At 40.1% G+C, this 131,454-nt stretch overlaps 1 protein-coding gene across 2 annotated transcripts; it reads left to right on the forward strand.

Moving 5' to 3' along the window:
* The first annotated feature begins 22,436 nt into the window (after positions 1 to 22,436).
* Positions 22,437 to 101,253, forward strand: Csrnp3 (cysteine and serine rich nuclear protein 3). Of its 2 annotated transcripts, XM_059259164.1 has the most exons (4): positions 22,437 to 22,617; positions 81,222 to 81,481; positions 96,885 to 97,181; positions 99,871 to 101,253. In XM_059259164.1, the coding sequence occupies exons 1-4, from the start codon at positions 22,470 to 22,472 to the stop codon at positions 100,924 to 100,926; spliced, it is 1,761 nt and encodes a 586-aa protein (XP_059115147.1). In that variant the 5' UTR covers positions 22,437 to 22,469; the 3' UTR covers positions 100,927 to 101,253. The 2 variants fall into 2 exon arrangements, with proteins under 2 accessions (XP_059115147.1, XP_059115148.1); XM_059259165.1 differs by lacking the exon at positions 81,222 to 81,481 and having other exon boundaries at positions 22,501 to 22,617.
* The last annotated feature ends 30,201 nt before the right edge of the window (positions 101,254 to 131,454 follow it).

A 131,454-nucleotide genomic window follows, 5' to 3' on the forward strand; every position in this document is an offset into this window, starting at 1 on the left:
CATGAAAAATCCATCCATTCTAGTCCATTGTTCCTTTTATTTTCTTTTAACTCTTCAGTTCGTGGTTGATTTTTAGGTTGTACCATTTAATTCCATATTTTATTTTGTCCCAAGTTAGGTATCTAATTCAGCCTAAGAAGAGATTACTATAGCCATTGCTGATGGCCACTATGACATGAGTGTATCCTTTGTGTTCCTGGGAGGTTTGCTTCATTTGGTCTTTTCTCTTAACAAATGTTGTTTTCTAACGCCTTTGTGGGAATAGAAGGAAGGGTCGGGGGAAATCTGGACACTTCATTCTTTGGGTCACTTTGCATGTGGATTTCTTTGCAGTCAGGTTCAGATGATTTATGTTCGTATTGTAGCCTCTGTAGTAGTAGTCATAGAGCAACTCCAGCCATTTAAATGGTGTCCTTCAGAGTGTCCATTCACTGGCTGCTAAATTTAACATCTGCTGCTTTCATAGTCTAATGTGCAAATAGAACGAAAAACCACATGGATAAAACACTACATTTCTTTGCTTTGACTGGTAGCAGTGGGTGGGATATGTGTTAGCCAGTATTTCTGTAAGTATGTTGAGCCTAACTTTTCATTATCAAAATTACATTTTTCTTTTCTGCCCAACCAGAATGTATTCTTTCCCCTCCGTTAGCCCCTCCCTGGATGATGAAATCATACATAAGAAAATAACATAAATACTGTCATGTGTGTCCTTTATTCAAGAGAGGTTGTTTCCACCTCCCAAACATGTTAATAATATTTGACATTAAACATTTTCACATTATTTGAAAGTTGACACTCTGAGGGCAGCACAAATCAAAATATGTGAAAATTACTGAACATGACAAAGCTAGCTTAATTAATGTTCTCTAATCTGGTTGGGACCTGTAGCTTAGCCATTGGACCATTAGTTTTTGAAGCCATAAGTGAGGTCAGAGGCTAGTTTATCTCACCAGGTTTAAGATTCCATCTTCCTGCCTCCCAGACTCTCTTCTCCTCTTGCCTCAGTTATCATCCTTAGTTCAAGCTCACTGTTTTTACCCACACGTTGCTGCTGGTACAGTACTCCATGGAGTACTACCCTATGGCAAAACTGTCTTCTTTGCCTGTTACTCTGACCACACAGCATCACATATACAACCAGAAATATTGTCCTCTCAAGCAAGCTTCATGCTACTCAAAGGGGCCACCATCTTTCTTCTTTTGTCTTAACTTTTGAACACTTGCCTATATCTCCCATCTTACCAAGACAACTCAAGTTTCCTGTTAGCATAGTTTATAAAGCTTTGACCTAGTCTCTGTGTATTCTCCAAAGTGACATTTATATAATTATTCCTTTTCTCCCAGAGAGCCTATGGGGGGGGGCTTTTCAATCATGGCAGACTTGGGGTAACCAATTCCCTTACATAGTGGCTCAGGGGACTTGGGAGTGTTTCAAGTTGAAGCTACTGTTTTTATAGGATCTATCCTTTTAATGTTCAGAATATCACCTTTGCAGACTACTGAAAAGAATTCAGTAGAGGCAGCATTAAGGGAAGGTACAAGAGTTAGGCTGTACTTTTTCACTAAAGAATAGTGAAGAATTTGCATCTTATACATACATAATTTTATTACGAAAGATTTGCTTTTTCTTTTAGATCACCATCTGAAAGAAAATTTTTCAATGGGCTACTTGATGAATGATTTTACATTACACCAATATTTTTCTGATTTTAATAGGGAATGTCAACATAAAGAAATTATACTGATTTGACATAAAGTACATACTAAATTGATGTTTAAAATTGAAACAATGTCTCCATGTCCCCACCTTTCTATCATATTCTCTATAGCAGTTTTCTTATTTACTTTTTTTAAGGTAGAGAGACTCTGATCTTCTTGAGAATAGTTAATATTTCACTTTTATATCCCCAGCAACTGTCTCAGAGTGTGTCTTCCAATGAATGTTTATTGAATTTGACTCACTTATTCCTGGATTTTTAAGCTGATATGGTGAACTTACTGACTTCCCAGAGTAGGCTGGGTGGAGATGAAGGGCAATTCCATCAAGGGAGGAATCAACACGAGGTACTGGGTAAACGCCAGATAATACAACCTTGAAACACAAACACTCAGGGCAGTAAGTCTTCCTGTTCAGTGGATCATCCTTTGAGCAAAAGTCTATGCCTGTGTTACTTCAGAAGCCAGGAAGCAAATGTCTCATATTCTCTTTGATAATCTTTGCCTATTTTGAAGGAAAAAGTATGAAACTAAATGATTCTATGATGTCATTTTTCCTTTAGATGAAAGTTAATATAATAAGAATTAGTAGTAAGAGTTGAGCTATCTTTTCCACTTCACAACTCTTAATATCATAAATTAAGACATCTCTCTAATCTTGGATACAATTTACTGTTTTAAGCTGTGATCTTGTGTTTCTCTGTCAATTTCAAATCTGAAGCAGTCTTGGCTGATGAAAGTGTTACATAAGCAGAAGCACCGTTGTTTCTTGTGTGATGTGAGAACCTCTGCTGGAGTTCTCTTGCTGTGTCGCAGACAGAGAATTCCAGAATTTTGAGTGGAATGATATGCCTATTTTGTAATTTGTGTTAATCATGAGGCAAGTTTCTGAGATTTCAAATTACTTCTTAAATGCCTTCCATTTTTTTTATACATTAGACAAAGATGATCACTTCCTCCAAAAATCCTATTTGTATTTGATATAAAGATAATTTGTTAAAATTATTGTAAGCAGTTATTAAAATTTTACAGTCTATGTGTTCTTACTCTTAATATTAATTGCCAATGCTTGGTTAAGTCCAAATTAGAGAGTTGAAACAAGAAGTATTACTATGTATTTCAAGGCTGGCTCACCAAAAGGTATTTTTTCCTGGTTTACAGACTTGGAAATTAAGGTATCACATGCTACAATAACTTAACAAGGTCATTTAAGTCATTAGTAACCTGGATTATTACTATTGTGTGATCTATTCTTCCTCTTTCTAGTTTTCTCTGGCTCTAGCATCTACCTTTAATTTTTTTTGTCCACATAAATGATTTTATCAGGCTTTTACGTTTAACATATTGTGTTGCTAGTCTTCCTATCAGAGAGTCTTCTTTTTTCTAGGCATTTGTTTCTAGTTATTTTAATATTGATATCACTTAATCTTTAGTTCTTATATAATTATTTCTTTTCACACCTATACACAACATTCACACAGACATGGATTTTTTCCCCTCCTCCCTCCCCGCTCTCTGACCCCCAGAACCACCAAAGGAACTCTGAAGGAATTTGAGTTTTGACAGGTTCCTTCCTTCCACTTGGCAGCCATTTTATCTCACTGTTCTGAAGGGACACAGTAAGGGCAAAAATGGCCGCCTTTTGTTTGTTTCCTGGTACATTAGCATGGTGAGATCATCCAAGGTATTCACTAAAAAATAGGAACCTCTCAGAAGCCAGCCGGGGTACGATATAACAGGAAACTTTCGTTTCCATCTTTATTTATGGCCCAAGATTCTGTATCTTTAGTGCAGCTCTCGTTGTAGAGGGAAGGTGACCATGGGTGGTGTTGAATAAATGCTGGAAAATGGTGACCCTTAACGTGTATCTTGGTATTTCTTTCATGTTAAGAAAAACCTATTCCTTAAGCCATGGAACATTCCAAATCAATGATAATCCTTCAAACAACATAAAGAAAAATGTTAAAAATTGTTTTATTTAAGTACTTATTTTTAATCACACTGATTTATTCTGCATTATTTTTTAAGTTTAGCTGACAAAATGTTTACATTGTAATTCTTTTCTTTTAAAAAAATAAGAGTTTATTGATTGAAGGTTGATGTATGTGTATATTGATAAACATATGAATGTATGTATGTGTACCTTTATTCTTTTTAAAATCCAGGACTGACATTTTTATAAAGGCCATTGCAATGCACTGCATGTCTATATAATGGTGCATGAAATTTATTTTTCTGATTATGTTATGATGCTTCTGGCTTTTCTTCCATGATCTTCGTTGAATTTTCATGTATTTGCCATAACATAATTACTGAAATTTGTGAGTGAAAAGCTTTCAAATACCAATTCAAGGCAGGCAGACTATCAACAAAATAGCCCATAAAATATATGGAATGTTTAATCAAATTCTATTAATTAAATAGGTTTCTTTTTTTTTATTTGAAGATCTGTAATTGATTTTCAAATTTTGAGAATTTATTTTTGGAAAGATAGTGTGATTGTGTTCAGACATACATAGTTCACGTGGATTAAAACAGTATCTAAGCAGCTAAAGGTTCCTGTAATGTAGAGGCGTCATCTCTAGAAGTACTTGTTAGCACTAAACTCAGAGAAGGTAAACCATATGCTCTACTGAGGTGAGCTGTCGAAAATAAGTTCCTGCGATTTCAAGAATCAGTATGAACCGTCTGTTCTTTAACTTGAGGTCTCCATTGTTCATTGTAGTCAGCTGCTCTAGGAATGTGTCATCTTTTGAGAAGATAAATTAATCACCTACCTCATTTATATACTTCAATAAAAGGAGTCAAACCCTCCCGTCCTCCTTATCAGAAAGGATTGGTTTTTCTATTTTTATTCACATATAGTATCTTTTAGTGAGGAGGATTATACTGGAGGGAATTGAGAGGGAAGCATCACCCAGCCTTTTAGTGGGGGTTGGCAGGACCAAGAAAAGAAATAGCTGCAATTAAAAGGTTAAAATGTATTGTAAGTTGGTTTGTTAGAACAGGGCTCTTCCATAATATTTATACAACACTACTTTCAGAAACGTAAGGTAGGAAAAGGCTTGAGCAAGTTTCCTCCCCATAAACTCTTATTCAACCTCCAATTAACATAAAATCTAGCTCCCCCTTTTTTTTAATGGCTATGGCAACATTTTCAATCATAATAAAACCTTGGGTAGGGATTTCCCCAAATTGTGCTACGTTTATGTCTTAGGGCAGTTCCCTGATCTGTTATTTCTTCCTCCTAGTAGAGTCAGCTGATAAAAATACCCACAGACACAGTGAAGTCAGGGGCACGCCTGGCTTTCTCAGACAACTCCATGTGATCACATACAGGCAGCCTCACGGAGGCTGAGGCCGTGCAGCAAGCAGTAGGTAATGAGTCTTTGTGCGAGAGAAGCTCTTGTCTCGGAACAATAAAGCATATGGTACCAGCAATAAAACACGGCGGGGCTGGGAAATGTAAGAAGATGCCACTGAACCAGGAAGAACGGTGCCTTCCGTGATGCTGACGCGTACTATATGATGATAATCAATTGATTTTGGATTCTAGTGAATAAAGAGTGCCAGGACTCGTCTACAGCTATTTGAACAGGTCGGTGATTTTTATAAATCCCCCCCCCAACACTTCCTTGTATTTGATTGCATTTAAATTAGGTTGGTCTAATGTGTGTTTTGTCTTAAACAACAACTTTACAAGGTATTTGTAATGTGTAATAAGAAGGATGCATTTGAATTGAGCCAGCAAGATTGAATTTTTGATGTAGTCAAATATAACAGAAATGCTGATATTATTATATTAAACTGAAAAGTTACTTATTCTATTCAAAAATGTAAAGGTTAGAAAAATTTCATTTAATAATTTCTAATACTTTAGCTATGCAGAAATATATAAAGCAGAATGGCTAATAAATAGCTGGTATAAAAAAAGCTTTACTTTTTTATATTAAAAAATTCTGTATTGCCTTAGCTTGTATTTCTTATAGAAGAGGAATCACTCAGAATTTGCTAGTGTTTTTCAGTATACTGCAAGATATTTATGTAAAATGTATAATTTTTTAAATAAATTTTAAAAGAAAATTTTAAATAATGTTATTGAAAGATATATATTTATACTTTAGTAATATGTCCTTACTAATATTTATTTGCTTTTTATAAAACCTTTTGTATAATGAAAACCTTTTATATAATAGATGTTAGTTATGAATATATGAAGAAAAACAAATTAACTTAATTTTAAAAACAGGATTGGATTAATCATTGGATTAACCAGTATTCCCACTGGTTCACTATTTCAGAAAAGGAAATTTATGTTTTTGTGGGTATTTATAAAATACCTGCACACATAATGTTTATCTGGAAAATAACTAGCTCTTGGGTTTAAGGGTAATAGAGAAGTTTGTATTTCAAATAGACAGATTGCTGTGTGTACGAATCCGAGGCCAGGAGCAATCCTAACAGATAACAGCTCAGCGCTCAAAATCATTGGAAAAGACAAGCACTACTGTGAGGTGACTCTTCGCATTGAAATACGCAGTTTAACTTTGCTCTACGTTTATACTGCTGTATCGTTTAAAGGTGTCCTGGGACCTAAATTCTTTACAATTAATTTTTGGGTACCATTTAGGATGATGATCTCTAAGACGCTTGGGCACATTTAACATTTTTCAGAATTACTAAAGTGATGGCATCTATGTGTATAGTGCTTAATGTAAATTGATGTCTGTAAATGTTGTTTAAAACGCCACAACAAAAACACCCCATATGTCTGATTATGCATGCGATACATATTACACTTTAAAAAAAAAAAAAGCTATGTCTCCAAAACAAGAGAAGTTAATGACAATTTAAAATTGGCCTTCCGCACGTATTTAAATGAAGTATTTGACTATTTGAGTTTCCTTGGTTACCAGAGTCGCTGCAGACAGCTTCTTATGGTGGCGAGACGGTAAACAAGTAGCTTAAGACGGAAACAGCCGCTGAAATCTTTCATCCATTAACGGACCTAGGGGGTGTGATGTTGACAGCCTGGTGAAGCATGCCCACTCCCCATTGCGGGTTCGGGTGCTCCGGGATGCAGGTACCCTGGCTGAACCGCTGCTCCACGATTTCTTACCCAGCATTCCGCTTTGGCTGCTGGAGCCTTGCCTGAGCCTTATGCAAATGAGACCAGCACAGGCTTTGACTGCAGAAGAGGAGGGGGCAGAAGGGAGTTCAAAGGTCACGGGGCTGGCTGAAAGCTGGATCAGTTGCCTGGAAAAAAAATGTATCCTGGGCTTCTGCAGCCCTGCTTTGCAGCTGTTAAAGGAAGTGCGCTTTATTTCTGAAGATTTTACAGCGTGTGTCGGAGTCATTTAAAGCGCATGCAGGTACGATGACATTTCGCGATGCGCCTGATTTTATTTCTGTTAAAGACACTGATGGTGATTGGTTATTTAAATTCACTGAAGCAGTTGGCAGGATGCTGCTGGTTTCCAGGCACCCCTTGCTAGTTTCTTCTTATTATTATTATCATTTTTCTTTTTCACTCCTAGCCTTTCTCTGTTTGGGGTTTTTGGTTGTTATGGAATATTTCATGAGAGAAACAGTTGTTGGGCTTGGGTCTCTGAATAATTCTGCCTTTTGGGTATGTGTTGATGTTGGAGAGCTATCTGGTTGAAATATCTAGATAAATACTAACACTTAAAACTTCCAGTGGGTTTTTTTTTATTTTTAAGGAAATATATTTTAAAAAAGAACTGAGTTCTAGTCAGCCTAAGATTTTTGTGAGGTATGTGGAATTAAATAATGGAGTTCTTTTGTTCACAGCTGCAAAACACCGTAAGGATAATTTTAAGAAGTTATGTTTTTATTTTAAGGCAGAGTTTAGTTTTGAGAAATTTCACTTTCTGTTGCATTGTTAAAAATATTACTTAAGAAGTGATTACTTATTTGGGGTTTAAGTTCCTTCGATCCCTTTCATTTTTCTAATTGTTGTTAAATCTCATTGGAATTTTTAGACGTTACATACATTTAACACATTCAACTTCTATGTCTTTTCCTTTCAGTTCAATCAGGATCCTAAGGGGATCCTCATAAATGTCATAGCAGGAGGAAGCCTCCCTCCCCCCACTAACATCACACTTTTGTAAAATGTGTGATTACATCATAGTAAATCTGCCCACACCAAACAAGTGTGTATTCACATTTCTTGTTCACACTGCTTTTTAATTTTCACACCATTTTTTTAAAAGTAAACCTAAAACAGTACAATCCAACTATGTTCATCCACTTCATTAAATTATATAAATGTATCAGTTCAACAGTTGCAGTGTTGATGAGAAAAGTATGTTATTTTCATTTGCATATACTGTGTATCTGTCTGTATTACAGGTTGTGTGTGTGTGTGTGTTGGAAACGATGCAAAATAGGCATTTAGCCATGAAATTACTGCTTTATGTATCCATATTTATGTAAGAAGTTTTAAAATGAAATTTATAAAGCTTATATGTAAGGAGCTAGTACATATTTAGAAAGACAATTATTTTCTTTGCACTTAGAACAGGGAGTTAATTTTATTACAAGGATTAAAATGGGCTAGTGTGGCAACAGTATCTTTCATCTAAAATGAGGAGCGTTTGAGTGGAGCAGACCAAAACAGGAGTGTGTGGACATTTAATCAGTGAAGGACAGTTACTTCAAATATTTATGAAATTCACTTTTTAGTGGTTATTCATTGCCACATTCTCACTCTTTATCACTCATTGGGGACATTATGACATTTATCCAGGACACTGAGTTGAGTTTATGAAATGGAATTCATGTTTTTGTTTTTAAAAGTGCAAAAATTGAAGGGTATTTTTGGAATGCTTCTTCTTGTGAAACTTTCAATGGCTGAAGCCACAAGAAATATGTTTTAAATAAATTACATCCTTTTTTCCTTTGATCAGAATATGGTGACCTCTGATTTCAACATTATTTACAGATGTTTATAAAAATTACTAAACATTGCATGTATACATGTATGCATTCGATGTGCTGTAGTACAAATTGTATATCTATTACTTGTAACATTGCATATATATTATACATTTAAGAAGCTAAACAGAATCTCTGATTGTTTAGTCATACTTGAGTCTCAATTTTAAAAAATTCTTTCTGTTAATTTAGACAATGCCAGTAGGTTGTGCCTACTTACCTCGTGTGTGTTCTAGGCAGAGAAAAGAAAGAAATGAGGTTAATATTAATATAAGCAGTGCAGTACTTTTAACTTTGGGCCTGTAGCAGCTACCAGTGAGCATATTTTGAATACAGAAGTAAAAATGCAGTGTGGGCGAAGAAATAGAGCCCATGAAGAGTCTTAGGGAAAACATGATAATAGATATATGTGGAATAAAGAGAATTGTTGTGCTTCTGTGAGCCACAAGAGAGCTATTTATGTCCTGAAGCTAATTTATGGCTTTGAATATCCTGGGTAATTTATGTCTCAATGCAAATTCACTCCAAACTTTGAAGTCTTTTTGCATTGGCTTAATCCATCCTACTTCCATATAGATCGCAGCAGCTTGCATGGAGCATGCTGAGGATCTGGGCTTCTAAATGCATATAGAAAAATGTATTTATGTAAATAGAATTCAAATGAAACTTGAGAAGCAGAAGAGGAAAGAGAGTAATCTAAACACAAACCCTTGGGGGTAGAGAGGTAGTGTGTGTCACCAAACAGTGTCATGTCCGACTTCAAAGGAATCTTTAGGGATTTTTTTTTCTTCAAAACCAAATTTCTGATTTCTGATTCCAAGCCTGTCTTTGTCATTGTTTGAAACTAGAGACCATATTGTAGCCTTGGAAAAGATTTTAGGGCAAACGTGTACTCAGTCTAGGGGCATGGAGCAGAGCCTAAAATCTACAAATAACTGCTGTCATTTCCAAATCTAGTGTGTGGGTTTTCAGTTTTACGATCACTGGATTTGTCCGTCCCCTGAACTTCTGCAGCTGATGAAACAGAAAGAACAAAGTGACTTTTAACACCAATAGGGAAATGGTCAAAATCAGTATTGAGTATTCAAAGCAACCACATTGTTTTAACGTGGCAGTTCTTAAAAAGCAATCAAAACAAGAGATTGTCTTTTGATTGCCTCTTTCAGAATTTAAATAAAATTGAATCATTTTGTTGAAAAATATAAGCTCAATGCAAATATGAAGTGATTTTGAGGGGCTTATTAGAACTATATCAGTGCTACAGTGACATCTTATGCAGATGGAGATGAAGCACAACATAAAGACTATTTTCCAAATAGCAGGAGTTTATAACTCTCAATTTTACCTCTCAGGGTCAGTTTTTTTTTTTTGAATGCTAATAATTTTCATGGAAACAAACATAATACACATCATTCTGCCCTGTTAAGCAAAGTGGAAACCTGTCTCAGCTTTTCTTCCTGGTGTCAGAGCCATAGTTCATATTCCTTATTTATTTGCCTACTGAAACACAAAACTGTAGCCTGACTATCCTCCAGCACCAAGTAGCCTCTTAGTATTATATTCTTATTATATTTATTTTTTATAGTTTTATGGATTTTAATGTCTCCTTACTTGTTTAATTTTTATTTTAAACGTGGTTATTCCATAAGACAACCATTCAAAAATGAACTTTGTGGTCAATTTCTTTGTGGTTTTACACTAACTTCTCAATCACAGAGACTTTGTTGAGCAAGGAAAGGAAATCGACATGTCGCCATACTCTCATGTCCTATGCACTGATTCCCCCCCCCCCACAAACACATCATAATAGGCACAAGAATATAGAGAATAAGCAAAAATTATTTTTATTTTGTCCTCAGGATAATTTCAAATAAATGAGAAATTATTCTTGTTGTTACAAGAAGACTGACATATTAGACTATTGACAATAACTTTACAGTACTTTATATCTAATAGGGAAATGAGTACTCCTAATTATAAAACAAAAACAAAGATCAACTTTTAGTGTCACTAACTAATTATTAGAGTCAGATATGCCTCTTTTACCAATTTTGGGAGTTCTATTTTCCAAGCCTGGTGGCATATTCACAGACTTCTTACTAATGGGAGGGAGGAGGTTGCTTTACCGCCTCCAAGCAAGCTTAGTAATCCATCCATACACATTGAGTTGTCCTTGAACCTCTTCATGGCTCACATTGTTCCCAGTCCCAAGGGACATATGACAGTATGCCATCTGAAAATTTACTACACCTAAGCCAGAATATGGGTTATGGTACTTACTGCTATTTTTGTAGATAGGTACATTCACTCTGAAGAACTGTGTGAGTCTGAAGGAATGTGGATTCCATGAGTTTAGTGTGGAAAGAAAGGTTTTTTAAGAATGAGAACAAGCCAGACAGTTGTGGCATATACCTTTAATTCTAGCACTCGGGAGGCAGAGGCAGGCGGATCTCTGAGTTCCAGGCCAGCCTAGTCTACAGAGTAAGTTCCAGGAGAGCCAGAGATACACAGAGAAATCCTGTCTTGAAACAAACAACTCAGAATGAGAACAAGTACACAGTAATTGGAAATAGCCCCATATGTTGTATATTAACCCTTTGTTTTCCATTCTTATTTTATTTTATTTTGTTTTATTTTAGTTTTTAAATAAACCGTACCCAAGTCTGGCCCAAATTCACTATGTAGCCCAGGCTGCCCTGGAGCATTTGGCCATCCTTCTGTCTCAGTCTCCTAGATGCTGGGATTGCAAGTGTGCACTACGGTGCCCAATTTCTTTTTAACATTAACATTTTTAAGGAACTGAGAAATCTTGCTTTCAAACCTGGATTGTTTGTTTAAAACAAGAAGACATGTAAACTTAGGGAAATCCAACAACAGTTTTAAAAATGCAGTATATAATATTGCATACTGTGTCCTTACTAGGTAAGTGCTTTTGTTAGATAGTTGTTATATAGTTGGTGTGTGATTTCAGTCCTATGCAATGTGCAGAAGCTGAAAGGGTGGCTAATAGGTTAGATTCAGGTCCCAACCTTGAATGTCATTTCTAAGATGTGTTCTGCAACGATTACATATCTTCTTCCACAGCACAAAAAAGTGTACCAGATCTCACTGAAGGTCATCCTAAGGTAGCACTAAGAGCTAATGCCTTGAATTGTAACAAGGCAGTATTGGGAACAGTCATCATGATCATTGAGGTTCAAACGACATGTGACTTTGTGGATTTCTTGAATCTCCAAACTTCTGCAGATGTGGTGTAGCAATGTATAGAGTTATTTATAGCCTTTACTGGTTTTCAAATTTCTCCCTTTGCTATAACATTTTTTTCGTTGCTTCATGTTGTAAACATGTTAGTTTCTCACCTTGACTGCATTCAGACATTTTTGTTGCATCTCAGGACTCTGGGATCTATCATCTATTTATTTATTTTTATCACAGCGAGAGCTTGGCACATCTTAGGTTCTACCTGATGACACAGAAGTACTAATTTGTTTGCTCATGAAATGACCTTTATGCCACAGATTTATTGCTATTTTAAATTTCTCATGAATCATAATGTTGCTTAAGTAACATTTCTTGAATTGATTTAGTCACAGAGTTTCTCAAATAAAATTTAGAAAATTCACCTATGTTATTTTACTATAAATAATTTTAGTAGCATGGCTGGAAGGGCCTTTTTCGATCAATATCATGACTCTGCTTCTTTGGAACTTGCTTTAAGAGGAAAGCTCCTAAACCTTGGTTTCCACCTTTGAAGATAGGAAAGCCTTGGTGTAACTTCTGTGTTCTTTTGTGAACAAGTTCTAATTTGTGCTGGTCGGACATTTGCTGAAATATGAAATCCTAGGTATTGAATCTGACCAGATTACTTCTGCTAATTGTTATGTACTGCAGTGTCTGTTTCAGGTTGAATACTAACTGTTCTTCGCCTGAGAGAGTAAAACTCCCTGTCTTGCCTGAGGTGGTGATCCACTTTAAAGGATGTCCAGAGTTCATCTTCTTATCCTGATTTTTGAAATTTCCTTTATTTTCTGTAGTCTCACTGATAGATTCCCAGGGCACAGATGGGTGTGATTCTGAAGCCCGGTCCTTGTCTCTTCCTCATACCCATTTTAGAATGTATCCTGGGGAAAATAGTGTGGTTTTTAAGTCCTTTTCTTTCATACTAGTCTGATAATTCTTCTGAAGGAAAACACTATCAGAGCTCTTACGTACCCTTTATCTATGCGGTTAGTCTGTTTTATTATTCAGTCAGAAATGCTCTAAAAACTGAGAGAAATTTTCAAATGCTAAGTAGGAAACAGAGTTAGATTTCAATGCCACTCTAATAATAATTTTGTTCTTCCACATCTACGTGGTATTCTTTTCCCTTCTTAATGTTCTTCGTCTTCACAGTTGCTCAAGACATTAGGCTAAGTACTGTTTTTTAGTCCTAATAGCAAGCATAGAAAATAAATTTTTCATTGACTTCACTTGCTACTTTTGCTGTTAGAATGGAAAAATTAGCTTACAACAGGCAGATGAACATTTTTCAACAGTTTTGAAAACGTCTCATTCTTGATTGGTTTTCTCTGCCCTTGCTAACGAAAAAGTCAAACACCCTGAAAGTTGACTTTGGAGAAAGAGTTTGGACCCTTAGGCCAGCATGTAATCAACTAAACTAATTTTCCAAAGAATGGGTGGCCAATTCTTAAGGGAAAAGCCATTAAAAAAAATGTTGTGGCTTCCACTGGGCATGCCAACCTCAATGGCACACAAAGGCAGGTAGCATGAGGAGCCTCTTAGGTGTGTGTCCCAGGCACAGTCATACACAATTCCTTTGTCGTTCAACAAAACAAGCCAAGTCAGCCGCTCATTCTGCACGTTGAGAAGGAAGAGAATGTGAGGAGTTTAGCCACCAGTTCTCGCTTGGAGGCCACAGCCTTTGTCATTTGGCCCCAAGCGGTGGAGGTGACTGGATCAGAACCTCCCGCTAGCCCTGCTGTGCCTTTTGTTTCGGTAGAAGTGGAAATCACACTTGACAAAGTGACACTCTTAAAATCATGCCACTTGTTAATGGTTGACCCAGATATGATAGTACACGTACCAAAACAGCACTGGAATATAGATCAGTCCACAGTAACTGGTACATTGAAATGGGATCCGGTGTCAGGGAGCTAGGCGTTGTGACAGTGTCATACCCACTCAGGTATTGTCCATGCAGAGCAATCACTTAAACCCACTTTGCTATGGGCTGAGGAATGTTTTTCAGAGAACAACAGGCTCTATCCTAAAATGTTCATCAAACCATCTGTAGAGATGTCTGAAGACTTGATGCCCTTTATTAAAACGACCTCGTAGGGTTTGAGGGAAGGTTATCGAAAAGGGGTGCAAAATTCCCATTTGGTACATCATAAATGCTTAGCGAATTCTGACTGGAGTTATTAGATGTGTAGCGAGGCAATATAACCATCTTTGAGGAAAGGCAGATGTTTGGGAAAATATACCCCAACCTAGAACATTTCTATCACCAAGTCACGAATTCATAGATTCATAAACTTGTAAACACCTGTCTAGGGGTGGTTGTTTAAGAATGCTGTGGGACAGATGAGGGAATAATGAAATTGCAAGGAATATTCTGGGAGATATGGCAGGTCTTTCCATGCTTGCCAGAAAATAGGAGGCTGTAGTGCTAGGGCATAGCCCAGTGGTAGAACACTTGCTTAGTGTACATGAAGCACTGGGTTTGACCCCCCATCTCTTCCTCCAAAGCAACCCAAATTTGGGGAGCTGCAAAGAGTTTGTTCTACAAATTGAACCACTCCCTCATCTGGTGAAGCAAATGGGGACAATGGATTCTCAAACGTCTTTTGACTCTGTGAGTCAAGGTGTTCAAATGAATCGTTTCTCCAAGTTCTTTCTTCACCAAAGCACAGGAAAAGATAGTTAATAACCGTAGTACAGCTTCCTAGCCTTGAAGCCCCTGAGTAGATGTCGTATATGTTTGTGCTTCTGTGCATTTTTCTTCTGGAAGAAGAGTCCATTACTTCCGTCTCATTCTTTAACTTCAAATGATCAGATGGCAAATGTGTTAAGATCTACTGCACAAGAACTCAAATCTTTCACTCAAAGTCACAGACAATCTGGCTCAGGGGGTTCAGAGAGAGCTGGGGAACCCCACTATCCTTTCTCCAACAGAAATATTTATTAGGCAGGAGTGCTGCCAGGGTTCTTGGCTTATGCAGACACCTGGGCAAGAGAGGTGTTGGCTGACTTGTGCTGTTCCCACTGGCAACCCACCAGCAGCGTTTTTCACATTGGTAGTGCCCCACAGAAACACCTACAGTTTTACCTTGTCAAATCTGAGCCAAATCCTGCTCCTCTTGGCAGCAAATAAGCTACTTTCTTGCCAAGTGTGCTTAGGCAGAAATGGCCCTAGTATCAGGGAAGAAGATAATTTTACTTTCTTAGGAAGGCACAGATATTTTCTCAATGTATAGAGTGATATGTGTCCTAGGCCTTTTCATACTCTCTTAACTGTCATTGATTGAATAACCTGGAATGATGGCGCATGGATAAAACCTAAACGGTGTTTTGGAAGAAGCATTCCCTGTTCCCATATGCGTGCTTTCTTTTTCTTTTTCCTTTTCTTTTTTTTTTAAATAAAATCCTATGCATTGTAGTCATCATAACACAGTTTGGAAAAGTAGGAAAGAGCATAGTGCAGACATACTCTGATGTCTAATCTCAGATTGTTGAGAATCCTCAAAAAGTAGCTAATTTGATGTCTCATGGCACAGTCAAGAAATTCAAATTTTCTTCATTTTTTCCCTATTCCATTATGCAACTGTTTTGCCTTACAATTTTCCTAGCTTACAGATTTTTTGTACCTTTGAAAGAAACAAAGACTTAAATATGATGGGAAGAAATATTGCTTAAGAGCAGGGACAAAAATAAATAAAACAAGCACAAGTACACATAGTTTCTCCATTGGGTTCAAACAATGCCTTCATCCACAGTGCAGAGGCATCCGTAGGGGAAGTGTTGAAGCCAGGAAATGGTACAGATGAGAAGGTCTTCACGTACTTGGTACTTCAGTGATGACGATGTCAGAGAAGGTGACGGCCCTACTTCTTGGTATTGAAGAAGTGCTTTTTGCCTTGCACTGACCTCTGCTCTCCATACCATTTACAAGACCGTGAATGTCCAGTAAACAAGGAAAAGAAAGAAATGAAGGAAAATAATTTTAAAGATCCAAACAAAGAAAATTTTCCAGAACCAAATGAAAGGCTTTGAAAAAGAAGAAAAAAAAAAAAACCCCACATATTTCCAGATAATATGATTTCTGACAAAAAGTAATTTCTTTTTAGAAGGACAACTGGTTAAATAATGATGATTTTATTTGGCAGAAACTGAGGACTTTAGTCATTTTTGATTAATATAATCACATAAGGGAAGAACATCAGAAATTAATTATAGTTTTAAAAATTAGGTGTGAAAAGGATGTAATACAAACTAGCAGTTAAAAAGTTATCCACATATTTAGGAACATTTGGTGAAATAAAGTGATTACTCCAAAGAATAAAAGTAATGTATAATATGAATTTTTTTTAACTGAGTTCTCTTTAATGTTCCAAAAAAATCTTCCCACTGTGAATTGAGTGAGCCACTGTCTATGGGGTCCAGGGGACAGCCTGGCTGCTCTTGTGTCCTGGTGGCTCATTTTACTTCTTAGTCAGTTTGTCCCACCTCCTATTACAAAGGAGCCTCTCTCCAGTGTGTGCATCAGTCAATGTGTTTGCATTGGCTCCCACCTCATCCTTTGTGCTGACTGAGGCAACTCGAAGAAACATTCAGATCACCTTCCATCCTGGGTCAAGTTAAAGAACAGACATCTCGGTCTGTAAGACTTCATCCAGACCCCGGTGTTTCTGGATCCTGAGTGAACCAAAGCAAGCACCCTCACGTGATGAAGTTCATTGAACTAGAACTTGACTGTAGGGTCTAAGCATTTTATATTTGTTGAAGAATTTGTTAAAGGAATGCAAAATATACTGATTTGTGCTTTGACTAGTCATGACCCCTCCCTCCAAAAAATTGAATGAATAAGTAATAAAATAAACTGAAAAGCCCTCATTTACCCACTGTAAGGCAGGTAGTCTGCCTGGCTCTGTCAGTGCTGCTGCGTAAGAAAGGAAACAGATTTGTGTTACTAGTCTTTGTGATTAAAGGTTACTTTCCCTATTGAATGGTTTGCGAAATTATCAGTGCAGAGATTAACGTACTTCCCCAGGTAAACATGAACAAAGGGTCTCTAGATAGCTGCCATTGTTCCTTGTAAAATGTTCCCTATATGTTAACCACGTACTTAACACGTCCATGGAATAAGGGCTGGCTAGATCAAATGAATCTGGTGTTCCTGTTGCACTGCCCCTCTATCCATCAGGCTAGGATAGAGACCTCTAAGTATTCAGAAAACAGCAGCCTTCAATCCTTTGCGGTCAAACCACTCTTTCACAGAGGTCCCATATCAGATATCCTACATATCAGAGATTTACATGCGATTCATAACATTAGCAAAAATGACAGTTATGAAGTAGCAATAAAATAATTTTATGGTTGGGGGTCAGCACAGCACAAGGAACTGTATTAAGGAGTCGAAGCATTAGGAAGGTAGAGAACCACTGCTATATGGAAGCACATGGCAGGCCAGTGTCTTTTCACAGTTCCTTTAATTCCTCTGCAGCCACGAGCAAGGCTGCTGTTCACTGACCAACCACCGCTCACCTCTTCACTTGTTCCCATTGTTCCGGAAACTTGTGATTCACCCTATTGACTTCCTTTTCTTTTTTAAAAAAATTTTTTTCAGGTAGGTTTTTATTTGGTTTGTGAATGACAAGAGGACAGTATTGCTGTACATGGTTTTATGCCTTAGTTCACGTTTCCTACATAGATATTTTTGATTGATTACACATTAACTTTATTTCCTTACCAGCAGCAATTAGGATTGTCAGATTAACATGCAGAATGTTCAGTTAAGTTGAATTTCATATAAACAAGAAATGTTTAGGCAAAAGTATGTTTGAAATGTCATCCATTTCTTTTCTCTTTCTTGAAATTCCAGTAAAACTGGATGTAGTACTTTTTTGTTGTTGTTAAATTTGGCAATTTCAAATTCTACACTGGCACATTTGCAGATCAGAGAGCCTGGTCCTCATTTGAATGGGGATTATTTATTTATTGATAAGGTATGTTTTCTGGTTTTCCCCTCAGGTCTCCTCAGTCTCTTTCTATGTAAGTCAGAAATATATTAAGGGGAATAACATTTTTCTCTTCATTATTTCAGAGTGTGTTTTTATCAATGTGTTCAGAGGTGTCTGAGCAATGCTTATATCTAATACAATGTGAAATAAATAGCTTATGTAACTTAAGAACAGGATGCTAGTAAACGTGTTTGTTAGTGTTTTAACATAAAGCGGTTCTTAATTAGATTTGGCAGCAAAATAAGGGGTTGTTGCTGGATGTGGTGGCATGGGACTTTAACTGTGGCATTTGGGAATCAGAAGCAGGTGGCTCTGAGTCCCAAGCTCTCTGGGTAAACGAGTTCCAGGTCAGCCAGGGCCATAGATTGAGACCTTGTGTCAAAGATAAGAAGTTGGACATATAGAGAATGGAGGTCTAGGATAAGAATCTAGTCAACTAAATTTCAGGATTATGTTAATAAATGAAAAGAAATAAGATAAATGAAAAGAAATGTCAGACAGCAGAGGACACTGGCTTTGAAATGGAGTTGACTTCCGCAAGCCCCCGATGAGATTCTCTGGAGTAGCATCCATTCCCTTTCTGCCTGTTGATCAAGAAATGGTCTTATTAGAGGGCAAAGTCCCTGATCCAGGAGATTCCAAAAATAGATCAGTTTTTAGAACATTGGATTCAAGCTGAGTCCTGCAGACAAGTTCCTGGACCCTAGTCATGGTGACAGCAAAGCTTAGCAAAAATATCCAGCACTTTCTACAGCTGTGCCTCTGGTGCCGCTGTGGTCTCTCTGTGTTTCAAGTTTTGTTTTTTTGTTTGTTTGTTTGTTTGTTTTTTTGAATCTCATCATACATTGGGCGAACCAGTGCAGGATGATTTAAAAAGTATCTTTTGCACATGTCTTGCTCATAGTTGGCTTTGTAAGTGTGTGTGGGGGGCATTTTGATGGCAGTTTCATCTCATTTTGATGCTCATTTAATCAAATATTCCAGTTGTTTTGTTACGGGACATGGAACAATGAATGGGTTAATTCTTGTTTTCCCTTCCTGGAGCTTTCTGTCTAGAAGGGCAAACAAATGTGACACAATAATGAAGGCTTAGAAGCGACAGAGTTCATTCAGAATCTGAACGTGTGTGCATGTGCACCTGTTACATAGAAGAGACTCTTCTACACCTTGGAACATCAATAAAGGAAACACGAATCCTTCCCTTCTGTCTATTATCAGAGGCTACGACAACATGTAACAAATGTAGAGACCCACCAATACCTACTCTACATTTACAAAGTAGTAAATGCTGTAGAAAAAGAGGAAAAAGTAGTTAAGAGGACAATTATCCAAAACAGCTTAGAGGATAGAGAACTACTAGGTTTAAGGCACTGAAATATCCTTAGAGCTGAAATATCAGCAAAGCAGAGGCCCAAAGTAAATAACAAGGCTAGTCAAGCTAGAAGGCTGGGTTTGTAAAGACACTGGGGGATTTGAACCTGTAAGATGATGTGAAGCCACTTTGAAGTTTTAAACTACAGACTGGTACGATGGCTTTCGTATTTTAAATTTCTCAGTCTGTCTGTAACTAGGCAAACCTATCAAGAGCAAAGAGCAGTGGATGGGAGAGGAGAATGATGGGGCATTTGTCCTAGTCCAAGTGCAGTGATGGTGCCTGGGATTGGACAGTAATAGCTGAGGAAAGATTGCCACTCCAGCCTTAGCTTCCCACTTCCTTTCATTCAGGATAAGTCAGTGCCTGGCCAACTTTTCTTTGACCTTTCATTCTGTATAAAACCTGTTTGAAATGTCCACACTTTTCTGTTTTGTTAACTCTCCAGTCCTGTGTCGTCTTTTAAGGAAGAAGTAGAGAATGTGCTGGTCAGGGAACAATGGTAGGTGTGGGATGGACATTCATCGTCTTCGCTTGGGTTTGTATCTATGCAGCCACACGTTGCTCTGGGATGGGTCGTCTGGCAGATAACATACTAACCATATCATCTCCCTAAATCTCTGTATTCTCCCATCTCCTAGTAAGATGAGGGAGGCAACAGAGGAGGTGACTGTATCTCCCTTTACTACTCTATTCAATATGTTAGAGCTTATGTACCAGAAAGGAGTGGATGCCTGTTCTTCATATTTCATTATCCTATTTTGACATGCCCATATAGTGAGATAAGACAGATATCTTGCTTCATGGTTGCACAAGCAAGCTGGGCGTCAAGCAGCTTCCCAGGTCTCTGTCCTGGATATGCTGCCCCACTCAGCAGACTGTTGCCCACGTCCTCTGTGTTTTGTTCAGCTGAGGCCCTTTCAGTTCTCAGGATCTAGATGGAACATTGCATCCGTAACTCCATTACGGCAGCTTTTGTCCAAATATGAACTAACAAAGAAAGGCAAAAATTTCAATTTTCATCTCGTCAGCAGTTCCGGCTTGAAGGATCGAGAGAGGGAGAGGGGAGCACCAAGTGTCAACCTAGGAGATGTTTGGGCCTGGATCCCTGCTGACAGAGTTCCCAAATCTATCCTGCTTAAGGAAGTGGGGATTTGGGGGAGCGAAACTAAACAGCCACGCTTTAACGGTTTCCACTGCAGTATCTTGTTACAGAAATGTGTGTCTTGACCATAGGTTTCCTTCTTATATTATTTTGTGTCTTGGAGTCTCTCCCTCATGAATTACTTTGCATCTTGCTTGAAGTGAAATAATTTTAAAATTTATATCCTGTCCTACTTTTATTTCAAGACTCTACTTAAAATATCCTTTTCCCCCCCTCTTGGCTGGCTCAGATATGCATGAACATTTTATGCCTTTCACACCCTTTCAGATGAAGAAAATAATAGGCTAATCTAAATAGTGGTAAAATGAGAGTAGAATCGAGATTTTATCCTCAGGGGAATGGACAACGATATATTTTCCTGTGGCTATCAGCTATTTCCATAGTTAATTCAATCAGGCAGAAGCTGAATATTTAACAAAACTGTGGTGTATAATTTGGGGGCGTTTTGCTATTTGGTGGAGCCTAGCAGAGCAGTCAATCCCTTGCTCTGTGACAGCAAGTAACTTGTTTTTAACTCTTTTTTTTTAAATCTATTACTTCACTCAGTGAGTTAAATATATCAGCTACTCAACACTTGCCTAGAAGGATTGAATTGAAATTAAGAACAAGGACATGATACATCTAACATTATGTTTGGTTTTATTAAGAGTCACACCAGAAGTGGCCAGAGAATTGACTGGAAATTGAGCACTGAGTCGTTTCTAACACATTCATGGAGAGTAAAATCCGAGAAGGAAGGTGCCGGATAAAAACCGAAAATCTGGCATGGGTTTCTGGGTTTGAGAATGTATCAGACAGACCGTTTGGTGCTTCGCAAACGTCTCTGATCCCTGGGGCTTTCTTAGTTGGTGGATCTGGCCTGGAAATTGAAAAGACGCTAAGCCTCTCTTTCCCAGGTTACCTCGCGCCTACTGATGCCAGTAGTGCTCTTTGAGAACTCCTGATTCAGACTGTGGCCAGCAGGTGCAGCCCAGGGGATCTGAGCGGGCTGCCTACTCTGTGATCTGCACAGGCGAGGGGTGGTTTTCAGAGATTTCTGTGAGCAGTTCTGAGATCATGTAACTGAGGGGTTTTTTAAAATAGTTTTAAGGGTCTCGTTCTCTCTTGATCTACCAGACTGAGAGCTGTGCCGTGGCACGGAGAACTTACATGGGAGTTCAAATGTCTGGAATCAACTTGCGATATTTTGGGCTAAGTTAACTTAATTTCTCAAAGGGAGATTTTGCTGAAATACTGGAGCTAATTTATTTGCTAAAATATCATTGCTTTGAGAAGAAAGTTGGTATATTTAGCTGGTTGTCAAGGTAAACCAGGAATGAGGGTTAGGTAGGCACCCGGGAAAGAAAAAACTCATTCACACAAAACAAATGCCTCAGAAGGAAACATGTCCGCTGGTCAGTCCCTGGTCCCACTCAGTCAGTGCAATCCCTAGCCTTCGGAGCCTCAAGACATTTCCAGAAAGGCAGCAGCAGCTTCAAAAACCAGGTAGCATGGGGACAAAGTTCATCTTGTAGCAACATTAAAATGGAAACCACCTAAAATTCGGAATTGGTTTCAGAAGCTTCTTTATGCTTTGCTAACTAGGTTCCTTGAATTTGAAATTTTCTAAATATAAAAATTTTATAGCCTACTTTCAGTTGTTCCTTCTAGATGAATTTTGCACAGCGCAGTTAATCATTTCAGACTTTGAGGGTGTTGCCATTTTTTTTTTTTAAATAGAATTTCAGGGACTTAAGTGGTTTTTCTCATTTTGCCAACTCGAAAGACTAATGGCGCTTGCATTAAGCTGAGCTATTTTACAAAGACATTAGAAAACCATCGACGTGCTGGACTCCTGTTAATTTTCACCCTGTTTTTGTTAACTCGAAACAGAAAAATAAATCTGTTTTGGGATACTGTCAAGGGACAGCTACAGCTCAGCCCCTGTGGTAAAGCCCCATGACGTCAACAGTCCGATTTCAATGGCTGCTTGCTCCTTCCCGCCCCAGGTACATGTGACAACACCGCCGCAGCGATGAGTGGAATTCTAAAGCGGAAGTTTGAAGATGTCGACGCCTCCTCACCCTGCTCCTCTGCCCGGGAATCCGATGATGAAGTCTCCAGCAGTGAAAGCGCTGACAGCGGGGATAGCGTCAATCCATCCACCTCGAACCACTTCACCCGTGAGTACTAGAGCCGCCCCAGGAGCCCACCGCCAGGTTCTGCCAAGGGGGCGGCGGGGGTCGGGGTGGGGGGGATCACTGTGCACTCTTGGACATTTTTATTTTTACCTTTATGGCTAGATGTGTGTTTTTAAATTTTTATAATCAGTGAAATAGAAAGATCAAGTAAAAATGAGGTGCTCTGAGACACCTTGGTGGAGTCTATTTTTTAAGCAGAGTTGGCCGTGTCTTATTTGGTCCTTTTAGCCCACTGAGTTGATTTAAAAAAAAAAAAAAAAAAAAAAAAAAAGTAGGCACCTTCTTCCTCCAAGTCTTCAAGGAAGCATATAGTGCACCAGGTACAGATGAGAAATATGGAGTAGGGAGTGAACTGAAGCGAGGAAAACAATGTGTCTTCCCATCCTGAAATGATCTGGGAGAAAATGAAAGGTTGCATTTTGCATTTGCTAATGGCAAATGTTGGCAGTGATAAGAAACAGTTTCATCAGCTACACTCTGAAGCTGGAAAGCCTCCAAGCACTCCTCAGCGGCAGCCCCTTCCCAGGTATTTATTTCTTCTCTCTTCCCTGTGAGTTATAAAGTCCACCAAGGTGAAAATAAGGATGTAGGCTGTGTCTTCGATTCCTTTCTCTGCCGCCCTGGCACATTAGCCATGCCTGCCAGGTACAGTAATGAGAGGTTTAAAGAAGGGATGTGAAAAACTCTTAAGATCTTGCGACCTAAGCACAAGAAACTGATACGGAATAGCTACACAAGCTAGGAACTTAAGTTTCCACAGTATCACGATAGATAGCTGGGCTTTTGTAAAATTATTTTTTGAGATTACAGTATAATTACATCATTTCTCTCTTCCCTTTCCTCCCTCCTAACCCTCCCATGAACTCCTCCATGCTCTCCTTCAAATGTGTGGCCTCTTGTTTTATTAAGCTGGGCTTTTTGATTACTACATTTATTTATTATTGGCTTTGTGTGTGGTGACGGGGAGCAGTGTGTGCACGAAGTGGCCAGAGAACAACTTGTGGGAGTTGGTTCTCACCTTCCACCATGTGGGTCCCAGGGATCAAATTCAGGTTCCATCTTGCCAGCCTTGTTTGTTTTATTAGCTAATTTTTATTAATACATGAATCTCAAACATCTTGTTTTTTGAACTATAACAACCTCCTTTAGAAAAAAAACCTAAATGATTCAAACTTTTAAAAAGAGACAGTAAAGAACTCAGTAAACATTGAGCCTGAGGTGTACATACTAGAATCCGCAGTATTCCTTTGAGCAATCTAAAATACATGGGAAGTAAGAAAAGATGATTACAACTGTTACAGCAGAAAGGTGACAAAATATAAGGACAGTGTGACAGAGATTTGTACCATAACAGCACGTGATTTGTATATATGGTGTTGTTATGAGGCGAGCTTGTGCTTTGGATTGAAAGATGTATGTTGACCTTTTTGGTCTTATACTAGTGATAAGCACAACACCATCTCTATCAAGCACAGCAAGTGAGGTGAGCCGCAGAAAAAGACTCTGTAAAATGTCAGTATCGTGGACATGCTGTATCATGGGTTTTGTATCACCTAACCTTTTCTAGAAACGTGGTAACTGTGCTAGTGACAGAGGCTGAGAGAGTCTTAGGACTTGAGCTTAGCTGTATGCACATGTCTCATGGCGTAGTTTTTGTCTTTCCCATTATCTCTTTCAGCTCCTTCATTACACAATACTGCAAATGTCACCTTTAAAAATAGTATTGATTGTGAATTACAAAGGATTTAATAAAGATGCATATTATATCATTGTATATAAAGATATGTAAAATTATATATGCATATGCCCTCTGATTAATTTATTATAACAGAGTTCAAGTTCATAAAGACCTTCAAGTAGGTCTTTAAGAGGTGAAGTGAGCTAGGTGGTGGTGGTGCACAGCTTTAATCCCAGCACTCGAAAAGCAGAGGCAAGAGGATCTCTGAGTTAGAGGCTAGCCTGGTCTACAGAGTGACTTCCATGACAGCCAAGGCTACACAGAGAAACCCTGTCTCAAAAAACAAAACCAAACAAAAAAGAGGTGAAAAAAAAAATATATATATTACATATATTGAGAAATAAGTCAATTATACTAGGGTTTTTTATAAAAGAAGGCATAGCCCAGTATCAATAGTGTGGCAGAAACCAGAGGCCTCAAATCAGACCAATGATTCATTGTAATGAACACTTACAAGTAAAAAGAAGACCTAATATTGAAGGCCCATTCTACATATCAAATTATCATTCATAGAAATATAGTTAGTTTTCTTTTTCTCTATGATGCTTTACCTAGGAAAGTATAGAAAATTCTGGCCTTGTATATGCAAGAAATTAACATAAATAAAATAAGTGTTATCAAATGCAAAAAGGGAAGATTTTCATAAACATTCATACAACTAACAATCTTTAAAATGAAGCAATTTAAACTCTCTTCTTTGTGTGGCTTGATGTGTTTGTGGGTCGCCTTGCAATGGGACCAGGACTTATCCTGGGTACATGAACTGGCATTTTAGAGCCCGTTCCCTATAGTGTGATGATGCCTTACTCAGCCTTGATGCAGGAGGAGGGGCTAGGTTCAGCCCCAACTTGGTATGCTAGCCTATGTTGACTACCAAATACAGGCCTTACGCTCTATGAGGAGGGGATAGGGGTAGGTGTGGGGGAGTGGGAGAAGAGGAGGGAGGCAGAACAGGAATTGGTATGTAAAAGGAAATAAAAAAATTAAATAAAAAAAACAAATTGAAGAAAAATAAAAAATAAAAAATAATAAAATAAAATAAACTCTCTTCTCATGGAATGACAAAGTGCATTCAATATTGATTAAATAAACAATTAAAAAATAATGAAATAATGAATTTGCATCTATAAGATATTTGGCAGGATTGCTCTGTGCTTTGAAGGAATAGGAAAAAATTCACATTGGAACACAATTTAACATATTTAATGTTATTAAATTATCAAACATACCTGCTATAAAATATCGAAGTAGAAGAGAAACAGTTTCTATTAGAAATGTGTATTTAATAAGGTATAAGATTATTTTCTAGAGTATAAAAACACATGTATATTTTTTGAGATATATCTAAAGTATCCAAGGCTAGCCTCCAATTTGCTATGTTGCAGAATCAAATGGCCTTGAACTTCTGCTTTTCCTGCCTTTACTTTCAAGTGACATAATAACAGGCCTGTGTCTCCATGCCCTGTTTATGTTACGTTAGAGATTGAACCTAGAGCTTTGTATACACTAGGCAAGCACTCTGCCAACTACGACACACCCCCTGCCCTCACAAGAGATGCAAACTAAAGCACGCCTCGGAGATAATCCATAGTAGAAAATATGATCACCTCATACAGTAAAGCATTTAGCAATCATAGTAATAAAAATGTAGATTAAAACAACACATATTTTATTAATATGAAATCATAAAGACTTAACCACTATGAAGTTAGTATCCTCCCTCTCACAGGAAATATTAATACCAAATTAATGGTTTTTATTAATACCATTAATAAATAAAATGCTGGCAGAAGCCACAATATGCATTGTACGTGTACATGTTGCTGTTAATGACTGTAAATTCAGAAAGTACTTTTTCAGTATAAGATCCATTCAAATATTCCTGGTTCTGTATTCAGAGGATATATGTGAAGGGAGAAACCTCAAAGGCAACAGAAAGTTATGTAAGTGAAAATGTTGGTGTTTAATTGTTATAAGAGAAGACAGGTGGGGAAAGATGGCACCATGTTCAAGAGTGGAAAAATGATTTATTATTTGACAGTAACCCATCAGAACATGTATTTTCATGATAGTTAAAAAAATTACACAATATGTGAAATGTTTATGAGATAACGTGAAAAAAGGCAGAATACAGAATCTCTTTTATGCCGATAGGGAAAACCTATGCATGCTCAAAAGCAAAAACTGGTACTATGGCTTAAAAATTGGAAACTATTTGATTTGTTGAAAGATTAGACTGATGGAGGGGTTTTTATTTCTGCCAGTGTTACATTGCATTCTCAAGAGAGATGTTTCAAAGTTACACTGCAAAAAAATGATCAATCAGTGTTTCTCACTTTTTAATTGATGTATGCAGAACAAAAAGAAGAAATTGCATGAGGAACTGAGTGTGTGTGTGTGTGTGTGTGTGTGTGTGTGTGTGTGTGTGTGTGTACGTGTGCGCACGCTACTTATGTTCAGGTGCCTGGGGAGGCTAGAGAAGGTCTCTAATCACCTGAAGCTGGAGTTGAGGGTGGTTGTGATCTACCCCAGGTGGGTGCTGAGAACTATTGGTGAATCCTTTGGAAGAGCAGCAGATTCTTTTAACTGCTGAGCCATTATTTCAGCCTTATAAATTCTAATTTTTAAAGGCAAGGCAGTTATTAATTTGATTACAGTGCCCTTTCCAAATAGTAGTCTGTTTTGCTCCTTGCCTTCATATCATGGTTGGAGGCGGGTGGGGGGAAGATGAGCTGTGAGAAATAATGAAGAATTAAATGACAAAGCTTCTACCCAACATATAAAAGATAAGAGCATTCCAACCAGTGTGAGAACAGTAGGTAAAAATAAAATTTTTGTTTCTTTCTTTGTAAATGTGTTTTGGTGCTGGGTGTAGTGGCACACACCTTTCAACCAAATACTTGGGAAACATAGGCAGCTGGATCTTGGTGAATTTTAAGCCAGATTGGGCTATAGAATGAGTTCCAGGCGAGCCAGAGCTACGTAGTGAGACCTCGTCTCAAAGGAAAAACATAAAAATAATGAAAATTATTTGTTACTCCAGAAATCAGTATGTAACATTTTATAGAATGTTTTCTTTACTATTTCAACTAGATTAGACAAAAGTTTTTTTAGCGATATTTTCTTGATGGGAATCTATGATTATAACCCTTTGGAGATTTACTAATGAACCCTATTCCCCTAACTTGCTTTTCCACCATCAAAAATGAAAACGGCATCTTGTCTTGAAATAAGGAAGGCATTTTTTAAGACTATTAAACCTGTACAGGAATATGAAACAATTTGGATTCTGCACTGAGATTTTGGAAATGTGATTACCCTTAATTGATAGCTTTATCCTTCCAGTTTAAATGAGTGGGTGTGCTCTGTGCTGTATAGTTCCTAGTGCATTGTACACTACAGCATTTTGTTGTGTTCACCAATACAGAAATTAATGAGATTGGTTGGTACATGTCAGCCGCTGTGGTTGTGCAAATGTCATACTATTCTAAGCCTCCTGTTAAGGCATTCAATTTGCAGCATACCACATTATGATAATAACAGCTTCAAAATGTAAATTAGGAAGAATGTGATGGCGTTTTCCTTGAACTCCTAAATTTTGCTAGGCAACTAGCACACTTACCCATGATCAGCCAAGGTTGTATTTTGTACTCTCCTTGGAATAGAAGCAGCAGATTCCATAGGACTGAGGAACACTTTGTTTCACCAAATCCCTGTGGTTCTTTAGCCCGTCATTCTGTCAAAAGGAGAGCTTCGGGGGAAAGACAGGAATGATTTTTTTCCCTGCCCTCTGAAGGTTCTTGGCACTTCGCATAAGCAACGAGAAGCTGTGTGATGAAACATGGTCCCTAAAGGAACACATTATTTCTCCTGCAGCCGTGTTCCAACAAATAAATGCATACCATACAGGACACAAAATGTGAAGAAGTCAGGGGATGGCTGTTCCAAACTGCACATAAGAGCTGGTAGTGGCTGTCTTTTACAGTGCTAACATTTTCCAAAGCACAAAAGGCTTCCACATTGTTGAGTTCTTTTAACATACAAGAATTGTTGTGCAATTAAGAGTTATTATAGCCATAACAAAAGTAGAGATTAATCATCACAGATGTGTTTATGCTTTTCCCAAGAGCGGAGAATGTATCTTTCTCCCTCCTTTCCTTCCTCTTTCCTCGGCCCACCTTTTCCTCTGAATCCGCAATGCAGAAACATGTGAGTCAGAGATTTCCTCCAGTCCTCCTTCTCCCTTGTTCCCCATTTCACAGTAGGGGTTAATATGGAGAGTCAGTAGAAAGTGGATTTCAGTGCGAAGACCTCCTGGAAGAACAGCTGGGACATGTCTGCCATTTTATCTTTATTAAGCAGTTCAAATACACTGAAGACTTGGATTCAACTTCAAAGAATGTAACATACTTTACATCCCAGGCTCTGTGCTCGCAGCCACATGTGAGTGATGACTCCACACAGTGACTGTGACTGGAGTAAATAGCACAAATACCCCACATTCTGATATTATTTTGAAAGCTCATTTTGAAGAGGTAGCAGTCTATCCCTTGATTTCATGATTTTTTTTTTAAACAATTGGAGGAGCATTTAGGCTGAAACTTATTATGGTTGTCTGGAAGCCTGAGCAGGAGATGAGACTCAATGATACTAAAAAACCACTTTCTACTATGTGATATTGATTGATCCTAAAAACAAGATTCCAAGCTAGTCCTACATTTAATAAAACAGCAAAATACAAGCAGTATAAAGTCACCCCTGAAATGCTACTGTTATATTAACAGATCCCCCCCCTTATTTTGGAAAAATAACTAATTAACATAAGCTTGTGAGGACAGACCTGAAGCAAGCTGTAGACCAACTCTGGCGTCATAAAGATCACTGCCAGGTCACATACACATCTGGATAGCTGATATCTATCAGAGATTGATCAGCTAAATCATTAGATGTTTGGTTAATTGTCATAAATAAAATGGCTAAGGAGTAGGAATAGTGAGAGGAGGAAGAGAATATGAACGAGCTGTTCTTTAGAAAATATTAACTTGAATATTCTGTAAGGCTTATTGATTGATGCGAGGGAGCTGGTATTACATGCCTTCACCTGAGAGGCTGTGGAAATCAATAATGTATTAGAAATAGCTATCCACACTTCGTCCTCTGGCAACTTAGATCATATTCAGGCTGAAATTCATGTTCTGTTGTCTTCCAAACTGTAACTATTTAAGTTCTCTGTTTGCTAAAAGGTTCATATGAAATACGTCTCCACCCAGTCTCACCCTGCTCTTCCTTTTCACTACATACTTGGAGTGTACTGACATTCCACCAACATTTAAAGGCCTTAGCAATGGCGCCGTCTTTTCTTGCACTTCGTGTTTACTAGCAGGCAGCGATGATGTCTGTAATGTGCAATGGCTTGCTGATGGATTGCTGTCTTCTATCATGAACTCTTGACTCCTGTTGCATTCATGACCTCCACTGGCACTCCAGTTAGCACCTGAGGAGCTCCTCTAGAAACCTCTGAAATATAAAATTCCTGAACTCCAAGTTTAGACTGTAGCAACTTTGTTCAGCTTGCCTGTGCAGAACTCATTCTCTTGGTTTCCATAGAGCACTGCACCCATCACTTGTCTCTTTCTTTTCCAGTTCTAGTGGTCAAACCCAGGGCTTCACATCTTCTAGGAAGCAAGTCATACGCAGTCCCCTGGTACTTACTAATCCTTCTATACCTTATCACTTGCTCCATTACACCAGTCTGCTATTGCATTATCTTTCATCACACGGCCTTCATTCCACACTAATTTTTCATTTGGAACACCTGAAATCTTTTGATACTTTTGAGAAAACTAAATAAATGGCATTTGCCAAAATCAGTTTCTCACTAGTGCATTGTAACCATCTTTCTAGGCATCTAGAATAAATTTTCTTTCTTCAGTCAGACGTTATAACTCTCCCATCTCCTCATCCCCCCACATCCCCCTCATATATTACATTTCTCCTTGCCTCTGTATCATCCTTCAGCCTTCTCTCCTATCTGTCTTCAGTTGTGTACCCTTACATTAGTAAGCAGGTACTTCCCATGAGTTTGTAAGGAATGGGTGTGTGCCCAGGCAAAGAAGGAACAAGGTCCTTGTGTGACCAGCAGTCAGTAAACACTTTAATGTTCGTACGATTTGATGAACATATGGACAACTGATTGGGCGTTAGGTATCTGACATTCACTTCTGCACTAGTAGGAGATAGAAATATAAAAGCCAGTAGGACATAACTTATTTTGCAAAGGAATTCATAGTCCAGTGTCATTTTAACATCTTGTCAACACTTAACGTATTCTGTTTTTTACATCATAGCTATTGGTGTAGATGCCTTATCTTTTCTGGATATTTAAAGAACTTCACTATTTATTGTTTTTGCTATTCTTATTGGTTCTGATTCAACTCTGGTTAGATACTTGCTAAATAACATTCTGTTTTGTGTGACTCATCTTTTTCAGTAGAACTAAACCATGTAAAGAATGATGCCTTTGTGTAGGACCTAATAGTGGCATGGCCATTGGTGAAAATGCATATGGATTCATAAGTTATTAGTAATTTGTGATTTGATGGATGTCATTGCAAAGTATCAAGATCGTGGTTCAATAGCTATCATATTCAAATATGCATGTAGTGGTGAGCTGTGCTTTAAAAAGGATTCCAAGGTAATTATGTATTCCCAGCATGCACCTTCCCGGTTTCGTTTGCTTATATATAGCTTTCCCGAGCAGAACATCACTGCTTAATTGGAGGCTGTGCAGCTGTCTGCGCAGCGGCCGTATAACACACTCGAGGGAAGGCAAGTTGCTTTCACCTTCGCCGATGCCTCAATCAGCTGGGGAAAAGGCATTACAAAGTCAGATCACTAACATCACATAAATACAGTTAATTTCATTTTCGTTCGATTCATTTGAAATTCAGGATGGGGACCAAACAGTTAGCTTCGATAAATAGTGACATTAGATTCAGCTTTTTATCTCAGGCTGCTAAGATTTATTTGGGGGGCGGGGGGGGGGGGGGAGAAATATGTTCTTTTTTTTCCTGTTTAGTTTTTTCCCACAGTCATATTCTACGTTAATGTGTTTCAGATCCGTCCACTTATATCTCTTTGTGTTCTGCAACCCACGTCTATGTAATTGTCATCTCCTCTGTGTCCTGCTATACAAATCCCCCAGAGTCTCTCATCTCCCGCCATTGTGCAAGCCTCAGACCTTCCTTAAGAAACAATCGTTTAAACACTGCAGGCTCCATGGCCCTCAATAAAATAATTAATAATAATAGCACCTGTGCTCATACCCACACTCTTGTCTTCTCGTCATCCCCAAACTCCAGCCACACTGATCTTGAATCACTTCTTTAAACAGAAAAAACGTTTTTTTGCACCCTGATCTTTTTAAAAATACATTTTTATTGACTTTTAAAGATGTTTTTGTGAAATTATTGAATTTAAAAGTTTTTCATCTATATTTTATGTATATTATTTTTATTGATTTAAAAAATTTATATGGTATTTTATTTCATATTTGAGCTTCAGTGTCAGCCCATCTGAAGGCTACAAATCCACAGTCCTCATCTCTTGGAAACGTGGTAAAAAGTGATGGGTATCTTGGAAATTCTTTCAAGGAGCCCAGCAAAAAGAAAAAAAATATGAAATGATACTGAAAAACAGAAACATCAATACTGTATGTTTATTATACTGTTCTCTACATTTTGTATCACTTAGCATTTGATCACGCATAAAGTATATATGTGGGTGCATCTTGTTCTAAAATTCCTACAAAAGAATAAGGATTTTTAAAAAAGGCCAAGTACAATTTTTGAAAAGAGTAAAAGGGTGGCCTATATGTTCCATAACTGATCTTGACAATTAAAATTCAAAAAATAGTTAAAAATGCTGGGTTAGCCCAAGTTTGTACATGGAACAAAATAGGGAGCTTAAAGACAAACCCGAATTGAAATGACAGTTTCATATGTGACTGCAGAGAGACTGCAGATGAATTGGGAAAGAAGTAACTTCCATAATATATGATATTTTTAGTAAAAGGATAAAATGAGATCCCCACCTCATTTTTATATAGAAAAATAAGTTCTCATTGTGGTGAAGAACTTAATATATAAATTTAAAAACTTTACGATTTGGAAAAAAGAACATATTTATAGTAAAGTAAAAGGTGAAAAGTATGAAAGAAAATGTTTTATATATGAGTACACTAAAATACAATTATATAAATAAGTCTACCTTCAAGAAAGCAAAGAGATGAGCTGTGTGCTAGAAGGAGATATTTGTAAGTTACCAATTGGTAAATGAATGACCAGAGATCATCCCCAAAAATAAGGAAAACCTAATGCTGCAATGATATTTATATAATACACAGAAAAATGTTAACCCAATTTTTAGCACGTGTGTTAGGAAACTGGTGAAATTAAAATTGAACAAAACACTATTTTTCATATATTATGCCATCAGCTTAGCAAAATGTAAAGACTGACAATATTTTGTGGAGGAAGCTGGAGAAATGGGCTGCTAATGACCTGTGTAATTAAAGTACACGGAGGACCACAGGTTCATAGGGTTAAAACCATGAACATACGATGGTAAACAATGTATACTGAAGAGCAGAAGCTGGGTTAGGTATCTGATTGTGCTTTCTCCCTTTCATTCTTTAAGTATGATGCACTCTCATTTCAAACAAAGCGTCTTGAAGTAAGTAGGCAAGTATTAACCTCCATAAAACAAGGTTATAAGCAAAATTTATTCTGTATAGAGCTTAACTATTTTGTGGGTTTAAAATACAAAGTTTAATCCCATTATATAAGTAGTTTCAAAGACTTTCATTATATTCTACAGAGATTTCTTGCATTTCTTGGAGGGGAAGTCCATAGATTAGCCTGCCACTCTTGGTTTCTCTTTCAGTAACTTTTCCCTTGTTTTCTTCATGGTACAGAGTTTGATATTTTATACTACGTTGGCTACTTTTGAGTTCCTGTCTCCTTTGCACTTTTATTGCTATTATCAGAAGGTAGAGGGACCTGTAACCCAATGACAGAATCTTCTAAGCTACACTCATCATTAGTCAGAACTAACGTTTCACATTCAGTGCATCCCCCCCTCTTATCCACAGTGATACTGTCAAACGCTCTCATGAAATCCATCCCAAACATTCTCTGCTTATGTCTTTAACTGTAGAAATCCTAAAGTTGTTACAGTGTTGGACCTTTGCTTTCACAGACATTTGTAAAAGTCTCCTGTGAGCATTGCTACTGTGCTTATGAAATACATGCACACTACCATATTTACAGTAAGGACATGCAATCTGGTCCCCCCTCATCGGGTGGTGGTGGCGCATGCCTTTAATCCCAGCACTCAGGAGGCAGAGGCAGGCGGATCTCTGTGAGTTTGAGGCCAGTCTGGTCTACAGAGCGAGATCTAGGACAGGCACCAAAACTACACAGGGAAACCTTGTCTCGAAAAGACCAAAAAAAAAAAAAAATGAAGGAATAGACTGATCTTGAAGTAGTATAAAATTCAGCTAATCCCCATTCCCTCCAACTACAGTACACTGATCATTTCTCATGTCTGAATTATTTGTAGGAAGATATTTGAGGAAAAATTTATGTGTTCAGTATTTATTTTTGAGCACCTTTCGTTATTATTTGTCCCTATCGAAGCCCTATTGACCATTTCCTCTTGCTTTCAGCTTGTGGACTCCAAGTAAGAATCATATAAATTATTGTAGTGGATTTTGTCTTGAGCTGTCTTAATTGAACCAACCATGAACTTCAAGTGTAGTGCATTAGGACAGTGCAGAAGAGTTTAATACGAACCTGGACCAAATGCAGGGGAGCTGGTTGGAACAAGGATTTGTAACTGTTAGACCACTGCAAATAATATTTTGATAACTGAATGTAATATTCACCATATACTCAATGATTTCTAAGAACTATCTTCAAGGCTGCCTTAAATACAGACTTTCATGATGGGACATTATCTGATAACAAAATAATATTGTAATAAAAATCAAAATTCTCTAAAGGAAGTCACAAAAAAATGAAGAACTAGAAGGAATTATTTGCTTTTTTTATTTAAATACAGCTTTCTAACATCATGAAATATCATCTGGAAAACTAAATAGGTATTTGCAGTCTAGATCAGAGGTAGTGTAAGGTCCTGGGTCTGTACCTAGCACCAAGTGGGCATGAGCCATGGAAAAAACAGCTGTGTTGTTTATGTGCTAATTGTGGCTTAATATTTCTCAATTAAACTTTTCAATCCAGTACATAGGCATTTGGACAGCATATCTTCAGAGTTACAAAGTATCCTCTGTCACATGACTGAAAAGCCTACTATTAATATGACCCACCTGGGATGATCCTGGTATATGACTGTTAAAGCTCATGCATGTTAAGATATTCAATAGTTCAAAATGTAGTGTCCGTATTCATATTGCACAAATTCTAGTAAAAGATTATGTACTTAGATGCCAGAATTGTAACACTTATGACCCCTGGTTTGCTTATTTGTAAATACTAACAAGGAGTGATGCCTTCATCATAAACTAAAATGACTAAGGTAAAATGGCTTAAGCTGTACCTATATTTGATAACACCCCAAAAGGTTGCTATGGTGATAACATCAGTGGTAATGGTGATAATGATTATGTGAAGGATAAACAAGAATTTTGTTAGTAGCTAATATGAAAAACTAACTTAAGAGAGAGCAAATATTCAGACAAGACACATGATTGGTTTTTTTTCCCCCACCTGTTTAATTTGGCTTTTTGTGGAGTGGGAGAGAAGCCTGGAAAGGACCTAGATGAGTAGCTCAAACACAAATACCCTTGAATACAAATAGATCCTAACAGAATGAAAGAGTCAGGGGGACAAGGTGGAATAAGCCACAGCAGCGACAGAAATAAATACCTACAGAGTTTGCTCTTTCCATTTTTGCTGGCTTCAGTCTTTTTTAAAAATCATTAATTTGTACAACAATCACAGTAGCAAAAACTAGCATATACTGAGCCTCTACTTGTTCAAGGGGAGGGACTGCATGGACATCTATGTGCGTCATCTTAACACTCCTGTGGGGCATATTAAGACAGTTAAGCATCTTCCCAGAATTTCAAAGCCAGTGAGCAATTTGTCTGGCTTTTCATCTTGCATATATCTGACTGGATCCCAGTTTTAATATTCTTACATTGCTTCCTACAATGATGACTTAAAATAGCTATATTACTCATTCTTATTCTAACATTACATTTCAAACTTCAGAAACATCTCATGGTGTTTTATACCCAATTCACAAAATATAGTATAGTCTACTATTAATAAAGCAGCCCACAGATCCCATTCTCAATGAGACATCCAACAAATCTTACACGAACTGCATTCAAATGGAATGTTATGGATTTGCTTACTGGCTGTTTTAACATAAATCTGTGGGTGTCACACTTCTGAACGTTTGTATTCCAGTGTTATGTCTCATAGAACTTAGACCTTTCACTTCTTGGGTAGTCCTGAAGCTGAAACGCTTTTTTTTTTTTTTAAAGCAGTATTTTCACCATCTTAGAGTAAAAGGAATGAAGGAAAAAGAGTTGCAGATACGGTTGTGACTTACTGAGCAGGGAAGACTGGGCGTTGTGAAAGCTCTTAGCTGGCCTTGTCTCCTTGTAAGAAGTGCTTCAGGAATGCTGAAGCAAGGTGTTTTGGCAGCTGCCTCCCTCTTGATTGACTGCATCAGGCTTTAAAAATACCTAGGTGTTCATTAGCATCAGGCACTCTCAGAGCTCTTGTGTAGCGCTTCTTAATGGAAGCCTGTGAGGGCAGTAAGAGTGCTCTCCAAGGCGCGCTTTATGGGAGATAGTCCCAGCAAGTGTTTGCTTGGTGTCATTTAGGCTCATTCCCCTGAATTCTCGAAGCATCTGAGTGTCAATAAAGTGTGACTTTTCAGAAGATACCAGGACAGAGAAGTAAGTTATTGATAGGCTCCCCTGCCCTCCCCCATCCCCGTAACACTTACCCAGTGTGGTTTGCTAGAAGAAATCGATGCCCAGAAAATCAAAGATAAAAGGAGGGAGAGAGAAGATGATACACTTGATCGGACAGAAAGTGTGTCCTCGAAATGGAAGATTGGGAAAGGATAAGAGATGACAAGGAAAGGGAGGGAGCGTGCTTGGCTCGCACACAGCACACGCAGCACAGAGAGAGCAAGTGACACATAGGAGTGGGAATTATGAAGCCAACCGCCACTGTTATTAGCATCTCTCAGAGCTTCCAGTGTGAGGAAAGAATCTCTTCATTTTAATTCACAATCAGGATGGGTGTTTTTTTAATCTTAGAATGATAAACATGGTGATGTTTTAAAAAATACGTTTACTCATCTTTTACATGCATTAATGTGTTTAATTACTACTCAAGCCCTATGACATGGGTACTAACTTTTCAGAGAGTTAAACTAGAATGTCAAGAAATTTGGTTATTAACACTTTCTCAGGGTCCTTTTTTTTTGGTCTTTCCGAGACAGGGTTTCTCTGTGTAACTTTGTGCCTTTCCTGGAACTCACTTTGGAGACCAGGCTGGCCTCGAACTCACAGAAATCCACCTGCCTCTGCCTCCCGAGTGCTGGGATTAAAGGCGTGCACCACCACCGCCCAGCTCAGGGTCCTTTTGTTAGTAAATTGTGGAGCCAGGTTGAGGCCCTAGCAATCTTCGCTTTAGCACTTGTACTTTTCATATTCAAAATAGCTCACCAGTGAATGCTTTATTTGTTTTCTGATATGCAGTTTTTAATATAGGCATTATTTTAGCAGCTGTAGAATTCTATGTAGGCATGACTTAGTTTTTAAATATAAAATGAAATAATTATTAACTTATGTAAGTCAAGAGAGTCATCATTGCACAGCTTTTATTTATGTTGCCAAGAAAATAAAAACACAAACTTCAACATATTTGCTCTTACTTTTATTTTAAAGATTTACTTTTCTACAAGGATTTATCATTATTTAGTTAAGGTAATACGTAATTCCACAATAAAATACATGCCACTAGAGTAAACACTTTTTACCACACTGACAAGTCTTCTTTAAGACATTATTTTTTTGTGGTTGCTCTTGGTAACCACCTAGTTTTCCATAGTTGTCAAAAACTGTACTTTGAGTAGAGTAGCAATAAATTTACCTTGTAGCTCTCAAACAGCAGAACTGGGCACATGTGACCCAGCAGAGCCTCTGTGGCTTGCGTGGGTTTCCCCCGAGGCCTGTGAGTTCAACATCTGGCTAGAGCCTGTAGTGCAACTGGGAGGCTGGGAACCTTTGAAAGAGCAGGGCCTTCTGGGAGGAAGTTAAGTCAGAGGGACAGGATTTTGAAGGACATATAGAGACCCACAATTCTAATCTCCTCTTCTTTTCCCTCTCCCCTTCCTTTCTTTTTGGTTGACATGAGATGAACAGGGTCTTCCTCCATGTGTCCCCACCATGAAGTACTGTGCAACCACCGACCCAATGGCCAAAGTCACAGTGTCATGAGGTTGGTGAGAGAAACCTCTGTAACTATGAGACAAAGCATTTTCCCATATTAAGTTGATTATTTCAGGCATTATGTTATAGTAACCCAAAGCATACTAACAAAACTACATAAGGACATGAGGTCATTTTATCAGAGGCTTAAAGACGTTTGTATTTAAGCATTTGATAGCTATCAAATCAATCAACTTCCAAAAATATTACTTAAATATCTCAAATAGCTTTTTCTTCTTGCCTATATGTTTATTTTGTTTTAGACTTTGAGTTATTCTTCTAAAACGTGTCATTAACATCCCCTGTCTGTTAGACCGGGAGTGTAATGGAGGGGGTTGTGCTGGCTTGCACAAGCCATTGTTTTATCTTCAAGAATACTGTGAGTTGGTTATTAAACATAACCATATTAACATTAAATGAACATGTTAACAAAATTACCTTGTAATAATAATAAGCACTTAAAGCATGCCATTTTGAAATTACCTCTACTACATTTTGCTATGACATGTATCAGGCTTTCTTTTGGGCCACCAACCAGCTCCCAAATCATGACACAGAGACTTAATATTAGTTATGAATGTTCGGCCTTAGGTTATACTTATCCTACAAGCTCTTATAACTTAAATGAACCTGTTTCTCTTCATCTATGTTTTGCCTCAGGGCTTTTTACCAAGTGTTTCCCAAGTTTGAATTTTGCTGAGACCTGTTTATGAAAGAAGGCAAAGGAAATGGCACACCCTCCACATGAAAGTCCTCATGTAGCCCAGCCTTCGGTGTACTATGCCTGACAGTGTATTTTCTTTAAAACCTTTCAAAAATTGAATTCACACAATCTGAAAGCTATGGCTACACATTGCATTGACTCTTTTAACTGCTAGAAAACATTTCACTAGTGGGAAAGACCGGGGAGCAATCTGTAACTCATGACTATGCTATTACACCTATGGCTTGATTTTTGGGTTTGTTTTACCCCATATTATATGTGATTCCCCACAGGCAAAAATCAAGTGAAATTCACATCCACGCTCATCCTCTTTCTTTGGGTGTCATAGATCAAACCCAGTTCTTCACATATGTTAGGCAAGCCCTCTACTACTGAGCTACATTTGTAACCTTCATAGTTACAAAATTATACACATACACACAAAGTGCAAAACAAAGGAATGTGGATTCTAAGAAGATGACAAAGATATTCACAAATTCTTGACTTGTGGTAGCAGCATTTCTCTACTGCCAATATCTTAGCCCAAGAAAATTCCTTCTCAGGATTAGGATAAAAGCACAAAAGCATGATTCATTTTTATAGTTTTCTCTTGCATTGTGTGGTAGTTTGAATGTAATTGGTCCCCATAAGTTCATAGAGAGTGGCACTATTAAGATGTGTGGCCTTGTTGGAGTAGGTATGACCTTGTTGGAGGAAGTGTGTCACTGTGGAGGTGGACTTTGAGGTCTCATATATGCTCAAGCCACACCCAGTGTCTCAGACCACTTCCTGTTGCCTGCAGGTCAAGATGTAGTACTCTCAACTCCTTCTCTAGCCCCATCTCTGCCTGCATGATACTATGTCCCACCATGATGAGAATGGACTAAACCTCTGAAAATGTAAACTGCCCCAATTAAATGTTTTTCCTTTATAAGATTTGCCATAGTCATGGTATCTCTTCACAGCAATAGAAACCCTAACTAAGACACATGGATTTAATATATCCAGATTTATGCCTTTGTAAACCTATTGAAAATTGCCAATTCAGTCATCTGTTGTCCAAAAAAAGTTCCAAAGTTAAATGAAATAAGTAAATAGTCAAATGCTGTGTGGAAAGTGAGTAAAGAGCATCTGTGGAGACATTCAATTAAGAGACTATTTCAATTAAGATATATTTATATAAAGTAATTGCAAACTCAAAGTGGTCCTTCCTTGTGTATTTTCCCCATTAGAATCTGATGTGACAAATAAAAATTGTGGTAATAAAGGAAAGTGTTGGTTCTGAAGTCCTGAAAAATGGCTGTCCTGGATACCATGATGGCTGATCTTGGTTGTCAACTTAACACAACAGGGAAGAGGGGATCTTGATTAGAAAATTGTCTCCATCAGATTGGTCTGTGGGCATGTCTCTAGAACATTTTTTTGATTGCTGAACAATGTGGGGAGTGTTATCATCCTTAGGTAGGCGACTTAAGAAAATAGTTGAGGTTTAAGAAAAGGAACCAAAGAAGCTAGAGGAAGGAAGCCAGTGAGCAGCTTTCCTCCATGTGCTCAGCTTCTTGCCTTGTGTTCATGCCTTGGCTGTGCTAGATGCCAGACTGTAAAGTACATGATGAAATAAACCCTTTTGACCACAAATTGGTTTTGGTCAGTGTTTTACCCCAGCAACAGAAAAGAAAACCTAAATATTAGAATATTATTTATTCGGAAATAAGAATAAATCTGTCAGACCCAATAATGTAGACATTCACTATTATTGGAATCTCATATATGCTCTAACACTGGACAGGTGAGTTTTTAAAAATCAACAGTATGTACATTTTTGGTCTAAGAATTGTTAAAAGGTTAATGGGATAGAAAATATTCTATTCAAATGTCATCACAGGATTTGTTAAATATTACAGAATCACCTCTTTTACAAATTATAACTGATTTTCCATTTTATCCTACAATGCAAGGCAATAGTGGGTAGGATTAGAATAAGAGATCCATATACTGCCAAAAGGTGCCAGGGTGATGTCCAGGTTGGGACTACAGCTGAGGTCCATGTCTGGGTCCATGACCCTATCTCAGCCAGGGTCTCTGTTGATGTCTGTGGTTCCTGAAACCATCAAAGGCCATGCTGATTCCAGGGGTCTGGGCTGCCCAAGTTGTTGTCTGAGGACCATGCTGCTGTGGGGGCCACACCAATCTGAGTGGCCTGTGCTGCTACCTGGGGCCATGGTGACATCTAAGCCCAGTCTGCTACTGAGGACAATGTCTGGGTCCTTGGTCTTATCACAACCAGGTTCTGTGTTGATTGATGTCTGTGGCCCATGGTATTACCAAAGACCACACAGATGTCCAGGGTTGGGCCACAGCCTGTGGACATGTTGGTGTCTGAGAGCCATGCAGCCACCAGGGCCATGACCATCTGGGTGGCCTGCGCTGCCACATAGGGTCATGATGTCATCCGGGCCCAGGCTGCTGCTTTGGGGCATGTCTGGGTCTGAGGCCCAGCAGCAGCTGAGGTCTGGGTTGATATTCCTATTGCCACAGAAGGCTGTGCAGATGCCCAGGGTCTGGACAGTCACCTGAGACCACGTTAATTTCCCAGGGCCTTGTTGCCACTGGGGCCATATTGATCTGGGTGATATGTGTTACCACTTGGGCCATGGTGACATCCAGGTCTGTATTCTTGATGCAGCTGGGGTCTGTGATTATGTCCATGGCTGGTGTTATCACAGGGGATCATAAGAGCCATACATGCAGAAATCTGAGGGCTGTGCTGAGTGCAGAGCTGGCCCCACCCCTTACTGGCTCTAGGATAGCTGGTCCTGCTCCTGGCTGGACACCACAGCAGAAGAGGTAGCCTGGCCCTCCAGGAGAGAGTTCCCCATCCTCCTGCCCCACCCTACCACTCACTCTGGAAAGATGGCCCCACCTCTCACCCTCGGTGTATGGGTGCTGAAGACCTGGCCTCAATGGCATAGACCTAGGAGAGAGGTCCCAGGGGCTCAGACTGATTAGCTCAGCTACCACCCAGACCCACATCCTGGTCCTTGGGGAGGCCTATCCTAAAATCTACCCTATCTATGGCTCACTGGCTTTCATGAAGGGACTGGTCCTGCCTAACAGTAACAGCACGATTTCCATGCGGCGTTTAGGTGAAGGTCCAGGGACGATGGTGCACCAGAGGTCTTGAAGCAGACCAATGACTCACTGCAATGAACATTTTGTGCCTAGGGCTGACTGGACAAAAGGGTCTACTATATGACACACCATAGCTCCCAATGCCACTAGGATGAATGAAGAGGTGTTGGAAAGCTGGAGGAGGGAGGTGGCTTTTTGTTTGATTGTTTTGTTTTTAAATAATTTGGGGGGCTCGTGGGACATGAAGTGAGAGGCAGATATGGAAGGGCTGGGAGGTGAGCAGGATCGGGGCACATGATGTGAAATTCCCAAATCATCAATAAAGAATTATGTTAAAAAAAATCAGAAGCATTATGGGAAGGAACATGCTCAGTAGGAAAAAAGAACAAATGACCTAATCCATCGATCAAAATAGAGAACCACCCAAACCACACCCTTAATTATCAGCTTGTTTTCCTCTTAGACTCCATGTAGTGCCCTTGAGTATTCTCACTTCTATGGCCCATGGTCAATCTTGGCAGTCTCTCCCTCTATAACCTCCAGTATGGCTCTGCTCTGAATAGTTTTCTTTTTGCTTCTGTGAAAAAAAAAAGAATTAGGGGCCCAGTAGTGCAGGACTGATAACTTACACTGTTATTGGTAATGTGTCTCTTTGTGCAATGGATCCTCACATATCTTCATAGAAATTTCTCTTAGGCATTGTACACTTTTTTTGCAACCAAAATTTCAATGTTGACTACCTATCAAATGACTTTAAAGCTTTGCTTCCCGACCATAAGCCAAAATTTTACCTTGTGTGTATAACTAGTTGTTTATCAGATGTCCTAGTCTGCTTTTCAAAGGGTGGAGAGACAACTATCCGGCTTCTCCTCTTTTCCCAATGGCTTCACTGTAAAATAGCATGAGAAGATGATCCCACCGTGATGTGGCTTAAGCCAAAAGTAGCCCTCAAGGAACTCCTAGTTTGATTTAAGGGAAATGGAGACAAAACCAAGCTTTCTAACACAGCATAAAAATAAGCCAGTAGACAAAGGAAAAGCATAAATGAGCAGACAGGCTGTTTAGGTGGGGTGTGGACTTACAGAAGGGTGTGTGTGTGTGTGTGTGTGTGTGTGTGTGTGTGTGTGTGCACGCGCGCACGCGCTTGGTGTGCTTTTGCTCTTATTCAGTTGTGAAAATGACGTATTTTTAAAAATGTAAAGACTACATAGAGAGACATATATTTATGTTGTGGCTAAATAGTATGTAGAGAGAATTTAGTGCAGGTTCCCCTTGCCTTTCTGTCTTTTGTGGTTCTTGATAAATTTATCTTAGAGAAAAACACAGTGGATTTTAAATAGTGTTCTCACATTTTAATCTATGCTTATATTTATGTACACACACACACACACACACACACACACACACACACACACCCCTCTCCAGCATTCAAGCATCTCTAGTTCTCTGTGTCTGCCTGAGCCCTGCGTCCTGCCTCCTGTTTGGATTTCCGACTTAAGCTCTCCCCCTGTGTGTGCTATCCAGTGTTTCTAAGAGGAGAATGTTTGCTTTGCTCTTAGAGCCTACAGCTTTCCCACTTGGAGCATTCTCTACAGGTCATTGAACAGGTGCTTCGCCTCTCACAACCTTTGAGAGGCAGACAGAGCGTTCTTTCTCTTCGTGCTCATCTGTCTTGAATGTTTCCTTTCTACTACAAATGGTTCTGCATATTTTCTATACTGTTAAAACATTGTGATTTCTGAGTTACTAAGTCAATTAAAAAAAAAAACAGTGTTCCTCAACTGAAATTAACATCTTCTTCTTATGAATAAATATTTTAGCTGCTTGCATCTCTTCTTTGGTAAATGTTATATCACCAAACTACCCCATCATATTATTCTGCACCTCGGCCTCTTATATGAGTGAGTTTTCCTTTTGTGAGACAAAATACCCAGAATAAACAACTGGTGGACAGATTTGTTTTGGCTCACAAGGTCAGAGATTCAGTCCATGGTCACTTGGCTCTGTTGTTTCTAGGCATGAACATCATGGCATGAAGCACATGACAGAGGGGATCTGTTTATCTAATGGTAGCCAAAAGGCAGACAGACAGAGACAGAGACAGAGAGAGACAGACAGACAGGTATACATATGGGGCAGGGACATGTGTATCCTCCAGGATTATCCCATTTCCTTCATCTACTCCTCCCATCTAGACCTTGACCCCTGAACATTCTGCCATTTCACAGCACCACCAACACATGAGCTATTGTGAGCTATTTAAGATCCAAGCCCCAACACACCCGATTCTCATTTGTCTTTTGGTGTGTTGATTCTACATTTGTCTTTTAGTATATTGATTCTACGTATATACATTTTATGAGTCAAATTGTCCATGTTAGAATGGAGATAGATTGGGGAGGGACTAGAGAGAATCTGAGAGAGGCAATGGTAGACAGACACAATCAAAACTGTTTACATTACATAAACGGTTCAAAACTTCAAAAACTAAATAAAAGTATTATAAGGGTGCTAGAGAGATGGCTCAGCAATTAAGAGTACCTACCTCCAAAGGACCTGAGTTCAATTCCCAGAACCCACGTGGCAATTCATAATAGTGTGTAACTCCAGTTTCAGGAGATCTGATACCTTCTCCTGGTTTCTTCAGGCATTAGACATACAGGTAGTGCACATACATACAGGAAGACATTTGCATATACTCATGAAATAAAATAAGTGAACAAGAGTTAGAGACAAGGGACTTGGGCAAGCTGAAAGAAGGTAAAGGAAAGGGGGAAAGTGAAGATTATAATTTAATCAAAATGTGTAAAAATACATAATAAAGATATACATTTTCATAGCTTTTTAATTCGTTATTATGTAGTAGTTTGGATGTAATAGCAAAATAATAGCAGTTTTAGTTACATTATAGAATGTATGTTTGTGTGAATGTATGATGTATGTTTAGGTGTAGGTGGTTTTAGCCAAGCCGAAGTCTACATCTCTCAATGTGAAAGTCTGATCATAAGCAGTCTACTGTTAAGATGGCCGCTTGATAATTTGGAAACCTACATTATTCTTCTCTCCATCTGCCTCCTGAGTTGGACTGTGGCTAAGTGAGTTCCTACAATGTTCCCATGCCTGGGGCAAGTGGCGAAGATGGAGGAAACTAGGAGTGACTTTCTAAACAAACCCCAGATGTTGCTGTATGTGATTTTTTTTATTCACATCAACTAGACATGAGATAGTCATATGATCTTTCTTCCCTGCAAAGGAGTAGAGGGGTTAGCTGAAAACTATGTAAGTGAAATTCTGGGGAAAAAAGCCCAAAGTCCTGTGACAATGAACACATGAATGTACTGGGCTTTTTCCAACTAGGAATCAGGCTCTCGGAGATTTTTGCCTTTTTGAAGAGGCTGTTCATTCAGACTTATAATATAGCTAAGGATGTATAATAAATACATTTACATATTGATTTTTTAACTTGGTTTCTTAATTGAAAATAGATTTTTTTCAGACAATATATTCTGATCACAGTTTCTCCTCCCCAAATTCCTCCCAGATCTTGTCCACCTCTCTACCCACCCAAATTCATATCTTTTCCCCCTCTCTTTCTTTAGAAAACAAACAAGCAACTGAACAAACAAACAAATCAGAATAAGACAAAACAGGCAAACAGTAAAGAAGGGACAAAGAAAAAGCATAAGAAACACACTCACACAAATGGAAATCCCACAAAAACATAAAATCGGAAGTCATAACATACAAGCAAATGGCCTGTAAGATAAGAAAGTGCCCAGACAAGGCATTATGAGACAAATAAAACAAAGGGAAACAAAACAACAAACAAACAATCAAAGAAAACCCCCAAAACAAAACAACAAAAAATCTTCCAAAAGTTCCATTGAGTTCATTTCATGTTGGATATCTACTGCTCCCTTAAGTGTGATTTGTGTACCTAGTGAGACTTCTTTAGAAAAACAAATTTTTTCTTTGTGAGTGGTTGTCAGTTGGAGATAGCTCCTGCATTAGGGAGGGCTTGTATCCACTTCCCTTCACTGTGCTGGGACCCCATCTGGCTTAGACCTCGTGTGCAGGCCCTGTGCATGCTGCCACCGTCTTTGAGTTGATATGTGCATCAGTCCTGTTGTATCCAAAAGACCTTGTTTCCCTGGTGTCTTCTATCCTCACTGGCTCTTACACTCTTGCTACCTCCTCATCTGCTAAGTTCCTTGAGCCCTGGGGGGAGGAATTTGATGGAGACATTCCATTTAGAACTGAGTGTTCCAAAGTCTCTCTCTCTGCACATTGTCCACTTGTGCATCTCTGTATTTGTTCCCATTTATAGCAGGAGGATATATGGTCTCTGATAATGGCTGAGCAAGACACTGATCTATGAGTATAGCAGAAATGTTACAAGTTATTATATCGCTATGTTACTTTTGCAGAACAGTGGTATCTGGTTTTCTCCTAGGTCCATAGTCTATCTAGTCTTAGGGTCTTGTCCACCTAAGCAGTTAGAGTGGGCCTTAAATTCAATCAGATAGTGGTTGGTTACTCCCACATCTTTTGTGCCACTATTGGACCAGCATATCATGGAGACCAGTCATCACTGTAGATCAAAGAGTTGTTTTGGAGTTTAGCTTTCTCCTCTGGTAGCATGCAGAGTACCTTCAAGTACAGTGAACACTAGTCAATAGGGGCGAAGACTCCAGGTAGGTACCAGCATGACATATTCATGTTCAATGAGTTATGGAGATGTTGTCTTTATCGGCAGGGCCTCACCATCAGTTTGCAGAGAGCAGCCAGTAGCCTTAACAATAGCCTGGGCTGTTCAGGGGTTTTCCATGGTCAGTCTTTGGCCAACAATTCAATTGAATGTAACCCATTTCTGACGCTGAAGGTTTCATTTGGTGGCAAGAGATGTGTAGCTGGGACTTTGTCTACTCCGTTATTTAGTGATTGCATTTAGATTTTTGTCATATGTGTACATATTTTAAAAAGCTTCTACTGTAGTAGGTTTCTATATGACCCCTCAAATGACCCTCTGTTTTAGATGTCCCTCTCTGTATTCCCTCCCTTACCACCACCCCTGTCTTCCAAACCTTTCTCCATTTAATCCTCCTGCTCCAGTCATCCACTTCTGTTCATCCATAACTGTGTATTTTATTTCCCCCTTCCTGAGGAGATCCTTCCCTTTCCAGCCCTTACTCTCTATGGTTATATGGAGTGTAGCCTGCTTATCAAAGGCTTAAAAGCTAGCATCCACATATAAGCTGATATAAACTATATTTGCTTTTTTGAGTCTAGGTTATCTCACTCAGGATAATTTTTTTTTCTAGCTGCATTCATTTACCTGTGAATTTCATGGTTTCATTTTTTTTTAACAGCTGAGTAATATCCGATTGTGTAAATGTATCACATTTTCTTTATTCACTCTTCCATCGACAGATGACTAAGCAGTTTTCAATTTTTGGCTATTATTAATAGAGGATCAATGAGCACGGATGAGCAAATGTCCCTGTAGTAGGATGTAGAGTCCTTTGGGTGTATACCCAGCTGGATCTTGAGGCAGATCTATTCCCAGCTTTCTAAGGAACCGCCACACTGATTTCTATAGTGGCCGTACCAGTTCAATTCAACCAGCAATGGATGAGTGTTCCCCTTACCTGTCATCCTCACTGGCATGAGCTGTCACTTGTGTTACTGACCTTGGCCATTCTGACAGATGTAAGGTGAAATTTCAATGTAGTTTTGATTTGCTCTTCCCTGATGACTAAGGATGGCGAATATTCCTTTCAGTGTTTCTCAGCCATTTGTTTTTCGTCTTTTGAGAACTCTGTTTATTGCTTGTTTAGAATGCCTCTTTGAAGTGAAGTTTTTTACCATAAGATCTTTTGGTGGTCCATGGTCTGTGGTGACCTTTTTCTCTCTTCTGGAATGTTCACTGCAGAGACATGGATTCCAGCTGTTTGGGCTTTTCGTTTCCCAGCATTCCCCTTTCTAACTCACTTCTCTTTCCCTTTCCTCTCTGCTCCTTTTCTCCATAAAACCTAGTACCGGCTCACTACTCTGTCAGCTGCATTTCTTCTGTTCCCATGACGCTTCCTTTAACGCTCCCACTCCAATGCACCATGGACACAGGCTCCCAACTTCCTTGAGCTGCTGTTATTCCAGCCTAGTTATTATGTTTCTTCTTTAATCTTGGTCCCTAAAGAAGGTCTTGATGAAGCATCCAAGAATCCAACGAAGCAGAGGGCATATGTGATTTGGTAGTTTTATTAAATAAATATTATTAAGTATTTTATGGATTTTTTTTCAGAAAGCTTTTTCCTTACATCCAGAAGCTAATGGTAAAATAATCTTTATTGTATGACTGCTCCAGACTTCAGGTTCTGAATATTTGTCCCTACCGTGGCTTCCCAGGGCCTCTTAGAGGGACTAGACAATGGTTTCTGTTTCCAGGGAGTCCTTTTTCCTACTGAAGTATTCATTCTCCAAAGTTTATCCATTTTGAAGTAGCCTAGTACCTACCCAGACCCTTGCTGGCCAGCTGCTCTCCTCCACTCTTAAAACACCTCATAAATGTCCCGTGATGAGTTCTCCTAACACACAAAAGCTGGGTGTTGCCCCCACCTCCACGCCTAACTGAGAAAAATGTGTTTCTTATAGAATCTGCAAGGAGAGTAAAACCCAGAGAGGCTGCCCGCTTTCCTTCCTGCCCCCCTTCTTCCTCCTTCCTATCACCTCGTTCCTTTGCTGGTTTCTACTACCCCAGTAGACTCGCCACCGTTTGCCAAGGTTCTTCTAGATGTGGACATTGTCCTTGTTAACCTGTAAAGCAGTCATTGTCATGAGGGAACAGCACGAGGAGCCTGGGAAGGCTGCAGAACGTGGGAGTCTCAACAGTGGCAGAGCCAAGATTGAAATCCCAGCCTGGCTCTGAAGCCCACATCACGTCATACTGCTCTTCAGACATACTTGTCACACTCTGCCTGTATAGAAGTGATGCGAAGCAGCCGAAACAGTGGGGCAGTCTAAAAGATCCAACTTTATGTCTTGACTCCATCATCTGAGTTGTGTCCTGGGCAAATCACTCAAGTTTCTAAATTCGTGCCTTCATCTGTAAAATGATGCCAGCCCAGGACATATGGGGCCTGATGAATTTGTCAGGCTCCTTCTCTGGGCCAGGGATAGTCATGGACACTGGGGTTATGACAAGGGATAAGACAACACACCCCTGTTTGCAAGGAGCCACCATTTTATTGGAGGGCAGGACGTAAATACTTAAGTTATGATCTTCCGGGTGCTCTTGAGAAAAATGAAAGTACGAGGAGAGAGGGGAGGAAAGGAGAACTTAAAATTGCTTGTCCAACATGGAGAAACATAAACAAGCCGAGTGAAGTAAAGGAGCAATGGTATAGATAGCAGGGATAAGAATATTCCACGGAAAAGGAAGGGTACTGAAGTCTCATGCTGTGTTTAATAGCAACCAATTCAAAGCCTACAGCTAATCGTGCTACTACTCAGCAGAGTTACTAAACAGGGTATTGCAGTAGGCAAACATCTTCCCCCATCAAAGCACTGCTCACACTTGGTATGTCTTTTTCTGATGCACAGGTGTCTTAGTTGGGGTTTCTATTGCTGTGACAAAACCATGACCATGACAACTCTTATAAAGGAAAACATTTTATTTGGTGGCTTACAGTTCAGTAGTGCAGCCGATATCATCATGGTGGGACATGGCAGCATACGACAGACACGGTGCTGGAGAAGGAGCTGAGAGTTTTACATCCTGATACACAGGCAGCAGGATGTGAACTGGGACACTGGGCATGGCTTGAGCATAGATGAGACCTCAAAGCCTACCTCCACAGTAACACATTTCCTCCAACAAAGCCACATCTACTCCAACAAAGCCACATATCCTAATAGTGTCACAAGCTTATGGGGGCCAATTACATTCAAACTACCACAATAGGTTAAGTGTGCAAAACACCAAGCACATCTAACCCTTACACATTACTCCATTGTTACCACGAGAATTTTCATCTGCTGTCCTGTAAGGAAGTCTGCACACACTGCCTATTGCCACATCCCACCTCTCTATGCTTTTTACCCAACAGTCGCGTGTTTCAAGCTTTTCATGCTTTCTGCCTGGGATTACTTCTATTCTCTCTAAATGAGGGAGAATCCACACATTGACCTCCATTTTCCATGCCTTCCCATGTATCCCATTTCTCTCCAGGCACAGTGAACTGTTTCCTCTCTCTAGTGTGTCCCTCCTCATGATGACACATTCTGCTCTGTCCCTTCTGTTCCATGACAGGGTGTGGCGCTTACTCTCTTTTCATGTTTTATTTCTCATAGACGTTAATTTCCATTTCTTCTCAAATTTCTTCAGTCTCCCACTGACTGTTTTCCTTTAGACTCTGCTGCTGTTCTTTTTAAATTCAATATTTTAATTTTAAGTTTCATGCTTATGTGTATGTCTGTGGGTGTATACCACCTGTGTACAAGTGTCTACAGAGACCAGAAGAGAGCATCAGATCCCTGGGTGCTAGAGTGATAGACAGGTTGTTGGAACCACCTGCCATGGGTCCTGGGAATGGTATTCATGTACTCTACAATACCAGAAGCTCTCTTAATGGCTGAGCCATCTCTCCAGGATAACCCCCCTGGCAACTTACCTTGAATATTCTGTCAATTGTCCTTTTTTTTTTTTCTTTGCCTGATATTCAACTGATTAGTGAACATGTGGGCATGTATATAACACAGCTGTTGCCTCTCTTCTCTACTCACCTTTTCCTCCCCCAGCTTAAGAAGACTGCTACGTGTCAAGGACACCCTCCTGTCTCCTGTCTTGACTGTCATTCTGTCTTCTGGATTTCTGCACTGTCAACACTGGCTGGTTTATTTTCATCCGGTTGTCTTCTCTTTTCCTGAAGTCCTTTAACTGTTTCTTCTTTTGTACTTACTGCTTTCTGTTAGAGCCATGTTGTCTTAGTTAGGGTTACTATTGCTGTGATGAAACACCATGACCAAAAACAAACTGGGGAGGGAAGGGTTTATTTGGCTCACACTTCCATGTCACTGTTCATTATTGGAGGAAATCAGGACAGGAACTCAAACAAGGCAGGAACCTGAAGGCAGGAGCTGTTGCAGAGGCCATGGCAAGGTGCTGCTTACTGGCTTTCTCCCTATAGCTTTTTCAGCCTGGTTTATTATAGAACCCAGGACAACCTACCCAGGGGTGGCCCCACCCTATAGCTGAATGTTTTCCTGTGTCCCACCTGGCCTTCAGTCAGGACAAATCTCTCTCACCTGCCAGTCCCGCAGCCACTCAGACCCAAGTCAACACACAGAGGCTTATATTATTTACAAACTGTATGGCCATTAGCTCAAGCTTATTACTGACTAGCTCGTACACTTAAACTCAGCCCATTTCTGTTAATCTATATGTTGCCATATGTTCCGTGGCTTTACCTGTGTGCCACTACATGCTGCTCCCTGGATGGCGGGCTGGCATCTCCTGACTCAGCCTTCCTCTTCCTAGCATTCTCCTTGTCTGCTTCTCCTGCCTATACTTCCTGCCTGGCTCCTGGCCAATCAGTGTTTTATTAAACCAGTATACAAAAGCATTACCCCACAGCACCACCCACAATAGGTGGGGTGCTCCCCCCATCAGTCACTAATTAAGGCTCTACAGGCCTACCTAGCCTGATCTTATTAAGGCATTGTTTCAATTAAGGCTCCCTCCCTTCCAGTGACTCTAGCTTGTGTCAAACTGACATAAGACTAGCCAGCACACATGGGTTGAATTCCAGTGATTTTCTTTTCCCCTACTCTAGGCCCTTACCTGAGAAATTATGTATGGCAGTCTGCTAGAAATAGCCATTCCTCATCTTTTAAAGAATGTCCCTTTCTTCACCCTTTACACTGTCCCCTTTCTGTTTTCCTCTTATATAACTGATAATCTCTTTTCACCTAAAAAGAAGTGTCCATCCAGTGATGAACAGTTTCTCCCTCTGCCACATGATTACTCTTTTCACACAAATCTCCCATGCCCATTAGTAAATGATGCCCTTCCTTGCTCCTTGCCACACAGCAACACAGTCAGGGCGCACCATTTTCTCGTTCCAGAACCAAGGACTATGCACGCAGAGTTCACAGGTCACAATCTCTCCTACAGTGTAGTTATGAATGAAGAGCTATGGCAAGGCCCCCCTCTTACATCACCCTGATTCAAACTAGGGCCATGAATATTTCCAAGAGGTCAAAAGGCAAACCAAAAAGTTCCCTGAAAGCTATTAACATATTTTGTAAGCAAATGGGCAGGTTTTAGCCTTGCCTTGCATGGTGGAATTACTATAAAGTTATCTAATTAACTGTGTTATCATTTTTTACCAAACCAGAATCAAGCCTGCCCATGATTTCTTACACTTGTGTTATTGTCACTTAGGATGAGCCTAGTGGGGAAGGAGTTCTCCAGAGATCACTGCTTCCCGACCACTAGCACTCTTCCTGTGGGTTATTGCACTGATAGCCTTGGATGCACACACACACACACACACACACACACACACACACAAATGCATACACAGGCACACACGCACACTTGCACATACATACACATGCTCGGCAAACACACATGCACACACATACGCATGCTCGGCACACACACATGCACACACACACACACACAAATGCATGCACAGGCACACATACACTTGCACATACATACACATGCTCGGCACACACACATGCACACACATACACATGCTCGGCACACACACATGCACACACACACACACACTTTCTGTTTTCCTTGCCCTCTTTAACTGATCACAATGCCACAGCTTTTCAATTTCTGTCTGTACTTACCACCTCTAGCGTTTCTCCTCGTAGACTAGTGGTTCTCAGAACGTGGTCCCTGAAATAGATCCATCAGCCATGTGAGAACTACCAATCAGAAAGCTAGGGATGGCGCCCAAAAATCTGTGCCTTTAACACGTCTCCAGGTGGTATTATATTGGAGCCAGCTGGTCACAGGCTTCTTATATCTTCTTCAAATCTGTGTTCACTGATTCTATGTTGGTAGCTTAAAAACTGGTCAAATTGGGAATATTTACACCACAGAAATTGGCAAACACTACAAACCAGGACTTTCTGTTCTGAGAGATATTCTCTAACCCAGGGCCACTGCCAAATGATTCTGATAGAAAGTTTGAGAACATTTTCGTAAGTCATTTCTAGCACTCCACCTGTTGTAGTGAGATAGTCTGTGTTCTGATTCCTCGGGCTTCTGCCACGATGCCTCAGTACCCTTTCCTCTTTCATCCTTCAGACTGCAGAGACAGACAGAGAACAGGAGCGCGTACTCATGGCTTTCACGCTCCTGAGTCCTTAGGGTATAGTGATAACATGGGATAGCTCTGGACCCCACAGACATCCATTTCACTTGCGGTGCTCACACTTTCTTGTATCCTTCGTGCATCTCACATACAGGAAAAGCTTCCATGATCTCCCCTCAAATGCTAAGGACTCTAGAGTACATCTGGGGTTGACCTTTCTTTTCTGTAAAGTAGCTGATGCACTCTGGGTATGTGACTAGTCCAGGGTCACTAGACTCCAAGTCAGGAGAGAGGAAGCTGGTTCATCACCGTCTTTTATGAAATAGTCTTCCAAGTGAGCAATGAAGGTATCCAGGCATGTTTGCTGCAGAAATCGCATCGATAAACATGAAGAATCCCTGTTGGTGACAACCAAAAATAGCACCCTGGCATTAATTCCTAACCCTACCTTTCTCCCCATTTAAAAACTTCATCTTCATCTTCCTTTTGCACTCTCCCTTCCATTGATTCTTTTTTATTTCTGGCCACCCTGCCTGTGGAATTCAGCACGCCATTCTTTCTCTTAGATCTAGAAGACCCCCAGCTGACTTCCTGTGGTTCGGCTCCGACCACCAGAAAGAAAGGTTGCAGCTTTTGCTTTTGTGCTTGGTGAATCTGATTGTTTAAAGCACGGTCCCTTTCAAAGGCTCAAGAAATCCTACAAAAGCTTCGTCATTGTATCTGTACATAGACTAAACTAAGGCCTAGGAGGCACCGTCTTAGGGTGCCTGTTCTTTGATTTTAGAAGAAAAAAATCCCCCCCTTTGTTGCCTCCTTTCTACTCGGAAAAATTAAACTCTAGTGTTCTTAGTGAGCAGTGCATTATTCCTCAAGCCTGTGTGTACCTTTGGAATTGGCCTTTTCATTTGCTATCAGGTGGCCTTTAGAATTGCATTCTTTTTCCTTCTATGCCTAACTTGGATTCTTTTTCTTGCCGGTTTTTATTTATTCCCCATGCTTTCTTGCCCCGTTTTACCTGATGGAAGTGTTTTCTTGTAGCGATTTCCCTTGGGTCACTTTGAAATCTACTCTGTACTTCCCGTTTGTTACCTCAGTTCCCTGTGGCGTTAGCTGCAGTGAGTGGGAGACATGTACGGCACCCATTCGACCTGTGGTGGATGTCAGTGGCTGGAGCTACGTGGTAACGACCCAGAGCGAGCCTCTCTGCTGCCTTTTCTATCCTTCTTATCAAATGAAAGGCTCACACAGCTCTCACCCAAAGTGAATTTAAGTGCTATTTTAATAGACATTGACCTTCTGTAGCTATCAACTAGTGGAAATTTTATCAGAAATTCTTCCATTTCTCATATCACAAAATAGATGATATTCAACATTTTTTAAGTCAGCTCATAGATTCTTCGGAGCCAGTAGAGCAAAAGCCTATCGCCTTTATACATCCAACAAACATTTGCTGGAAGGCTACCAAGAGACATACAGAAAAGATATATGAATGCCCCAGGGAGGCTAATTATTTGCTCAGTGTTTTCTTACTGGGGCCATGGTTTTCAACTATATGTATACCTGTTTCATTATGTTCAAAGTGAGAGATTTATTACCTGCGTGAAACATTATAGAACATTAAAACTTGATCATAATTGCCTCGCTACGACACTTTCTGAACCGGATAACTTCCGAGGACACATATTAGAGGGTTTTAAATTTAAGTGATAAAATCAATCAGTCGTCCCGGATGCACAATAGCTATTCCGTGCTATCCGCAGCATCAGTATTTTCTACTCCTGGTGACTGCAGTTTCAAGCAGTTCACTGGGGACTGGGAACAGTATATGTGTAGACAAGACTGGCTGTCCCTGTACATTGAAAAGGGCAGCTTGGTGTGTTCACAACTAGCCTCATCAGCAGAGGTGAGAGCTGACGGGAAGGGTATATATATATATATATATATATATATATATATATATATATATATATATTTTAACCCTAGGGAGCTGCTGCCTTTGGTTAGAACAAGACCAATTTACAGTTTGCCTGTCTTCTATAGAAGTCCACCTTTACTGACACATACATTCTATTTATTGCATTGATACTCTGTAATCCCTTATGGATGGCCTCATGGAAAGCAGCTCTTGGCAATCGACCCAGCTTGTCTACCCAGAAGCATTAGGGATATTAAGAAAAAGACAAGAGGGGCTAGAGACGTGGTTCACTGGTATAGCATGTGTGAGGTGCTGCGTTTAGTCCCCAAAACACCTTCTCCAAGAGAAGGAAAGCTAAATTGTAAGTATCAGAAGACCTAAATCTAGCAAAAGAGGCAGGAGCAGAAAGAGATAAGTTATGTGAATCAATAACCAGACAATCAAAATATGTCATTATGTTTCAATTCTATTTTCATAGCTATCATCTAGTCTATATATCATAGTTTATCAAGCTATAACCTGTGGTAAGCCAGACCCTCTCTGTTATTACTTTTTATAACTAAAATTTTATTGACTCTTAACCAGTTTTATTCCTTTACATATTGTCTGTGAATTTTTGCACTACAGTGACAGAATTGAATAGTTACAGGAAATTGAATAGGCCACAAATACAAAATGCTTCCTATCTGGCCTATTAAAGCAAAGATTTGCTGGTTGTTCAAGAAAATGTATACTAACCTGCTTCAAGATGACTTAAAAGACAATTGCCACTTAAAGCTCACACTTATACCTAGTGTTTTCACTATTTCAGTGCAGCACGGACAGACCACCAGTGACACCAAGATATGATCACCAAAACCAGATAACAGAAAACCAATTCATGTTTTGGAGCATATAATTTATACAGCCTAGGTGTTAAACCTGAATTTAAAGAGAAAAAACAAATTTAAAATTTTCCTCTGTGTCATACATTTGCCATTTTTATTAAGACACAAAATCAAGGGGGCTGGTGAGATGGCGCAGTGGTTAAGAACATTGCTGCTCCTCTAGAGGACCTGGGTTCGATTCTCAGCACCTACATGGCAGTTCTCAACTGTCTCATGCCTTCTTCTGGCCTCTGTGGGTCCCAGTCACACATGATACACAGACATACATGCAGGCAAAACACCTATACACTTAAAATAAAAATAAATGTCTTAAAAATAAACAAACAAAAGAAACAAAAAGATGGGTGGTGGTGGCACACACCTTTAATCCCAGCACTCGGGAGGCAGAGACAGGCAGATCTCTGTGAGTTCAAGGCCAGCCTGGTCTACAGAGTGAGTTCCAGGAAAGGTGCAAAGCTACACAGAGAAACCCCGACTCAAAAAAACAAAATAAATAAATAAAATAAAATAAAATAAAAATGAAATAAAATTAAAAGAAACAAAATAAAAATAAAAACAAAAATTAATCTATCTTCTTGATAACATAACTTGTAAATGAACTTTAGATTTACATTCAAAACAAAATCAAAATCTAGAAATTAACATTTTATTATTTGTGCTAAAGTACATTCTTCATCAGAATTCTTTACTTTGGGTCATAAAAACACTTGGATTAAATGAATGTTTTTCCACAGCATGTCTCCACTAAGTAGGCCCTGCCCCATGACTCACCATTGTGGTCATTGTACCACTTTTAACAATTCTAACTCTGCATGATAACGCTTAGCTAATATAAAATGTGCTACACACCTTCCCAGACTTTAATTTGCATTTCTCACCTGCAAAGGAGAATCCCTTTATACCATTTTAAGGCATGAAACAATATAACTTGAAAAATGCTTGGCACTAGGGTAGATGTGCAAATGATCTCTTTTCCTTTCTGTGGTATTTTATCACTCTTTCTTTTCGTTTTGCACTTGATGCACATATTTCTGCCTCTACAAACACAGCAAACACAAAAAAGAAGCAAGCGAACAAACAGAACTCCTCAGCACAGTCCAGCAGCAGACAGTGTGCAGTCAAGGCTTGTTGAAAAGCTCTGAGAGAATTCAACCCAGTTATGAGTGACAATACCAAGTCAAGTGGCCGAGCTGCATGTGCTCTTCAAATGGGACTTGATAATGTAAGCATCCTGCTGTCGAAGAAGACAGCCAAGCCCATCTCTAGTGCTTTGACTGACTTCACCAGGGACGAGGTGGGGTCATGGCTCATTCGCCTCTTGGAATCAGTATGCTTGAGGTATCCATCATTAAAGAAAAAAAATAATAATGTGATGGCCTATTGTGAAGCCAAGTATGCTGTCATTAATGATATTTTTACCTGTTCTATTTCGTTAGGATTTGGTATAAAAAAAAAAAAAGCCTATACTGAAAATATTTAGGTACTTCTTAATTACAAAGAGAAAGAGGTCTTTTTTTGAGAATTACAGCTTTTGAAATCTTGTTTTGTTCAACATTCTGGTGCCTTTCTCTGTTTTTCACTTAATAGCTTCCATCCCTCAGCTCACAACTTTCTAAGCTTCCCCACTGAGCACAGAATAAAATCCTGCCTCTTGATACTAAAATTTAAGCTTGAATCCAAGCTAACTTGTTACATGTTCAGTACCACAACTGTGTCTTATTTTATTGCTCATTTCCTGGCTTGGGCATGTGCCTGGCAAATGTTACCAATAACTAGTAACTTCAGTATAGGAAGAATGCCCTCAGCCGGGTGGTGGTGGTGCACGCCTTTAATCCCAGCACTCGGGAGGCAGAGGCAGGTGGATCTCTGTGAGTTCGAGGCCAGCCTGGTCTACAGAGTGAGTTCCAGGAAAGGCGCAAAGCTACACAGAGAAACCCTGTCTTGAAAAACCAAAAAAAAAAAAAAAAAGAAAAGAAAAGAAAAAAAGAATGCCCTCTTCACCTACTCCTTGTTGCTCTTAGTGTGCTTTTTACATCCTTTGGGAATTTTCCAGAACTGTCAAAATCTTACCTACACTCACAAGACCACACTATATAAAGCTTCTCCCAATCCTTGAGGAGCTATGGCTAACTTCTTTATGAGAATTCATAGCATTACCTGAATCGGTCACACTATTCAACCAACTCATTAATTCTATTAAATATGATCTGAATGAATATAGTGAGCACCTGTTTCTTTCTGCAATGTATGGTTCTTAGCACTTAGGTTATAATGATAAATCAGATTTTCAAGGGCTTTACTATCTCAAAGCTTGTACTCTGGACAGGGCGCCTGATAAACAGATCACTACCTAACATGACGTGTTACTACAGACTTTCCAAAATGTAAATGAAGGAAAGAATGAGAGAACGGTAGACAGATGTCCAGTGGAGACAGAGACATTAGGGGAGGCCTCTCAGGGTAAAAGGCATGAGTAAAGTCCTGAATTACAGGAGGATATTACCGAGGGCCTGTGCTATGCGTTAAGAACACAAAGATAGGAAACACATTCTTTACTCAAAACCTACATGAAGGTGTCAGCAGGTCCACTCATCTAGCAAGCTCTGCTATGACCTGCTGACGGAGAACATTCTAACACTGGTCTGGTTATCATGCAAATGGTCTTTTGCTTCTGTGTCCCCTCATCATTGTGACCGTATGCTCTGTTGTTCATGTGGGCACTCCCAGAGGGTCTAACAGTCCCCGGGCACAGAAGGCTCAGCAGGCTGGTGAATTCAGCCAGCGCAGTCCTGAGAGTCCTCCCAGATTCCCTCTGCAGCCGGGAGAGCAGCCGCCCTGGAGCTACTGTCTTGAAGCTCTCAGCTGAGCTAGCTGGTTGCCCTCCCCCTGTGAATTGCTGTACATACTGAGCAGCCCCGCAGCATCAAATCTGAAGAGTGGGAGAGCTGCCAAAGCCTACTAGCCAGGCTGGGCCCCTGGGGTGCCTGTGTGGCTGTATCTCCCGATCTGTTGAAATGCTTGCTGCTGCCATCCTCCTGGAGACGATGGTGCAATCTGGACAGGCTCTTTCTTTTCCCTCTGTGTCTTTTAAAAGCCGTACCCAAACAAACACCATCCAGAACAATTTGAGTCTAGTCGTACTAAAAACAACTTGTCGGCTTCCATTTTCCTCTCCCGACCAGAAAGCATTTTAAATGTAAGTGGCCTGCCTTTGCAGCATCCCCAGAAGCGCACCTCAGCCTGAGATGGTGAAGTGCTGTATCAGAATGGCTGGCGTTAGGAAATAGCAAGCGGGGATAACAGCCAAGACGACTGTAGTCAGGAAGGAACAGTGCAGAATCTCTGTGAACACAGAGCTAATGCCAATGGAGATTTCGAGACTGAAACTCTGTGTTGTAGTCCTAAGTGGTCGTTGCACAATAAACGGGCAGCCTTTCTGCATCTGTTTGTCTGTTTACTCTGTATCTTGGTTCCTCTCCCTCCTGAATCTCTCTCCCATAGTTGTAAGTCCATTGTGCAGAATCCTATAGGTCATAAGCATCGGTAACTCAACATAGTGTGGTGACTTGTAGACCAAGAGTAAAGAAGTCTATTTAATTTTGCAAACCAATTTTCCAAACTTACATTAATATATAAAAAGCCTCCAAAAGTATTTTGATCAACATAAAGAGAAACAAAGGACTGACATGAACATCCTGGCTCTTATGAGCCGTGTGGCCAATGGCAGACTCGTACGCAAACAGATTGGCAACTTCTGCAGACACTTCTCGGCAACTGCCTGAAGGGGCTGGAGATAGGCTCTGGCTAAAAGCACACACTGCACTCCCAGCAGATCTGGGTTCTCTCCCTTGTACCCACCCAGTGCGGCGACTCACAACTTCAAATCATTCCACCTCCTGAGGAATCCAGCACCTTCCGGCCTCTCAACTATATTAATAGTGATATACCCCTTCTCCCCACAGACACTCATGTGTATACCTAATTAAAAATCAAACTAGATCATAAAAAACAAAATGCCTGAACTAAAGGTGCTAATATACTCTCTTCGTGAACAAATCAATATGAACGCATGCATGCTTACCTGGATGCAGGAGTGAATGGATGATTAGTAGTGGATAGGTGACGAACTGTTGGGAGTTTGTAACGCAGGAAAGTTGTCAGTGTTTTTAGAAATCTGCACATGAGAATAGCTCTTCATTGATAAGGTATGCGGGGTGGGATGTTTTTCTGGTAAAACAAATGTTTTATGTTATTCCAATCCATCTTTTCTCAGTTCTCATAACCAACAGCATCAATGTGAAAAATGCATTCTCACATATGACTTTGGCTTTATTAGAACCAAATTATAAAATCAACACCATATTTATCATCAGCAGATGGAAACTGTAAAAACGACTTGCATAATATTTATACATGTGATATAGATGCATGCATATTTTAACACAGAAGAAAAAAATACTTCCCACCGATTGCAGAATTCTATCTTGATACATTTGTTTTACTTTCCAAGTAGATTATTAAGTATTAATCAACTCATTAGCTGAAAGACTTCTGAGTCTTTACCGGTGTTGGAACATGCCACAGTTTGGATTATGACTATGGGCTTGAGGTTGCAGTAAGAGAAGAAAACCAGCAGAACTGTCCACAGGAAAGCACTGCGGACTCAACTCTGAACCAGGCCAGGTTTCACTTGTTGTTAGTTTCTGCTTTATTTTTTTTAAAGCTCCATATTTGATATGATAGCATTAAGTATGGCAGAAAATATTGCTAGACTAGGTCAGCAGGTCACCCAGAGAGCTGTGATTATGGGTTGATTCAATGAGGCTTTGTAGAAGATTCATAAGAAAAAAATGTATTAGAATTTAAAGAAACAAACCTAAATCCTGAATACAAGAAAGAGCTTTAGAAGATTAGGGTTCTGATTGTGAGAACTTGACATCTCAGGAAGAAATAAAATGTAAAACTAGGACTACAGTCGAGACCCTGAACTGTTGGTTCTTCCAGAGCTGTGTGGAGGAAATGCTGTGGTCCAGTGAGGGTGAGCCCAGAGCAGTGGCATCGAGGGGCAGGTCACTGTTTGCCTGGCAGCTGCCAATAGACTACAGCTAGCAATGTACTCCAAGCTCATTCTTCTTGGCTCAGAATTAGGTGAGATTAGTGCTAACGATTGACTGTGATTGGGACAGGAAGGGAATGACACATTCATAACTATTATTAAGTGGTTTCTGTTCTTGAGACTAGCTGATGGATTCCATGAGTAAGTGCTGGTGCTTATGCTTAATGGGATTTTGAAAATGTAAAGCATATGGTCATGAGTGTCGGTATCAGATGACTCATTTGTACTACCGCCATTTCGTGAGTGCATTAAATTGAAGCTTATTGTTTTAAATTCCAAGAACTATGGAAGTCTCTATTAACATACAAAATAGAGAAAATGAAGTCTTGGTCAGTCTGCATTTTGTGACATTCACTGCTTAAGAGTTGGAAAGTTGGTACAATGCAGTGAAACATATTGTTTTGAAAGTATAACTTTATCACCCCAAGACAACCAATATTAGCATTATAATGTGTTGTCTTTGAATTTTTAAAAATGCATTATTATATAATTGTTATGTATTATTCAATACTTCTTCTCATTTGCCCTTTGTTTTGACTGAACGCAAGAGCAGACTCTTTTAATATTGTTGTAACATCTGTACAATCTTATTGGTTTTATAGGCTGCAAAAAATCTCCACATATAAAACAGATAAACATACCCACACACATATTTCTGTTGTGGCAATTATTTAGATGGTTTTTAATTTGCCCTTATTAGGCACAACCAAATAATGAACATATTTACATATAAACTTTAAATTTGTGTCTGAATGTATTCTCAATATTGATCTTAGGTTTAGAACTATTTCTTCAAAACAGATGAAATGTTGCTAAGGTTTGTGGTATTAACTGGGAAAATATTTTAGGTAGTAACAATAACTAATGTAACAATTAGTAATGCAGCAATAGACTCCTCTGTGCCTGGGCCACAACTGCTGATCAATGTAATTTTATATTATTTTCTAATTCTATGAGAGAAAATGACCTTTCGTTATTATTTTGATTCTTATTTTATAATTTTCTTGTCTCAGCCTCTCACAGGCTGAAGTTACGCGTGTGAGTTACCACACTTGATGTCTTAATAATGTTGATCTCTAATGAAGTTCCACAATTCCTTATAGATATCTAGCACCTTGGTATCCTTCTGTTCATGGACTTTGCTCATCAGCACACTCTAGGAACAATATTCAATGTACAGGAAAAAAAACCTACTGTCACTGTATTAGTTGCTTTTCTGTTGCTGTGACAAAACACCGCAACCAAGGCGACTTAACCAAGAGTTATTTGGGCTTTTGGATGCAGAAGGATAAAAGTCTGTCCTGGGTTGAAGCACGACAGCAAGGGAGCAGAAGCAGCTGAGAGCTCGCACCTGAGCAGGAGCACAAAACAAAACAAGCGAGATGGAAATGACTTGAGGCTTTCATCTCAGAGCACACCTCCACTTCCCGAAACAAGGCCGCACCTCCCAAACCTCCCTAAACAGTGCCACCAACTGAGAACCCACTGTTCAAGTACTGGAACCTGTGAGGGACGTTTCTCATTCCAACCACCACAGCCTTCATTGTTTTATTCATGGTAATTATGTTCCATAAATACATAGTGAGTAGTGAATTGTTAAATAATGAGCTAGTTTTCCTGTGACACCTATAGAATTCAGGTTCTGTGAGCCTCTGGTCGTAACACTTTGATCCATCAATCGTTCGGTTTCTGTGCCTTGTTTATATGTATGTTGTCAATGAGTGAACATGGAGATGAAAGGCAGCAGTCCTGAAACCCTGCCTGCACATGTGTTATCTAACACGATCTAGTCTTCGTACGGGACATCCCAGCCCTCTTCATTTAAGAGTACAAGTAAGGTTAGCCCTGTATTTGGGGGTTCTTTAAATCTTTCTTAGATAGCACAGTTACCAACAAAAAACACAAGGACGGTTCAGCTGGAAAGATGGCTCAGCAGTTAAATATACGTGTTGCTCTTGCAGAGGACCCAGGTTTGGTTCCCAGCATCCACATGGAGGCTCACAAACATCTGTAAGTCCAGTTCTGGGAGATCTGATGCCCTCGTCTGGCAGATGAGTGTACCAAGCATACACATACTGCCCAGACATACATGCAGGCAAAACATCCACACGCATAAAAGTAATAAATCTCTGCTAGGCATGTTGTATACCTTTAATCCCAGAACCCAGAAGGCAGATCTCTGTGAGTTTGAGGTCAGCTTATTATGTAGTGAGTTTTAGGCCAGGCAGAGCCACACAGCGTCTCAAACAAACAAACCAATGAAAGCCACAAGATGCAAGGACTATGGGACTAACGAAGGGCAGGATTCACAGTAGAAGTGTACCAGGCTTTTGCTTTTGGGTCACCAACCAGCTCCCCAATCCTGACATGGAGACACTATTAGTTTTGAATGCTCGGCTGAGCTTAGGCATGTTTCTGGCTAGCTCTTTTAACTTAAATTAACCCATTTCTCTTCATCCACCTTTTGCCTCGGGGGCTTTTCCTTTTCTTTCCTTCTGTATATCTTACTTTCACTGCTTCTCGTGTCTGCTGGCTGGGGCTGCCTGGCTTCTGGCCCCGGGCGACTCCTTCATTCTCTCCTTTTCCTTCTTCTCTCATTCCTCCTCTCAAGCCTGGATTTCTCCTCCCATTTATTCTCTCTCCCTGCCAGCCCTGTCTATCCTTTTCCTGCCTAGCTATTGGCCACTGAGCTTTTTATTAGACCAATCAGGTACCTTAAGCAGGCAAGGTGAAACAAATGCAATACATCTTTACATAATTAAACAAATGCAGCATAAACAAAAGTAACACACCTTTACATAGCTGAAGAAATATTCCACAGCATAAACAAATGTAGCACATCTTTGCCTAGTTAATATTCCACAACATAGGAGAGCTAGCATGTGTGTATCTATGAGAGGGGGATTTACTGTCTTCATAAATCAGTGATGTGGCCACAGAATAAATGATGAGGTACACAAGTGAGTAAAGACACAGAAGGATGGATGGATGGATGGATGGATGGGTAGGTGTATGGATGGATGGGTGGGTGAGTGGATGGGTAGATGGGTGGGTGAATGGGTGAGTGGGTAGGTGTGTGGATGGATGGATGGATGGATGGATGGATGGATGGATGGATGGATGGATCAACACATCAATAGATGAATGTAAGTCTAGTCATTTTAAAAGAAATAAATAAAAATAAAAGTCCTATATTTTCAATTATTAGGCAAGAGTCACCACAGCCTGCAGCAATGAAAGGGCAAATCTGGGCATACTGAAGTCCTGACTGGTACCGAAGAATCAGCAGCACACAGGGAAATGGGAGGTCATGGCTTTGAAGCTGGGTGATGCTGAGTGCAAGTCTTATTTGCCTGGTATGACAAGAACCACTCTAGTTCACTTTCCTCCTCCACAAAGGCATTAAAATAGCTTCCTTAGACAAAATGTCTCTGTTTTGTCTACTATTCATAGATATAGTCTGAGAACATAGCAAGGTTCTTACATATGTTTATCAATTACAGCAGCATCTCTCCCTTCTTCCCCTCCCCCTCCCTCCATCTTTCCTTCTCTCCCTCCTCCACTTCTTCCCTTTTAACATTTTGAAGTACATCAATTCATACTTAAAAAACAAATTAAAATCCTCAAATAGATGGACAAGATAAGAGGCCAGCTGGAGTGGCACAGATCTCAGACACCATCACAATGATTTAGGTGCGTTTTTCCTTCCACAAGAGCTGGTGGATATCTTAAAATATGAACAGTTCAGCAGACCTATGTATCTAACTGTCACTACAGTCAGTTATGAACACCACCCCTAAAGGTTCCACACACCTTTTTTATATATAATTTTTATTAATTTTCTTCTTTGATGATTTTACATCGTGGTCTCTTTTTTATCCATGATTTGACCTTTGTGGTTGCAATTACCTGAGTTCAAGAAAGGTCCAAAAATACTTCAAAAAAAAATTCCCAAGTTAAGCTTCATACATTTTAACTTGAACATCATTCTGCAAAGTGTGGTAGAACCTCTCTCTATCCTTCTGGCCTGCCTCGGGCATTAATTACCCAGTTTCTCCAGTGTGTCCCTGCTGTATCTGCACCTGCTAGTCAGTCACTTAGTAACCATCTTGGTCTTCAGCTTGTCTGCCATGTGTCGCAGTGGTTTTGTTCTTGTAGACCCCAGAGAAAGGAAGCAGACGAGACACGGTGGCACAATGCATAGGAGGATAGATTAACTTTGTTACCATGTGCCAAGGCTGAAGGACGTATAGAAGGTTTGGTATTGTGATGGCTAGCCTTCCCTGTCAGCTTGACTGGGTTTTGGTCATCTACAAAACACACAAGTGAGTGTGAGTGAGAGGATGTTTCCAGCAAGATTTAAACAAGGAAGGGGTCCTGACCTGAATATAGGCGGCTCCGTCAATGGCTGGGGTTTCAGATTGAATAAAAGTGGTACAGCTGGCTGAGTGTCTGCTTCCCTGCTCTCAATTCCTTTATAGCCCCAAGTGTTAGGGTCCCAGGCAGCTAGATGCTCCTACCAGCACAACTGCTGACTTCCCTGGCGTGATGGAGGGAACATCTTGAACCATGACCCTGAAGAGATGCTTCTTCCCTTAAGTTGGCACTTGCTGGGTATTGGGCCACAGTAATTCATACAGGTAGTTTCAGGCATCTCTTGAGTATCTTAGAATCAATCCCCCCAAAATAAAGAAGCATTGATGTACTTGTCAGCGCATCGGTGACTTAGTCTCCATTGTGTCTTGTATAAAGACCAAATACAAGAACTAAAAGAGGGGCTGGAGAAATGGCTCAGAGGTTAAGAGCACTGGCTGCTCTTCCGGAGGACCCTGGTTCAATTCCCAGCACCCACATGGCAGCTCACAACCATCTGTCATTCCAGTTCCAGGAGATCTGACACTCTCACACAGACATACATGTAGGCAAACCACCAATGCACACAAAATAAAAATAAATATATCATTAAAAAAAAGAATGAAAAGAAATGTGTTTAAATGCCAGAATATTACATGCTTTAAAAGTACCAAATACAGGATAGGGCCTATCAACACCACATCCTAGAAGTAGGGGAGAGACTCATGGGGCCCCACCCCTCCCTGAGGATTTATATGTCGTCAAGGGTTGACAGAGGAAGTTGAGACATTTTCTGCAGTACTATAGGCATTGGTAAAGTGCCCACGCTCCTGCCAACAAACTCTTCCCATGCTATTGTAAGCAACCCTAGGGACACTCATTGGTTAAAAAAAAAAAAAAAAGAGGAAAATAAAATAAGATACAAAAGGAGGTGGGGAGCTAACTGAGAAGAGGAAGGGATGGCTGGGCGTGGAGGGAGAAAGACAAAGGTAATAAGGGTTGACTACTTATCGTAATTCATTTATGGACATGTGTGAAAACATCATAATGAAATCCTTTAATTCATACTAAGAAAAACTATTAAAAACAAAACCACCGAGTAAAACATTTTAATTGTAAAGTCATTCTCTTGTGAGGCTAGTTACTACCAATATATAATTAACATATTGACTGTTCTGCATCAGGAATGCTACCACTTCAAATTATAAAACAGTTTATTGATTATTTTGTTTTTATTTAACAGATACTTGCACAGTACTTACTATGCGCCAAACACGGTTCAGTGCTTTACAGATACGAGTTTATTCCTTGTGACAGCATTATATGATATTATGAAAACTGCTTTGTGGATGAGGTAAATGAATTAAGTAGTGTGTTCAACACCATTCAGTGAGTCAATGCTATACTCAGGATCTGAACTAAATGATTTGGTTCTAGAGTCCATGTCTATCAACACCCCTTCCTCCTAAAAGGTCTAGCAGAGTCCACAAAAGGAGCATGGGGAAGTAGCTGAGCTAAGGACACGGTGAACCTATTCGTGACCCAGAATCTGAGTCATTAGGGTGTATAGCTCAGGCCTCCAGGGGTCTGATAACTCAGCAGAGACTCCCATTGGCTTTCTACTGTGCTGGCTCTGATGGCTTCTAAAGGCACCTTGCTTTGTCTACTGTTTTCTTAATTATTTAGCACGATTATCATTCTGTAGTTCCAGAGTCGGGGTGCAGCAAGGGGGGACATGTTCCTGGGGTATAAGGAACATTAGGTCATTCCAGAACCAAGACACAGGGTCAAAAGCAACAACTTCAGCAAGGGACTGTTAAACAAGGAGCCTCTGATGCCAACTGGGGGATTTCACTTCACCTTCCTGAACCTCTGTCTCCTTTACGAAGTTGTTCTCATCATCCTGTCCTTCCCGTTTAAATGATGGTCATGCTGCCTAGAAGTCAGTGAGTTCCTTCTTACTGAGTGCAGAGTCGACTTTGGCCTGTGGGACGCACCCAAAGGAAACATTGCTGAGGCAACACTTAAGCCCACGCCAACTTGCCTTTCACCCATTGTTACCTCCTCTGTACTCCAAATTCCGGCTGCCGCCTGCCTCCCTCATTAAAACGCCTGGCCATCATACAGTGTCTTGATGTCATCTATTCAGTGTAAAGCCTGGCTGGAATATGCAGCTGCACAAGGCTATAAGCCGTATCACAACATCAATGCTGTAGTTGTTCCCAAGTATCTCTGAACTACCGTGGGCACCCTGGATTATCGTCACTTAGACTTTCTTTCACATAAGAGTTCCTTAGCTCCAAGAATCTGCCAGCAATTCTCAATTCCAGCATCTTACTAAAAACACAAAGAGGAACTCCTTTTGAATGGAGTAATTAAATGCATCATCTCTAGGAACAATAATCATCCTTTAATTTCCCCAGGATAACTCACATACTAAAAATTTAAAAAAAAAGAAGAAGAAGAAGAAGAAGATGCATGTTGCTGTTTTTACTGAGACTCTTAACCAAAGGCCAGTAGTCTGGGGACCAAGGCAGGTCAGCCTACATTCATTTCACTCCTCACAGTTTTCTTTTGCCCAAGTCTTAAGCCCAAGTGGCCTTTGGTTAGTGAATGGGTCTCAGGCAGGAGCTAGAGATGAACGTTTTGCTCCTACAAACAGCCACTGATGGAATTTAGACCATGCACCTAAGAGGAGCTTAGAGGAACTGGTAAACAGACTACTGAAAACCAATTTGGAGATTTGGCTGTGTCAAACGATAAAAGGAGAATGGAAATTGTTTAGAAGTGATGCTCTTTAAGGATACAAAGATTGAATCATGCTTTATGAAATGTGGCCATCATTATTCTGCCCATTTCCTTGCTTCTGTTCCAAGGAACATAAACTCTTAAGATGTAGAAGGAAAAGAAACATCATTTGACTCCCTCCTTCCACTTTTTTTTTTAATACAGTCAAAGCCTGAAGTTACATTTAGCTTTGGAAAAAATTATTCTTATGACAGAAACTCCATATGACATGGCAATAATAGACAGAAAGCAGTTCTAGAGCCTCTGAGATGGCTTCTGTGCATTAAGTGGTACCTGACAAGTGGCCTACTAGAGCAGAGCTGTGGGTAATTCAACTCTGCAGAATTGTGAAATCATTGCAGAGGCCTTTGAACTGATCCCTTTCTTCAGTAAGATTGTAAAGCACAACATCTGGGCACCTTTTAAAGACCTCCGAGGGAAACACTTCATTAAGCATTCTTCAGGAGAGTCTTTAGTTGGTAGATTTTCTGCTGAGAAGAATGTCTCTTTAGGTACTCTGAATATTGCTTTTGCACCAGAAGCTCCATGAGGGGTATTTCTGTAATTGTCATTTTGCAAGAATCATAGTAGTCATAGTTGGTAGTAGAGAAGGTGGCCTCCAAACTGCAGTCCAAGTCTGTGCTGAGTCATGTTTTCAAAAGGTGCTACCTTTGGAAATTCCAACAGACATTTTATTTGTGCAGAAAAAAATGCAGTTCAGAAACACTTTCATTCCTTCTTAGTTTTCTAGGAAATCTAAAAACTATGATACAACTTTTTGAGAATATGAATAATACATTAAGGAAGTTTATTCTTCAAATTTGTTCCATGTGATATGAATTACGTGCAAGAGAAAAAGAGAGGGTGGGATTAAAGAGAGAGATTCCCTGGGAATTTCAGATTATTCAATTATCTATTGCTCTGATCTTCTATTATGAAGTAATTTTTTAAATGCATTAACATCATCCATTGATTCAACAAATATGCCTTAAATGTCTCCTGATTGCAAACACTGTTTTAGATGTTTGGGATGTCTGAATAGATAAAAATAATTAAATATTGCTGGAACATACTTTCCCATGAGTTTCTTGCACTTTAAGGTTCTTTTTAGAGTTTCATTTTGTTTTTAACAAAGTTGATTGCCTTCCATGCTTGTGTGTGTGTGTGTGTGTGTGTGTGTGTGTGTGTGTGTGTGTGTGTACACGTGTGTGTACGTGTGTGTACCATGTATATAACTGGTGCCTGAAGAGGCCAAAAGATGGCTTTGGATCCCTTGGAAGTGCAGATACAGTTGTTAGCTGCCATGTAGGTGGAATCATAGTTGTGAGGTGCCATGGGAAATCAAACTCAGATCCTCTACAGGAACAGCCTATTTTCCTCTGCCCAGTGAGCCTAAATTTTCTTGCACTTTTACATGTCTTTCTAAAGATAAAATAGATATACTTTCCTGACCTCTTTGAATTTTTTGTGTCCTGTTTGTCCTAAGCAACCATGGTGTGAGCTTATGCCTTCCTCTAAGACAGGACAGGCTTGCTCACTGCTTGCTATACCAGCTACCAAGCTTGCTGTACCTGTGGTGCAGTTCAAACCTATATTGGGCATCTAGAATCTATTTGGCCCCTGCATAGTAGAACTTCTGGTGCTGGGGAGATGGAGCTGGAGAAGCAAGGAGTACCAAGGTGCTCCTGTAATGTGGCACCTTGTTCTTGACCCAGAAGTCTTGTTTTTTGATCCCTTATCCTTTAAATATTAGTAGAATATTTATGATGATGCTAGGCATTGAACCCAGAGCCTCAGGAATGCTAAGAAAGCACTCTGCCCCTATGATAGTTTTCAGTCTTAGACAATGTTTTAGTTGTAGGAAAGTCAGTCTCAGAAACAAACAAACAAAGAAACAAACAAACAAACACAGAGCCTACCTACCCTCAACTTACTTTCTTGACTATACTGTTTCATCAGACGATGCTCTCAGATCCCTTCTCATTGCTTATTTATCTGCTTTGTCTCAAGCTCTAGGTCTCATATTTGTCTCATAAACAAGAGAAGGTATGTCTTAGAACATGTCTAATCTCCTAAAATTTCATAGGGCGTTAGCATATTTTAAGCAACATGATTTTTTTTTAACATGGCAATCTCCGCTCTAAGACACCGATGACAATTTAAATACCAAGAGGCAAAAATCATTTCAAAAAACCCATCACTAATGGACTGCTAAAGGCAGAAACGTCAGTCATGTTTTGCTGGAGGTCAACACCAATTAGCGATATATTATCTGAAGGGTTTTTCTTTCAAAATCATTTCCATTCAAGTAACTCTCCATGCTACCAGCTACTTGCTTCAGAGAGATGGACTTACAAGCTCATTATTGATGGGTTGTTTAGAGCCAGGGTGGTTTTGTTACGTTAGATCTTCTGATATGTAAAATATAGCATATTTCAAATGGTTTGCTAATGTAAAGTTATATGTGTCCTGGAGCCGTGAGGACAATGCGTCCTCTCTTCAATACATGCTTTTTCCCTTTGACAAGTTGTGCTGGAAAGCAGATAAATGGGCTAGAATTTAATGAGGAAGGAAGACATGTGACCACAAGGACTCCCTCCAGTCATAGCAGGGGGGAATCTCATTTTGTCTGAACGTATGGCAAAGAGGTTCAGAGGATTCAGACGTTGGTGATTTTGTCCATTGTGTTGTCATCTGTCCCTGCAGTTTGGTTTCAAAGTTGTCCTTACCAAGTGTGTCCTCTTGCACAGCCCTCAGCTGTTTTCCAGAGGTTCCACACTGAGTGAGGTACATCCTCTCTCCCTACATCCTTCCCAGTAACGGCCAAAGGAGGGACACAGGCCTGTGTTTTTATTGCTGTTTATGAGGTTAGGTTGCTTTGGTTCTGTGGTGGTGACATTTGAGCTGTGTTGCATCTTTTTTTTAATAGATATTGAATGATAATTCTGTGACAGATTCCATGCTCAATAAATTCTTTCACTCCTAGTTTTAAAGGGTTGGATGAATACTTAGTCTTTGTCTTGCTGTAGCAAAACATCATGACTTGTGTTGGAGAAATTTATTTCTCCCAGGTCTAGGAACTGGGAAGCTAACAGGATATGCACAGATATAGTGTCCAGTGAGGGATTCATAGATGCCACCTTCTTCCTATGTCTTCACATTGTACAAGTGGCAAGGTTCTCTCTCGGGTCCTTTCTATAAGAGCACTAATCATGCTGGTTAGGGAGACACCCCCATAAGCTGACCTTGCAAAAGTGACCATCTCACTCCTCTTAGCTACTTTTCTTGTTGCTGAGAAAATTCCTAGCGATAGCAACTCAGCGGGAGGATATTATAACTCACAGTTGGAGAGTGCAATCCATCACAGAGTGGTGGCGAGTGACTCCATGGTGGCAGGAATGTGAAGTTGAGTTTCCTCACTTCCTCACATCTTGATGCAACAGTAAGCAGAAGGCAGAAAGAACCGGCCCTGAGTATCAAACCCCAAAGCCTACTGTTAGTACCTGACGTCCCCCAGCCAGACCCCACCTCCTTAAGGGTCTACAACGCGACTTTTCACAACAGTACTTTCAGCTGGGGACAGGTATTGAAGCATCTGAGCCCCTGGGGTATCCCCCGTTCACACCACAGCATCACGGAATACCATTACTGTAGATGTGAGGGTCTCAGCAAGTCAACTTTTGAACAGCGTAAGCATCCAACCATAATAGGTACTGGGATTATGAAAACTGGAACCACAAGCTCGATCACACACACACACAGACACAGACACACACACACACACACACACACACACACACACACACACACATTTATTTATAGAAAAGTCATAGCTCAAGTTGTTGTTGTGGATGTTTGAAACCCCGCCCCCAACCCGCATTGCCAACCAGGAAACAGAAGGCAGCCCAGCCGGGCCAGCTGTCCCCCCAGCTGCCCTTGCACTCTGGGCTTCAACTCTGCAGCTTCTCAACTTCCCTCAAAATTTTCCTGACATATGTAGCCAGTAAAATACCACTGATTAGTGGCCTCCTATTAAGCTCTTTAAAGTGATTTACATTTTAATTTGGAATACATGTAACAAGGGCTTTTTTAGGTCTGATGAGATTTTTTTTTTGAATAGTGTTTTCATTTTTCATCATTCCTGACAGAGTTCAAAGCTCAGGAGCCCCGTCTTTGACTCAGTCTAGTGCTCCACAATAAATTCCAAGTGATCTCAGAAGAATTTTCTTTCTTTTATTGCAGTGGAGATTTGTTCTGCTGTGTTCCGTTGTTTTTAAGCACTGTTAGGACCTGGATTATTATGATATATTGGGCTTGACAGGGTGATATTGTTGGAGCACATGAAAAACTGTTCAGGAAGTCATTGAGCAGGTGGAAAATGCTGTTTAATCCTTCTAACCGGAGCGGCTTATGGCGGTATTGAAAAAAAATGTAAAACACAGTAAGACAGGTTAGCAGAGCTGAAGAATAGCAAATGTCTCTTCCATGCATTGTGTGAGAATGCTCCGTGCAGCTTCATTATACACTGAGATAGTCCACGTCCCCCAAATATTTCTCCAGTAGTGGTAATGAATTGCATTGCCCTCTTGGTTGTAAGAGCGTCAGTGTTCTGCTGAGGAGACATATGGTTTCCATTTATTTTAATGTGTCTTTGACATCAGGAGAATTGCTGAGACAGCAGAGGAAAGTGCTTGCACCTTGGACTGCAGCCAGAGCTATGATTATTTATGTGTCGTAAGGACTACCTTCTCCCAGGAAGAAACGATGTGGTCTTGAGGTTAAGCATGTTGGGGTTCTAATGAAGCTAGAGCCAGGGGCTTATGTGTTTTGAAAACCACGATTCCTTTAGTGACTGCAAAATGTGTTTCTTGAGCATGAAGTCTAAATGTTTAATTGCACATATGAGAGATTAAGGAAACCAGCTGGGGAAGATGTGGTACTTATTTTCTCCCCGATAATAAAGGAACAGCACCACCAAGATAGTGCTGTGCATATGCAATATTTTCCATCTGTGATTCAGGTTTCTCACAAAAGTAATTATTTCTCATAATACTCCTGTGAGGTAGATGAATGTAATTCTGAAAGTATTAATAAAGGAACTGAAGATGTTCACTAATACAATTCATATACTACGTCATAGCAACTATTACAATTCAGATTTCATTGACTAAAATATTTGACCATTTATTATTCTGCAGACATTAGGAAAGGAATGTATTTTCACATTTCTTTTTAGTTCTGCTTGCTTACAATAAGGAAGCATCCTTTAAAAGTAGAAGATAAATAGATCAATAGTATTTGTTCCATGTATAGTTGTTAATGTTGCTCGGAGATGTTAAGATTCCCTAGAAATTTATTGTAATATCTCAATAAATAAAGATAGTAGAACAAATATTGGTATTGATTAAGATTCTGTAAAAATGGTTCTCAATGGAAATAATGTGGCTAGTTGAATATATAAAACAGAAAAAATAAATAAATTTCCAACCTCTGGTCAGCTTTGGGCATGGCCGAGCAGAATGGCATACCTGGATTTTGCTAGTGACTTTAATGGTATATTGTGCTTCAAATATTTTGCTTGAGTATTTTAATATACAAACTGCTCTTAAGTGATTTATAATATAAAAATAAAACTGAAGCAGAAGTAGAAGAATTGGAGTGCCACAATTCATGGTGCACTGGACTAGAGACTCGGTAAATGAATTGATGGAAAAGAAGAAGCATGTATCTAAATGGGAACAAGCGACATTCCACCACCATTCATGGCACAATTTAAACTTGTTTTACATTAATAATTTGGGTCTCCAATATTAATGACATTTTAATGGTAGGGCATTCAGTAGTCATATAACACCCTTGGGAAATCGATTCTAGATTAAGGGGCTTGTCCGTTCCAGGCTAATTATATGTAAAGATGAGATGAAAGAGAGAAATTTGTTGTTGTTGTTGTTTTTTTAAATCTTTTGCTCTTTCAATTTCAACTTTATAACCTTTAAGTGCATGTTTTTCCTAGCAAGGATGATCCAAAATATGCCCCACTTTTATTCACAAAGATTATGAAGCAAGGAAGGGTGTCTTTAATAAAAGAAGTGTATGGATAAAAAAATAGCGACTGAAATGTCATCACCTCTCATGGGTTAATCATTTTAATTATGTGTGGCATGGAGGCTGGAAGGTCAACCTGACACTTCCTTGTTACCTGCAGTGTTTGGAGTTGACATCAGAATCTTGAGCTGGAAGCTGTCTTTTGTACCAAGCTGAGAATATCAATAGCTGACTGCTCTGTCGCACCGACGACGACAACGACAACAACATAAAGGAAAACGCAGTTTGCAGAGTCCTGCAACACCCTGGGCTGTGCCTGTCCAGAGAGACAGAGGAGAGCTGCTCCCTCCATGCAGATCTCCTGCCAGCTCCTGCGGATGGAGCTGACAGAGTGAATGGATGAGGACGTGACGCGCATGTTCATGATCTTAAACAAAGCTTTTGTCAGGCAGCCTCAAGGGTCAGCTTTCCATATAATTTCTGTTCCTGCCACTCTGTTGTTTTTCCGCATGTATATGCAGTGTCTTCGCCCGCCTTCAAGGGCACTTGTCTTTTTCACATGGTCTTATATGAGAAGGTTGTTTCTATCCGTTAGGTAAACCGGTCAAATAAGAGTCTCATCTTGAATGATTTGACTTAGAAGCTACAATTCAGTAACTTCTTACTCTTGCAAATCTCCGGGTAAACCGATTGTGAATATTTTTAACTTAGTATTTAGAACAGGATGGGAGGCAAACCTACCTCATGGCCAAGGCTAGTACCTAGTTCCATATATGAACTATAAACCTTGTCCTGCAATTAACTGAAATCAGAATGGTAACTGCTTTTTGGGTGTGTTTTTATACTTTTGTGTAGTCTAGATCCACTTGCTGACTTACTGGTACATAAGTTGGTAGATTGTCTTGAGATGTGGAAGAATATCACTTAGGGGCTGAAAAGAGAGGTGCGTTGTGCATTTAAAGAAATCAGGTGGAGGATGTAGCTCACTGGTAAAGCACTTCTCTAGTATGTGTGGAGCCCTGGATTCCATCCCTAGTACTGCAGGGAAAGAAAGAGGGGTAGGGGGAGCTGTCACTCACAATACAGAGAAACCAATGTATCAGTGAGGAACAGACATGCACTTAAGATTACTTTTGAGGATGACTTTCATAATAATAAGGACAGCACTTTAAGAAGCAAGGTCATAACTTGTTTTCTTGATTCTGACACTTTCTCACTGATTTGGCCCTAGGTAGGTAAACGGTCAGCATACATCACATGCTTCAAGCAATTTGATTTCCGCTGATGATTCTAAAGAAAATATTCTCAGTTAGTCTTTGCTGTCACAGTAGCTTTCATGCAGCCAAGCTTCATGGTGCTTCCTCAGTATACCACCGACCCTTTGAAATTTCCCTCACAAAAAGGGAAATACTTGAGCTAAATAACTTTGAAAATACAACTGGGGCCCATATATTAAGGAAAGGTCAAATGTGGCCCAAAGGAATAAAGAGGGGCACCTAGAACAAGGCAACATTGCTTCTTGATACTAGTTGGACCTCACTCTCAGGGAAATAAGTCTATCTTGGTTACAAGACCCATTTCAATTTCTCACTTGTGGTTAAGACTGAGGTCATGTGTGTGACATCCTGACCAGGAACAGCCCAGTCCCGACAATCACGCCAGGTTGGACAGAAAGAATATATGATCACAAGAAGTCTGCAGGTGGTATTCATAAAGACTAAGTTAGTCTTAACTTTACTGGACATTTATCCGTTACCTAATCTGTTAATTTCTACATAAAATCGTTTCCGGAGAAATTGGATTCTCCGTAAGCTAAGCTTCTCAGCTGGGTAATTGAAGCTTCCCTTCAAAAGGTAAGAGCCAATGTTCATACTTTAGAATCCTCACTAATTTTACCTGTGTGATTAAAACACACACACACACACACACACACACACAAACACACACATTTTATTCCCTGGGTTTTTCTAATAACAACAAACAACCAAGATGAATTTAGCAGTTTCATTTTGTTTCTACCAGATTTGCCCAAAAATCTAAAAATAAGCTCAACATGTGGATTTAACAGTTCGCTAGCATTTTTCTCTTGAGTATCAAGCACAGGAGATAAAAGTATATTGTTGATGATGTACCTAAAAGATATAGTTAAATTTTCCATTTGTTTAACATAAGACTGGACCGTGAGCTTTCAACTTCCATGTGCCAAATTTAATGTCAAAATACACAGCTTCACTTCCTGTTTCCTCCTCCAGCAAGACTTGGTTGATGGTTATTGACTCCAGAAGGAACAAGACAGTCAGTCTGATGATAGTGCCCACATTGCTTTAAGAGCATTTGCTCAGCAGAGCTGTCTTGTCATGGAGTCTATGGTCTGGAGGTTCATCTGGACCACTGTGTGGGCAGCAATCACCGATGGAAGGACACATACTAGTGGTGTTGTCAAATGGCTTAATTATAAATTAAGTTAATCAGGAAAAAAAATAAAACTGACAAGTGAGATATACTAACTCTTGTAGTCTTGAGGATGTATTCCAGCACATAAGGATGAGTGGTTTTGATTTTTTTTTGAAAGTAATGTTTTGACTTTTTTTTTGAGAATTTCATACAGGGATCATATTCATCTTTCTCCCCCAACTCCCTACCCACCCAACTTTGTGTTCCCCCTTCCCACAACTCATGGAGTAGAACAAAGTCAGTTGAAATTTCTTAGAGTCTACTATGATTCAACTTTCATTGATTGACTTACTTACTAACATTTATACATTGATTTGCTCATCTTCTGACAAGATTATGTGTGTTCCATGTAGTATGACTATAGACAATAATCATTGCCTTCCTTCCTTCCTTCCTTCCTTCCTTCCTTCCTTCCTTCCTTCCTTCCTTCCTACCTTCCTTTCCTTCTTTCTTTCTTTCTTTCTTTCTTTCTTTCTTTCTTTCTTTCTTTCTTTCTTTCTTTCTTTCTTTCTTTTCCTTTCACATGGCCCCAGCCATTTTTCCTTGAGGCAGGATCTCAGGTTGGCCTGAAACTCACTATGTAAACCAGGGTAGCCTTGAACCTCTGGTCATCCTACCTCCACCTCTTAAGTGCTAGGATTACAGGTATGTGCCACAATGCCTAGTTTTTGTTTGTTTGTTTTAACTCATGTTTTGTATGGGGTCGGGAAACGTACAGTATTTGTCAGGGCAATTGCTTCTTTTAAACATGGTCAATGGTGTTCTAATTCTTAGGTTTGGGTTTACATTTTTCAATTCACTGTATTTATGAATTTTTCCTTTACATAACATGTTGTAGATTCTGTTATTTATCTGTATTCTTACCTTGATGTTGTGAGTTCAACCATTTTCCCATCTTTGGGGTTTCATTGTTTTGGTTTTGAGAGAAACTCTGTCACATAGGCTCCTGGGTGCTCCCAAGAACTGTCTTCTGGGAGGTAGACGTGGCATCATTGTGCTTAGATGCTTTTATATTGGGATGGCAATTGTGGTTGGATGAAAGGAAATAAACTGAAAGGTGCTTCAAATTGGTGTGGAATATGAAAACTGCCTTTTTTGAAAGCAGTATTAAAAGCCACATTCTCGTCTTTCTTTTTCTTGCTCTTGACCTCACTGCAGCAAAGCTGATATGAACTCTATAGACACACAAAGTGGAGTTCATTCATTCTGTAAAGGGCACAAATGACTATGGCGGTCTATCAGGGGTGCTCAGATTCCCTGAGGCAGATGTGCTGAGTGAATCTAGTCTTTTTCCAGGCTTGAAGAACACAAATTCTTTTATTTAATGATTCCATCCTATGAAGGTAGTCATAGTGAAGCCTGGAGGCAAGTGATACTTCCTAATGGCCCATGCTGGGGCTCTGATTTAATCATCAGGAGAGGGTCCTGGATGTCTCCTAACTTTCTAGAAACCCGCAGAAATCTCCATTGGACTGAACTTTGAGTATTTCAAAGCCGTTTATTTCATCAGCTTTTAGATCATTGTCTTTACAGTGCTGTTTATAATCTTAAAGCAACCAATCAGCAAATGTGTCATTGTAGGCCCTAGCATACAGGAGGCAGCAGGATTCCTAATGTACTTTTACAGTGTCAGTCTTCCCCAGAGACATAGCTGAAGAGTGTCTGTCCTCTCCCACATTGCCAGTTTCACAAAGGTCTCCAAACAGGGTGGTTAATTTAGCTTTGGGGAAAGGGTAACATAATAGGTACATCCAAATGGGTGAAGAATACATTGTTAAAAAATTAATTTGTCTAGAGAACCACTGTTTTCTAAAAAATATAAGCCAGAAATTGTCAGAGGTATTTATGATAATAACCCTAAATGAGTACATTAAACACTTCCCCTGGTCTCTACAGTTATGGCTCCTAAGGATTATGTCTTCAGGGTACTGTTTTAATGATAATCAGAGCAAAAAGGTGGAAGGTTTCTCCTAAATTCCAGAAGGTCCTGCTTCAGCTGCTGTCAGTTACAGATGAGGGTTTCTGATCTGGAGGCAAAATTTTGCTTTATGTTGGGATCTCTTACATCTTAACAGTCTTCTCTGTTTTGAGATGATTTAAGCTTAGAGTTATGAAGCCCAGCAACATCTTTCAATCAAAGTGAAAAACTGTCTCTACTGCCAGGAATACAAGAATGTTGCAATAAATAATTTGCAAGGATATGCAAATAAGTAGTTAAGTAATATATACGTGTGAATGTATTTACTTTTTGGAAATCTCTTCTGAGGAGGTAAAATAATAGAAAAGAAGGCAAGAGTCTAAGGAACCTGCCACCAGGCTTGATGAAAGGATGCCCTACCCACCACCCCACAAAATTAATAAAAGGCTTTTTTTTTTTTTTTTAAGGAAAGAGGGTAGGTAGGAAAATTTAGTTTTCACAGTAATGTCCTTCTCATACTGTCTAAACTTTGAGTCCCTTCGTTGTATCATGGTCCAGGTTTTCCACAGCTGTACCCTATCTAGAAAGTGCTGGCATATAGTACGCCCTTTATCAGTGTTTATGACGTAAATAAACCTACAAAATGACATACATCACACCAGCCTTCCTGTCCATGTGCAACAATGTTGTCTTGCTGTCTGAGGCTTTCTCATTCACCATCTGCTTTTTCTTCACGAGCATCCATGCTTTCCTGCAGCTTCCATAGAAATGCACCATGAAGAGAGTGGCTGAGAACCACACAAATCTCTTTTCTTACAGTTCTGGAGATCAAAGAGATGGCTGGGTGGCAGTCCCTCTGAAAATCACAAGGAAGAGTTCTTCCTTACGTACTTCTAATTTTGATGGCATCCTTGGTTGTTGGCAGTGTAACTCAGTGTCTGTATTCACCTTCCTATGACATTTCTCTCTGTCTCTTCACGTGATCTCCCTTCTTTCTGAGTCTGTGTCTCCATTTCACTTTTTTTGTAAGACCACCTATCCTATTGGATTAGGGTGACTAATTTCATTTTCATCTGACTATATCTATAAGGATCCTGATCTATAAGGTCCAGAAGGCTTATACTCTAAAGGATTTCAACATATCTGAGTGTGAAGGACATAGACATCAGACCTGTAACACTATGAATGCATTTCTTTCTCTCAAGTGATGTTCTTTCTTTCCAAGTCATAAGTCAACTTATTATATGACATAATAGCTGGGTTTTTTAACTTTGGTTTAAGTTTATTTTGGACAGTAATTATACTAAACAAAGTCACTTTGACAAATGACATCTGTGACTCTCAACATCACATTAGCCTTCACTTTCTCCCTTCTAGGAACACTTAGATTCCAGTCTCACCTCATATCAACCCTCCTGTGTCTTGAAGGCGGAATACTTTCATTATTACTCCCTAAGTCTAAGCTGGTCTACTGTGGAATAAAAGGATTCAACCAAATAGGCCGTCCAGCTTTGGGAGGTCCTGTTGGTAACATATGACTCTCTTTTGCTCAGTCTTAGTGTGTACACAAACCCTCCTCATTGCTCAGTCCATTCTTCTGTCCCGCAACTAATAATAATGGTTCTAATCATCAACACATAAAATATGCAAGGATATGCATACATAAATTAATTTGATTTGGCAATTCCGTGGTGTAACATCCCTGTTGTATACAAAAGCATACAGATTTTGTTAAATAAAAAATAATATGAAGAGAAAGAAGTCCTGAAATAGTCTATGGAATTTTTTATTATGTTTTATAATAGTTGTTATAGTGTTTTACAATATTTGTTTTATAATAGTATTGTCTATAGTGTTATTTATAGGGGTATACTATTTTACCTAATGAAAGCTGTGTTAGATTAAAGTTGTTGAAATGTCTAAGTAGTGTCAATAAGCTGTTTTTCATGAATTTTAATTACTTGGGGTTATTTTATCTTTTCAGTGTTATAAGCAATATATTTCTATTGACATATGACAACTGTATATATCCACAATGCACAGCCAGTTCTTTCGATACATATATCTATATGGTATGCAATTATCCATTGACTCTAAATAGCATTTCCATAAGCATTTGCCATGTCTTTGTCTTAGAACCCTTCAGTGTCTCTATTCTTATTCTCTAAAAAAAATAGAATAAGTTTTGATGCCCTATAACCACCTTTCTGTTCTACAGAATATTAGAACATTCCTCTCATTTATTTGATAGGTTTATTTTTAATGCAAGACATACTCTTAAAAATGATACCCAAGGTATGGAGGGTTACATGTTATGATAAAATATTACCTGTGTGAAATCCAGAAAACTAAAACTTATAGGATTCGAGAAAATAAGGAACTAAATTCTGCTGCTAATCCCTAAAATAATTGGCAACTCTCCAGAAATTTGCTTCAACAGTCATTACAAAAACATTTAAAATCTACTCTACTATGCCTAGAAAAAACAAAATTGTAAGAAAGGAAATTAAAAGTCCCTTTTGCCAACTCTGGGATGCAGTAGTTTTTAAACCGGCAGGGCTCCGAATGTTCTGATCCTCAGTAGACTCAGGATCCAGGGTGTTTTCTTGGTCTCATCTGGGAGCTGCTGCGCTGGGCTACACTGACCTGCTGCTTTCTCTTCCAGCGTCCTCCATCCTCAAAAGAGAGAAGCGGCTGAGGACGAAGAGTGTGCACTTCAGTTGTGTCACGGTGTACTACTTCACCAGGAGGCAGGGCTTCACCAGTGTGCCCAGCCAGGGGGGCAGCACTCTGGGCATGTCCAGCCGTCACAACAGCGTGCGCCAGTACACCCTGGGCGAGTTTGCAAGGGAGCAGGAACGGCTGCACCGGGAGATGCTGAGAGAACATCTCCGGGAGGAGAAGCTCAACTCTCTAAAGCTAAAGGTGAAACTTTCGTTTGCTGTTTGCAAAAATCTCATATTCTTAGAGCATCTGAGCTACCCATTTTTATGCATGGACCAGACTCTGTTTCACGTGACAGACAAGCTGCCCGCAGAGTCTTTTTCCTCAGTTTCCCTTCTTTCTTTTCTTCTTTTTATAAAGCAGTAAGTATACTCCCTTCATGGGCTGCTTATCTGACATTATTTATGCATCCATTCCACAAGTATTTCCTGCTGGATATTGCTACATCGTACACACCTTTATGAATGTGCTTGGACTGGGCTGACAGGAAGCTAAAAATAGACGTGGCTCCCTGTCTATGGGAACTTGCATCTTAGTAGGAGAGGAAAATATCAATCAAGTGGTCAGAGGAAATTGAGTCAAAATTTCATTCAGGGCTATCCAAGAAAGCTGTAAGGTGTTATGAAAGTCTTTGACAGGAAACAGATGTGGTCAAGAAGTCAAGGAGTGCTCCTGAAAGAAGGGAAAGGAGGATCTGAGATAGTGACTAGGCACAGAGGATGACAAGGGCTGTTTGCTGGATCTGAGGCAGGTGAGTTGCATGAAGGAGGCTGTGGAACCACATTAACGTGTTTGTCTCTCTTCCTCTTCAGAAAATCAAAAGTTACCATAAGTTTTAAGCACAGGTTGGAATTGTTATGACAGTCATGTAATTATTTGATAATAGTTTAAGGGTCAAGAAGGTCATGTTAAGAGAGAAGGGGTGTCCAGTCAGACCAGTGAAGGGGCTAATAGAGCTGTTCAGAAGGGAGATGAGTGTAGGATAAATGGACTGAACATAAAGGAAAGAAAAAAACATGTTCCAGAGGAGACAGGAATTGAGGAGGTAAGATGGGCAGTTCTGGTTGGTGAGCTGTATTTACAAGGACAGAGTGATAGTTGGAACCCCTGGGGATCTGGCTTGCAGATGAATGGGTATAGGTGGCACACTATAGCTTGCTTGCTATGATGTGGAAAGGAAAAAAATCACAAGAAAGGTCATATGTTGTGGTGAGGATAGACAGCAAGGTCTTCTTCGGATTTGGGAGTTGGAGGATGTTTATGTTATCAAGAGGTATGGGCACAGCAGCTAGGTTGGAGAAAAACAAAATGCAGACAATGCCTTGATTAATCACCTATTAATATATAAAAACATTCTCCTATTGATATCTAATTACAAAGAATATATTTTGGGAGTAGTCTCCATAAACCCATTCATTAAGTTCCTGAAGCAATATAAGAATCTTTGTTACCTATGCCTTTAATTTATGAAATCAGTTAGCAGAAGTGTGGCATATACCTCAAAATATCTTCTTTTCTACATTTTTCCTGTTCATTTATATGCCCATTCTCAATTGCATGTAAAGACAGTAAGTTAAACTGAGCTGGACATAACTCAGTGTCCAGGATGTCACAAATTGTTTTGCCAGTATTTTTGGATGTTTCACTGAAAGTTCCTTATCATGGTTGCTTTTGTCCTTCTGACTGATTTTAGTGCAGTTAATTCAGCAATGATTATTAACTTTGTTTCTGAACTCCAGCTTTTCTCTGCAAACTAACTCCACTACCTCCCCAAAGATGACATCATTCCCCTAGTTCGAATATTAGTAAATCAGTGGTAATGGCTGCCAATCACTAGGTGTTTTTTATTTGCTAAGCACTTTACACATATGGTTAAATGAATCCTCAGAAACACCCAATGGGATCAAATCGTCAGAACATAGTTGAGATAAAAGGATCACATAGGAACAACAACAACAAAAAAAATCCCACCCCACCGAGTAGGAAACTGGTTGACATTATTTTGCTCCTTCCTATTATCAGATTAGTTGATTGTTCCATCTAGGAACTAGGAAGGACGTTCCTTTTCCAGGGCTTGCTGGTGTGTGCGATAGATCCTAACAGATCGGAGAGCCAGACAACTTAAAATGGTGGCTGTGCCCCTGATTCTTTGAAGGAACTGCAAGCCCCGGCAGTCTTCCCCACATGAGGCAGTGAGTTACTCTCCTGCTGTAATTCTTCCGACTCTTCCCACGCTCTTTTCTAACATGCACAACAAGAAAAGGAGACGTGAAAAGAGCACCAATTGTGCTTAGGTGGAGGTGCTGACAAGCCGGCGGGTGCCATGCCAGTGCATGTCACCCCTAGGGTGTCATTCTCATGGGAAAACATGTAGCCTGTCCTTTGGTTGTAAACATAAGGCATTTAGTTACCATCCCCTCTTCCAAATGACAGGGAAGCTAACTGTTAGGGGATTCTGCATTGATCTGAACTTAGCCTCTCTGGCCTCAGGACACATGTACTCAGAAACACGTTACATGAAGCTAAAACCTCAGAGCGCTGTGGATTGGTATTGTAAAATACACGAGAGGGAAGGCCTGTGTGTTTTCACTGCAGTTCTAGCATTAATTTTTGTGTTAAAAAAATCATGAATTATACTTGTCTAAGGTTTAATTATCCCCAATCCCAAATTAACTAGCGCAAAATGATAGTTGTGCCAAAAATTCCACTGATACTAGGAACTTTTCTTTTAACACATTTGTTTCCAATATAAGTTCCTCTGTGAAGGAGATGTGGCAAAATTGATTCCATGGCTTTGAGTGGGAGCAACAGAGAAACCTTGCTAGAGAAGGCCGGTCCAAAGAGGAGAGAAAAGATTGTTAATGATAAGTTTTGCTGCTGGGCGTGGTGACACACACACACACACAGACACAGACACAGACACAGACACACACAGACACACACACACACACACACACAGACACAGACACACACAGACACACACACACACACACACAGACACAGACACACACAGACACACACACACACACACACAGACACAGACACACACAGACACACACACACACACACACAGACACACACACACACACACACACACACACACACACACACACACACACCTGTGTTCTTAGCACTCCAGAGGCAGAAGCAGAAGGATGGTCAGCCCCAAATGGAGTAGGGCTATTAATAAAGCCTTGTTGAGATGAGGTGGAGGAGGGAGAGGAAGGGAGCGAGAAACTTAGTCCAAATGGGCTTTTCCTGAGATGGTTTTCTGGGAGTGTCAGTCAGCTCCCTGTGGAGTAATGACAGAGCAGCATTTGGCACATTGAACCTTCCCCAAACCCTCACGTCAGAGTCACCATAACTCAATTACTCGGCCTTTGCTTTCCTTATCTGAAAAGACAATGGCCTTATACAGCAATGATAAAGTTCTCACACACAGTGTCTCTGAATTTCCCAGAGAATCTGCTGAGTTCCAAACAGAGGAACTATTTATACATGCTTCTAGAAGTTTCCTTAAAATAAACATATTGGAAATAAAGCAAGACTAGAAGTCTAGGGTTTGACTATAAAAATTGCTTTTAATTTGGCAATTCATTTCCTGAGTTATGATTTATATAGATATCAAGAAATTATATAGTTATAGACACTTAGATATATAGAACAAATCCAATTTTATTGGAGGGTATATCGTTTTTGTTGGCACGATGGATGTTTCACACATTGACTATAATAAGTAATGGAAAAAAACTAATTGAATAAAATGTGTGTTCCTAGAAGAAATAAGTAGCTTTAGGTTTCTAAATTACAGAGTACAGTTTTCCTTTTCCTGTCAAGCCCATTCAGATGTCACACACTTCATGGTAACCAACATAGTCATTGTAATACTACACTCCTTTGCAGATTAAGTGCTTAGATTTAATAATCCGCAGCACATGGTTGAACAATTGCATTGGCCTTTATTCCTGTGTCTTATTTCTGGACAATGCATTCAGCCACTGTTTGCAGGTCCCACAGAGAGCTGCTGTCCTAGATGCCTCTGTTTTCATCCTGGAGACTCCACTGCATTGTTCTGAGAAACAGAGTGCAGCTTGTGCAGATGTGACCTCCCTCTCCTTGCCAGTGTTTCTACAATCACATCATTCTCCCTTTACCTCCCGGGATCGAAGCTCCATTCTTCCACTTTTGGTTAACCATCTCTAGCTGCTCTCTGGGGTTACACAATACTGGCTCCTCTTTCCAAATTTGAAGCAAAGAGAGCAGCCAGTTTTTAATGATGAATCCTCTAAAAAAAAAAAAAAAAAAAAAAAAAAAAAAAAACCCAACAAGAACAACAAAGTCCATCTAAATCTTTTTTACTCAAAAATCTCAAAGTGATGAATACTATAGTCATTATTGGCTAACTTACGGAACATTCTCCACTTCACCTCCAGCTCAGCTCTCTGCATCTCTTCAACTGTCTTGGCATTAATTGTCCAGCGAAAGCATTTAGATGGCCTTGGGAGTACATGGGATTAGGCACTCGGATGGGAAGGATGAATTATCTCTCCAACTGACCGTTTCAACATTTTAAACTGTGGTTTGAATTTTCTTCCTTATATTGCAGATCATTTTTAGATACGGCTTATCATGTTGGTCATGGTGTTGCTGAGAGCTAATTACTGTTCAGAACATCACTGTGAAACTCTGGAGAGATGGCTTCAGAACATACTAAGTAGCAAAGCTTCTATAATGCATGCATCTTAAACAGAGGCAAGCTTTGGCACCAAATGGAAAACGTTGCTGTGCCAAGTACCTGCTCTGTCTTATGCACATATACACAACCTATTTTGACAAGTACAGAGAAAATATACCTAAGCAAAGCGAGGGAGACTGACAGGGTGGGTTTCTACCCTGCGTATGTATAATGTAGTTAAGATATGTTCTTTCAAAATATTGCAGTATTTTAGTTGACAAGGAACAATCAAGCATATGTAATCAGATCTTTACATTCTTCCTGTGCAAGGAATGTTACTTTTTTAATCCTGGAAAAATACTGCATAAATTCTCCTGATTTAATGTGGGGTGCGCCCAGTGATGTTGCTCACTAGAATAAATTGTGTTTTCATTCTCCCCTATTGTATCTCAAAATTAGCTGAGAAGGAAATATTTAAGCCCCAGAACTTGTTAACCCCCAGCAATGATAACTATGTCCACACAGTGTCAGTTGCTTAAGTATTTACCAGCATGTTGCTGGATGCATCCTGGCTTATTATTGGCCACTGGAAGAGATAATATTGATTTAAGCCAGAAGGAAGGATGCATTTTAGGAAAGATATGTTTTATATGTTGATACAATTCTTTCTGGTGACTTTTGTGGTACTATGGATTCCAAAGACTTCTTATGATTTCAGATGACTTATTTATTGAGCTAGAAGGCCTCATTATGTGGCATAAGCTCTGGCTGAAGTGATTAAATTGGTTTTAATTTGCCACCTGAAGGTCATAGCTAATAAACTGAAGAAATATAATATAAAATTGACTAAGTATCAAAGTGTTATGAATGTTTTTCTTCAATTTGCCAAAGCCCTTATAAACTGGGTCATCCTTCTTAATTCATACCTCATAACTAGGAAATCTTTCATTTAATACATGTCTTGTACATGCCAGCCTGAATTACCAATCTCTGGTTACCCAGAATACATTACTTCATTAAAATAGTGTTTTATCTTTATGGCTTTAACAGGCAGTTCCTCTTTCCACAGAGAAACCTTCTACCGTATCCCGTACCTTTCACCCCAAATCTGCATTGTGGAACACAAAATGTATTTATTTTCTGAACCCCAAGTGTTTAAAAGCAGTGCTTGTAGACATGCACATATCTGAACCTAGTTTATGGTTTCTATATATTTCTGTTCGGTAGTGTTAAACATTCCCAGTTCTTCCCACTGAATCTATTGGGGCAGGGATGTTGTCACCTTGGATTCCCCGCCCCCATACAATCCTGTTTACTAGTACCCATACAACAGATGTGCCAGTGTACAGATCTGCCCAGTGTATAGAAGTGTGTTATACTGTCCACTCTCAGCTCACATACTTTCTTTCCGTAGATGCACATGAAGATACAATAGCTTTGGGGATCCGATCAGTTGTTCCTGTTAAGTAAGTAGAACAAAGAAGAAAGCAAAAGGGAGGCTAAACAAGCAAGCAAACCTTAACTCTTTGAAGCCAAACATGCATCATTATATACATAAAAAAAATAAAAGATTTTAGTATCCCCATGTATGGAGCTCTCTTTAATGCTAGACCTAAAGAGATCGGTAAGGTTTGGTTGTATTTTAACAAACAATCTTGTCCTTATCCAGGTTTTGATTTGAAAACTGAATTTTACAAGGCAGAGCTAAGTTTGGGAAATCCTGTGAAAGCAGTGATCCTTAGGAGGAGTGGGGGAGTGGTTCCTGCATCACACCACTATGGCCACTATTTCTACCAGGAAAATCCTTTCCATAAAGAGCCGCTGTCACTGATGGATAAAAACAATGCGTGCCTCATTCCTGGACACACTGATAATGCAACAGAAGAGGAGTCACTGTTTTCACTATCCAACCACACTTATCAGTTAGATACTACTGTTTCATGTGAAGAGTGCATGTGGAACCTTCTCAGAGCCTCAAAATGAGTTCTTAGGATTATGCAAGAACAACAAATTCCCAAGACAATAGCACTGGGCTTTCCAGCTGTGATGTGTGGGTTGTGGGAACAGGGGCCAGCAGAGCAGAGAACCAAGGCCTCTGTGCACCTTGCTTTTAGCTTGTCTATATTGAGAGGTTCTGCATAGAATTCACTTGAAAAATGGCTAGCTTTCTCTCTCTCACGAACCCTGTCAGTAGCTTAGTATTCCATGCTCTCATTTATCCCCTTTACTGAGACCATCTGTTTAAATCATTCTTTTTAGAATATTGCTTTCCAGAATTAGCATTTTTAAAAAAAACAATTCATTCCCATTTTGATCATCATTTAATTTCTTTCCCCGTGACTCCTCACAGATGTTAGAATGAGTAATCGTAACTTAGGCTTTTTCATGACTGTGGAGCATGAATTGTCTGGGCCTGGGCTTTCTCACATGAAGCCCCTGAGTCTCTTCCACTCTGGTGCTTCCTCATATTTGATGTGAATCTTTCCTGGCATGCCTGTTCTCCCATTTCTGGCTTGAAGACCACTTTCTTCTAAGACACTGTGGATTTAGAAATGCAAGTAAATAATTCTGCTTTATATCTTGATACCTCGCCTTCCTTTTATCCTGTCCTTTCTTCCCTCTTTGACTTCTACAATATGTGCATTTACTATGCTGTGTTATGTTTATTGCATTCTTTTCCCCAACTGACTTGGAGATCCTTAGATGGCAGAACTACTGGCCCTTCTAAAGCCACGTACCTACTCTAGGAACTGGCAGTACAGCATAGTGATTAAGAAAATCTATTCATTTATTAAAACCAGTTTATTAACCAAGTATGTGAGATGTATGTAGCATTAACATACTACATACCAGGAGTAGAGTAGAGATTAAGACAGAGGCTTTGTTCACAGTGTGAACACAGGATAATAGGAGAAATATATATGACATCAACCAGTAAAACTAATGTAGCATGATAGAATTAGGGAACAGGCTACATTGGTTAGATACAGCCCAGAATAAATGACTAAGCTGAGAAAATCAAGATTCACACACTAGGTCACTCAGCTTTGGCCAGTTTCTCCTAATACCACCAGAAAGGCCACCTCCACATGGGAAGAGTGGAGACCTCCGTGCTGCTTTCTTCTGTATTCTCTGTGTCTGATTCATAGCCTGTATTTCTGAAGGAGCTAATCTGAAGGAAGCCTGGACCATTCTTTGTGCCCTTGGCCACTCTTGAACCACGGTCAACTCTTAGATCTAGCTCTTATCCAATGATTTCATGTTTGCTTGGTTTTGTTCTGGTTTTTTGTTAGTTAGTTAGTTTGTTTGTTTGTTTGTTTGTTTAAACTCCTCTGTAAGCATTTTCTACCATTACTCTTAAGGATTTTCTCTCTAAACTGGCGTTGACTATCAGGAAAGACTTTGGGATTGAATAAACACTGAGTTTGATGGTGAGTAACATCAGTCATTCAACTAGACTTGGACAAACTACCTTTTACAAGCACCAGTCTTCACAACTATAAAATAAATACTTTTGTCATCCCATGAATTGAGATAATTATGGAATTCAGTATTTGATGCTGAACATGCAGCAGCTCGGCTCACTCTCAGAAGCAGCATCCTGATGGTGCTGGATGGCAATTGGTCTTCTAGAACAGAATGAATTTTCAGTCATATTCCCACTTTGATCTTTATATGTGCTAGTAATTTTGTAAGGACCAGAACATTCTATTAACAGACAAACAATTTAAGTGCTTTATTTAAGTGATTTTATTTTCAGTTTTATTTTGTATTAACATTTGAGTTCATCCATATTTTCATCATTTTTTTCCTCATCATAACCATTTTGCATTGAATTAGTTCTTTGGTGTACTTACTGGCACTAACAGTTTTAACCTTATATTTCCTAGAACATAATGCATTCATTAGCCTACATATTATCCAGATTATTGGAATCATGGAATCAATCCATGTTTTGGTTCATAAGCAATGAAATAGAATGGAAATAAATGTCAATCATTCAAAGTGAAGCTTTTTCTCCTGCCTTGACTCTGTAAAGGGGATGAGTGATTGACTTGTAATTTGATATCATTATTTTTCTCACACCTTATATTTTTCTTTAATTTGCAAGCATCTATCTATACCATACTGCCTGGATCATAAAGTGCGTTGACAGTAGAATTTATCTACTTTTTTGAACGAGGTAAAATAAAGTTGAAAGGCATGGTCCTACACCTGTGCATGTAAATGCAGCTCTAACTGGGCTTAGTGGACTTAAAAGAAAAAGACAGCAGGATTACACAAAGTTGGGAGAGGAAGTGATGGTGAGATAGAGAAGGGTTTGGAGGAGCGAGAATGATGATGGATTTGTTCAAAACCTATTATGTGCATGGAATTATTAATAATTCAAATCGTCAATATGAAACTATCAGTGATAAAAACAAAAAGAAAGTAAGTTGTGTGGAAACAAAAATTAAATCAACAATTAAAATGGAAGAAAAAAGGAAGTTGAATGTCATTTGTTTTCTTTGGGCATCCTGCCTTTGACTTGATGCAAAATCCCCTCTCTTTCTCACACTACTGTGTCGTGTGTCTCTGATGTGTCTAGACATGCAAAATGAGCTGCTGAAATGGCTTACTACTACTTCTCATGGGTCCACATCTGTAACATTGAAATGTTTGGCATCTATCATTCTAAGGCAGGCCGTAGGGCTTTCCTTCCCAGATTGAGTCTGAACGCATTTACACAGCTGTTCAAGAGTAAAGTCCCATGTTCAGAGTTGTCAGAGACCCAACTCAGGACTACATTTTACAGTCCAAGCAGTATGAAATAGATGAATGCATAGAAACAGAAGAAAAATATAAGATCAAATCAGTGAAATCAAATCACAAATAAATTACTCATCAGCTACGGCAGAAGAAAAGAGAGAAGCTTCATTTTAAAGACTGGCATTGATTTCCATATTCTTTGCTTATGGACCAAGAATGGGAGTGATCCTGTGGGTCCAATCATCTGGATAGCATACAGGTTAATGAATGTATCATATTCTATTCTGTACCAGACTTTTGAAACCACAGTTGCTCAGTGGGTGGAGTTTCCGCACCCACTGTGGGTTTGTTATCCCAAATTCAGATTTAAGCTTCCTTCTTGTTAGCATTCAGGCATCTACACCAGCCTACCCTCGAGGACCCAGTGATGACAGCAGAACATGTCAGCAACAGAAGCCAAGATGTGACACTGTGACTGTCCATGAGTCGCGCACTCACCCTATGTGCATGCACTCTACCCCCTTATAAAATGAAAGCGCCTTCTCTCCCAGCTTTCTCTTCCTTCTGTTCTAGGTCAGAGGCCACCTCTGCACACACACCCGTCCTGCCCCAATAAACCTCTAACATGAGCCCTGTTGCATGGTGTGACTTTGTGGTGCCTCTTGGCTCCAACCCACTAAGGAACCTTCGGCCATTAAATCATTACATTTCTGACCGTTTTCCTTTTTCACAAGTGTGCCAGCCCCTCTCCTAAGTGTCTACTGTGTGTTCTCAAGTGTTGTGTGAACCCTAGCTCAGAAATCCTTCTGAACGGAGTTAAAAATGATTAGATTCCTTGCCTGTTTATTCCAGTCTATTGTGATTGGGTTATGTGCCAGCATACTCAGGGACTAAGCGGCACATGCCTGTCCTGAAGTTGTCAATTATGTAAAATGTGTGTCTATTTACCATGACTGCAAGCAGTACAAGCTGTATGCAATTAGATATTTAGGATCATGTCCTAGTAGCCTTATGATCTTAAGCAAATTATTTATTATAACTGCGCCTCAGCTTTCTCACTAGGTGACAGATTTAGTGATAATTTCTACCTTCTGAGGGTTTGTGATGCTAAATGCACCAATGTAGGTCACATGCTTCCATAAACCTCTGTTACAGATTCAACAGGCTGCTGTTACTGCATCATACCAGTTTCTACTGCTTCTTTCTCACCTCCACTTCTAATTTCTCTTTCTTTCACACACATACAAACGAGAGTTTAAGGCCAAGATTGATCTTGACACTGCTGATATTTTATACCTGTGTGTGTGTGTGTGTGTGCATGTGTGTGCTCGCGCGCGCACGCGCATGTACGTATATATGTGTGTATGTGGGGCAGACCTCAAATCTACAACCCCCTTGCCTTTACTTCTTACATACTGGAATTACAGATGATAGGTAGATAGAGAGATGATAGATATATAGATATATATAGGCAGATAGAAGATAGATAGGTACATACATACATACATACATACATACATAGACTCCGCATATGAGAGAATAGAGGTGGCATTTGTCTTTCCTCTCCCAATTGCCTCTCTTTAGTTCCCTTCTTCCCTAATATTATCACTCTCCTCCTTTCATGACATATATATATATATATGACAATATTTACGTGTGATATATTTAAATAAACATATTAGTTCTAGATTTTGCATATGAGAAAAAAATGTTTTTCTGAATCTGCCTTTCTTCAACTTGACATGATGATCTCTGGTTTTATCCATTTTCCAACAATTGACTCAATGTTATTCTCCTTTACAATTAAATGATAACTCTGTTGGGATATGTGCCATATTTTATCTAGTCATCTGTTGATGGACATCTTGACTGGTATGATAACTTAGCTATGGTTAACAGTGCTGTAACAAACATGGATGTCCAAGTATCAATCCCTGTGCTATATTGACTTAGGTTCCTTTAGGTTTATAGCCAGGAGTAGAATTTCTGGATTATATGACAGTTCTGTTTGATATTTGTGGAGGAACTTTCATACTTCTTTCCATAGTGACTGCACTAATTTGTATTCCTACCAGCAGAGCACACATGTTCTTTTTTTCCCAGACATCTTCCCTGGACTTTGCTGTCATTTGTTTTCTTAATTATATGAGTTCTGACCCAGGTTGAAATGGAATATCAATGTAGTTTGAATTTGCATTTTCCTATTGCTAAGAAAATTGAATTTTTTCATGTAATTATTGACCATTTGTATTTTTTTCTTTTGAGAACTGACCAGTTAATGTGCCACTTGTTGATTGAGTGATTTTAATTTGGAGTGGTTAATTTTTAATAATATATGTATATATGGCGAAGATTTACTCCAATTCTGAAGGCTTTATTTGCCTTTAATCACATTAAAAGTGGGTGTATATTTGAAAGTACTTGTGTATGCTATGTGTCTAAAAAGTTATTTTATATTTAAAATAGCATATCCGATAACAAGGACTTTCAATTTAACCTTTCCAAATGAAAATCATCCAGTCAACAAATGAGCATATTAGCTTGTCCCAGAATTGTACCAGGTACCAATAGAACCTTTACGTCTAGGAGATATTGGCAAAGAGCACTGACCTGGGAGCTGGCTCATATCAGTCTGCGCTGGAGAGGTCACAAGGAGCCTGAGACTCATTGATGTATAAAATAAGACGGACAATTCAATGATTCTGTTTTGAGTGAGGAAAAACACTTGAAAGTGGTGCTCGTGTCATGGGAGAGAAGTCCTGTAGAACCTGAATGTTCTTAGCAATGAAGATGGCCATGGAGTATATGTGTTAGCAAGAGCAGATGAGGCAATCCTGGATAAGCCCCTGGATTTCTTTGTACCAGATCTTGAGAGCAAAATAGATAGGTGTTGGAGAGAAAAATAAGGGAGCTTCTCGGCTGACTCCTGTATTGCTCTCAGTGGAGGAGGTACGTTTGAAAGCAGCAAGTTGTAGCACTCAAATCTTAAAAAGCATTTAAACTAGGTGCTTTAAGCCTTGACTTACAAAAAAAATAATGGGCACAGACTGCAGTTAAAGGATGTGACAATGGTGACAGTGGATCTCCATTGTCAGTTTGACTGGATTTAGAATTACCCAGGAGACACGTGTTAATTCCAGAAAGGGCTAACTTAGGGTGGAAGGGCCACTCTAAATGTAGGCGGCACTATCTCATGGGATTAGTAGGAAAAGTAGAGGTAAAGCAAGCTCCCTGCTCTCTGCTTCCTGGTATTTCCAGCAGTGAGAAGCTATCTCACTTCCCTGCCATGGTGGACTGTGCCCTGTCAGATGGTAATCCCAAATAAGACCTTCTTCTCTTCGAGTGCTTTCTGTGAGCTACCTCACCATAGGCATGAGAGGGGGAAAGCAACTAATAGAAGCAACGTAGAAACCAGAAACTGGGCCACATGGCCAGTTGTCCAAGTTCAGCTAGATTGTCCCCAGTCTTCATTAGAAATGATCTTGAAGAGTTGGGGAGCAAACATTGAAAGATCACCTCAATGTTGTAGGTGATTTGGAAAAGAAGTAGATTACAGCTCTTGAACAAGAGTGGAAACAGTGTGTAGCTATGTGAGAAGGAATTTTGACTCGAACTTTTATTTTGAAATGAAATTACTTATTATAACTGAAGGATATGAATTATATAAGATCCAGAATTTTATTCTTAAGGACATTAATGTTCAGAGTAAACTGAATCTTCCGACCGACATACTGATATTAAAATATTTTTCTTAATTGTTAGGTACCAGTTGGTTATGACGCCCTAACAGTCTTGCTATTGTTTTAAATGCTTCCTAAAGTCTGCCTTCGGTTTACTCCCTTTTGGTGAGAAAAGTTTCACTACGTAGTCCACACTAACTTCAGACCTGTACTCTTTTCCTTCAGTTTTCAGAGTCTTGAGATTACAGGCCTCCCTCACCTGGCCTTGGTTTATCTTGATTTTTAGATTTCATGTATTTTATGATAGCAACCTCCTTTTGTCAAGATCTGGCTCCAGTCATTTAAGCTATAGATTTTGTTGTGACATTGTAACTAACTATGCAAAGTATCATTATAGTATAGTGTACAGTAAAATATAGTATAATATATGTAGTATAATAAAACATGGAGATGTTATGGGAAGAATATACTGGAATGAGCATCTACATGTACCCTGGAGTCAGAAGCTTGCCAAGATTCCCACAGACATGCCAATGATTAGCTAAAAGAGATCTCGGTGCCACTGAAGAACAGGAAGGGAAAGGGGCCCTTCCGCGTCTCATAAAGCTTCACTCAGCAAAGATTCAATGTGTTAGATGGTTATGCATTTGAATTTCTCTGAAAAATCAGATATTTATACAAGGAAACATGCAGCTTGCTAGTAAGTAAGAATTAATCGAAATGCTAACCGTATCCATGGTAACACCTCTGTATTGGGCATCACAGTTTATACATAAAGTACATACATAAAGGATGCCCAGCTTGGGAGAAGGCTGAGCCAGAAAGTGCTTGTGTCACAAGCAAGAGGACCTGAGTTTAGATCCCCAGCTCTCATGTAAAATGCTAGGTATAGCAAACAGAGACAGAGGAAGTTGAGGCAGACAGATCCTGGGGGCGTATTGTCCACTCAGTGTAACTGAAACAGGAAACTCCCGGTTTAGTGAGAGACCCTCAAAAACTAGGATGGAGAGAGGTAGAGTGAGATAATCCAATATTAACCCCTGACCTACACATACATGCACCCCTACACAAACATGTCCACTTATGCACACTTTCACACAAATGCCAAAGGGGGCGGGGAACGGACCCTACTAAGAAACAATGTCCAATAATAAGGCCTTTCAGAGATCACAGGCTCAAGTTCTAAAATGCTTACAATACATAACTAATTAGGGTTTGAAAACATTCCCAGGGCCCGTGTGCAGTGTTTCTTAGGGTGCACTTATTCCTGGGCTTCTTCTGTGGCCCAGAAGAAATTCCTCTACAAGAGTGCAAAAATAAAATTTTAATGTTGCTCTGCAGTACACTCAGAGTTGGAACAATCTAAGGCTGATGTCTGGTAGTAAATATTCCTATCTAAATATTGACTCCTTCTATAAAGATGAAAGCATAATGTCTGATGTCTCCAGAGTATTTTCAGTCTAATGGATGAATTGTCAAGATTGTCAGGCATGGTAAGAGCCATAATTAATGAAATTTGGAAGGCAATAAGTTAAATAATTAAAAATTCCTTCCATATTTAGAACTTCCATGATTTATTTCTTATGAAGTTTCTGCCTTTATTACTGGGCTGCTCCCCACAAAAAAAAAAAAAAAAAAAAATCTTGGTCACGTTCAGGGAAAACTTCTTCTAACTGTTTTGTATGAAGAAAACAATAGTTGTTTTTATAATAATAACAAATGCAAATGCAATACATATCCAGGGCTTACTGATGGATGAGATTAATATAGAAGAGAAATATAAATAGGCACAGCCATCATGAGTAGGCAAGGAATAAGTGTCCACAAGAGCCGCCACATAGAAAGCAAGCCTTTGGACAGAGGTTTGCATGCACTCCTGTGAGAATCCGGTTTATTGTCTCAGTCACAGGTTGATGAGTCCTTGCCAGCACTAATCTATGTCCTTGTCTGACTGAGAGCATGCTGACCTGGCTCATTACGACTATCAAGCCCTCCTCCTTGGAGCGTTCTGGGTAATAACCGGTGTGTGTGTGATCCTGGCAGCACAATGCAACACTATGTCCTGAATGTGCACTTTGCTGGGGCCTCAAAGACAGACATATTATTCCAAGGACATGATGTTTGCTGAATAAGGTGGTCATGGCTCCCACTGGGATGTGGTCACCTCTGATCCAGGGCCCATTTTCTCTGACATCAGAGATGTCACCATGAGCTGAGTGTAAAGACAGCTCTCGGGCATCGGTGTCTGTAACCTCTGGTCTGTTTACACTACGGTCACTCAAGCTGTGACTGTAGTCACTGGTGTTAGGAGGTTAAGAGTTGCATTTGTGAGCAGAGCATTTGAAAAGCCAATTGTTTTGACATCACTGTTCTCTTTCCTCTGACTTCTGTGGTTGCACAGACTCTGTACGTGACAGCTCAGCTCATCTTCAGCAATACTGAAGTGGGAATGTTGGACTCTGCCCAAATGACAGCCTTGTTTACTTCCTTGTGTCTCTAGATGACAAAGAATGGCACCGTGGAATCTGAAGAGGCTAGCACTCTGACAGTGGATGACATTTCCGATGATGACATTGATTTAGACAACACAGAAGTAGATGAATACTTCTTCCTACAGCCCCTGCCCACCAAAAAACGGAGAGCCCTGCTGCGTGCCTCTGGAGTGAAGAAGATCGACGTGGAAGAAAAACACGAGCTGCGAGCCATCCGCCTGTCTCGAGAGGACTGTGGTTGTGACTGCAGAGTGTTCTGTGATCCAGAAACGTGTACCTGCAGCCTGGCAGGCATTAAGTGTCAGGTAAGGGCTGGGATCTCAGGGCATCTGAAGAAAACATGTCACATGCCACCCCAGAAAGAAGCAGTCATGTTGTGTATATTGAGTTTTTTTAACCTGGGGGAAAAAATGCTGGAAAGGAAAGACACATAATTCAAGGGGGGGGAAAAAAACCCTAATTCAAGGGTATTCATGAAATGCCTGTACATACTGTGTATACTGTGAATGGCAACTCAAACTGCAGCTGAGTTCATTGAAAGCGTGTCCTCCCGGATTATGTCATTACATCAGCTTATTTTAGCTTTTTTTACATGCAGTCTGGGAGAGGACACTGTCTATTCCATTTGAGTTCATATTTTCTGGTTCATCCATGGGGTATAAAATAATAATTCATCACCAGTGATACGGACTCCTGGAGAAGTTCTTAGTCAGACAGACCTTAAAAGACTAAATTGCATTCTTACCTTATCTGAAGTAGGCATTCCAGGAAAACACTGTGCTCAATGTCATTTCTACAGTGAACAGGTTGAGATGTTGTCAAACTCACAGTGGAATCTAACTAGACATATTTTTGTGAACAAGGTTTACTGGGGCACACCTACTGTGTTTATCTGTTACTTGTGATAGATTTCATTCTTCAAAGTACTGGGGTGACATGGCTGCGAACACACAAATGTTATCATACCCCTTTCAATTAAAAATAACGTGAAGTTACAATTCACAGCACATACTCAGGGCTGCTAAGGTTTCCTAACAAGAAAAGGGTGTCTGTCTTACTGGGGCAAGAAGATTGGCTTGAGCAACATGAGGAAGGGGTAAGGAGAGGACTTTTTCAATTTGGGAATATCCTCATAAACAGTGAAAAGTCAGTGTCATTCCACAGAGCCTGAAATTTGACTCCGTATGAATTAATAGTGGGGAATGGCCTCGCCGGCTTTGCCTGGTGATTACACTTTTTAAAGCTTCAAGTTGAAAACCAATTAAAAAGAAAAGCAGTAGTTTACCAATTCCTGGACAAGGTGATTCTCTGGCCCTGTCCATCCGTAATTCAGCAGAGCCTTGTAATTGATTATCTGTTCTTGCTTTATGCAGGAATAGCTTTACTCATTTAAAAGGAGAAAGTCACTCAGGCAGCTGAAAGCAAAGGACAGTTCCCTTCCACTCAGCTGATGCAAACACATTCACCCTTTCCCTCTCTCCTTTTCCTCTCTGTTTTGAGTACAGCGCCTTGTGCATACAATAGGCAAGTCCTCTACCCCCACTGAGCTAATGTTTGAAAAATATATTATTTTGGGAAAGGGTTTTACTAAATTGCCTGGGCTGGTCTTCAGCTTACAGGCCTTCGGATTCCCTGCTGTTACATTTATTGGCACAGGGTAAATCTATTTGAGTTGGGCTTCTATTCTCAAGCGGGAAGTAGGTCAAGGGACCGGTATCTACATATCAGTGGTGTAGTCAGCCTTTCCTTTGGGCTGCCGGCTCACAAATAATGTCACTGAGACTTATTATTAATTATGAAAGCTTGGCTTTAGCTTGGGCTTTTTTCCAACTAGCTCTTATAACTTAAATTAACCTGGTTCTATTGATCTACGCCCTGCCATGTGGCTCGGTTACCTCTCCTCTGTCTCGTATGTCTGACTTCTGCGTTGTCTCTCTGGCATCTCCGCCTTTCTTGTTCCCAGCATTCCTCTCTCTCCCCGGAAATTCTGCCTATGCTCTCTTGCCTACCTATTGGCCATTTAGCTCTTTATTAAGCCAGTCATAGTGACATATGTTCACACAGTGTAAACAAATATTCCCCAACATTAAATGTAGCAAGCATTCTTGTCAGACTATCTTTGGATAGCCAGCCCCCAAATAACAACACAGAGACTTATTATTAATTATGAAAGCTTGCCCTTAGCTTAGGCTTTTTTTCCAACTAGCTCTTATAACTTAATTAACCCATATTTTTTAATCTACATTCTGCCATGTGGCTCGGTTACCTCTCCTCAGTACAGCATGTTCAACTTGCTCCCAGTCTCCTGGCAAATCACACCCACCTAGACTCCTCCTTCCTATCCTCTTCTTCCTAGCTATTGGCCATTCAGCTTTTTATCACACCAACCACAGCAACACGTCTCCACACAGTGTGAAAATATACTGCAACACAAGGGCCCACTGAGAAGGCAAAACAGTGAGACTTGAGCAGTCTGGCATTGTGCGGCCCCCGAGTAGTGTCATTCCAGATACCTGGAGCAGTGAAGGTCATCTCATAAGATGCAAAGGAAAGAACACAGTAGCGTGGCAGTGGTGGCATGGAAGTGAGATTAGTCTAGCAGCCTGGGAGAACAGTCTGCGTGTGACTTCAAAGTGGGTGGGTGCGTTGGAATGCAACGGAAGGAACCCCAAGTTGCAAAGTGGGAACAAAATCAAATGCAAAAGAGAAGGAAAAGTAGAGAGTGGAAAATAAGAAAGCACGGGGAGGGTGCAGGGAAATGTAAATTCTCGCTTATATCCACAGCCCACCACTCTTTTAAATATACATCTAAAACCAGCTCATTGGTAAGTCTTCACTTCTCCTGCTCGTTTTCACTTGCAGCTTATTCGTCATTGGCTGTGGCCCAAGTAGGACTTGAGTGCACTGTTTAATTCGGAGGAGTTGTTAGAAAGCCCTTGATTTGATTTGGTCTGCAATAGTTCCGTGGTGCTAATCTGTGTTCTTCCTTCCAAGGTGGATCGTATGTCTTTCCCATGTGGCTGCACTAAAGAAGGCTGTAGTAACACAGCAGGTAGAATTGAATTTAATCCTATCCGTGTCCGGACTCATTTTTTGCACACAATAATGAAACTCGAACTCGAGAAAAACCGGGAGCAGCAAATCCCCACGCTGAACGGCTGCCATGGTGAGATAAGCGCCCACAGTACTGCCATGGGCCCCGTCGCTCACTCGGTAGAATATTCCATTGCAGACAATTTTGAGATTGAAACCGAACCCCAGGCCGCCGTGCTGCACCTGCAGGAGGAGTTGGATTGCCAAGGAGAGGAGGAGGAGGAGGAGGAAGAGGATGGAAGCAGTTTCTGCAGTGGAGTCACCGACTCAAGCACACAAAGCCTGGCCCCCAGTGAATCGGATGAGGAGGAGGAAGAGGAGGAGGAGGAAGAGGAGGAGGAGGAAGAAGATGACGACGACGACAAGGGAGACAGCTTCGTAGAAGGGCTCGGAGCCCACGCTGAAGTCGTCCCTCTTCCTTCTGTCCTTTGTTACTCTGACGGTACCGCCGTTCATGAAAGCCACGCAAAAAACGCTTCCTTTTACGCTAGCTCTTCAACTCTGTACTACCAAATAGACAGCCACATCCCGGGAACTCCTAGCCAGATCTCTGACAGCTATTCTGAAAGAGATACTATCAAAAACGGTGCCCTTTCGCTGGTGCCTTACACCATGACCCCAGAGCGATTCGTTGACTATGCCAGACAAGCGGAAGAGGCCTACGGGGCCTCCCACTACCCGGCTGCCAACCCGTCTGTCATTGTTTGCTGCCCCACTCCCGAGAATGATAGTGGGGTGCCCTGTAACACCTTGTATCCTGAACACAGGTCCAATCTTCCCCAAGTGGAATTTCACTCGTACTTGAAAGGCCCCTCCCAGGAAGGGTTTGTCTCCACATTGAATGGTGACAGCCACATTTCAGAGCATCCTGCAGAAAGTTCTCTGAGCCTTGCCGAAAAGAGCCGATTGCACGAAGAGTGCATCAAAGCCCCCGTGGTGGAGACGGTCCCTGTTTAGTTGCCTAAATTATTCTATTACAGGACCAAATCTTCTATTTAAGCCACTGTATTGCATTTGCTGGGCTCATCGTCGTTTAACCTGAAGACCAAGAATATTTGGACTGTGATTAATCTTCCAGACAGTATTTCTTTTTCCTTCCTTTCTAGCTTCTCAACTGTGGTGTGGCACAAATTAAATACAGTCGCTGTGGGGATTTTAAACGATTTTGAACTGTTTTGATAGAAAATGCTAAATTGAAAAAAAAAATGCATATCTCACAGTTCCCTACCTGTCAAACTGTGTGAACCCTGCCAAGCTATGCAGATCATAGCTCCAAGTTTTAGATTATCGGGCCTGTGCAAGATTGTTAACTAAGACTAGAAAATACTCAGATTTAGAGTCCTAATTTTCGATATATCTGAAGATGATGGTGACTTTTTAATGTAAAAGTAATTATTGTAAGAAAAAGATTGAATCGTTTCTTGTGTATTTTATTTATGGTAGTTTAGAAGTCACGCTTTGATGAAAATGAACAGCATGTTCACTGAAGCTGCAGTTGTGTCCGCTAGCACCACAGAGCATGCCCACAAGGATTGCACCTGGAATCCACCCACATTTTTATGATCATGACTGAGCAGATTTGCAAATACTTTCTTAAGGATGAGATAGGCCTATTTTTGCTATTTGGGACAAATGAGTCTATATGTGCAGGTCCTTACGCAGTTTTCTCTAAAGTTAAGAGTTAGGACAATCCTCTGGTGAGGGTCCAGTTCACTGCCCTCCCTCAGCTGAGATCGACGGAACTGCCTTTCTTTTTTAAACAGTGTCATCTTGTTTATTAGCTTAGACAGCACCTTTGAACTCTACTCCTCCATCAAAATGCACTTTAGTGCCCCTTCATGGTACCTCGTGTGGGGTGGAGTCTCAGAATTCAGAACGCTTTGAAATCAAAGTTTTTTAATTATAAAAAAGTTAACTATTGTAAGGTTCATACAATAGCGGATTCTTCCAATGGCGTGAAGAAAATGACTTGGTTTCCTCCTTCATCACTCTGAGGACCTAACTCAGTAACACAGAGGAGGCTGGGGAAGAGAGAGAGAGAGAGAGAGAGAGAGAGAGAGAGAGAGAGAGAGAGAGAGAGAGAGAAGAGCACAGCCTCGGAAACAATCTATTCTACACCATGATCAACCCATCTCTACAAAAGCAAAAACATGTAATGAGATTTCCACTTGTGGCTAGCTGATTGAAGGCAGGCCTCTACTTACATACTCATTAGGCCTCACTTTTCTGAAGCATTTTTCTTTGTCTTGCCTTAGCACCGTAGTCCAGAATGCATTGCAAAGGCAGCCACCTCGCATTCTCTTACTAAGTAAAGAGAATGAATAGAAAGGAAACATGCACTGCCTGCCTCTGAGTTGCCTACTTGGTGCCTGGGAGAACTCTGAACAACTTTTCTTCCTGTTAGCTTAAGTAACTATCGGACAAGTGCTATGGTTTCCCCCAGTGCAATGGTTATGCCGAATCCATTTCCCAGTTTTGACATTCTATTGTTCCATCATTTCACATGTTTTATGTCTATTTAAAATGTAGACGCACCCTGCTATGTAGTAACTGCATCCCTAATGTTTTTTATGCCTCCTAGACCTGGGTATTTAGATATCTTACGGGTGTCAGTTCCTTACAACATACTATTTTATTTGCTCAAACTTCAGTGTGCTGCAGAGTCCTGCAGTGAGAAGTTTCTATTTAAACTGGATGTGGGGAAAGTGTGTTTGCTTATGGAGTTGGTTCCTGCCTGTCTCAACACCAGGACACTCAGGGCCAAATCAACACTAATTATTACCAACATTAAAAGCACTTTGGGTTTGTCACGCTCTAGAAAGCAGTAGTGGAGGTGGGTTGCTCCTTTTGTTGATTGGTGGGGCTACTCTGATAGGCGTTTGCTCTGACTGTGGTAGTATGGCCAGAGTTATGTGCAGTGTTACCGTTTTCGGTGTTTGAGCTCCAGTTTCCCTGGCCCCTGCCTACACAGTCTGAAGAGCAGGGACCCAAAGAGGAAAGGACAGTAGGTTGTTGTTCCCTCGTTCAAGCAAATGAAAGAGTTCTGGGTTCCACCTTTGCTGGACCGTTCCAGTCTCTGAAGTACTGACTGGTGAGGCACTCTCAGGCTATCCTTAGGACAGAGTGCGGGGAGGCCCAGGGCAAGCCTGTCTAGGGTAGAGTTGAGAGGTCATGTCAGTCCAGTTCCTGAGTCCTTAGATACGTGTATTTCAGTCACGCCTTATTTTACAAGGCTTGAAGGCTGCCTTTTTGTATTGGGCTGGGTTTCTCTTTTGCAGCTTTATTTTTCCCAAAAGGGACACTTCAAAAACAGAGCTTTCTTCCTCTCTCTATTCAGTTGGGATAGAAAGTTTCACTCTGCTAAGGATAATTACCTTTCTAAGCATGAAAGAGCTGCCATTCTAATTTTTCACATACCTAAGTAGTCCATAGACATCTCTCACAAATCCTAATGGGTATAGGCTACCTATTTTAACAACAACAACTAAAATCCTATGTACTTTATCTGTGTTATACATACACAAACACAGAATACAGGTGTACCATACCCTAGAATGGGACAGATTTTAGGCAGTAGCTAGTAATGAGTACTGGATATTTAGTTCCTACTTTACAATCAGATTGTTTTATCTAAAAAAAAAAAAAAGAAGAAAAATTTGAAAGCGATTCATAGAAAATATTGGGTTAAAGTTAAAAATAGTATTAACGAGGAACTATCTCATTGTGTCTTCCTTTCCCAGTAAAGAACTGATAACACAATGATTCCTCTGGATTGTTCTCCCATTAACAGACCTCCTATTTAATAAAAACTGCCCACACGCAAGGCAAGTGCCACAGTGGTTTCTGGTTTTCAAAGGGAGGGATATAGTTGGATTCAGCCAGGTGGAGACACTGTAAGTCTTTGCACCAGGGCACAATGCTGTGACCTGCAGGTGTCATGCTGCTTCTGTAGTATATCTAACCAATTAGAGTCTTTGTGTGTGCACACCTCCCAAGGCTTGCAATATCAAAGACACAGCCCAATGCTCCAGACCCTATTGTTTTAAAGATTTGATTCCCAGCTATACTCCTGACCAAATTGATTTGCAAGTCAAGTGAACTAATCAGCCTCATCCCCTTTATCTTTTTTTAAAATTTTCATTGGTAAAAAGAAATCAAAGACCATTTTTAAGTACCCCCCCAATATATTGACCATCAGTTACTAAAGTATAAGTTAAAATTCAATTGTCTCTCTTTTTTTTAGTAGATTGAATAATATAGCCTTTTTGAAGACCAGTCTTTGAGGTAATTATGTTTTCCTCGTCATATCATGCCAATCATGTATAAAATATCTAACATTTCCTCAATTGGTGAAATCCATGTAATCACATGACCCAGCAGTACCAGCTCCTCTAGCACGCTCCTAGGAAACAGTACCAGTTACAGAAACTTGCCACAGTTCTTCAGACATGCAGAGGTTATACCGATTACATGCTAGGCAAAATTGTGATTTAGATTTCATTAAACAAGAATATGTACCATAAGTTATTTCCTAATTGTTACCTCACTTTTTAATTGTTACCTTGTACAAGTTCTTAATGACTTAGTGTTGATCTTCAGAATGTGACAAATATCCGTTTTTTTTTTTTTTTCCTTTTAACAAGTGTTTATTGAATGCTGCCTGTGTTGTAACAGCTGACTTGGTAGCAAAAGGAGCAGGGGAATACATATGTGGAAGGGTGAGGACAATGGAGGGTGACATGAGATGGTCAAGCCTGACCGCATCCTTTTACACGGAATCCTCCAGTGCCCTTGGGAAACACTGTCGCCGAGTCTAATCATTCTGCACAAACTGCTTCTAAAAGGAGATGCTTTTCCCTAAATTAATGGACCTTACTACATCCTTCTGAAACTGAGGAAATAAATTTGGATTCCGGGAAAAGATGTTCAGAGAGTCTTTCTTGGAAGCAGATCTCTCTAAGAACATGTCAAATGTATGCCAGTAAACCCCCACCAGTTTTGACCCATACAGAACCAAGAGAACTTTAGAAGCAGTGTGGGACATGATCCTCTTACTCACTTTACAAACAGACTATTCAAATGGTAGAACCCTGCACCGAAGGCATTGCCCAGAAGCAGATAGAAAATGAGAGAGGTCATTAGAGACCCCTCCTTTCAGCTGTAGTTACATTCCAGTGACAGTTCACAGTCATTATAGTCAACATATGAAATGACAAGTGTAAATGGAAGGCACCTTTATGCTTTCATGGTCTAAATGACTATAATTTGAAATTGTAACCATTTGTTGTATTGTTGCCATGACCAACACCCAAAGTGCAAGGCTTGCTCACTTTTACTCCTAATATGAAACGGAGATTTCTTAGTGTATCATTTTCCAAGAGTGTGAACTTATGCTGGCTAGAGCCACTTAAATGTCACCGCTTTGCACCAACAGTTAGTTCAGCTCATCCGTTATTTTCTGCAGCACGACAGAGTTTAATTGAAGAACCACAATTTGAAAACTCACTAAAATCGTGAAAGGGACAAGATGGAATGTAAGTCTGGAAGTGATAGTGTCTGCTAAGAACTATTAATATGTCTCAACAGAGTTGAACTGGGGGTTAGTGTGCTGGAGTTTCACAAATGGTAGGCACTCCAAAACCGGAAAAGTCATTTCTGATGGGGCTGCCCCCAGAGCCTAGTTGGTATTCACATTTGCTGGCCAACATCCAAAGCAGTCATGGTTCACTCTCTAAAATATAAGACCACAGACCTCCAGCAATCCGAAGAAAGTCTTTAAACACACACACACACACACACACACACACACACACACACACACACACTCACACACAGACACTCAGTTCTAAATGATTAAGCAACTGGCATTGTTGACAAAAGTAAGGGGTTTGGAAAGAGAATTCTTCTTTAACAAATGTGACTCGGAAACAAGTCACCTGTAAGCTTTGCCTCACTTCCTCTCTTGCCAGGACTCCTCCAAGCAAGACCAGTGTCTTCTAAACAGCATGGATGTCTTTCTCTTTTGTTGTTCATCAGAAACTTAAACCTGAAAGCTTGGCACTGCCTGGGTTTTCTGGTCGTCAGCAGTAGGGCTAATCTAACTGTATGCTGCCTTGCCTGCCATAGGGGGTTTCCATTCTGAGGGGGTTAAGTCAGATAGGAAGGGGAGAATCGGGAGAGTAGGAATGAGCTCCTAAAACCAGGATGCCTTTTCCGTATGTTGTTTATGAGAAGACTGTTTTTGTTTTGTTTTAAATGCCCTTAACATAGAAGCCAGAACTTTAGTGCATGCAGATCTTTGTTACGTATGGGGAGAGCAATCACTCCAAAGATTTATGTCCTGTCCGTTAGGGTTTTCTTTCCTTGCTACTGGCCTTTCACTATGCAGGACTATTGCTTTGTTCCTGTCCCTTCAAGCTTGCTTACATTTCAAGAAAAGACAATTCTATTGTCATTTTATTTCATCTTTCACAGAAGCTGGCGGGACCAAGCTTGTGAAGGAGGATGATCGATGTGATTTAAAACAGCATTTGTACTCAGCAGGCTTGCTGGAATTCCTCAGACTATCTCATTAGCACACTGATAGTAAAGGCAGTTCAAATTATGGTTTTTGTCACATGTGCAAGGTCGTCTAAGTATTTTTAAGGATATTGATTAGAAAGGGCTATAAGGAGATAAATTGGGTAGAAATCAGCCTTTTGTCAAAACTGATTTACATGACTGTTGATTTTTAGTTGTAGCATTAAAATAGCTTCATAGTTAAATGTCATTTCTTTTTAACTCTATTTCATTTTTTTTTTTTTTGGTCTGGCTTGGAATGAGCCTAAAAGTTATTTATTAATGAGGACTTGGAAGAAAACTGAACGATAAGGTGTCTCTTTAAAAATTACCTAGAAAATTCTATCTGTACTGAGTCTTACCACACACAAATGAGACTCCTCACCCTCTAGTCTGGGTCATGTGCCCCTAAAGTAGTTTGTTATCTTTGTGTTGAAGAAATATCAAGAGGGAATTTGTAGCACATTTTATCCAGTATTGCTTTGTCCTCTTTTTCAGGTTGGCCGCCGTTTTTCCTCCCTTTTCTTAGAAATGCCGTCAGTATTAAAACAAATTCAACAAACTATATAAATTATGAAAGTTTATTTAAATATGAAGAAAAGAAAGTCCTCAAATTTAAATCTGAATGCCCCTAAAGAGGAAAAAATAGCTAAATCTAGGGAATAAATTGTTGTCCTTAAAAAAAAAATAGTGTTTATACTTGAGTAATGGAATGGTACCCACATGATATCTGGACTTGACAGATTTTTAAATTTTAATAGCTACAAAAGTCATCTTGTTTCTTGTTTTTTAACCACAATTAATCACAGTCTACTGCCAGGGTATACTATCTGAACCCTGATTTATTAGTCCAGTCATGCCCAACAGGTAATTTAGGACAGCCTAATCTTAAAGATAATTCACAGAGGGACAACTAAGCATAAGTAATGGGAGATTTGAGATTCTTCTGTATTCCTCAGGTTGTATAGGCCTGAGCCTAAGAGAGCTCTCCAGAGGACCTCTGGGGAAGATGGCCACTCAGGCATATCCAAGAGTATAGATACCCATTTCTTCTTGACATCTCTAGGGAAGGTAGCTTCCTTGGCAACACAGTCCAGCTCTTTGAGGTTTTCTCATAAGAACATATCTTGGCCATTCTTTGTGGATGAGGTACCTGCCAACAGTTGTGGTCATTGGGGCAATTGTACTAAAAGACTGTAGAAGTTGAGTTCTCTTTCATCTGATGATTATTCCATACGGCAATTCTCTAAATGTCTTAAGAAATCAAATTTTAAAAGAGAATGAAGGTACTTGGATACTTAGTGATGTAGCCTGCTTTTGGAAAACAAGGCACCAGGCAGCTTTTATTCATTTTTATTTGCTTTTTAAAAATTACCGTCATGTCCGTGAGCGTGATTGGTTTAGATCCCAGTCGCAAACATCAGAACTAGAGTCAAGTGATTTGACTTTTATACTGTTCAATTCTCTGAAAAGTTACAATTTTAGAATGAAAAAAAGGGGCATTTTTCTATGTGCTTGCTTGTGAACAAGTACGTTCTTGTTAATCTTCCCTTAGCGTATGTAACAAATGAGAATCTAGACTTTTTCTTCTCCTTCTGGAGATGTGACTGTCCGTGAAGAATCTGATCCGGAATAAAATGACTCCAAAGAATCACTCAGCCGCCATTTGATCCCAGCCTGTGTATATGAGGATATTATGTAAACAATGGCTGCTTGCATTCTCAGGAATCAGGAAAGAGATTTAAAAAATTGTCATCTTGGAAAGGCCTGTAAACTAAAAGGGGTGTTCTGGGAAAGGGTGATGTTTGTTTTTGTTTCTTTTTGGTTTTTTTTTCTTTTCCCTGATGATGACATCACTTGCCCCAGATACTCCCTACAGCTTTCAGAGCCTTTTCTGTTTGCCTGCAACTCAGAGAGAGCACCAACCGGAAGCTGAGGACCACCCTGGACTTCAGGGTTTCCTTCCTCCGTGGATCTTTTCCAATCTCAATAGGGCTGCTTTTCCCCACCCGAGCACTTGTGTGAAATGACAGCCACATCAGTGTACTCGGTCCCCATGAGTAACACTGTGGGGAAGTGACCCAGTGACACTCTTAGTTTAAAAAAAAAAAAAAAAAGAAAAAAAAAGAAGTTTCTGTAGAATGCTAATGTAATGAATGGTGAATAAAATTTGGCCTATGTTTTAATTGATGCTAGGCACCTCAACAGAAAGAAGTCTGAGGAGTAGTTTGTGAAACATGTTTCAAAAGTGTTTGATGATGTATAATAAATGCTAGACAATTACAGTACAGAAATAGTCAAAGAAAAACCTGAACCTGTAGATTACATCTCTGTTCCTAAGAACTCAGCCTTTGTTGTGTGTTAGTAATGTCTCTCTGCTTTCTCTTCAGTTTATCGAATTTTGGTGTAACTGCCTCTTAAGGATAGAAGTATTAATAACTATTTACTGATTAATGCCTGTTATTGCAAAAAAAAAAAAAAAGGCACTTTGTTATTTCAGTGTGTTTCCCTTAGTGTCACCGGGTATAGGAGTTTGATAGGAAGGTCGTTTGGCATTGGTCAACAAAAGAGTTTCCTCATCGAACATCCATGTTTACAATTGGCTGTCGCCCCCTTTGCAGTGTCTTTGTCCTGACCACAGTCTTAGACAGCAACCATGTTTCCACTTGCAAGCTGCCACGGGAGCTTGGTACGTTTGGAAACTCTGGTAAGATGTGGTGAACTGAAAGTGTTGGTAGGTCACGTGATCCCGAGGACTCATGTACCCTTCTGTCTGTGTTGAACCACCCATGCATTAGGATTGGTTCCTAAAGGAAGGCTGTCTATTGAGGGTATTTGTTTCAAGTGTGTGGTTTGGGGTCTCTTGGAAGCTAGCAGGTGGAAAATGCATTACTAAGAACTCAGAAAAGCCACCACAGTACTATAAAGTACATTTAAACATTGATTGATTGAAGTTTATCTGTCAACTGATTTGTATTGTTACTTTTACCCAATAGATCTTCAATAGATACTTCATCACTGTTCTGTGCATTCTAATGACTTGTAAGGTTGAAAGGGAAGAAAAATCAAACTACAGTTCATGCAGTCATTTTACAGTATGATGTCATGTTGTATGTCGCAGTTTCTAGACTGATTTTTTTCTTGTGTACAAGTTATGACATCAAAGATGCCAAAGGGGATAGAAAATAAGCTACAAGGATATTCAATAGAATTTAACCTGGACCTTATGTTGTAATAATTTATTCATATTAGCTGTAGTCTTCTGTATTTATATTTTCAGTATTTATTATGAATGACATGGAAATTCCTGTATTTATTGTGGCTTTTTGTTGCAGTGTGTGTATGTGTGTGTGTGTGTGACACACACACACACATACACACACGTATATATTACAAATAAGCATTTTTAAGTCTGATCTTTAAGTTTCTTTCATTAGTGGCACTTGTATTGTGCTGTACTTTTTATTATATTGTACAATAGCTTGTCCATTTGTTTGCAACAGAGTAAAACTGGTTTCTAAGTTGTAACCTCTGTTGGGTTTTTATTGTTGTTTGTGTAAAGCTGTTGTTCTTATGTCTTGAGCGTCCTTGCCTTCTGCCTCCCTCACACTCATAGGCCGTCCAGAACACCTGCCCTGGGCCCTGGGCAGATAGCGTTGATGGATGTCCTACCAGCGAAAGAACCTAGTTTCATCCCCCAGAACCCATACAAAGGATCCAGGAGCGGTCCACACACTGGTAATTTCAGCCCTGCAAAATCAGAGAGAGGTGGATCTCTGGGGTCACTGTCAGCCTGCCTAACATAATTGGTTTTAGGCCAGTGAGAGATCTTTTCATTAAAAAATGAGTAAACATAAATAAGTGAAAAGTTCCTAAAGAATGGCAACGAAGGTTGTCTTCTGACACACGCACAAACGTGCACACACACACACACACACTCCCTCCAGTGTCACAGATCACATTCTTAAGAAGCTGTATGAGAAGGCAGTTTCTACAAAACGGCTCATTACGTTATCATTTTCAGAGATGTGTTAACTTTATTATGATTGATCCCAGAGTGTAGATGCTTACCACACTTTTCCTCCTCAGCTTCTCAACCCATTCATCAAGTAATGATGTGTGAATAAACATGAAGACCAAAGGCAACGCAATGTAAATGAAATTTCAGAGGATGTTTTTACATAAACAAACGCACTGTCTTGTAACTAAGTGTCTTTTAATTCGTCTGTATAGGGTTTTTTTTATTCTTATTTTTTGCTTTGCTTAAAGCCAACATGGTGTGATATGATGTTGAAAACATGTGCACACAAAGGTTCTCATATGTGCGTATTGACTTAGAGATGATACCTCAAGATAGTCAATGCAATTTTATTAGGATTAGAACAAAGCAAGACAACATTCTTAAACTCCTATCAAATGCAAGACATTGCCTTCAATCTGGTTTCTTCCATCTGGAGACTAGATCTAGTCTTGAGAGTTAAAAGATATGAAGTTACTTGATAGTACTCTAACTCTGGTTTGATCATGTTATTTAAATAGCTTCCATCCTTACTGACAATAAAATGAAATCTATCTTCTTTGGAATGCCTTACAAAGTGTCCTGAGACCCAGATACAAGCAACTCTTCCTAACCTTTTTCTCTTCATTAGATTCTTTTTGCCTCTCTAGTACCCCCTGACCCATGAATTACTTAGGTGTCACATGTAACCCAGCTTCCCCTGTTCCTGATCAATCCCTTAGTGTTCAGAATGTTACTCCCACACTCCTCACGGCAGCACAATTAAATGACCATCGACTTCGTTTTCTTTTCTTTTTCTTTTTTTTTCTTTTTTTTTTTGTTTGTTTTTGTTTTGTTTTGTTTTTTCGAGACAGGGTTTCTCTGTGTTGTTTTGGTGCCTGTTCTGGATCTCGCTCTGTAGACCAGGCTGGTCTCGAACTCACGGAGATCTGCCTGGCTCTGCCTCCTGAGTGCTGGGATTAAAGGTGTGCACAACTACCACCTGGCAACTTAGTTTTCAACAGAGGACTCTAGTGTCCCTTTTCTCATGTGACCATTCTGATTCTCCTCAGAACTGATGAGAAACTCTGCTGTGCCACAAACATACATTTATTAGAAACCCTTTGGTCTCATGGAACTTGTTTATAAACTTATTCCATCCTCCAGAGTCTCTCAGATCCAAAGGGTGTGAACACACACACACACACACACACACACACACACACACACACACACAAAGAGAGAGAGAGAGAGACAGAGACAGAGACAGACAGAGAGAGGAGAGAGAGAGTTAAACTTCAGGAAGAAAGATTTTTCTTTTTCTTCTGTGTACGTCTCTTTGGTGCAAGGCAGCAGACTCTGTTAGGAACAGGTCATTACAGAGCTGGCATGTTGACTCAGTGGCTAAACTCTTGCCCCACAGCATGAGAAGCTGAATGTGATCCCCAAGTCATATAAAGCCAGGTTCAGGAGCATACATCTGCAATCTCAGTGCTCCTACAATGAGATGGGAGGCAGATACAAGGCAATCCCCAGAAGCCTATAGGCCAGTTACCCTGGTGGGTACAGCAGCGGAAAGAAAAAGACCCCGCCTGTCTCAAACAAGGTGGAAGCTAGAGGAGAGAGGGGGAAAGAACATCAAGGGGAGGAAGCCCCTCAGAAAAAGGGAGAACTCAGCTTTCCATATGAGCCCAACAAATTCTAGCCAGGTGACAACCGTGTGCGTGCATGCGTGTATAGGGCATTAGGGGCAAAATTGCTTCTTGGAGTTATCCTTGGTAACCTGAAATGGCTAGGCCTCTCAAGTCACCTTACAACCGTTCACTGAATGTCACACTACAGAAAGAAAGTGATCTTTGGTGACATGGCACTCTGCTGTGGAGGACAAGCCTGTGACAAGCAGAAAGCTGAGGAGTTTGTGGACAGCAATCTCTGAAGCTAGGACAGGGCTATCCTTGCAGGGGTGCCTTTGTCTGTACCCCAGCTTTGTGTCTTCCCATCTCTTCCCCAGATCTTAAATTTCAAGAAACGACACCCCCAGGATTCTGCAAGTCTCTCTTCCTGGGGGACACTCAGAAGAGCAGAGTAAGCATAAACTACAGCCCTTGCTTCTGTGGCTTTTTCTGGAACCACAACTGGTATTCATGCACATCTTTGTTTCATTGCTAGTTCCCACGCTCGTATCCTCAGCTAGCACCTCTTGCAGCCCTAATGATGGCCTACCTGGGGATATCATCTGTGCCCAAGAGGCATCTATGTGAACTGCTTTCCTGCTCCCATGTATAACAGCAGACACACCTCTTTCTTATGATCAAGGTCAAGTACCTCCACCAAAGTAGTAACTATCTATCTTATCTAAAAGTGCCTAGACGCAGCCTTCCATAAACCATTTGGTCCCTGGTTAAAGTGCATCCCCTTTAAGAACTGGGCCCATTAGCCTTGTGGAGCTTGCAAACAAGGAATTACACTTGTTTTCAGAGAGTTCTGTTAAGGAAAGCAGTCTTCCTTCCAATTTAGCTGCTGCACATAGTTCTTCATACGATGCATGGCTGCCTCACAGCCTCTGTGGGGGATCTCTTCCAAGATCCCCATGTATGTAAAACCAATATGACACTCAAGTGTCTCACATGTCATGGAAGTGTGGTACTGCATACAACCTACGTGCATGTCCCCATATATCACACAGCATCCCCAGATTACTTCTACTGCCTAACACAATATAAATAATGCATAAATTGTAGCATGCTATATTGCTTATGAAACCAAAAGATTCTATATTTGGGTTACAGGTATCTTTTTTTGTCCAATATTTTCCATCCATAGATGGTTGGATACATGAATGTAACCGAGCAGATATGAAAGGCTGCCTGCATTACCTTACAAAGGTTCTTTACCCAATACACAAACTGCACCTGGAGAATAAATAGTGCTTCATTCTTGCAGAGTGTTGCCACCAAATTTGCACCTCAACTGCACTGTCAATAGGCCTGTCTCCGAGCTATAGGTTCAATAGCTTCGAAGCCTGTCGTATGACTGATGACTCTCAGGACAATATGTTCTGTTCACACCTCCTTTTCTGTGAGCTAGTTCTCTTCTGATGTGAGGCTCTGTGGGCTCCCATATCAGAAGATCAGATACAGAGCAAGCATCTGAGTCCCTACAGGTAGAAAAGACAAATTCATGCTTACAATATTCTTCTATTATTTAGAAATAAACCCCAAATATTTCTGATCCTTCTAGGATATAAAGGGCCAGTGTGATCCACTGGCCACTGAGTATCTCATTAGACCTCAGAAAAACAATAGCATCCCCAGGGCTCAGGATCGACCTCTGTGTCTGGAAATCTGTACCGTTGGCAGCATCTGGGTTTTTACCCTCCCTGGTGAGAGGTAGGTCATACTCACAGGCCAGGCAGTGTCTTTATATCTCCCTGACACCCAATCCCTGAGGCTGCTATAGCAACACTGGGGAAATCCACAATCAGGGCCAGCTGCTGTCAGCTAGCCAAGATCGTCAGCCCATATCAGTACTATTCAAAACAGACGTAATAGGAGCTCCAGGGACGAAATGCATACCATTGTAAATTTTTTCATAGGTACATTTAAAAAAGGAAATCAATGCTGATAACGTTTTATCTAAACTAATGGATATTTTCAATGTATGATCAACATACAATGACTAGGAAAGTTTTGCCCATGTGTTACTATTTGGAATCCAGTGTGTATTTGATACTTGGATATGTTTCAGTGTGGAGTCATCACATGTGACTAGTAGATGCTCTGTTGGATATCACAGACCCAGGGTGTGATTCATCTACTATAGAGTGTGCAGTTTGTAGGAGTTGACATATGATGCAAATGTATTTACTCTACAGACACTCGCTCATGCCAGGCACACACTAGTTGAAAGACCTCCTTGTCCTGGTCTTCTTCTAGTATCTTTTCTTCTGGGTCTCTGCCTGGTCAGCCAGGTTTGACCACCTCAGCCCAAGTTCATACACGGAAGACCCGACTCTTCCACCACACAAACAGAATGTTCAAGCACACCACCAAAGCTGTGTGCTAGCAGTTTTCCCGGTCATTGTTTTTCAAAACAATTCCTGGAGAAGGCTAGAATGGAACTTCCATGCATTTTTTTTTTTTTGTGTGTGTGTGTGTGTGGTGTGGTGGGTTGGGGGAAGGAGGCTTGCATAAGAGCACTTTGTGAGCCAACCTATCTGTGAGCCACAGCCAAATGTTTTTCGTCCTCCACCAATTGGCCAATCAAGATTCTCTGTATGGAATGAGGCACATGCTGAGGAAGAGGGGCTGGCACAAAGTGGTGAACGCACAGAACATAAGCCTCCTGACTGAATGTCCTTGTGCCTTACAGCCTAGTTCATGCTGGAGCCTTGTGTTCGGCTTCTAGAATGCACCTGATGATGGAGGGCTGCCAGTTCTGCATTTTGTTTTTGTAATGAAGCTATGTATTTATTTGTTTGTTTATTGCATATAGGTATATATATGTGTGGATGGACACATGCCATCACTGGGGTGGAGGTCAGAGGACAACGTGAGGAAGACAGTTCTCTCCTTCCGCTATGCGAGTCCCAGGGATTGAACTTGGGTTGTTGGGCTTGGTGGCAGGTGCCTTTACCTGCTGAGCCATCTAGCCAGCTCTGTGCTTTCTTTTGACTCTGTCATAGTTCATGGTCCCAGAGGCGCAGTCACACATTTAGTCACCTCGAGGCCCTGGTAACTTATTGGGGGCTGTTTTTCAAAAGGTAAATATGTTACTTGTATAAGTTACTTTCCCCACTGTTGTGACAAAAACACTGGGCAAAAACAAATTATGGAAAGAAGGATTTGCTTTGACTTAAAAACAGAATATAATCCATCATTGCGGAGAAGCATGGTGTGGGGAGCATGAGACGGCTGGTCACATTGTACCTGAAGTCAGGAAGCAGGAAAGATGAATGCTTAGCTTCTCCCCTACCTAATTTTATTCAACCTGGAACCCCAGACCACAGTACAGTGTTCTATGTTCAAATTTAAGATGGGTGTTCCCCTCCACAGTTAACCAAATCGAGAAACTCCCTCACAGACATGCCAAGAGAAATCAACAATCTCCATGATGATTCTAAATCCCATAAATTGGCAATCAAGATTGGCCATCACAATCTTGCTGCTGCAAATAGCACTGCCTTGAGCTCGGGTCTTTTGGTATGGTCCTCCCAACTGCAGTACTTGCACACAACACCCTGTCCCATCACCAGTATACAGAACGCAGCAGGCAGTGGTCCCAACTGCAGGGATGGCTATAATGTACTCGATACCAGCAAGGGACCTTTCCTACTTTCTCATCTACGTGAAGCTGTCACCCTTCACACTGGCTGGTCACAGCAATGTTCCTGGATGTGACCTGTTGGATAGAAAACTTAAAGAAGCTTGCCTAGCCCTGTGCTTCCTCTGAAGGATGGGAACTCTGGTCTGGTCCTCCCACACCACAGGAACCCCAAAGATCATACTGGTGTGACAGTCCAGGATAGAAGACTTCATCTCCTGTCTTCCATACTGCATGTGTTTTCACTACAACCACTATCATATTGACAACTTATTGTTGATCTGATCCAGTTAACATAATACTACTAAGGATGGGAATCTGTAGACTATCCAGAGAATTTAGATCTCTTCGGATCATTTTGTATAGGAATACAAAACTAAATAGATGTTACTCATTGCACAGACATGCAGCCAATTTCAGATCCTCTTCTCCTAATTGGAACAGAAAAGAATAGTTTGCCTAAAAAGTGGCCTATTCACATACCTGAAGTTGTTTACCTTGTTCTAGCAAATACACTCCATATGGCACAGCACTAGCAAATAAGACTGTCACTTGACTGAATTTACAACACACTATTCCCAATCTTCTGGATGTAGCAGTGCATGCTTGTAACCCCAGCACTCCGCAGACACAAGTTCAAGTCCAGCCTTGGCTATACAGTGAGAGCTTGTCTTAACAGATCAGGGAGGGTGGTAAGAAGAAGAAAAGCAAAATCATAATCATTTCATTCTCTTTTGTATGTTTTCTACAAAATGTTAAGGGGACTTGATGGGGATGGTTATTTCTATAACTTTTACATCCTTCAGGAGACTCTTTACCCCTCAGTTGCTTTAGGATGCAAGCTTGAGTCATCCCTACAAACTGAACTGGGAGTAGGGATGGATAGGAACAGTTCCAGGCTTCCACTTGTTCTTCCCCTCCATCATGATCTTTATCTCATACACAAAATGTCCAGTGTGGGACTGCGGATATATGAAATATACGAACCTCAAATATGTAGCCAAGGAAATGTCCACTGTAGAGGTCTGAAGACCTGGCAGACTTCCTGTAAACCAGACCTTGACCAAGACTCAGTTCATTACCTGGTTTTCATGTGTCCCATTATCAGTGGAAAGACCACAGTGGAGACTCAAGTTCTTCAGTCAGTGTTGACGTTGGTCCAGTGTCAGTCAGCTTTTTAAGTATTTGAGTGTTCCTCTTTTTCTCTCTCAATGTCAACCAAGCAAATGTTTGTGGGTTCCTTTCAGAAAGGACTGAAGTAATCATCATGACGTCCACGCGTTTGTTTGATGTGAGATGGTTTTTGCTCCTAGGGAGCTGGCCTTTCTTTTGGTCAGTGAGTTCTGGGTATGAAAACTAACTCATATCTGGTAAGGTGGAGAAGTTTACAGTACCTTATTGGGGTAGTTACCTGGGCTAATAAATAGCTCTTGGTTATTTGTTCTAATTTCTTGTGTTTGGTTTAGCTGAGAAATATCCTTTTTTAAATTAATGTACAAAATAACGAATTTCATTAAGATATTTTCATACGTTAATAATCATTGTGCTCTGCTCATGTTTCCCCCTCATAACTCTAAGTCCCCCTCACCCCCACTGGTAGACCTTTCTACCCATACATAAATGCACACACACACACACACACACACACACACACACACACACAACCAAACGTGTACGATGTGTTTGCATGTTGACACAGTCCCTAGAGATGCCTGATTCTGTTAACTACCTTGAGCATGCTCTGTGTCTCAGGGCCCCTTTGTGGCCACTCTGATTCATGACCATGATTGCGTCCACCCAGCTTTGGCAGTTAAGTGACACCACCTGTCCTCTATTGAGGCTCCTGTCATCCTGATTTGGAGTGTCAGAACTTCACATACCATTGCAGTGAGGCCCCCCATTTCTAGCCAAGGAGCGAATGATACAGCTGCAAAAGCCGCCTTGCCAACTGTGTTTAAGGACCATTTATGGGGGGGGGGGCGGCTGGAGAGATGGCTCAGTGGTTAAGAGCCCTGGCTGCTGCTCTTCCAGAGGACCCAGGTTCAATTCCCAGCACCCACATGGCAGCTCACAACTGTCTGTAATTCAAGTTCCAATGGATCTGACTCCCTCACAAAGACATACAGGTCAAACACCAATGCATATATATATTAAAAAAAAAAAAAAAGATTTGTTAAGCTGGGTGGTGGTGGCGCATGCCTTTAATCCCAGCACTCGGGAGGCAGAGCCAGGTGGATCTCTGTGAGTTCAAGGCCAGCCTGGGCTACAGAGTGAGTTCCAGGAAAGGTGCAAAGCTATACAGAGAGACCCTGTCTTGCAAAACCAAAAAAAATAAAAAATAAATAATAATAATAAATTTTTAAAAAGAACCATTTCTGGCAGTAGATGTTCTATGGCAATGCCTGGAGACTCAGAAGTGGAGTTTGACATACAAGACAATTATTTAATTTCAGCACCCGTACAAAGGGTACTTAGGGACATTGGGTCCGCTATTGGAGTTCTTAGTCTCATTACGAGAAGAATTGAAGAACAGACTCAAACAGAAGTTCAAGAACAATTTTATTAGAGTTTGAAAGAAAAACCGAAGGGCAGGCAAGCTGCTATTCTTGGCAGCTACCTGGGGAAGGAGAAAGAGAAGAAAAGGGGGAAAAAAAAAAACAAAAACAAAACTTGTCATGTGAATTCAGCCAGCATGAAGGTCAACCACATGGGAGACAAGCAAGCACACAGTAGAGAGTGGAGCTTTAGAAAAGGAGGAAGGATGCCAAAGTGCCAGAGAAAGCACACTTAGGCTGTGCTGTGACCCGAGCGTGAGACAGTAAAGAAAAAGGAAAAGTGACAACTGCGGACCCAACAGAACATCATGGTAGTTGTTGGGGCTCTAGCAATGGGTAGGAATCTGGGAAGCAAAAGGAATTGATCTCATTAGAGGAGTGATAGTCACTTCCATCTCTACCATGGCTTCAGATGAGCCTGCCTTCCTGAGGGCTGGTTCCTTGTCCAGGTGATTGACCTGTCAACTGGAATGCTCTGCCTCTACCTAGGCCAGAGATTTCCTTCTCTCGACCAGAAGGAAATAGTTCCCCTAACAGCAGCAGCCTTCGTTGCTGTTGTGACACAAATTGGAGAGGTGGAAAAGATGCACCATGATCCAGGACTCACGGATGTCTAGCTGAACCCCCTAAAATGTCTAGCGCACATGAGAGTTGTTCTTCAGCAAGTCAAAGCTACAACATCCCAGAGCCCTGCCCTGATAGGTCACTGCATGTGGTTAGCCAAAGAAAATGCTATTTGTGAGCAGGACATTTCCCTACAGCTGAGACCATTTCTAAGGGATAACAAGTCAGTCTTGGAAGGAATAGTCCCAGCATATTTCTGCGCGATACAGCCTGTTTGTCACTCAGAAGAAAGAATAAAGATGTGATTTTTTTTTTAACCTAGAAAAATCCTGTGTAAGAGAGAAGAGACAAGTAGAGCCTTGAACTTGGGTTTGAAAAACTGACTGTGTGTTTACTAATGTGAGGTTGGCCCTTCATGGTACTAAGACCCACATGGAACAGGGAGTTGAATTCTGATTGGTGTATTTAAGAGGTATTCCTTTACTAGAATCCTTTCTGAAGAGAGTGGTAAAAACAGTAAAGGAACCGAAGGCCACAGTAAAAGAGGACTAGTTAAAAGAACTAATTTTAGTATTAGACAATAGGTACTTAAGGGGCCATGAAAATATTCTCTGGAATTAAAGGATGAAAGTCATGGGAGACAGAAGCTGCTGTAACGTCAGGAGACAGTAATTAATAATTAAAAACAAATAAAGCAATGCAGATATAAGGTTGGGTAAAGGCAGAAGGGGCATTTCTGATCAAAGCAGCCATTACAGGCAACACTGGAAATATCAAATTAATTAGATGTAAGACCCTAAGAGAGTGGCAAGAAAAGAGACTGAATATGAAGCCAGTGCCCGCTCACCCAAGTCCTTCTGAGCCATACTTAGGGCTTTTGCTATTGTACAGCAAAGCAGTGAGCAGCTCGGCATTTTAAGGGCGCGAAGCTGCAGGAAGCTGGAAAGTGGTTTAGAGGGCGGATATAAGACAGGATGCAACTGGGAATAGCCGAGGAGCCTGTCATCTGGCTCACCTCTGTTTGCAGGCCCCGGCTTTGCACCTGCCTCGGGATGCCCTAAATTCAAGTCAAGAGAGTGAAAGCACCGCAAAGCACCGACGGTTGTTTGAACAATGGTTGTGGGAATGTCGTGGGACCAACGTGCTCCAAAGATAAGTCAAAAAGGTTCAGCGGAAGGAAGGAGTCAAGGATGACAGATGGGTTTCCTCATTTGCCCCATTTGTCCCCAGTGGTATGCATGCTGTGGACTGGAAACATTAAGGGAGGAGTGACTGGTGGCTGGGGAAAGGGCGGCGAGAAAGGATGAATTTAAAAGCCCCACTAATCATCCTCCTCAACGAGGTGCACTCTGTTGAAATTTCCATACGAAGTCTGCACTCTCGCGCTATTCTGCGCACCCGTTCCGGGGTCACCACTACCCTGCTAGTGTGGAACAGCTTGTTTCTTTGTTAAGTTCTCTCCGAGAAAGCAAAGCAGTAAGCCAATTACTGAGATCATTCAGATGAAAATTTTACTTTTGCTTGAATTAGCCAGAGAATTGAAGCATAAATGGACCTTTTCACTTGACTGATTGAGATAATTGCTTCGCTTTGCTAGGGGAGACCTATCCTTGGAAGTCCGTGTTTGGCCACCAAAACATGTTTGTAATATCCATTATCGACGTTTCTTGAAACAACCATGTGTGGCTAGTTGCCACACTCGAATGCTCTTCTGCAGCTTTCTAGGTAGCTGAAACAATGCAGGAAACAATGGCATCTCTGAGAAGCTCACTTGCTTGAATCATTTCATTTTTGGCCATCTCTAAGACAAGTCAGCTCAGTTCTGCAGAAAGAGACCAAACAACATCTATGGAAGTCGGGGGAGGTGAATGAGCAGGTCAGTTCAGTGGAAAACACACACACACACACACACACACACACACACACACACACATACACACACACACACACACACATACACACACACACACATACACACACACACGCACACACACACACACACATACACACACACACACACACACACACACATACACACACACACACACACACACACACACACAGTGAGAATTACTTCCTGGTGCACGGGAACAAATGGCTGTTCCTGAAAGGACTGGGTAGGCGGACTTGAAAGAAACATGTAATTTACATTTAATATTGGAGGAGGGAGGGGAGTTAATAAAGAAACCTGAGCAGGAGCAGACAATTAGAACAGCCGCGGCACTGGCAGCCGAGCCTTTGGCCAGCGTCCTAGGGAGTAGAAGCTTTTGCTTACCAGCATGCGGCACTGGGAAAGAAGAAATCTAAAAGCTCAGCCTTGAGCTCCGCGGCAGCTTTTCCTACGGTGGCTGTGATGGGAGCTGGAGGGTACAACGCGGTCAGCAATGGCCCAGAAAACCCACTGAAGGAAAGGGACATTAGAAAAGCCTCCCAAACGTCAGGTCTCTGTAATCACTTTGTGATGGCGCCCCTTACTGGCCAGCGGGCAGAACACCCGAGTTCCATATCCTGAATGGAAATGGAAGGTGTGTTTACTCAGGCATTGGTCTTGTTTCTAAATTTCTGTGTTTAAAAAAATGAAATGAAATAATAATAATAAGTTACTAGAAGGGATTTTATTATTTTCTGAATAGTGAAAGAAAATGGCAGCTGTGGCTTTTATAAAATCCATCAGTTTTATTCTTTGATTTGTGTATGTAAAGAGTCAAATGCTAGGTTTTATGGTTATAAAATGACTGCTTTAAACTTTTTAATGTTATATCGCACATATTTTCAAAACCATTTTAGGTGGTTGAATGAGACACATATACACCACAGAACTGACTTTCTCAAATAATCTTCTCTCTCTCTCTCTCTCTCTCTCTCTCTCTCTCTCTCTCTCTCTCTCCTCCCCTCCCCTTCTCTCTCCTCCCCTCCCCTCCTCTCCTCTCTCAAAGGAGACTGTAATAAGAAAGTTGACATTATTTAAAATAACCACTTTCAACCCTGTCTCAAAAAAAAAACCAAAAAAAATAACCACTTTCTTTTTCGGTGGCTATTGATTTATTGTTTGAAATAGTGCTTTAATTATGACAAATGCCAATGCTCTCAAAGTGTGCTTGACATTTTGTAACGATCACAAGTCATTGAAAATCTACTATATTGGCCGGGCGGTGGTGGCACACGCCTTTAATCCCAGCACTTGAGAGGCAGAGGCAGGCGGATGGATCTCTGTGAGTTCGAGGCCAGCCTGGACTACCAAGTGAGTCCCAGGAAAGGCGCAAAGCTACACAGAGAAACCCTGTCTCGAAAAACCAAAAAAAAAAAAAAAAAAAAAAAAAGAAAAAAGAAAATCTACTATATTGAAACACAGATGAACTGAGAAAATCAAACCATTGCATCTAAAATAAAAATTGGGTGTTTTGCTTCCACATTGTTCTGAAGGTCATTAAAATATTAAATAACCCATGAGGTATATCTCACTCATTTTTCCCCAACAGACTTACACATGTTGTCATAACTAAAAATAAAACCTGAGATATTTGTCTCCATAAATTTCATATTATCATGCTGGCAATATCCGATATTTTGTGTTATTTTGTTATCAAGAATTCTTTGGAGACCGAGTGAGTTACTAGTATCAGAACAAGGCTTTCTTTGAATATAAATCAATACTAAGACATCTTACTGTGCAAAATAAATAATATTGGCATGAAAAATGTTTCCATCATCATGAGATTTCTTTTCTTTTTTAATTCCAGGAGATTCTGCACTAGGTCAATACTCTTGAACAATTTACCTTAAAATAGTTAGTTTCAGGTTTTTCATTTTTGTGCACTGTTTTACTTTTATATTTTTAGTCACAGGACTCTAGGTTATGTTGTGGAAACAGGGAGTCCCCAAAGCCTCCATGGCACCAGATCTGATCTGCCTTCAGGCCTGCCCTGAATGGGCAGAGCCTGGTACTTGGTCTCGTTCCTCTCAGATACTGGAGTTCACAGAGGTTTTGCCCCTCTGGACATTAGGAGAGGAGGACATTCATGAGTGGTTCCCTCAAGATTTCTAGTTGGGAGTGACATGTGTCTCTTCCACTCAAACACGGCAATGTGCAAAGCCAGTCACACGGACACAGAACTGGGTTTCAATTTCTATTATTCCAAGCGATTTCCTATGAATACACTTTAATCTTTCATGGAGAGCCAAGGTAATAGGTAATCCTGCCATAGCACGTGCTTGGGAAGAGGACGGAGATGACCGGGAGCAGTACCAGCCAGTCCCACAGGAATCAAGGACACTGACAGGATCCGGTGCAATTTATGTTTTGATTTTTTTTTTTTTTTTAACGGAAAGAGGCCTAACAATTTATTTGCTGGTTAAGTTTCATGTCTGAACTTCTTTCCAGGTCTTACATTTTACTGAAATAAATTGAGCTTAAATTGAGCTCATGGGAGATTTCACAGTGATTGACTGATGAGATTGTTAGGGCTACTCAGGATAGATGGGAGGCACTGGGGCAGTGGCATGGGAGCAGCTGCCTTCAGGTCTACGGCCTCAGCTTGAGTGTTGTCATGGTGACAACTGCCAGCAGGAACCTACTGGGAGCCCAGTGGATGCCTTGGCTGCCAGAGCTGTGTATCAGACAATGCGCCATTCCCAGCCTTCCAGAAATAAGCAGAATGAACTCTCTAGCTGGGGTGCTCCTTGCTTACCACCTAAGGGAAGATTTATTCTTGCTTAAACTACCAATTACCCACTGTCAGTTCAGACAAAACAACTCTATATTCTCATTTTGTCTGTATGCTTCCTCTCCACTGATTTTCCATACTATGCCACTCTGTGTCCACTTCTCAAGACATGCAACCTATGCAGTTAGTAGAGCGACCACAACTCATGATTTTAGGTATAACAGAAAAATCAAAATATAAATAGGTCCTCTAGCATTGCACTGCCTAACAGATCATCTATGGTGATGTAGGTTAGTGTCTGCACCCCTATGGTGTTCAACATGCTTGCTAGTGGCTCCATGTGAGGGGTCGCTTGGTATTTGTCCAATACAACCATTAACTGTATTTCCTAACTGATTTTTATCTCTCTTTTTATTTTTTTTAAAAAAATATAAGTAGTTAATTGTGGCCAGGGATATTGTATGGAAAGCATAGTTTCAGAATTATACTCAAATTCAACTACCTAGCTGTAGAGGAAACATAGTAATGTCTCGTTCAAAATCGTGTGCTTGCTACCCTCTTTAAGGCATACAAAGATTATTGCTGAATGAGGTGTACCCTAGTATTCTCTAACTGGTTCTTTTAAATTTAACTTCCAACTCTTCACTACATAGCTAAAAAGGAGTAACAGGAGGGATGATGACCTGATCAGTTATGGGTCGCAACCCTTTCGAAGCAAGCCTTAAATGGGAAAGATGCTGCTGTCTCTAAATAATTTATTACCCACTCTATTGTGATTCTGCAGGGGTACCAGATCCTAGTGACAAGATGACAGTTCTCTGCCCATATTTTGCTAGTCAACTGTTTTATTAGGGAGGATGTTCAAAAAGGTAAGTCATTTTGTTCCTGTTTATTATTGTTGCTGGTGCTCATTTTGTGGCTTTTCCTAAAATTCCTCTTCTGTATTAAAAGGGACACAATATTTAGTGTGCTTATGATATGCTAATGCCTTACATTAATCTCATATATGAATTTTTTCAACAACTCATAAATTAAGGGTTGTTTTGCCCATTACACAATTAAGCTGAAGCTTAGAAAAGGTCCTGGCTAATAATTGAAAGAACCAACATCCATTCAAACAAAGTGTCTCCAGAGCTCAGGTTCTTAGGAAATCCCATTCCAGTGGCTGCAGTATCTCTTTTAACTCTTAATTACCATTTAAGTGAGTGGCGTGCATTGAAACAGGTCGGAAATTCCCAACTACACTCCATTTAAAAGTGTGAAAACAGCTCTAATTATTAGCCGTGTCCTAACCTGTACCCACATAAGATGCCCCAACTCAGCCAGAGGCTTTTTTTCTTGCCTTTGAATTAGAATAACCTTGGACTTTCATAAAAACACAGATGTCAGGGATTTTCTTTCACATGTGAGTGAAATCGGAGTCTCTGGGAATGGGCCGAGGGACCCATGTTGATCGCACTGGGCAGGTGAAGGTGAGAGAGAACAGCTCTAAGGATGGGTGCTGCAGAGGGTGTCTGCACCACGCCATCTCTTGTAAATTCCGAATCCACTTCCAGGGTAAAGGCTTCCCATGTGGGTGGATCTGTGTTCTGCTGTTGATTCATCCTGGAGAAGCTGCCCAGTTGAGGTGAGGAGGCCATCTTACCATGCAAACAGGACTCTGTCCCTGAAGTCTGACAATCCAGGATGCAAAGGAATGTCACACTCTTACTTAGTGTCTAGAAGCCTCTGGCCCAGGAAAAGCAGGAAGGAGAGTGCTGTGAAGAAGATGTCTGACAGGAGAGGGGAGGGTGTGGCAGACTTGCTCTACTTCCTTCCCATGGTCACGGATGTTATAACAGACGCTGTCCATGTTCAGGAGACAATGCGGTTTAAGAGGCTGCTAGCCTGTGGGCTGACAGTGTGAGAGGAAAGCAAGAAGACTCGTGACAGATGCATTTCTTCAGGAAGTTAGTGAGCTAGCTGCACAACTCAGGCAGTCCACAACTGAAAGAGAGGACCAGCTGCACTTTCAAGGCTAACTCAGATTTCCTTTTGCTTTTTGGGTTTTGATCCAAACTTGATGTGGAACCAATCTCACCAGCACTACCAGCATCACATGAATTATTGCAGACCAATATCTCAGAATCCCCAAATGTAGCTTAACTTTGACATGATTTCTGAGATGCCCGTTCTTATTTGGAAACACCATTAAATATAGCTTCATTTTCTTGCTAGAGTCTAGTGACTCCTATCCTCATTCTCAAGGATTACTTGCAGAATTCTTGGTAGGACTCATTTGATGAACATGAATTCTTTTAACCTGTTTATAGAATTTTTTTTCTTTCTCCTGCATCTGTGACTGATAGTTTTGCTGGGTACAGTAGCCCAGGTTGACATCTGTGGTATTTTGGAACTTGGAGTACATTGTTCCAGGCTCTTCTGGCTTTCAAAGTTTCCATTTGATTGTCTCCTAGAGTGCTCAGAGAGCTGATACTCTGCTAACAGCTTCCCTTCACACTTCTGCCCTGTAGGACTCTACAGTAACTGATCGCGTGGTTTTAAATCACAGAGTGGTGATGCTGTGTTAAAGCAATAATACGAAATGAATACCGTGATCTTTGAAACAGAGAATTACCCCAAATGAAACACCTTCTTAGAAACCAAAGTTCCACTCCTCTCTTATTGAAAAGTAGCCTAGAGCACATAGTGAAGTCATTATTCAACTTCACTCAGGGACTTAAAAAAAAAAAAAAAAAAAAGAAGACCAGGAAAAAAGTAGAATTCCATTCTGGCAAGTATCTCACTCAGTCTTTCCCACATTATTTTATGCTCCTGTCCTTAACCCTCCGGAGGAGCAAAATAGTAGACCCATTTTTTATGTGACTGAAGTCCATTTGTTTCTGTCTCATGACCTTTCAGTACTTCCCCCTTCACTAAGTTCTCACAGTGTTGCATGCTAAGGTTCACTGACAGTCAAGGCCTGCCTCCTCTTCAGGACATTGACCTTGGGAACTCTTGGATTGCTGCAGTTGCCCTGTAATGACCACAGTGAAGCACGCCAGTGTATTCATTCTTCAGCATGAAGATCTAATTAGTTCTTCAGCTTATGAGTACCCCTTACAGTAATATTGAGGACGAAGTGGATGACCAAAGACCTTAGAACTAAGCCAACTGTCTGGATTTTCAAGTTCTCATTATGAACTAAATTTCAACAACTTTGTAAAAATAAATGCTCAGTGAAATTTGTTTACTTAATGTGTTAGTTTAGATACCATATTAGTCAGCTTTCTGTTACCAGAATGAAATATTTTGGGCAATTACTTTATAAGTAGGTCATTTGGACCCAGTGCTGTAGAGGTTCCCATGCATGCTCTATTGGTCAATGAGTTTGAGCTGCTAGTGAGACATGTTAGGGTACAAGTAAATGGAGAGGCAAACTACTCACCTCATGGCCAGAAGCAAAGAAAAAGAAAAAAAAAAAAAGAAGAGGAAGAAACAATTTTCCATAATTCACTCTGAGACCACATCCACATTGATGTAGGAATTTCATATTAGCCTACACATGGCCAATTAACAGTCCAACCTTCAGGAAAAGCCTTAACTCATGGGCCTGCAGGTGTCATTCAATGTCAAGCTATAGCAGATCTTTGTCTTTATTGTTCAACTGTTAAAGTTTATTTGGTTGATTGGGAGATGATAATATCTGTACCTCTGTGGAACAATACAGCCCTTTACAATATATTTTTTATTGGCATTTAACAAGCACACTGTAAAAACATCATGCTGAAGTGAATTATTTAGTAGATCTTAGTATATTCACAGATTTGTTTATCTATTTCATTACTATATCATTAGACAGAAATGTTTATCTATTTCATCTATATCATTACTGTTTTTCTATTTTCAAATACTTCCATTATGCCAAAAAGAAAACATTAACCTTTTCACCCTTTCACCCTTGCCCAAGCCACTAGCAATTGCTAGTCTAGTATCTCATTTCATAGATTTGCTGGATTCTGGACATTTTATTTAAACTAAATCATTGACTAAGACATCATTGGTGGCTGGCTTCTTTCACTTAGCAAACTGTTACCAAAGCTCATCTGTGTTACAATACGCAATAGCTATATTGTGACCGGATAATATTTGATGGTCTGAATGTACATTTTATATATTTACTTGTTGCTAAACTTTAGAATACTTTACATTTTCCATATAATATGGATATAATATTGCTAAAAGAATTTCTGGAATCAATTTTATTGTGTGAGATATAGTAGTATGTTGTCAATTTTAGTGGATATACACTTAAGAGCATAATTGTTGGGTCAAATGGTAGTCTGGGTGTTAACATTTCTCCCTTCCCTTGTCATGAAGGTTATTATAGTCAGACTACTGGGTTATCTCACTGTGGGTTTACTTACATTTCTGTAATAATGATATTGGACATCTTTTCACATACAGTATTGATTATTTATATGTCTGTTTTAGAGAGAAATATCCTCAAATTTTTAATCATTTTTAAGGTTGCAGAGAATATAGCATTTTGGACTAAATAACAGTCTGGAAATTGGATATACCTAAAAACACTAGGCAGAGTCTTGTCTCACTTTTTATACTAACTTATTTCCGATCATCAAGCCCTCTATGGCATCTCTTGACTCACAGTTGGCAAATTTAGGACTTGAACAGAAAATACATGGTGAAATCACTTTCTGTTCCCTGAATGCTTTTGTGGGGGAGGCCACTGGAATGGCTGCTTCCTTTCACTCAGATCTCTGAGTCAGTGATTGACATTCAATCCATGGCATCCATTTACTTTCTGTTGTATTACTATTATATTATCTCATAGTTTTATAATTATTACATGACATATCTCATTTGTTTGCTCATTATGTCTTCTCCTTGGAAATGCCAAGTCCACGAAGCAAAGGCATTGTTGAGTATCACTGGATGGTAAGTGTTAGCATGGTACCTGCCATGTGGTAGACTGTGCTTGGATTTCAGGCACATGGGATTTGTTCCTTGGTAAGCACAATGGTCAAAGAAATGTGTGGCATATTCTAGAAGACTGTTGGTTTTCCAGTGTCAGAAAGGACCCAGAGACAAGAAAAGAGTAGACAAAAGGATCTGTCACAAGGAAAATACCATTGTGGTTTTTGATGTTGTTTCTGCATCCTCTTCCCCTGGTCTGTACCATTCTCATGTCACTGCCACATGAAGCTCAAACTTAGCCCCAGTCAAGCACTCCTTCACTCAGGAAATAAACCCCATATTTCTCCAACTGCAAAATCTAGCTCAGTTTGGGAGAAAAGGCTTGTTCTCATTTGCTACCTTGTTATATTCTAATGGAACCTACCTTGCTTAATAGAGGCTGTCATCTAGCGTTAGATGATTGATAGATGATAGATAGATAGATACATAGTTAGATAGATGGATAGATCAGTGATTTGATAGACAGATAGATACATACATACATACATAGATACATACATACACACATAGATACATAGATAGATATGCAGATAGATAAACAGATACATGCATAGATGCATAGATACATAGATATGTCACCATCAAAGATAAACACTACCTTGGGTGAAAGAATGATCAAAGGTATTTCAAGCAAACTGAACCAGGAAAGAAGCAGTAGTCATTATTTTTATATCTGAAAAAATAGGTGTCAACCAAGACCAGTAAGAAGATACAAAGAAGGTAACTTCATATTGATTAAGGGAATAATTTATCAAGAGAACATTATAATTTTAAACATTCACACACTGAACATAGATATACCTGATTTTATCAAACAAATACTACTATAAATAAAGTCATATATTAACCACAACACAATAATGAAAGGTCTTAAAAAATAAGTTACAGAAACATTAAGGTTAGATGACATCATAGATCAAAAGGATTTAATGGACGTCTATAGAACAGTCCACTCAAACTCTACAAAATGCACATTCTTCTCAGCAACCCACGGGACTCACTCTATAATAGATCACACACTGGGGCACAAAGCTGGTTTCAACAAGTACAGGAAAATTGAAATCTTTTTCTGTATTCTATCTGACCACAATGAAATCAAGCTAGAAATCACTAAAAGAGAAACTAACTATAGAAGATACATAGACTCATGGTGACTAACTAACATGTTCCTGACTAAGGACTGCATCATTGAAAGATCAGGAAGGAAAGCCACAAGTTCCTAGAATCAAATAACAATGAAAATACAACACATCAGAACCTATGAGGTACAATAAAAGCAATCCTAAGAGGAAATTTTATGTTTCTAAATGCCTACATTACAAAAATTAGATCTCAAAATAATAGCTTAATATGTGTTAAGACCCTAGAAAAACAATAACAAACCAAATTCAAAACTACTAGACAGAATATTTATAATATCAGGTCAGATATAAGTGAAATAGAGCTGGGTTGTGGTATTGGGGTTCGAACCCACGGCCTTGTTCACTCTAGCATTGAGCAGCATCTCTAGCCAAACCTGTAATTTGTGGAGTGCTTGAATTTTTTTTAAAAAAAAGACTCTGGGACTTTTAAAAATTGGATTATGTTTCATATTGTTATATTAACAAGAGTGAGATTTTGGTGACAAGAAGTGAGAAGGTTATGGATAATAGTGATGTATTTGTGTGTCAGGTTAACAAGTGGTCAGTTTTGATGTATTTGTGTGTCAAGTTGACAAGCGGTCAGTTTTGATGTATTTGTAGGTCAAGTTGACAAGCGGTCAGTTTTGCTGCTTAATTTTTGTCAGTTCGACACAACCTGAGACCAGGGAACATCAGCTGAGGAACCGGCTAAGTCAGCTGAGCTATAGAAGCATTTTCTCGATTGATGACTGAGGTGGGAAGGCCCAGCCGAATGTTGGCATTATGAATGCCAGCCCGGTGCAGAAAGTTCTGGGTTATATAAGAAAGTAAGCCGAGCAAGCGATAGACAGAAACGAGTGAGCAGTGTTCCTCCTCGGTCTTTGCTTCAGTCCCTGCCTCTAGGTTTCTTCCTTTAGTTCCTGCACTGCCTTGCCGATATGATGGACTGTAACCTATAAGCCAATGCACCCCCTTCTTCCCCAAATTGGTTTTGGTCAGTGTTTTATCATGGCAACATAAATCCAACTAGAACAACACCTAAAAGGCCAGCACTTGGGAGGCTCACACAGGAAAAATCTCAGATTTAAGGCGGGCCTAGACTCCAAAGGCAAGAACTTAGCTCAAAACAAAATAAAACAAAACTTGAGAGTCACATTGGCTTTGCTATTTTTTTGTTCACTTTTACTTCGTTGTATCTGTTGCTTTCTTCTAATGTTCTATTTTTATGTAATTTCCAAGTTTTCATTAGCACGTTAGCTGTATAGAGTTTCATTCTGACATTTGCATGCATGCGTATAATGCACTTGAGTTCCATTTACCTTCTCAGTTACTTTCTTACTCCTCTTCTCCATTCCCCTCTTCTCTTTCTCTTCTACTTCTCCAGTGGTGCCCTTTGTACTTGTATTGTTTCTCCATATATAACTATGAGAGGAAAAAGATTTCTATGGAACTATTTTATTTTACATCTTCCTGTATAGGACATAAGTTCAGTCTCCTTTAGGGCTGAGTAAAACTCCTTGGTGTGTTTATACTACATTCTCTTTATTCACCCAAAAGGTATAGGCTTCTATACTGATTCCATAATTTAGCTATTGTGAATAGTGCAGAGATAAATGTGGGTGTGTGGTATCACTATGGCAACCCAATTTGATTTTTTGAGTATATACACAGAAATGGTGTGTCTGTCTGTATGTTCTATTTTCAGTTTTTTGAGAAGCCCCATACTG

Source organism: Peromyscus eremicus, chromosome 4 (assembly GCF_949786415.1).
Source record: "Peromyscus eremicus chromosome 4, PerEre_H2_v1, whole genome shotgun sequence".
Lineage (NCBI taxonomy): Eukaryota > Metazoa > Chordata > Mammalia > Rodentia > Cricetidae > Peromyscus > Peromyscus eremicus.

Excerpts from the sequence above, each read along its gene's own strand:
- Csrnp3 (XM_059259164.1), top strand. The coding sequence starts at position 22,470 with ATGAGTGGAATTCTAAAGCGGAAGTTTGAAGATGTCGACGCCTCCTCA. Across the intron at positions 22,618-81,221 it reads CACCTCGAACCACTTCACCC|CGTCCTCCATCCTCAAAAGA; the intron begins GTGAGTACTAGA and ends TTTCTCTTCCAG. Across the intron at positions 97,182-99,870 it reads TGGCAGGCATTAAGTGTCAG|GTGGATCGTATGTCTTTCCC; the intron begins GTAAGGGCTGGG and ends CTTCCTTCCAAG.